Genomic DNA, 144,179 nt, shown 5'->3' with positions numbered 1-144,179 from the left:
GATTACGAAGCTGGACAATACAACATATTCGCTCCCGATCAACCAACGCGACTTTCCAGATCGGGAGTTCATTCCATTTTGGATATATTCATCAGCAAACATCGCCATAGACAGCTCTCCGGTTGCCTTCAACGAGCTGTCTTCTTACCACTTTCCAGTAATATTGACGTTGGGATCTTCACCAGAAACAGTGCCTATTCAACCTCGGAGGAACTATTATCGCACCGATTGGGTCCAATTTCAACAAATCGCCGACCAACTTATTAATATCGATCTGCCACTTGATTCCCCGATGGAAATCGATGCGGCCCTATCTTCCTTCCAGTATTCAATCACAGTCGCTCGTGATAGGACGGTTCCAGTACAACATATGCCGAGTTCCTCTCTTCAAATCGACAGTGTCACCAAGAAACTCATCCGACTTCGAAATATCTACCGGAGGCAGTATCAACGAACTGGCATCCTAGATAGGAAGACTTCTTATAACAACTTAACTAGGATAATCCAGGAAAGGATATCTGAGCTTCGCAACAGGAACTTCCAGGAAAAGCTTCGAGAAATTCTCCCACATTCAAAGCCCTTCTGGTCCTTAACGAAGGTGCTTAAGAAAAAACCGAAGCCTATTCCTCCTCTGCTGCCACCCCAGGACGCAGCTGAAGGAATACCTTTAATCACAACAGTAGAGAAGGCAAATGCGCTTGGCCAGCAGTTTGTGTGTTCTCACAATTTAGGACTCAACATTGTTAGTCCACATGAAAGAGCCTTTGCTGATAGCGTAGCTGAGGTTGACCAATCAGACAGCTTGGTTCCTGAGGAGTCACTGCGAATGAGCTGATGGCTATTGTGAAAAAATCCAATAATATGAAGGCCCCCGGTTTCGACAACACATTCAACATTGAGCTGAAACATTTGAGTGTTCGCTCATTTGTCTTCTTAGCTAAAATTTTTAACAGGTGCTGGGAGCTTGGTTACTTCCCTTCAAAGTGGAAGTTAGCTAAAGTTATCGCAGTTTTGAAACCGGGGAAAGATCCTTCCTTTTCCAAAAGCTATCGGCCCATCAGCTTACTCTCTGCCCTATCCAAGCTGTTTGAAAAGTCAATACAAAGGCGAATTCTTGCTTTTGCAAATGAACAGGATATATTTCTGGAAGAACAGTTTGGGTTCCGGAAAGGAAGATCCACCATCCACCAACTCACAAGGGTTAACAACGTCATCCAGCAAAACAAATCAGTGTCCAAAACGACTGCCATGGCAATATTGGATATTGAAAAAGCATTCGATAATGTGTGGTACGATGGCCTGGTATTTAAACTGCATCGGTATAATTTTCCCATGTATCTTATTAAAATTATCAAAAATTATCTTGCAGATAGAGCATTCAAGGTTTCTCTGAATAATGCACTTTCAGAAAGATTTACTCTTCCTGCTGGTGTACCCCAGGGAAGTATCCTAGGTCCCATTCTATACAACATTTTTTTACATCAGACATCCCACCTCTTCCGGGTGTGTTCTGTCACAATTTGCTGATGATACTGCCATTCTTTACAAAGGTCGTGGCATTAATGCTCTGAAGAATAAACTACAGACAGGTCTGGACGCGTTAACGGAATATTTTACAAGCTGGAAAATTGTGATCAATGCAGCAAAAACTCAGGTCATCTTGTTTCCACATTCAAGATCTCCAAAACTTGTTCCATCAGACGAATGCAGTATACGATTCGGTGATGAGGTCATTCAATGGTCCGATGAAGTTATCTATCTAGGACTCACCTTTGACAGACATCTGATATTCAGGTCACATGTTGACAAAATCGTTCAAAAATGCAGCATACTCATTAGGTCTCTGTATCCGCTGATTTGTAGAACATCTAAACTGTGCCTGAAGAATCAGATGGCTGTCTATAAACAAATCATCTACCCCGCAATTGAATACGCAGTCCCTGTTTGGCGGGGCTGTGCACGAACACACAAACTTAGGCTTCAGCGCATTCAAAGTAAGATCTTAAAGATGATTCTAAATCTACCCCCTTGGACAAGGACTAGTGAAGTACATGAGATGGCCTCCCTGGATATACTAGAACAAAAATTCGAACAATACTGCACGAAATTTGAAGAGAGGTGCTCAATCTCTGAAATACAAATAATTCAAAATTTGTACGTATTAGGTTAGGGATAGTTATAAGTAGGTAGATATTTTATTATTAATTAAAATAAATATTATGATTAAACATTAGTATGTACAACAAGAGTAACTAAAACACCTATTATTAATAACGATAACAAAGATGAAAGGCCAAAAGGTTAAAACACTTGTACTGTAAAATGTTGATGTAATACACAAAAATAAGATTAATAAACAGATATTTATGCAAAAAAAAAATGAATTTTATTGTCGATTATTTCATTTCGGATTTGCATAATTTATTGAAAGAAACTATCAATATGCTGTAGGGATTCGTTTCTAGCATTCAAAAGGACCAAATTGAGGAACTCACTGCGATATTCACCACTTTTCGGAATATTTTTCCCGGACGATTTGTTGTACAGCAGCAGATATTTTGTTCTCTTCCTTAGAACGCGTTCTGATTGGCTGGTGTTGACATGGAGCAAATGAGACAGGTTTTTCAATAGTGTACTATTGAAATACTTCAATGCTTTTGCTATACATGTTTAAATTGAAAAATTTCGATTCTATTGCTAGTTAGATTATATAAATCCTTTCACAGATCACTGAGCTATGAGCTTCAAAAATACGAGAAAGGCAAACGCGCCTTATGAGTTATCCTCTTTGATATTCGTTTATACCAAACATTTCAGAAAAGTTTAATTTTGAATTATTTGAGACTATGTCACAAAACTGAATATTTTATCATAAAATTGTGATCATATTTCCGATGGCATGTCGCAAGAATCATGTTGATTCATTAGATACAACAATAGATATTCACGATCAAAAACTTATCACTCTCTCAGAGGGTAAATTTTGAAAAGGCACCCCATAGTAAAGTAAGTCGTATTCACGACAAAAAATAATAAAAAAAAACAAAGTTTGGTAACCCGCTGGTCATTCCAGGGGAATTTCTGATTGTCGTAGATACATATTCCCGTTACCTTTCGGTAACTGAAATGAGACACACAGACTCAGAGAGCACGAATGCAGCTTTATGTGCAATATTCAAACTATGGGGCTGCCCGCTTATCATTCAAAGCGATAACGGCCCTCCGTTTCAAAGTTCATCATTCATCTCTTTCTGGGAAACTAAAGGAGTGAAGATTCGTAAATCGATTTCACTCAGCCCGCAATCGAATGGAGCTGTTGAAAGAAAAAATCAAGGAATTATAATAGTATTGGCGACTGTCGTAATTTTTATTTCCACGCTGCTCGGCCATCTTACAGCACGAAATCACCTTGCCAATCTCGGCACGTCCGTACGCCACGAAGTTAGTCAAGTGAATCCCGCTCAAATTTTCTCTTTTCAATGCGAACCTAAAACCAACACAAACACCTATGTCCGTGTTCAGCTCTGATTACCCATACACCTGAAATTCGTTTCCGGTTTGCATGCATGACCCACACCAATACAAGTTAATATTTCTCCGTGTATTCCCACCAAATTTCTCAGTTACATCGTCTTGTTTTCAATATAAGCGTTAGACACTAACGCTTTACTGCAAACGCTTAGCAATTGTTTAACCCCTTGCTATTTAGTCGAATTTTGACAACCACAACAGCTTTCATAGTTTATGATTTGAGTTGAAAACAAACCGGTAAATATGTAATGAAATATGTTTTTATTAAATGTTTTTTTTATTGCAGAATTATTCCACTACATTCGCTCTTACCTCTACTCTACTAATCATAAATGACATATACGAATTTATTATTATATCTACTTGGTTTCTTCATTTGAGAACGGTCACGAAGCATTCTTTTTGAGTACACCTGTGTTGATGACGAAGCAAAATTTTCTGTATCTGAAACTGGTTCTTCATCAATTTCCAGAGGAATTTCTGCTGCTACTTGGGACGCTGAATCACCTAGTAAGGTATCTTGCTCGAAATTTATATTTGGTGGTGCTAGTTTCACATCTTGCACGTTACGTGTGTACTGTACTCCATTGCGACTAAGAACAACGATTTTTGCACCATCTCTGAATAGAACTTTGTAACGTTCACGGGAAAAGATTGGGTCCATTTTTGATTTTCGTGATTGTGCCAAAAGAACTGTATCGCCTACATGGATAAAAGATTCCTTGGCTCCACGGGCTGAATCGGCATACTGTTTACTGATTAGTTTAGCTTCAGCGTCTACTTCAGTTAAATTCTGCCTATCCAATTGTTTTGCTTTCCACAAGCTAACAAAAGTTCCTCGAAACTTCCAGCCAACCATGAGTTCAAACGGGGTTACGCCGAGTCGGGAATGTGGAATTAGGTTATTGCGATTGTGCACATATTGTTGCAGTGAATTTCTCCAATTCGTTCCTTCTAGTTTCGATGCTGATAGAGCTTTAATTATCCCCTGGTTCTGCCACTCTACGGCTCCATTCGACTGGGGCCATAACGGTAAAGACTTACGTACTTTTACCCCTTGCCAATCTCGGCACGTCCGTACGCCACGAAGTTAGTCAAGTGAATCCCGCTCAAATTTTCTCTTTCCAATGCGAACCTAAAACCAACACAAACACCTATGTCCGTGTTCAGCTCTGATTACCCATACACCTGAAATTCGTTTCCGGTTTGCATGCATGACCCACACCAATACAAGTTAATATTTCTCGGTGTATTCCCACCAAATTTCTCAGTTACATCGTCTTGTTTTCAATATAAGCGTTAGACACTAACGCTTTACTGCAAACGCTTAGCAATTGTTTAACCCCTTGCTATTTAGTCGAATTTTGACAACCACAACAGCTTTCATAGTTTATGATTTGAGTTGAAAACAAACCGGTAAATATGTAATGAAATATGTTTTTATTAAATGTTTTTTTTATTGCAGAATTATTCCACTACATTCGCTCTTACCTCTACTCTACTAATCATAAATGACATATACGAATTTATTATTATATCTACTTGGTTTCTTCATTTGAGAACGGTCACGAAGCATTCTTTTTGAGTACACCTGTGTTGATGACGAAGCAAAATTTTCTGTATCTGAAACTGGTTCTTCATCAATTTCCAGAGGAATTTCTGCTGCTACTTGGGACGCTGAATCACCTAGTAAGGTATCTTGCTCGAAATTTATATTTGGTGGTGCTAGTTTCACATCTTGCACGTTACGTGTGTACTGTACTCCATTGCGACTAAGAACAACGATTTTTGCACCATCTCTGACTAGAACTTTGTAACGTTCACGGGAAAAGATTGGGTCCATTTTTGATTTTCGTGATTGTGCCAAAAGAACTGTATCGCCTACATGGATAAAAGATTCCTTGGCTCCACGGGCTGAATCGGCATACTGTTTACTGATTAGTTTAGCTTCAGCGTCTACTTCAGTTAAATTCTGCCTATCCAATTGTTTTGCTTTCCACAAGCTAACAAAAGTTCCTCGAAACTTCCAGCCAACCATGAGTTCAAACGGGGTTACGCCGAGTCGGGAATGTGGAATTAGGTTATTGCGATTGTGCACATATTGTTGCAGTGAATTTCTCCAATTCGTTCCTTCTAGTTTCGATGCTGATAGAGCTTTAATTATCCCCTGGTTCTGCCACTCTACGGCTCCATTCGACTGGGGCCATAACGGTAAAGACTTACGTACTTTTACCCCTGTTTTCCCAATATTGAATGAATGTGTTGCCTTGGAATGGAGGACCGTTATCGCTCTGTAGTATCAACGGACATCCCCACATTTTGAAGATCTCACATAAGGCTTGGTTTGTGTCTTCGGTATCCTTATTCCTCATTTCGAGGACTGAAAGAAATCGGGAATATGTGTCCACTACGACAAGAAATTCACCGCAACCGCAACCAGGTATTGAAAGAAAGTCGATCTGTAGAATTTGCCATGGGCCCTCCGGAAATTCCCTTGACGATAGCGGAAGGGGCGGATTTTTTTCTGGATAGCAAAGTACATACTTCGTAATTCTTGACATATTTTTCTGTTTCGATGAACATGCCTGGCCACCAGAAAAATTCGCGCATAACTCTCTTCATCGCATTTTCTCCGACATGTCCTGCGTGTGCTGCTTTCAAAGCTTTCGTACGAAGCGCCTTTGGTAAAATAGTGCGTTCATCTTTGGACAGTAAAAAACCAAGGGCATGAATGTTTTTCTTTTGTATGTCGTACTTACGAAGATTCTTTGGCCATTGATTTGAACTCAAAGCGTCCAGTAACATTTGCAATTCTACATCCTGCTCTGAAGCTATTTCAATTTCATCCCAAGTAATGTTCATTGAACCTGTGTCCAACGAGTAAAGCATGTGCCCATCGGTATCTTTCTCAAATGGTTCCATATTTTGAGATTTGTGAATCAAACGTGACAAAGAGTCAGCTAGGTTTTGCTTTCCACTTACTCCTTTCACTATAAAATCGAACGGTTGAAGACGTAAAGCCCACGATTCTGCCCGCAAAACTGCTCTCTTGCCAAGTCTATGAGTTGTGCTAAAAATAAATTCATTCGCCTCCGCGTCCGTTCGAATGATAAACGATCTTCCAAGTAGGTATGAGGTAAAGCGCTCTACTCCCCAGACTACGGCAAGTACTTCTCGTTGGGTTTGAGGATACCTCTGCTCTGTAGGTGTGACACTTTAGAGGCACACGATATTATGCGTGGGACATTATGAGTGTTATATTGAACCAGAACGGCTCCAAGACCAATTGGACTAGTATCATAGTAAATTTTTATGGGTGGTATGTTGAATTTAGGAAATGCTTTGTTGGCCTCGATCGAAGCCACAGTTCCCTTTGGATATATTTTACTTTCTGCATCTTGTTCTAAAATAGGTACCTTGACTCCGACCATTAGTACACTATATCTAGTAGCAGTTGACCAGCCTAGTAATGAGCGATTGGCATTTTTGATGACATAAAATTTTTCAAGGTTCACCGGTCGATCTTCGGAAATAAAAAGGTATGCTTCAAATGTTGCAATCACTTCCAAATCTTTTTCCGAAGCATAACCTTTTAACGATACATCTGATCCTTCATGAATATTGTACAGTCCCATTCTGTATTCTTTATCGTTTTTCAACAACCAAAAAAGTTTCTCGATAAGAGTGTTCACTTGAGCTCCGGAGTCGATAAGAAAATCGCATGGCATGCCTGCTACCGTAGCGATTATAGTATCTTCTGTAATGGTTCCAATCTCTGCTATCATATGTCTTCTTCTCGAGGTAACGTTTTTCGAATATATGTACCTAGTAATGAAAACTTATCAAAAATTTCTCAATGCTGTTTGTTATTTCTATTAATTGTAAATGACACGCTAATTGATTTTATAGTTTACATTTTATTTTCTCTTAAGCTTACATACGTGCTGTTACACTAATCAGTATATTACTTCCGTTTGAATAATGAAGTTTTGTTAAACATTAGCGAAAAGTATCAATTAAAGTATGAGAATTAGACCAATAATAGAAATAATTAAATGTTTTACAGTATGTCACTTGTCGATAAGGTTAATTATCTAACTGTTAACTCACTTGTTTTTCTTGATTTGAGTTAAATTCTTTCTCATCAACGTCATCAGTTTTTGAATGCTTCGCTTCGATCTCAGATATATCCTTTTCCGCTTTTCGCTTCATATTTTCAAACTCTGATGATTGACAGGCTCTTTGGATGTGCCCCAGCTGGCCACATTTCCTACAAACAAGATTTGCGGCTCCGCACTGTGATGGTAAATGGAAAAAGCTGTAACATCTCCAGCATCTGTCCGAAAGATGGCTATCGTTTCGATTAGTAGTGTTTCTTCGAAGTGGATCACTATAATTCATACGCCAACTTGTTGGACCAAATCACTGATTGTTGCGTGGATTGTTTCGCGGATATTTAAATGTTCGGTTATCCGTTCTTTGTGCGAAATTTCGCCGTGAAGACCATTGTTTTGTTCGCTCGACTTGTACCGGTGCCAATACCGCAGATTTTGTAGTGGATTCGTAATAGGAGTGTTTGACTGCAAAACATTCTTCATTCATCCGTATTGCCTGAATTTCCCGAACTTTATTTACTAAATCAGTAAATGTACCGTTCCTATTCACCATTTTGAGAGCTGCCACTCTTACTTCCTTACATTTGGCATGTTCTGCAATTGTCTTGACAATTTCTTCGAACTCTTTAGTTTTGTCAAAGTCACAAAGTTGGGCTGTGTCGCCGACTCTTGTAATAAATGCCAGATCAGATTCTTCGGGTTTTTGTTCCATCAATGCCAGTTTACGTCTTTGGAACATGGCGTCAGATCCTGATCCAAAGTATAATTTAAGTCGGTGAAGGGCATTCGATAATGGATTTATGTTTGCGTCAGGAGCTTGGACATCAGATTTTGTATTTTAAAAAATCGTGAGTAACCGGGGCCCAGCTTTAATTTTGAAGATAGTGAATTTTGTCAGCTCATCTTCAATCCCTGCTAAAGACATACAGTCTATAAGTAGGTCTCGCCACATTTCAAATGTGCGACGGTGTATTTCATCGTCCCCTTCTAGTGGTTTGCATTCGGGAATGGCAATAGATGAAACCGATAACTGGTTTACTGACGACAAGAAGCGAGATTCTTCCATGTTCCCAATCGATTTTACATTTTGTGTGCTTGATGCACTCGCCGTGATCCCAAAATCCACACTGCCTTCCTCGACTGCGTCTCTTGCTGGAATTCGGTTAATGTCCTTCACAGACCTCATCGCTGCGATTTCTGTTTGTAGTTGCTTTAGTTGCTCAGCCATTTCTGCCTTTTCCGCTTTCTCTGCTTTTAGCATGTTTGACAGATTTTCAATTTTTGACATCTTTTTATCCTTCTTCGCCATTCTGATTTTAGTATCCACAGACCTGGTATTTCTGTAACGAAAAAAAATTAAAATTACCATCGATGCAAAAGATGGCTGTGTTGAATTCACATGTCAGTTTCTCAATAAACTATAATTAAAATGAATATTTCGCACATATACTTGTACTGACAACATAATTATCATCATTTTAGAATTATCAAATGAGTTATTTTGAAACTCATAAACTTATAGAGTTTTGCGAAAAGAACTTGTCCTAACGTAAGCGAATTTTGGTGACTTGATGCACGAAGAATTTATATTTTTATATAAACCAGGAGAAATAGTTTGACCTGTCGCAAACTGTTAATTTCCAAAACTATGCTTGACCTGACGCAAGACTCATATAGTTCATAATGTCTTATAAATAGTTTGACCTGTCGCAAACTCTTAATTTCCAAAATGATGCTTGACCTGTCGCAAGCCACTTACCGTTTATAGCGCTTTATATAATAGTTTGACCTGTCGCAAACTTTTTTTTTAATTATGCTCGACCTGCCAGGCCATTTAACGCTTTCAACTTTCACATCCACAGTATTTTAAATTTTCGCTACTACACTTACGTTTTGGGAGCTGATGATTCTGCGCCATTGTCGTAATTTTTATTTCCACGCTGCTCGGCCATCTTACAGCACGAAATTACCTTGCCAATCTCGGCACGTCCGTACGCCACGAAGTTAGTCAAGTGAATCCCGCTCAAATTTTCTCTTTTCAATGCGAACCTAAAACCAACACAAACACCTATGTCCGTGTTCAGCTCTGATTACCCATACACCTGAAATTCGTTTCCGGTTTGCATGCATGACCCACACCAATACAAGTTAATATTTCTCGGTGTATTCCCACCAAATTCCTCAGTTACATCGTCTTGTTTTCAATATAAGCGTTAGACACTAACGCTTTACTGCAAACGCTTAGCAATTGTGTAACCCCTGTCGGTATAATACAACGAATGCAGAGTGAAACGCCCAGAACACCACGTCAACCGCGTAAGAAAATGGAAAAACGGACTAGGTTTATGAAAATGCGTTTGATTTTATTCAAGAGAAAAATAAGAGAGAAAAAACAAAGGGTAATTCGACGGCTGGCTACTGGCAATCTCATCAATAAAAGCTTTCTGACTTAGACAGTATACTCCCTTTTTATCTTTTCTCACTTTGATCCCGAGAAAGTAACTAACTTCGCCAAGAGAAGTAATCTCGATTCTTTTGCGCAAATCTGTTTCAAATCGAACTATTTCACGATCTTCTTTAGTCACAACAATCATGTCATCAACGTACACGAGTACGTATATCCAAGCTCCGTTTCTCAGTTGCTTTGCATACAAGCAAGCATCCGACTCCGATTGACGAAAGCCCAACTCGTTCAAGATCTCCTTCACTGTACCGTTCCAGACCCTTGCCGCCTGCTTTAGTCCGTAGAGACTCCGCTTCAGTTTGCATACAAGCCCCTCTTTACCCGGCACGCTGTATCCAGGTGGTTGACGCATAAAAATTTCTTCTTTAAGCGTTCCGTTTAAATAGGCATTTTTAACATCAACGTGTCGCACTTGATATTGGCGATGACCAGCTATGGAGAGAAGAACACGTAACGTCGCTTGCATAGCCACAGGTGCAAATACCTCGCCATAATCTTCACCAAAACGCTGTGAGAACCCTTGGGCCACCAATCGTGCCTTAAATCTCACTGTTTGTCCACAAGAATCCGTCTTTTCTTTGAAAACCCATTTAGAACCAATCGCTTGTCGTCCAGGAGGTAGAGCCACGAGGGTCCAGGTATCATTGGAAAGTAGAGACTGGTATTCCTCGTCCATCGCTTTAATCCACTCCGTTTTATTCACACTGTTTATCGCTTCTTTGTAACTCTTTGGTTCATTCTCGTTCAATCGTGCAACACCAACAACATAATCTTTCATACGCTTTGGTAGCTCATTAACGTTCGAACGTCGCGACCTTCTTGGTTCAGGAACGATTTCTTCCGATTCTCTCGAATCGAAGAACTCTTCACTACTTGAGTTCATATCACTAAATCCGTGAAATGACGGCTCCCCGAGCGCACTCAAATCCGATCTGCTTTCAAGTGGTTCCGGTTCTAAATTTATTTGTTGCTGTATGGTATCTATCTTAATATCCGAAGGTAGTTCCGGTTCACATTCAACTAATGACTCTTCCGACGGTTTTAACAATTGCTCCTCCTGAAACTCTAGACCTAGTTCCAGAAACTTAGCGTCTCGACTTATGGTGACTCTGTTAGTTCGCTTGTCTAGGAAACGATATGCCTTCGATCCGCAATCGTATCCAACAAAGATAAGCTTCTCAGCCTTGCTCTCCATCTTTCCCCGCTTGGCATTGGGAACATGTACGAAAGCTTCACATCCGAAGACCTTCAGGTGACTAATATCTGGTTTCTGACCACACCATAACTCGAACGGAGTTTTATTAACCGCTCGTGATGGTAATCTATTTTGTATGTATGCAGCAGCCGCGACTGCTTCTCCCCAGTATTGTTTTTCCAATCCAGCATCGAGAAGCATACACATTGCCATCTCTTGCAAGTAACGATTACGACGTTCGGCAACACCATTCTGTTCTGGTGAATAACCTGCAGTCAGCTGCATCTGAATCCCTTCTGATTGGTAGAACCTTTTCAATTCCTTGTTCACGAACTCGCCACCGCGATCGGAACGAATAATCTGTGGCTTTCTTCCGAATTTATTTTCCACCAATCGAACATAGTTTTGAATGGAATTCTTTGCCTGAGATTTTTCTTTTAACAAGTATAAAACAAGATATCTACTGAAATCATCGATAAGTGTTAAAAAATACTTCCGCCCACCAACCGTGGCGTTTTTCATTGGTCCGCACAAATCTGTATGGATTAAATCCAACGGCTTAGTGCTTTTCCGCTCTGATTGCTGTGGGAAAGGCAATCGAGACATTTTTCCTTCCAGGCAATGCTCACACACGATTCTCGCACCACAATCGACCAGCTTCATGCCCAACACCAGTTGTTCCTTCTTGATGCTGTCAAAGACCGATTGATGCCGATGCCCAAATCGCCGGTGCCACGTATGTTGACAATTGATGGAATGTGTGTATCGCTTAGCTACCGCTGCACACTCTGATTGTTTCAACTCGTACAAATCACCGTTTCGCTCACCTAGAGCTATGATTGCATTCGACTGGTCAATTACTTCGACGCTATCCCGTTTGAATAGTACATTATATCCCTTATCTGCTATTTGGCTTACGGACAACAATCCACTGTCCAAATCAGGAACATATAAAACTTTACCCAATTCTATTTTTATCGGTTTACCTGATCCCGTAACACTTTGAAAAGTACCGCAACCAAAACCTTCAGATAGAGTACTATTTCCGTTTGCCATCGAAACCTGAACGTTCGACGACTTATTCAATTCATCGAAAAAACCCTTGTCACAAGTCATGTGACATGACGCACCACTGTCAACAGTCCACACATTTTTCTTTTTTACCAAACTAGTGGATTCACTTTTTTCACGAGCCGAAAACGCAGCAGCATTTTCATCCTTTACTTGTTTCGCCTTCGCCTGTTGGTTCTTATCAGCCGGTTTCCTTCCACCAGGTTCGCCTTCACCAGCGTTCATCTGTGCCTGCCATTTACGACAATCTCGTTTGAAGTGACCAGGCTTCTTACAATAAAAGCAAACCTTTTCTGCTTTTTGTGTCTTAAGCACTTGTTCCTTCGAAGATTTACCGTCCCGCTCCACCCGCTTATGATACTCATCCATGAGCTTAGAACGAACCAGCTCCATGGTGATGTCATCATCCGGTCGAGCCTCCAACGCCGATGCTAAGAAATGATACGATTCTGGCATGCTCCGCAAAACCATCGCTATTTTAAGCTTTTCTTCGAGATCCAAACCAGCGTTTTCCAGCTTGTCAAGCAAAGTGTCCATCTCCAGCAGATGTACCTCAACATCCCCAGATTCGCCAAGCTTCGAATCACAAAGTCGAATTAACAAAGACAGTTGCGAAGTTATTGTTGATTTTTCGTGATATGCTTTTAATGCATCCCATACCGCTCTCGCCGTAGCACAATCCTTGATAAGAGGGTACTGACTCTGCTCGATGCTTAATCCGATCGTAGCTCTTGCCTTCTTATCGGCCTTCCGCCAAGCATCCGTTTCCGGTTCCGGCTTAACTTCCTCCACCGTGTGCCAAAGTTCCTCCCTGGTAAGGAACATTTCCATTTGGTATTTCCATGTGCCATAGTTGCTATTTCCGAGCTTGACGATTGAAAACTTTCCGATATCCGCCATCCTGCTCACACTTAGCAACTTTCCGGAGATGACAATTCCACACCTTACCGCTTGTGTAGCAGTTTCGAAGAAACCAAACAACGCATCCAATTAAAAAACTTTTTTCACCGCTAAACCGAACCGTTTTCGCTAATCCCGAACTGGGGCCATAACCTGTCGGTATAATACAACCAATGCAGAGTGAAACGCCCAGAACACCACGTCAACCGCGTAAGAAAAACCACAACAGCTTTCATAGTTTATGATTTGAGTTGAAAACAAACCGGTAAATATGTAATGAAATATGTTTTTATTAAATGGTTTTTATTATTGCAGAATTATTCCACTACAGCGACATCTAAAATCGATGGTCAAAATTGGAAACAACTATTGAAGCAATATGTATACAATCACAACACTTTGATTCCTCATTCAATGTTAGGAGTTACCAGGGCTTGTATTGTGAATCCTCAAACGAACGAAGCAACAAAAAATATCTGCTGTGAACACTTTGCTTGACATAGCTGAACGAGAGACCTATATTAGAGAGAAACTGGATGCGTGAGAGTATATGCTACTGAGCAGACCAATTCCCCTTGCCAAGTAAATTGTCTGTGCTCTCATTCTCAGTTAACACATGAACTAAGCAATCCATGACAATGTAATGAAATGAAGGGTTCACTCTCGTTAGTATTGTACGAGAAAGAAGACTATGCCTCACGGTGTGCTACAAGACGCGAAGCAACGTCATATAGGCAATGTTTACGGTTTATTTTTAAAAAGTAGGTTTACAGAAATCATTTTTAACATAATGTTCGCATTCCAAGACCAAATTTGATCACATTTCAAACAGACTTTAAACATTTTATAGCAGAAATTTTGCATTTGAGCCCATTTTCAAAACAATCCATTTGTTTCTTGGCAGTTTACACTGTGTACATATCCTAGAAACACTAAAAGCAATGTTCTTTAAATTAATATTCATCGGAACTAAAAGTTATGGAACTAGTTTCCTCATAGGCATCTACAATATGAGAACCATTCATCAAATGCTAACCTCATGAAGCATAGGTCTCAGCAAGCGGGCATATTCATGAACTAATGAACGAACGAAGCAGCTCTCCTGGCTTGGGTTGCGCTGTGAATTCTACCTGACATACGAATGTGTGTGAATAGCACAGATAGTGAAACCCTTTCGTTCATATTCGTTGCTTCAATATGCAAGCCCTGGGAGTTACTCCTTTCGAATTAATAGTAGGATGGAAATTTCGTGGGACATTTCCTAGTCTTCGGAACTTTTCTCACAAACTAGATCGCACGGAAATACGCGAACGTGATGCTGCAGCCATATTGACAAGCACTAAATACATGGATAAATTACACGGTGCAAAGGAATCTGATTTAAAAATACGAGATATTGTTCTACTTGCACAACAACAAAAGTCAAAAACAGATCCATTATTTTCTGCTGAGCGGTATACAATTATTGCTAGAGATGGAAGAAAAGTAGTTGTTATGAATGGGAGAGGAATTCAATATGCACGTAATATTCAAGATGTGCGAAAAGCTCCAGTCACTTTGGAGGAGAATGCTTTAAACACGATTGTTGGTTGTTCTTCAGGGTAGGATGATTTTTCGTTGTTACCTGATCCCTTCGAGTTTCACTGAAATCTCGAAAGCCTCCAATTTGTCCGATATTGCACAACACACAACACCATTGAAAAATTTACGCGAACGTAACATTATTAACCCTCAGGGTACGGACTCTAAAAAAGTTACGTTCAGTACGGACTGGGTTAGCCTAACCCGGCGACTTTGATTGGGTGTATATCAGGCTGTACTTTGTCAATTTGAATAATTTTTTTTTTCTTTGTGTAAAATTGTCTCAAAAATATAATAGAGTTGTCAGATTAATCATTTAACTGATTGAAAAAAAATTATAATGAAAAATGTGAACGACTTCTCTTCGTATGGCGCTTTTTTCAAATTTCGCTCGGGTTACGGTAACCCAGTCCGTACCCTGAGGGTTAAAAAAAAACCAGCGAGATTCAACGAATACATTTATTGCCACTTGTGACTTTTTTCAAGCACGCGCGTGTCACTAGGTTAGATTAAGCTTCACTTTCTTACCTTTTATTCTAACCTGCTAGGCTCGGGTTGATTTTACCCGGGAGAATGCGAACTTACTTCCCTTGCATTTAATTCACAAAAAAAATTAAAAGAATATCGAAAAGGGTGTGATATTAAAAACACCTAATTTATATGCACAATGATCATGATCATTTTATTAAGTTTGACTTTTAGAGATTTAAAGAAAAAGGGATAAAGTGGCATCCGCTTACAATTTTGATGCGTTGTCTTCTAGCGACGATCCCCAGCGGCCGCCTCTGCGATGCTTGAAGTCCACCAGGCGGAATTGTAGCCGTCCACCATCAGCGACAACAGAAACAATGGCTACCGTTTCACAACCGTTTTGCTTACACGTGCAAAGCCTTACACTATATCTAAGCGGATTTTTTCCGTCGATTTCTACACTTTTCCTGCGGTGAATTTCGGGGGACCTTCATCAGGCACTAGGTTCCACCCGATGCAGGGTTACTCACAATCACTTATTCTTAGACCGATGGTCAACACTTCTGTCACTGGAAGAAAAATGCGTACTTATTAATAACGCCACTTTATATTGCTAGACTTTTGTTACCAGCAAAGAGAGCGAATGATCATTCGCTGGGGTTTATATACCCGGCGGCGTCCTGACAGAAAAGTCGAACGGGCCGAATGACATTTCATTTTTAGTTGGTAGCGGGTAATGCCAAATTATAGGAATTTTATGGTGCCAGGGAGTTCGGGAACTTTTTATAGCAAATTTTAAATTCAAATTTTGTATAATATAACAGGGTGTTTGTTTTACATTAAATTTGTGTTTATTTGTTTAGGGAAAATCTGGCACCGTATATGGACAAGGATGTTAAATTGAATATTAAAGAATATTTTATAGTAAATATTTAACAACATAATCTAAAATTAATGCAAAGGTGATCTAAATTTATAATGAGGAATTCAATTTAAGAAAATGGTAGTAATAATAAATGAACAATAATAATAAAAAATATAAAAAACCTGTTTTAATCCACCTAGTGGTGTAATGATGCCTTTCTCATGTATATAATATTGTGGTATTCTATTCAAAATTTTTCTCTTCGATTTTTGAAAGAAACCAAGAGATTGTTTATGCATAACATACAGAATAAAACAGTGCTTTGATTGAGTAAGTCTTCCTTAAGAAAACGAAATGGGTTCACTATTATATGCACTTCCGGCACCGGAACCCGAGAACCGGTATAATCAAAGTCGGTTCGAACAGCCACCAACTAACATGACCAGGGTTGCGAACGTTACCGGAGAATGACACGAAACAGCAGACAGTCAAACCGTACAAATGGTAGCTGTCGCCGAATGAACTTTGCCGTGACTGCAGCGAATGAAAATGTCATAGCTCTCATGACATTTTCTCTCGTGGATGTACCCGTATGCTCGCACCGGTAGCTGTTCTCCTCTCTTCAATCAGAGAATGGCTTACCACAAAGAACAGTTTCTCCTTTCAAATTCTACAGCTTTCGAGAGACATCCACTAACAAGGCTCAACGTTGAAATTCGTTTTATGCCTGTTCTCACGGGGTGTATGGAGACATACACTTGGAAGTTTTGGTCCGCTATGCTGACGGTTTTTCTGCATTCTTTTTTGTTGCTCCGCACTCTCGTTGGAAGGAAGTGGTTCGGTGAGCAAAGCAGAAAAGCAGTGTTAACTAATGCTTTGATTTCCAGCCGGGATGGTGGCACGAATTTGTAGAGGTTTGGTGCATAATGTATTATATATATATATATATATATATATATATATATATATATATATATATATATATATATATATATATATATATATATATATATATATATATATATATATATATATATATATATATATATATATATATATATATAATACATTATGCACCAAACCTCTACAAATTCGTGCCACCATCCCGGCTGGAAATCAAAGCATTAGTTAACACTGCTTTTCTGCTTTGCTCACCGAACCACTTCCTTCCAACGAGAGTGCGGAGCAACAGAAAAGAATGCAGAAAAACCGTCAGCATAGCGGACCAAAACTTCCAAGTGTATGTCTCCATACACCCCGTGAGAACAGGCATAAAACGAATTTCAACGTTGAGCCTTGTTAGTGGATGTCTCTCGAAAGCTGTAGAATTTGAAAGGAGAAACTGTTCTTTGTGGTAAGCCATTCTCTGATTGAAGAGAGGAGAACAGCTACCGGTGCGAGCATACGGGTACATCCACGAGAGAAAATGTCATGAGAGCTATGACATTTTCATTCGCTGCAGTCACGGCAAAGTTCATTCGGCGACAGCTACCATTTGTACGGTTTGACTGTCTGCTGTTTCGTGTCATTCTCCGGTAACGTTCGCAACCCTGGTCATGTTAGTTGGTGGCTGTTCGAACCGACTTTGATTATACCGGTTCTCGGGTTCCGGTGCCGGAAGTGCATATAATAGTGAACCCATTTCGTTTTCTTAAGGAAGACTTACTCAATCAAAGCACTGTTTTATTCTGTATGTTATGCATAAACAATCTCTTGGTTTCTTTCAAAAATCGAAGAGAAAAATTTTGAATAGAATACCACAATATTATATACATGAGAAAGGCATCATTACACCACTAGGTGGATTAAAACAGGTTTTTTATATTTTTTATTATTATTGTTCATTTATTATTACTACCATTTTCTTAAATTGAATTCCTCATTATAAATTTAGATCACCTTTGCATTAATTTTAGATTATGTTGTTAAATATTTACTATAAAATATTCTTTAATATTCAATTTAACATCCTTGTCCATATACGGTGCCAGATTTTCCCTAAACAAATAAACACAAATTTAATGTAAAACAAACACCCTGTTATATTATACAAAATTTGAATTTAAAATTTGCTATAAAAAGTTCCCGAACTCCCTGGCACCATAAAATTCCTATAATTTGGCATTACCCGCTACCAACTAAAAATGAAATGTCATTCGGCCCGTTCGACTTTTCTGTCAGGACGCCGCCGGGTATATAAACCCCAGCGAATGATCATTCGCTCTCTTTGCTGGTAACAAAAGTCTAGCAATATAAAGTGGCGTTATTAATAAGTACGCATTTTTCTTCCAGTGACAGAAGTGTTGACCATCGGTCTAAGAATAAGTGATTGTGAGTAACCCTGCATCGGGTGGAACCTAGTGCCTGATGAAGGTCCCCCGAAATTCACCGCAGGAAAAGTGTAGAAATCGACGGAAAAAATCCGCTTAGATATAGTGTAAGGCTTTGCACGTGTAAGCAAAACGGTTGTGAAACGGTAGCCATTGTTTCTGTTGTCGCTGATGGTGGACGGCTACAATTCCGCCTGGTGGACTTCAAGCATCGCAGAGGCGGCCGCTGGGGATCGTCGCTAGAAGACAACGCATCAAAATTGTAAGCGGATGCCACTTTATCCCTTTTTCTTTAAATCTCTAAAAGTCAAACTTAATAAAATGATCATGATCATTGTGCATATAAATTAGGTGTTTTTAATATCACACCCTTTTCGATATTCTTTTAATTTTTTTTGTGAATTAAATGCAAGGGAAGTAAGTTCGCATTCTCCCGGGTAAAATCAACCCGAGCCTAGCAGGTTAGAATAAAAGGTAAGAAAGTGAAGCTTAATCTAACCTAGTGACACGCGCGTGCTTGAAAAAAGTCACAAGTGGCAATAAATGTATTCGTTGAATCTCGCTGGTTTTTTTTTAACCCTCAGGGTACGGACTGGGTATATATATATATATATATATATATATATATATATATATATATATATATATATATATATATATATATATATATATATATATATATATATATATATATATATATATATATATATATATATATATATATATATATATATATATATATATATATATATATATATATATATATATATATATATATATATATATATATATATATATATATATATATATATATATATATATATATATATGTAATGCTTACGAATATTAAAACGAAAGTTATGTATTTGGGGAAAATACTATTAAGCATCCCATCTTAGTAAAAGCCCCTTTTTCAAATAAACTTCTTTTTTCAAACATTCAAACATACTTCTTGCAGTAACATTATCTTTCTGCAGGATCTTTCGGCTTTGCAATTTCGCAAATCTATCAAGACCATGAATCAATATGTTTCTCAACATTAATTAAACTGTGTACTCACATTTTCGAAGAAATCAACGATAAATTTAGAGATTAAACTTTTTTTTGCTACAGGATAATAGATTACTAATAAAATCGTTTGACATGCAACGAGCTGTTTTGTGTGGAAATTTTATTGAGCCTACTTTATTCACGTGTAAAATAAAATTGAGTTAAATGCTAATACAATCTGGTACTTAATATCACTGACGCTGTTGCAACAAAGCTAAACTCCTTTCAAATATTGTTTCATTGAATCGATTACCTTCAGCCAAATGCAAAGCAAAGTAAAGCAAAGTCTTGGCATTACATTTCTTTGGTGGAATTTGGCCTTTCTGTTTCAACAGACTTCGCAACCGATTCTTAATGTACAGAATCATTGCATGGCTAGTACTATGGATCCTACTGACACTAAGAATCCTTCCAGGTCGGGGCTCGAACATGCGACAACTGGCTTGTAAGACCAGTCCTATGCATTGAACCGCCAACCCGGGGCTAATTTAATAGCAAATTCATGCACATTCAGCATCAATGATGGCTTGATACCTTCGAAGTGTTTTTTGGAAACGTTTCGTGCGTATTTTTCTCAAAACTACTTCCAAACTTTGTGAAATAATTCCATTCGAAAATAAACGCAGTAAAATCACAAAAGTTAATCGTTAACAATGACAAAAACCACCTGTTTTAGTTGAAAACTTCTAAGCCAGATTTAATGGCATTTTAGTTTTAAACGGTGGCACTACACCGGTGTGAATATATATATATATATATATATATATATATATATATATATATATATATATATATATATATATATATATATATATATATATATATATATATATATATATATATATATATATATATATATATATATATATATATATATATCGTTCCGGTTGTCGAATTGCGTTGAACCGCTGCCCGCTGCGTTTTTACCTTTTTTCATAACAACGTTTGTTTCATAAGGATTCTTAGTGTCAGTAGGATCGTAGTACTAGCCATGCAATGATTCTGTACACCAAGAATCAGCTGCGCAGTCTGTTGAAACAGAAAGGAAAAATTCCACAAAAGGAATGTAATGCCAAGACTTTGCTTTGCTTCATAAGGCAATATACATAAGTTTTTCTTTGCCGTAGCAATACATTTCGAATATCATATATGTATGTCGGAATTCATAAGTTAATCTAAATACTGTTTTTACCAAGCAATTTGCTATTATCAATTACATTAAATAAAAAGGCGGGTGGGTAATGTCAGAGACATAACTGGATGTCTTGAATACGAAAACAACTGACATGTTCCTTAACACTTCCGAATATCAATTGTATGAATTATGCACGCAATCCCCTTTTTCACATTTTTCGCAAAAACAAAGAAAGCTTCACTCGATCTCGATTACTGTGAATTTCACACAGCGAAAAGTGCACAAATCTAAGCAAACTGTTCTTGATTTGCAGTAAACTGATGATATTTCCCTACGATTTGCAAACAACAAATCCTAATAGTTCTTTAGAAAACTTTTAGAGCCATTAGAACGGCTGATATTGTGCAATGCTCTCCACCGTTGTTTTTTTCCCAATGCTAATTAGTGGCAGCCGTGACGTAATCGCTCTTGTCGAAAGCGAAACTAGCTGTGCAGACGACACAAAACACATCTACTCGCAGGGGCGATAGACAGGGTTGCCACATTTAAATCTGCATTTTTCAGAAGAAAAATCTGTAAATCTGTATCGGGAGCTCAAAAACCTGTATTGAAAATCTGTATATAGAAGTGATAAGAAATCGAAGCACAACGGAATGAAAAAGTCTTTAGAACCCAAATTTAAAGAAACCAAAACTTTTCTTAGTCTGAATTTTATGATTTTGTAGTTGAAAAAACGCTGGAAGTTGTTTTTGCTTTGGAGCCTTTCGTAATAATGATTTGACGAAAAACTTTCAAAATCCAATCTGAAAGTGAAACTTAATCTGATTGATCAATTGGTAATCTTTCTTTTTTACTACCTTACGTTATGGCCATCTTTTCATCTTATCAGAAGCAATTTTTGAAAGCATAAGCAATTTTTAATCCACGCTATCAAAAATCTGTACAAATCTGTATTTTTTGCCAAAAATCTGTAATCTGCATATACAGAATCTTCGTCACAAATTTATCTGAAAAACCTGTAAAATGCAGATTAATCTGCATATGTGGCAACCCTGGCGATAGAATCCAAACTGATTGAATTATTGTTAAGAGATTTCCTTTTATGTGGTTTCGTTTGTAGCTTTTTCACTAATGGGCGGTCCTAACGGCTATAAAAATAGCCGCATACAGAATTTTATTGTCGATTATTTCATTTCGGATTTGCATAATTTATTGAAAGAAACTATCAATATTCTGTAGGGATTCGTTTCCAGCATTCAGAAGGACCAAATTGAGGAACTCACTGCGATATTCACCACTTTTCGGAACATTTTTCCCGGACGATTTGTTGTACAGCAGCAGATATTTTGTTCTCTTCCTTAGAACGCGTTCTGATTGGCTGGTGTTGACATGGAGCAAATGAGACAGGTTTTTCAATAGTGTACTATTGAAATACTTCAATGCTTTTGCTATACATGTTTAAATTGAAAAATTTCGATTCTATTGGTAGTTAGATTATATAAATCCTTTCACAGATCACTGAGCTATGAGCTTTAAAAATACGAGAAAGGCAAACGCGCCTTATGAATTATCCTCTTTGATACTCGTTTATATCAAACATTTTAGAAATGTTTAGTTTTGAATTATTTGAGACTATGTTACAAAACTGAAAATTTTATCATAAAATTGTGATCATATTTCCGATGGCATGTCGCAAGAATTATGTTGCTTCATAAGATACAACAATAGATATTCACGATCAAAAACTTATCACTCTCTCAGAGGGTAAATTTTGAAAAGGCACCCCATAGTAAAGTAAGTCGTATTCACGACAAAATCATTCATTTTGTACATGATCTTATAATTATTCCAGAATTTCAGGTTGTCCGCTGCGGTGTCAAGCAATATAGACAGCGTCGCTCCCACTCTAATGCAGTTCAGAGCAGTCACAACCGATATGACTGTCCAGTTAAAGAAATGTCATGACATTTCGAGCTCGCGACATTTTAAAAAACCTTGAACGAAAATAAATGCAGCAGCTACCTATCCAGAATGTACGTACACTACCGCAGAGCGAACGGTGTGGCTTTGACTGCTGTGAGAGTGTGCAACAAAATGAACTGTTCTCAATGTTGCTGTCTTGTGTCGTGGATCTCACGACTGCACCTAGCTATCGTGTCATTGCGTGTTGGCTACTGTTAAACGTAGCAGCTGAGCGGATCGTTGGTAGTGGCTGTCTTGTGCTTAGCGACAGTTAAAAAAAAGTCAAATTTTCGCACCCCTGAACATGACACACAAACTCTTCTAGTACGCACTTTAAATTACTATTTAAATGTTTGTTGCATACCCTATAACTCCGGAACCGGAAGTCGGATCCGGATAAAATTCAGGAATTCCGTATGGGACCACAAGACCTTTCATTTGAATCAAAGTTTGTGGAAATCGGTCAAACCATCGTTGAGAAAAGTGAGTGAGATCCATTTTGGTATATATGACCACTATTTCCAGATTAATCTGCATATGTGGCAACCCTGGCGATAGAATCCAAACTGATTGAATTATTGTTAAGAGATTTCCTTTTATGTGGTTTCGTTTGTAGCTTTTTCACTAATGGGCGGTCCTAACGGCTATAAAAATAGCCGCATACAGAATTTTATTGTCGATTATTTCATTTCGGATTTGCATAATTTATTGAAAGAAACTATCAATATTCTGTAGGGATTCGTTTCCAGCATTCAGAAGGACCAAATTGAGGAACTCACTGCGATATTCACCACTTTTCGGAACATTTTTCCCGGACGATTTGTTGTACAGCAGCAGATATTTTGTTCTCTTCCTTAGAACGCGTTCTGATTGGCTGGTGTTGACATGGAGCAAATGAGACAGGTTTTTCAATAGTGTACTATTGAAATACTTCAATGCTTTTGCTATACATGTTTAAATTGAAAAATTTCGATTCTATTGGTAGTTAGATTATATAAATCCTTTCACAGATCACTGAGCTATGAGCTTTAAAAATACGAGAAAGGCAAACGCGCCTTATGAATTATCCTCTTTGATACTCGTTTATACCAAACATTTTAGAAATGTTTAGTTTTGAATTATTTGAGACTATGTTACAAAACTGAAAATTTTATCATAAAATTGTGATCATATTTCCGATGGCATGTCGCAAGAATTATGTTGCTTCATTAGATACAACAATAGATATTCACGATCAAAAACTTATCACTCTCTCAGAGGGTAAATTTTGAAAAGGCACCCCATAGTAAAGTAAGTCGTATTCACGACAAAATCATTCATTTTGTACATGATCTTATAATTATTCCAGAATTTCAGGTTGTCCGCTGCGGTGTCAAGCAATATAGACAGCGTCGCTCCCACTCTAATGCAGTTCAGAGCAGTCACAACCGATATGACTGTCCAGTTAAAGAAATGTCATGACATTTCGAGCTCGCGACATTTTAAAAAACCTTGAACGAAAATAAATGCAGCAGCTACCTATCCAGAATGTACGTACACTACCGCAGAGCGAACGGTGTGGCTTTGACTGCTGTGAGAGTGTGCAACAAAATGAACTGTTCTCAATGTTGCTGTCTTGTGTCGTGGATCTCACGACTGCACCTAGCTATCGTGTCATTGCGTGTTGGCTACTGTTAAACGTAGCAGCTGAGCGGATCGTTGGTAGTGGCTGTCTTGTGCTTAGCGACAGTTAAAAAAAAGTCAAATTTTCGCACCCCTGAACATGACACACAAACTCTTCTAGTACGCACTTTAAATTACTATTTAAATGTTTGTTGCATCCGAAAATATTTTAAGTGACAATGTACAATATGTAACACACTTTACCCTATAACTCCGGAACCGGAAGTCGGATCCGGATAAAATTCAGGAATTCCGTATGGGACCACAAGACCTTTCATTTGAATCAAAGTTTGTGGAAATCGGTCAAACCATCGTTGAGAAAAGTGAGTGAGATCCATTTTGGTATATATGACCACTATTTCCGGTACTTCCGGAACCGGATAGCGGGAACCAGGATAGCCAGAATCGGTTTGTTTAGTTGCCTACTGATAATAACTATCGATTTGTGTAGTTTTGAGACCAGTTTAGAAAATTTTTTACGTTTTTTGTTTCGCCGGTTTAAGTGACGGTGTACAATATGTAATACACTTTACCCTATAACTCCGGAAGCGGCAGTCGGATTCGAATGAAATTCAGGAATCATGTATGGGACCACGAGATCTTTCATTTGAATCTAAGTTTGTCAAAATCGGTTCAGCCATCTCCGAGAAAACCTAGTGAGATTATTTGACACATACACACACATACATACAAACACACACACATACACACACAGACATTGCTCAGCTCGATGAACTGAGTCGAACGGTATATGACACTTGGCGCTCCGGTTTTTCAAGTGATTGCATAACCTTTCTATATGAGAAAGGCAAAACATGATGACATTATAAAAAAATATATGATTATATGAATAATATATTTGTTAAATTCAGGAGCTATTATTTAAAAAGTATTTATTTACAAATATTAATTACATTGTGCATATTTTATCAAGTGTTACCGAACTTGGAGGTAACACACTTTACACTAGAGTAGAAGAGGAGAATATTGTAGTAATGTAAACATCAATTTAAAAATAACTAGCTGAACCGTCGAACTTCGTCTCGCCCGAAATTATTTTTTTGAATTTATGTTTTCGGACATCAGAATCGTCAAACGTCTTATGCTGTTAATGTATCTTTCCATTATTTTACTGATTTCTTGGATGCGGCGAATTCATCAAAAAATCATCAAAAAATGTGAAAATGTTAAAAGATTTTGTTACGAAAAAATTAAGCGAATGCACCGATCGCCATGTCATCTTTTGAGTCAGTGCATCGAACAGCGATTGTAGATCTCTCTTAAACTCGAACTAATTCAACATATGGAATAAAAAGTGGAGCAAAAATAACTAAGATGACTACTTTAAATTGATTCTGCAAATCTACAAAAGCTGCCCTCGCGACTTATAGTTCATCACTTCTCGCTAGTCTGGTGATATTGATGATTGTTCGTAGCATGACAATCACAGGAGCAATTTACGATTAACAATTTAGCCATAAAACTTATTTTTACTTTTTATTTATGACTTCTGGTCAGTCAGTAATTATTTAGTAAATTTCTGACATATCAGAGACTCGGATGATTCGCATCGCTATCCTCTGGTAGAAGGTTGAAGTTTAGATGCGAGAAACCTTGTTACGTCGCAATTTTCCGCACTTTATCTTCAAATCCTTACTCTTCCTTGAGTACTATGGCTCTACAATTTTCATATTCTTTCTCCTCCACAATCTCTAGTTAGTTTAATATTGTTAAAAAACCTGTAGATAAAACGAATAATTCTTGGACATCCGAAAGTTCAAGTTATCATTTTATTAAATATTGTGTCCATTAACTTTTACATGAACACTGCATTCGTTTAATAGTTGTATCAATAGTCGTCTCATTAGTCGACACCAATTAATTTTGTTTAATACCAACCTACAATTAACGAATGGTGTAGTTCGGTCCTGACAATCCATATCAGAAAGTTGTATATGAAAATAATGTGCAATTCTTCTGTTATAGCGGAGTGAACATGAGGAATGATTGTACCTGCTTATCGTTTTTAATCTACCCTTGAGAATTTACCCGAATTATATATATATATATATATATATATATATATATATATATATATATATATATATATATATATATATATATATATATATATATATATATATATATATATATATATATATATATATATATATATATATATATATATATATATATATATATATATATATATATATATATATATATGAAACAAGAAGATATCAAAATGACAAATTGAAATGAGAACTTCTTTATGAACGCACTCCCCTAAAATCTGGTACTTATGGCCAATGTTTCCAGATGAGTTTACATAAATGCAAGTGGAAAAGTGTGAATGAGTGTGTTGAATGGAAAATGAGAGACTCGACTGGATAACGGAAATTGAGTGAGGTGGGTCTACTGTAATAGTAGACTGTGGAAAATGATTCTTCCTTTTTCGGAAAATATTTCGACGGAAAAAAGTAAAAAAAAAAGAAATGGGTGGAATTTACCACAAACATAAGGGCATATTCAATAGTGTTCTAGTTCTAGAAGCATAATTTATGTCAGTTACAAAATTTAAATCTGGATTTTATAACAAAAAAAAAACTGGCAGCCCCTGCAGTGTTTTAGTTGTGTTTCAAATATACAAAAAATAGAACGGCATCGTAGACCAGTTTAAATTTGACAGAAGAACTGGTCGAATAAATAAAACTAGAACGGCTTGCTGGGGCTACGTTTGTTCCAGTTTCTGCTCTATTATAGATCTTCCATATAGAACTTCTAGTTGCTGAATTTGCTCTAATGTTCGCCAAAGGGATTAACTCATCGTAACCCAGGGATTCCTAAATTTGAACCAAATGAGCAGATATCATCAATACCATCATATTTTGTGTTGAAGATGTTGGGAAATGCCAAATCACTATTAAAAAAAATCACTATTAAGAAAATGCCAAATAACTATTAAAAAAAAACCTGGGTTCGATTCCCAACACCGCACACAGGGTCAGAAGGTTTTTCTGGCCCGAAATGGTGAATGACCTTAATGTTAAAACCTGTGTAATCGAAAATAAAAAGGCGGGTGGGTAATGTCAGAGACATAACTGGATGCCGTGAATACGAAAACAACTGACATGTACCTTAATATATCTGAATATCAATTAGTTGATCAATAGTATGAATTATGCATTCCCCTTTTTTCACATTTTTCGTAAAAACAAAGAAGGCTTCACTTGATCTGGATTACTGTGACTTTCACACAACGAAAAGTGCACAAATCTAATCAAACTGTTCTAGACTTGCACTAAACTGAGGATATTTACCTAAAGAAATCCTAATAGTTCTTTTAGAGCCATTAGAACGGCTGATTTTGTGTGATACTCTACGCCGTTGTCCCCTTTTCGTTGTTTTTTCACCAATGCAAACGACTAGCAGCTGTGACGAAATCGCTCTTGTCGGAAGTGAAACTAGCTTTGCAAACGATACACAATACATCTGCTTGCAGTGGCGATAGAATCCAAACTGAGCCAATTTTTATAAGGAGGTTTCTTTATACGTGATTTCGTTGTAGTTTTTCACTAATGGGCAGTCCTAACGGCTATAAAAAAACTGTTCTAGACTTGCACTAAACTGAGGATATTTACCTAAAGAAATCCTAATAGTTCTTTAGACAACTTTTAGAGCCATTAGAACGGCTGATTTTGTGTGATACTCTACGCCGCTGTCCCCTTTTCGTTGTTTTTTCACCAATGCAAACGACTAGCAGCTGTGACGAAATCGCTCTTGTCGGAAGTGAAACTAGCTTTGCAAACGATACACAATACATCTGCTTGCAGTGGCGATAGAATCCAAACTGAGCCAATTTTTATAAGGAGGTTTCTTTATACGTGATTTCGTTGTAGTTTTTCACTAATGGGCAATATAGAATTTTAATGTCGATTATTTCATTTTATATTTGCATAATTCATTGAAAGATACTATCAGAATGCTGTACGGAATTCATTCCTGCCTTTCAGGAGGACCAAATTGTCGAACTCACTACGATATTAAGCATCGTTCGGATTTGTTGTACAGCAGCAGATATTTTGTTCTCTTCCTCAGAACGCGTTCTGATTGGCTATACACGTTTAAATTGAAAAATTTCGATTCTATTGGTAGTTAGATTATATAAATCCTTTCACAGATCACTGAGCTATGAGCTTTAAAAAATCCGAGAAAGGCGAACGCGCCTTATGAATGATCCTCTTTGATACTCGTGTATACCAAACATTTCAGAAAAGTTAAATTTTGAATTATTTGAGATCATGTCATACAACTGAATATTTTATCATAAAATTGTGATCATATTTCCGATGACATGTAGTAAAAATTATGTTGATTCGTTAGATACAACAAGAGATATTCACGATCAAAAACTTATCACTCTCTCAGAGGGTAAATTTTGAAAAGGCGCCCATAGTAAAGTAAGTCGTATTCACGATAAAAAATAACTTCATTTGTTTCCATTTCTTCATTTTTAGGAAAATGGATTACCTATTTGTATTTGTATGGTATTTTAAATATTTGTACGATTTGCTGGGAGTATCGTAAGCTCATTTGATAGTTATTCCAATGTTTAATAAGTTTTGCAGGTATTCATGCTTACTTTTCTAAGTTAGCGTTCTACCCCATATTCACGTGTTCGTCAAATCCTAAAGGGTTCCTATCCTTATCACTATTTTTTACAGTCATGTTTTTTAATATTTCACATTTCGAAAACATAACAAACCGGATTTGATTTGCTGATGTCAAAAGGTTTTCGAAAGACCAACTAATCAGAAAATTCTTACGCTCGAGTTTATCGGCTAACGATATGCTTAGGAAAAAATACTGCTGTATAATCCCACCGTATGATATATCATACGTTCAAATGTTAACACATTTTTTTATTGTTTAACGTATATTGTTGGGATTTTGCTACAGAGATAACTAATTTGAATCTTTGGCAATGGTTTGTCAAAAGATGCAAGCATTACCTATGGTTTCGAACTTAAGATTCACACGAATATGTTGCTTACTTTTCTTTGGTCATTTATGTTAACATTGCAAGGTTATAATACAAGTAAAACGTTGACACTTGAGAACAATGTTAATATACAAAAAAAAATTAGAAGTCTAAGCTATTAACTAGTGCTCCAGTAAAGCTGTTAGGTATGAAACTTCTAAAGTAAACATGTAATAAAATATAGGAAGTTTTGTGAATGATATATCATACGCTAGGACATAATGGGTTAAATCTTGACGAAGATAATCACCCCGATTCGGCAATCCGACGGATTTGTGATACGAACGAATCTACACTTCGAGTTCGAATTTTGCATTCTTTTTTCCGTTCGACTTATATGAAGTGTGAACTGTGGTATCCTGAATTATGTGATATCCACATGTATATTATTGTATATATTGTATATATGTATATTATTGTATATTATGTATAATTGGGTTAGTGTGTAGCAGTGGGTGAGAGTGCGGAATGACGGTGGAATGCGATGAGTGAAACGCCGCGAACGAGTGTTTAGAATATAAGTGGATATCTGTTTAATGGAGAATATCACATTGGCGATCCTGCCATGAGCGAATACAACTGGAGTGTTTGCAATTAATTGCTTCGTAAGTATGATCAAGTGTATACAAAAAACAAAAAGAACATGAGAAGTCGAAAAACTAAAAAAAAGTTTCCGAGGCAATGCTTTTTCAAGTGTTGCCAGAAGCATCTAATTGATTGAGTCGAGTTTAGCTCATGGCCAATATAAAATTGAAATGAATCAAAATGAATATGTACATAAAAAAGATAAATGCATTAAAAAATGATAATATAGTTTGAGTAGAGTTTAGCTCATTGCCAAAAATTTATTGTCACAATTGTGTCGGTAGAGCCCATGGCAAAGGTAGAGTTTATTGCACCGAGTCAAGTTCATGATCAATTTTTACTTTACTCGGGTAATAGCTAACCTCGAAACCTCCATACTATCCCGCAAGATGTTGAAGTTAGAAACGAATCACAACAGGTCAAGCCTTACAAGATCCAAAAGGCGCATGACCTCACACCGAAGCAGCAACAAGTTAGACTTGAGAGAGCGAAGGAGTTGCTTCGTTTGGCCGAAAGCGGTCAATTTCCGAACATTGTATTTTCTGACGAGAAAATTTTTCCATTTGAGCAATTCGTAAACTCTCAAAACGATAGGGTTTTCTTGACCGACCGTTCATACGAGAATTTGAGTCATCGATTGGCCACCAGGAGGCAGCACCCGCAACAGATAATGGTTTGGGCCACTGTTACCGAAGATGGGCGCTCTCCAATCGTTTTCATCGAGCCTGGCGTCAAGGTAAATGCGACATATTATCGGGGAAGTATTCTGAAGGTTGCTTTTAAGCCGTGGGCACACAAACATTTCGGTGGCAGACCATGGACGTTTCAGCAGGACTCGGCACCGTCTCACAAAGCTCGAGTGAACCAAGAATGGCTGAAAAACAACGTTCCGAACTTCATCACGTCCACACAATGGCTCTCGAATTCACCAGATGCGAATCCAATGGATTATTCTCTTTGGGCCATTTTGGAGAGCAAAGTCCGAACTAAAAGATACACCAGTCTCGAGGCGCTGAAAAAAGTTATTGTCCGCGAGTGGGCCAAAATACCTGCAAGTCACATTCGGGCAGCTTGCGATTCGTTTTTTGACCATCTCAAGGCCATAGTCAAAGCAAAAGGTGGTCATATCGAGCAAAAGTGAATTGATTCTGAATTTTGTATTATTTTTACACATTTTGTACTTTGAATTAAGTAAAAGTAATTTTCCAAACTGAATTTATGGCCTTTTTGATTGGTTACACTTCGAGTGCCGGACCCTGTAATATCAAAATGAAAACTTAGGTATAGTAAAATTTTAGTCACAAGAGCAAAATAAATTTAATTAAATCTACCTTTTTGCTGTTATCTCTGTTCCTCTGTCGTGAAGGACGACGTGAAGCTCACCCAACGATTTACAATTGGCAGTTTTTGGTATCGTTTTCTGCTATCTCAGTTGTTCTGCCGTCGTTGTGGTCACCACTGAACTTGGTGTGCTGCCTGTATCTGATCCCAGGTACAATGCTATTGCTCTTGGTGGTGATCAAATGTAATCTTGAAGTGTAGCACCTCGCGATATATGTCGTCTCTTTCGATCCTACGTAGCGTACGAATTCTGGTACCTGATAGATCAGCACTGGGTTGCTTTAGCACCTCTGTGCCTTTGCATCCCTTTGTCTTCGCAGCTTTATGCTATGGCACCTCTGTGACTCGTCACTTTTATGCACTCTCACCTCTGTGTCTCTACACCCCCATGCGTATGAACCGGATGAACTTCGCTGCTAGCTCTCCAGTCGGGAAACGCCCCGAATATTGCTTTTGCAGTTTTAACTACCTGCGGCCGTTAACTCACGAGCCAGTATAATCGAAACACAACCTCTTCGCTTGAATGGTTTTTACTGTATCAGAAAATAATCATGATAATAATAATAATAGTAATAGGGGACGGGTATAGCGTGATGGGATAGTCGATGCCTTTCACGCAGCCCGCCTGGGTTCGATTCCCAACCCCGCACATAGGGTCAGAAAGATTTTCTGGTCCGAAGAGGCGAATGACCTAAGATGTTAAAGCCTCTATAATTAAAACAAAAAAAAAATAATAATAGTAATAATAATAATAATAATAATAATAATAATAATAATAATAATAATAATAATAATAATAATAATAATAATAATAATAATAATAATAATAATAATAATAATAATAATAATAATAATAATAATAATAATAATAATAATACAAATAATAATAATAATAATAATAATAATAATTATAATGATGACTAAATGTCGATAAAAGTTTTGAAGTGGAAAGATCAATCCTTCGAAATATCGATTATTCAGCGCGGATTAAGGCAAATCAACAGGATGGAAAATTATTGGAAAATATCAAGAACCGTTACTCTGTTATGCATAGCATTATACTAGCACTTCGAAAAAATGTTATTGATATTTCTAGTAACGCTGTCAAAATCAAAGGTAGCTAGGATTCGATCGGAAAATGAATACGTCATTATTCAAAATAAGTTATAATAACATACGTGATCGGCTTCCACTCGAGTGCTCATCTTGTACTCCACTCGCTTGCGAACTCAACTAACCACCCCCATCATTCGGCTCTGCTACTGTCTGCTCAACGCGTCTCAAAAGCCGACTCGGCTCACATTCTGCGTGTTCTGTTGAAGCCTCCTGCTTCCTCCGCTTGCGATAGCAAGCTTTGTATTTCGCCTGGAGATGCCTCGATCGAGTCATAATCAACACGTTGACAACGACAGCCAAATTCGAAATGAATGGCTTCTGAGCATTTTTTTGCATAAATATTTGTTTATTAATCTTATTTTTGTAAATTACATTAACGTGTTTTGATCCTTTGGCCTTTCATCTTTGTTGTTCATACGACTTGTTATTAAGAATAGGTTTTATTTATTTTTTTTCAAATAAAATTTTTATTAGGCTCATTTGCTTTAGCTTAACGTGGCCGATTGTCTTGTTGTTAGGGAGAGAGAGAAAGGGATGCCGTATTACGGGGCGGCATACGACGGAGATGCGCGCTGAACATATAATGATTAGACATGAGCCTTGACATTACACGAATAAAGTCTCGGCTCACGTCTAACCCCCGGAACCAAGCTTTCGTTGATACCTGTGGGATTATTGAGTGTAACCATCGTCCCAGAGTTCCACTATTCCATGTATTATGCCAGCTGGCTAGAGATTTCTGACGACAGCAACTGAAAAATTCATTGAAGCAGATTGGTCTTTCATAGATATCACCTTCTAGTGTGCCCACCTTGGCTAACGAGTCCGCCCTCTCATTGCCCCGTATGGAACAATGTGAGGGGACCCAAGCCAAGGTAATCTGGTATGATTTTACAGATAAAGCACTCAACTGTTCCCGTATTTTCCCCAGGAAATACGGTGAGTGCTTTTCAGGCTTCACTGAACGGAGAGCCTCAATGGAACTGAGACTGCCCGATACAATGAAGTAGTGATCTGTGGGCAGAGTGTCAATGATCTCAAGGGTATACTGAATTGCAGCTAGTTCTGCGACGTAAACTGAAGCTGGATCACTGAGTTTATAGGAAGCGGTGAAATTTACATTGAATATACCGAAGCCAGTGGACCCGTCTAGATATGATCCGTCAGTGTAAAACATTTTATTACAGTCGACTTCTTTAAATCTATTATTAAAATTTTTTGGGATCTCTTGAGGGCGTACAGGATCCGGGATTCCACGAATTTCTTCTTTCATGGATGTGTCGAAAAATACAGTAGAATTAGAAGTATCTACAAAATGAACACGATTGAGAACAAACGAAGAAGGATTTATATTCTGAGCCATGTAGTCAAAATAAAAGGACATAAAACGGGTTTGTGAATTAGGCTCGACAAGTTTTTCAAAGTTTTCTATCACCATCGGATTCAAAATGTCGCATCGGATTAGCAGTCGATATAACATAAGAGATCCCAGAATCTGTTTTTCAACGGTAAGATGCCCGCCAGCACTTCAAGACTCATCGTATGAGTTGATTGCATGCAACCCAAGGCAATACGCAAACAACGATACTGAATTCTTTCCAGTTTAATGAAATGAATATTCGCAGCGGAGCGAAAACAGAATCATCCATATTCCATTACTGACAATATCGTCGTTTTGTACAACCTGATCAGGTCTCCTGGGTGAAAGCCCCTCCAAGTTCCGGTTAGTGTACGAAGGAAATTGATTCTCTGTAGGCATTTTCGTTTCAGATACCTAATCCCCAGGTACCTTTGGAATCGAACCAGACCCCGAGATATTTAAATGTGAAGACCTGAGCTATGGTTTCACCCCCTAGTTGAAGCTGTAATTGTGCTGGTTCTTGCTTCCTCGAAAATACAATCGCTCAGTTTTCTCCGTAGAGAACGCGATTCCCATTTGAAAAGCCCATGTCGACAAGTTGTCGAAGGTATCTTGCAATGGTCCTTGGAGATCGGCAGCTTTGGGTCCTATAATAGACACAACACAACTTTTTTTTTTTTTTTGGTTCAGTGTATTTCGAGTTGATAGAAGTTGCAATTTTTCGCTCTAGTGTTATAAGCCTAATAATAGTGTTAAACTACCGCAAACTTTCAGTTTTTCTGCTGCGTTCAGTGTGATAACACCTATTTTGCATTCGAGTCATATTTCTACCGATTTGCTGGACATATAGTGCGATATTGTTGAATAAATTATTCGTTGGTACTCAGAAGACAGCAGTTCTTGTTACGCTTGTCAAGGTTGCTACCACTCACACACTCGAGCGAGTATTTATTTGACATCTACCGTACGCCGCAACCAACACAATGGTGAAGAACAAATGTGATGCCGTCGTTTGTTTTGGTTCTTCTAGTACCCGAGGTACCAAAATAGTTTGCCGTTTCTGCTTTAAAAGTTTCCACGGCAAGTGCGTCAATTTGAACAACTCGCTAGCTAAATCCATTCGAGAATGTGCTGGAATTTTTTGGTTATGCACACCGTGCCGGGAAGTTTCCAATCGCAACGAGTTGTCCGATGAAACTATACAATTGATTCTCCATCGTACTACCTCTGCCTTGAAAATGATCGGAACCTTGACGGATACATTGCAGTCGTTTTGCCGCTCATACTCCAATGTTTGTACCAGATCAAGCTGTATACATCGATCTGTTTCACGTGACCCAGCCGAACGTTATGTCAACGATAGCACTCCTTTTCTCGAACGCCTGGATGACCTACAGCTTAACCTAACCAATCTTTTCGAATCTATAATGGAAGATACAAATAAACGACCTCGAACTAGCAGTATCAGCAGACCATCGTTATCGCAACCTGAAAAAATTCCGAGAGTCGACGTTCCAATTTCAAACCTTTCTACTTCAAATACTATAACTCCACTCGTTTCAGATCCGAATATAAACAATCATTCGGCTAATCTGATAACTTTCTCTACTGATGAAACTGATACTTCGACAACAACACCAATGCCACCAGCTACTGCTATGAATATTGAAAACATCAATACTGATCTACCGTCGCCATCATTCGCTGCTACAATAGTACATCCAGCACCTATCGCTACATGCAGCGCTAAAACAGTCTTATTGTCACCGCCAAGCATCACTTCCATATCTACCAACCCTACATATGATCATACCAACGCTTCAGCACAGCCCGCTACAAGCACTGTTAATTTAATTCCACAACCACCGCCAACCGATATCGCCTCTGTGAACAGTAGAAATTCAGCAAGCACCATCAACACAGTGAGTACATTCCATGGCCATGGACTTGCCGAACCTAAGTCGCAAATGAATACTATTCCACGACACCGATTCATCTCATCGCAATCAGATTACACAAATTCCTACGCTACAAGCACTATGGTATCATCTAGTGGTTCCAGACCCATATCTGTTATCTCAAACATTCCATATGTAGGCCCCATTCAGTTCCATTTAGCTCCTACAAGTCAGGGACAGATAAATTCTAATGTTACGCATAGCCCATCACCTATGATCAATAGCACGCAGGCCTCAATTAATACACAAAATACTACTCTTCTAGTAGTTCCAAACCAGACACCAAGCAACATTATCAATCGAAACTGGTACTATTTAACTAAATTTTTACCTAGTGAAACAGAAGAGAATATTATTAGCTATATTCAAAATCGAACTACTTGCAACCGTAGCGACATTTTGTGCTTTAAGCTTGTTAGTCAGCACCAGGATAGGCCACTGTCATTTATTTCGTTTAAATTAAGTGTTCCGCAAGATTTTGAGCAACTTATCACATCTTATAATTTCTGGCCAAATGGAGTGACAATAACCCCTTTTTTAGAGCGCAAATCCGAAAGGAGAGCAGAATCAACTGTTCAATCGTTACCCCTTCGCCGACCGAGTTCGTCTCGGCCCCTACCCAAACGATCGCAAAACTATCATATGACCAGCACGCAAATTCAATCACCTCGACTGCTTCCCCCCGCTCCTCGTCTCATTCGGCAAACCGCACCAGTTCCTTTTCATCAAATCGCCCCCCGCACACCGTCGATCTACCCACAACCACCGACACCGTATCAGGCAGTAGCAGAGACACTGGTTTGAATATCTACTACCAGAATGTTGGTGGAATGAATCGCTCTCTTGTTGACTACTATCTCGCCTGTTCCGATGCTGCTTACGATATTTATGCTTTCACTGAAACCTGGTTGAATGATAACACGTTATCCAAGCAGATATTCGATAGTTCCTACTCTGTGTACCGACAAGACCGGAACGAAACTAACAGTTGCAAAATGAGCGGCGGAGGTATTTTAATTGCTTGTCGTTCCAAATTCAATTCGCGCTTGATAACTTTTTCAAACTGTGTCAATGTTGAGCAAGTTTGGATTGCTCTTTTGTTCTCACATCATACATTATACATGTGTGTGCTTTACTTTCCGCCTGATCGCGTGAATGATTCTGACATGATTGAACAACACTTATGTTCACTTTTGTCGATAAGCGATCGAATGAGTTTAAACGACAAAATCATTATTTTGGGAGACTTTAATCTACCAGGCATTAAATGGATTCACGGTTCTTGTAAATATCTACACCCAGATGCTACATCTTCTTCCAAAACGAATATTACATCACGACTCCTGGACGATTACAATACTGCCGGGTTAGTTCAACTGAACAATAACTACAACAGCAACAATCGGCTTCTGGAGCTATGTTTTGTCAGTAATGAATTATCGGATAAATGTTCCATAACCGTTGCACCTTCTCCACTAGTTAAAACTTGTCGCCATCACCCTCCCCTTCAAATCACTATACCAGAAGACACGCCCGTCGTTTTCAATGCCATTTCCGAAGCGACATACTACGATTTCAAAAACGGAAATTTCGATGCTATGAACCAGTTTCTGCTGTCGTTGAACTGGAATAACTTATTTTCTAGTGGCGACTGCAACACTGCTGCTATGTTATGGTCTCATGTAATCTCGTACTCCATCGATCAATTTATACCAAAAAAATTCGCCGTGAACCGATACATCCCCCATGGGCAAATCCGACCTTGAAACGTTGTAAATGCGCTAAACGGTCTGCACTAAGAAAATTATCCAAACGGCCTTCGCTTCAATTGCGATCTCACTATATCTACCTTAACAACCGCTATAAACGACTGAACAGAATGTTATACGATGCTCACCTCCTTCGAGTACAAAATAATCTGAAAATCAACCCTAAAAGATTTTGGAACCACGTGAACGAACAAAGGAAAGAATCAGGACTACCCGATCAGATGTTTCTTGATGACGTTGAATCATCGTCGATATCTGAGATTTGCTACTTATTTCAACGACATTTCAGCAGTGTATTCTCCAATGAAATTCTTTCGAGTGATCAGATCTCCAAAGCTATCATCAATGTTCCTAGCCGGTCTCCAATAAGTTCTCACCCTTTCATAACTACTGCTATGATTGAAAAAGCGTGTATTAAGATGAAATCATCTTCCAAACCTGGACCGGATGGTATTCCTTCATTAGTATTAAAAAAGTGCTCAAAGAGTCTTCTTATTCCACTGTCGATGTTGTTCAATATTTCTCTTAGATCAGGAACATTTCCAAATATTTGGAAAAAATCATTTATTTTCCCAGTTTTCAAGAAGGGAAATAAAGCCGATGTATCCAATTATCGTGGTATAGCTGCATTATGTGCCGTATCTAAATTATTTGAAACTATAGTTCTGGATTTCTTGAAACACAACAGCAACAACTACATTTCAGAAACTCAGCACGGATTCATGCCGAAACGATCAACTACAACAAACTTACTCTGCTACACTTCTTTTATAGTTCGATCTCTACAAGCACGCCTACAGGTTGATGCAATCTACACTGATTTCTCTGCAGCCTTTGACAAAATAAACCACCAAATAGCAGTAGCAAAACTCAATAGACTTGGCTTCAGTGGATCGTTGCTAAATTGGCTCGAGTCGTATCTAATTGGTCGCGAAATGTCTGTAAAGATCGGAGACTTCATTACAGTGCCTTTCGCTGTCAACTCTGGAGTCCCTCAAGGCAGTCACTTAGGTCCATTCTTATTTTTACTCTACCTCAATGATCTCAACTTCATATTAAAATGCCACAAACTATCCTTCGCAGACGACTTCAAGCTATTTTATTTAGTTAAATGTCAAGAAGACACTATATATCTGCAGTCACAGTTAGACTTATTCACAAACTGGTGTCAGGATAATAGAATGGTTTTGAATGCCTCGAAGTGTACCGTTTTGTCGTTTACTCGTAAACGCTCACTGATTACCTACGACTATAGCATCTCGCACAATATACTGAAACGTGAATCTTCCGTGAAAGATTTGGGTATCATTCTTGATTCCAAGCTGGACTTCAAAAGTCACATCGATTATGTGATTTCGAAGGCCTCCAAGCTATTGGGTTTCGTCTTTCGTGTTACCAAGAGCTTTACTAATGTATACTGTCTTAAGGCATTATATTGTGCTCTTATCCGTTCGACGCTAGAATATGCAGCTGTTGTCTGGGCACCTCACTATCAAATCGACATTGCACGCATCGAAACTATCCAGCGTAAATTTGTTAGATTCGCTCTGCGCAATTTACCTTGGAGGGAACCCACTAATCTTCCTAGCTACAAAGATCGTTGTAAGCTTATTGACCTGGATCTACTATCTGTTCGTAGGAATGTCTCCAAAGCCGTTTTTGTTGCTGATTTATTACAATCACGTATCGATTGTCCCGAACTTCTGCAATTGATTAATCTGGACATTCATCGACGTAATCTACGCTCTCATCGTTTCTTGAGTTTACCCATTGCACGAACAAATTATGGTTACAATGAACCATTTTCCAGTATGTGCAGGACATTCAATAGCTGCTCCAATGTTTTCGACTTTCATCTATCCCGAAATATGATCAAACGATTGTTTCATTGCCACTTGTCAGATTAACTTTGGATCAGGTTTTGTCTGTAACCGTTTGTATTTTTGTTCAACCTAGTGATGGTTGAACAAAAATACAAAAATTTCTCCCATCACCGTTGGAAACTACTCAGATTCGCTCGATGATATTAACCCTTTCGCTCCCCTTCTCATTTTCTTCGTCTTCTTTATTTCTATTTGAAACTAATCAGATTCGCTTGCAAATACTAACCCGGTCGCACTTCCTTATTTCCTCCGTCTTCCACCATCTTTTCGATTACTAATTAGATCTACTTGCCGATTCTAACCCCGTCTTTCTCTCCGTCTTCCACCATCTTTTCGACCACTAATTAGATCTACATGCCGATTCTAACCCCGTTGTTCGACCACGCTTACTTTCCACCCCCTTCACCTACCTTCATCATCCATTTACCTATCCCATTTTCTCCGCCAGTTGAAGCAAGAACACTATTGCTGCCCTGTAGTGCTTGGTGTCATCAACTAGATATAGGGTTATAGGTTTAGTTTTAATTATAAGTTTTTATTGTTAGTGTTAAGCCTTATTGTATCTGTTGGATCATTGTAATCTGTTGATACGAAAGATGAGGAGGTTTTATGCCTGCTGGAGAGAGAGATTGCCAAGTTTCATCTCCATCGGGCTTTTCCCTGCTCCCAAAAAATAAACAAAAATAAACAAATAAACAAATAAACAAAATCGTAGTTTACACGAAAAAAAGGAGTAGTACTCACTTTGAAATCGATTTTCTTCTACTCCGAGTGTACTTTTATTGCTGATATCTATTTGTACTCTTGAATAAACGATAAACTGTCGTCGGCAAGTTGTCGTAGCGTGGAGGATGTGTTGATACATTCATCAATATTGTTTACGTAAAAATTGTATAAAAGGGCCTTAAGCATGAGCCCTGAGGAAGACCCATGCGTTGTCGTCAAATCACCTTGCTCAAAATGCATGTGTTTATATTATATAAAAAGTTGTTCAAAACTGGTGAAAGACCATGCTGATGCAACTTCTCAGATAGAACGTAATGGAAACTGAATCGAATGCCCCCTTGATGTCGAGGAAAACTGATGCCATTTGTTCTTTACGAGCAAATGCCATTTGAATTTCTGTTGAGAGCAATGCTAGACAATCGTTCGTTCCTTTGCCCCTGCGGAACCCAAATTGTGTACCTGAAAGCAAACGATTTGTTTCGACCCAATTGTCTAGACGGAAGAGAATCATTTTCTCCAACAATTTCCGAATACATAAAAGCATAGCAATCGACCGATACGAATTGTGATCGGAGGCTGGTTTCCCAGGTTTTTGAATAGTAATAACTCTCACTTCTCTCCATTCGTGTGGGACTATATTACCCTCGTGGAACTTGTTGAATAAATTCAACAAGCCCCTTTTGGCAGAGTGGGGCAGATTTTTCAACAAGTTGAATTTAATTCTGTCTAACCCCGGGGCTCTATTGTTACACGACAAGAGCGCAAGTGAGAACTCTACCATCGAAAACGGTGTTTCGTTTGTATTCAAAGTCGCGACGCGGGATATCTTCTGTTCCGGAACAGAATCAGGACATACTTTCTTAGCAAAATCAAATATCTAGCGGTTAGAATATTCCTCGCTTTCGAAAGAGTGCTCATTGCTGTTTCTCTCGTTAATCCGTCAACAAACCTTCGCCAGTAACCGCGTTTCTTAGCTTTAATCAGACTTTTAATTTGAAATTCTAACGCCGCGTATTTCGATAATTATCTGGGGTTCCGTTCTTTTTAAACGAGATGAAGGCTGAAGCTTTTTTCGTGTTCAACTCTGAGTACTCTTTGTCCCACCATGGGTTGGGAGAACGCATACTAGTTTGCGCGCTGGGTACTCGTTTCGTCTGAGCCTGAATTGCGGTGTCAAGAATCAAGCCAGCCAAAAATGTATACTCTTCCTCCGGAGGAAGCTCCTGTGATGTTTCTAGTTTCTGAGATATCGAACTCGCGTAACTTTTCCAATCAATGTTTCGTGTGAAATCGTACGAAACATTTATTTTTTTCCGATGGTCTTACACGGTTGGTGATAGAAACTATGATCGGCAAGTGATCGCTACCGTGAGGATCACTTATTACCTTCCACTTGCAATCTAACTGTAGCTAAGTCGAGCAAAGGGATAAATCCAGCGCACTTGGTTGTGCGGCCTAAGGTTCCGTGTCATTTCTCCCGTGTTTAGAATTGTCAAATTGAAGTTGTCACACAGATCTTGGATTAACGAAGAACGGTTATCATCATATAAGCAGCCCCATCCTGTACCATGCGAGTTAAAGTCCCCTAAAACCAGCCGCGGTGAAGGAAGAAGTTCTATGATGTCTGCAAGCCGACGATGCCCTATCGAGACTCTGGGAGGAATGTAGATAGAAGCTATACGTAGATCTTTGCCTTTAATATTAATTTGGCAAGTAACAACTTCAATTCCCGGTGTCGAGGGGAGGTTAATACGATAAAATGAACAGCACTTTTTAATCCCTAAAAGTTCCCCCTATAAGAGTCTTTTCGGTCCAGGCGGATTATGTTAAAATTATGGAAGTCGAGGTTGATGTTAGAAGTAAGCCAAGTTTCACTAAAGGAGAATACATCGCAATTATGAGTATGTATTAAGTGTTTGATAGAATCAAGTATTGGGATGATACTTCTGCAATTCCACTGAAGCACAATGATCATATCTTCGATTCTCAGTGGTAAATTATCCATCAAAAGATACGATCGCTGCAAGGAGGGGCCATTGTTCAGTCAACTGTTTTAAAAATGTCCTTACTGTTGGCAGTAGAGCAGTTAGGAAACTATTTAAAGGATCGGTAATATTGAAGGCTGTTAATATCCAGTCCACGATATCAGAAAATTTCAATAATCCAGCGTTTGTTGGATTTTCTGGTTGTGCTTTGGGGTCATTCGGGGTTTTTGATGCCCCAGTGTAGTGCTTTCGGATTAAGAACCAGAGTGGTTGACTGGTTTTTCAATAATGAATGTGTATTTTCATTTCTACTTATCTCTAGCCGTACAATTATTCTTGCCATAACTTATCGTTTCCTACCGGACGTACCTGGAGCGGGAGAAATCGGAAAAACTATAGAGAGGGAGAGAATGTCATGCTAATGGAGAAGGACTGGTAAAAACGTTCTCAGCTGTGGCCCAGTTGTGATGTCATAAATTTGGTTATCGACCTTCGCTTTATGCAGGGCAAGCAATCACGAAATATATTGCTAGCTGCCTGCGCGGTGGACTCAGGTCGAGGTAAATGCGAACGCGCATTTCTGTAAGGTGTATGACCCGGATATCCAAATACGTGGAAATGTCGTATTTGGTTTGGGATTGAATGTAAACTGTATTTAGAATGGATCATGCTAGGATGGGATAATTTGTTATATTACACCTTCACCCTTCGGGAGATGAATGTAACGAAGTGGAATTCATCTAAAACTTTCCTCCAAGTACGTCATTTTGTTATAATGATGATTAGTTCCTGCCTAAGTATACAATGTTTATTGTTTAATTAGTCTGTTTTTATGTGCTAAATATGATTGTTTTGAGATTGTATGTTCTATTTCACAATTTGGCTCCAAAATGTTTTTAACTCTATAAGGTCCAGAATAAAAAGAATCTAACTTACGCCTGTTTTCATTTTTGAGGTATACTGTGTCATTTTTGTTTATTGATAGTGGGTTTATATTTTTGTTGAGGATATCCTGTCTAAATTCCTTTTTTGCTAGTAATCTTTGCTTTGCTGTTTCGTGGGATAATTGCATTTTATATCTCATTTCTTTACTGTACTGCTCAAAATTATAAATTGGATCTATTTTGTTTTTGCTGTATATCTCCTGTGGGAGTTTCGGTTTTACACCAAACACTAGTTCATACGGTGTATAACCATGATCTGTATGTGGTGTAGAATTATAAGTAAAAGCATAAAATTGTAACCATTCATCCCAGTCAGATTGGTGCTGGTTGACAAAGGATCGCAGATATTCGTCTAGACATCTGTGATTCCTCTCCAATGAGCCAATTGTCTGCGGATGATAGGCTGTTGAGAAAGTTTGTTTGATGTTTAAATATTTACAGATTTGATCTAGTACTTCGTTTTTGTACTCTGTACCTTGATCTGTTTTTAATTCTAAAAATTTACCATATATTAGTATAAAATTTTCCACCAAAGTTTTTGCTATTATGTTAGCTTCTTTAGTAGGTATTGGTGAATAAACTACGTATTTCGTTAGTTCGCATTGAATTGTTAATGCGTACCGGTTATTTTTGTTTGTCTTTGGTAGTGGTCCGATTGTATCGATTGCCACTATTTCAAACGGTTTTGATGGTGTAGCTGTAATTAGTGTGTTCTCTTTAGTATTTTTAGTTATCTTATTCAATTTGCACAATTCACAGGCCTTGATGAATTGTGAAATTGACTGTTTCATTTTTCTCCAGACATAAATTTCTCTTAGTTTGAGGTATAGTCTATGCTGTCCTATATGTCCACCTGTTGGCGTTTCATGGTGCCTTTTCAATATTTCATTTACCTTGCAAAGATCACTAATGAAAATTGCTGGTTTGAAAATTATAATTTGCATGGCTTTTAGTGTTTTATTACTCACTTGTTTGAGTACTTCCATGGGAATTAGTTTAAATATTTCGTCTTCTTAAGACAGCGCAATTTTATTTATTTGAAGTTTTTTCATATCTTCTTCAATGTCTGAAAGAGCAAAGCTAATTTGACTTTCATTATTTATTTTATATTCATACTTCAGTATGCCTTTCTTTACTTTATTGTTTATTATTTCCTTTGCTTATATTAAAATTGAAAATGTTATGCAATTTTTTTCGATTATTGTGCTGATTTTGGCTATATTTTTTGTTTCTGATTGGTTTTCGGTGGTGTACATCGCAAGTTGATCAGGCTTGGTTTCACACTCCTCATTTTTTCCAATCGGTTTGGATCTTTGACTTCGTGTCATTGATCGCGTATTCACTATTAGAATCGACTTTTGTTTAAGTTCATCGAAGGTAACGACAACACGTGACAACGCGTCCGCTCCCACGTTATCCTTACCCTTAATATACTGTATTTCAAAATCGAATTCACTTAGATCTAGTCGCATTCTAGTCAGCTTCGACGTTGGGTCTTTCATGCCGAAAAGGTATACTAGTGGTCTATGATCCGTTTTTACTATAAATTTTGTACCGTACAAGTATGATTTGAAGTAGTTAATAGCCCAATGAATAGCTGTTAACTCCTTTAGAATTACGGCTTTATTTTTTTCGCCTGGGGTAAAAGTTTTACTGGCGAATGCAATTGGAAGTTCATCTCCATCTATGTTTTGAGATAAAACTGCTCCACAACCAATGTCTGAAGCATCAGTGGTTAGAATAAAAGTTTTCGTGAAGTCTGGGAATTGCAGTATAATTGGAGACATTAAATATTGTTTTAGAGTATAAAATGCGTTTTGGCATTGTGGTGACCAAATGAATTGATGGTTCTTTTTCAGTAACTGGTGTAATGGATGAGCTATAATCGAAAAATTCGGAACAAATTTACGATAGTAGTTGCAAAATGCTACGAATCGTCGCACTTCGTCACTATTTGTTGGTACTGGGTAATTTTTTATTGCTTCAAATTTTGAATCGTCTGGCAAAATGCCTTTATCGGTTATTTTATGTCCCAAGTATATTACTTCACTTCTAAAAAAATTGCATTTACTTGCATTCAATTTTAAGTTATATTTTCTAAGTCGTTCAAATACCTTTATTAAATTCGATAAATGATGTTTAATTGAGCATCCTGTTACAATGATATTATCAATGTAGACGAAAGCCATTTCTGGTGTCAGACCAGCCATAGCGATTGTCATCATCCTTTGAAAGCTATTCGGGCTGACATTTAGTCCAAATGGCAATCTTGTAAATTGAAAATGGCCTGTCTGGGTCGAGAATGCAGTGTATTTTCTTGCATTTTCGCTTAGTGGTATCTGATGAAATCCGGACATCAGATCCAGTGTGCTAAAAAATTTTGCTCTGCCAACTCTAGAATAGTATCAATTCATGGTAGCGGAAATTTATCCGCGAGAAGTTTTTTATTTAGCTGTCTGAAGTCAACAACTAAACGCCATTTTTTTGAGTTATCCTCACCTTTCTTTGGTACTAGTAGGATGGGATTATTATAAGAAGATATGGAAGGTTCGATAATCTTAGCATAAGCATTTTATATACCTGCCCATCGATTTCGTTTTTCTGCGAATGAATCATTTTATAGTTAGGGATATAGACTGGTACGTTATCAGTCAGTTCTATATCCTGGGTATAAAAATTGTTGGTAGTAAGTGGCTCATTTTGTAGACAGAAAATGTCGTTGTAATTGCTTATAAGTTTTTTGAAATCGTTTGCTGCGTAGAATGGTACATCCGACTTTTCTATGCTTTTTAAAATTTCATTTGTACGTTGCTCTTTGTTGTTATCGCCTGAATTTGTTTTCAAGTGTTTATAATTTTCTAAAGGTTCTAGTTTTAGGTTGAGATTATTGGTGCTTAAATTAACGGTTGAGTCTGTGGTGTTCAAAATTTTAATAAAAGTGTTTTCTGGTGATATGATAGTACTTCCACAGAACACACCAGGGGTCAATTCCTGTGAAACTATTATCATATCTTTGTTAATTTTGAGATTGTGAAGTTGTCTTATTACTTCACACCTTGGTGGTATAATATATTTTTGGTAAATTGTATCTTCAATTGGTAATGAAATAATATTATTATAAATTTTGAAATTTAGCATCCAACATTCGTAATCAATGATGCACTTATGAGAAGACAGGAAATCTCTTCCTAAAATGCCATCAGTTAGGATTGGAAAGTTGTTATCCACTATGTGAAAAGTGTGGTTGGTAACAAGTCCATTGCCAAAATTTAATTCTGTTGTGGTTGTTGCCAAGGTTTCGGTTGAAATGTTTGTTATGCCAGTAATTTTTATTTTATTATTAGCGTCTAGTGGGTGGTTATTATTTACTTTGTTGATTTTTATGACGGAAATGTCCGCTCCGGAATCTAATAAAAAGTTGCACAATGAATTAGCCATTTGTACATAAATTTTTACAAAATTTGATGCACAGATGTTCATTGAATAAATCTTCCTAAAAAATTTTGTGGTGGTGTTTGAGCATTGTTAGAATTATTCGGAATAACAGTAATATTACCGTTAGGTTGTGCATTCGGGGCTGCATGTTGATTATTCGGTTGTTCTGGTTGTACGAGGAGCATTCGAGGGTTTCGATTATTATAAGCTCCGCGACTGTAACCTCTGTTATTGTAATTATGCAATGCAATTTTGTCTGTTTGAATTAAAATTGTTTCGGTATGTGTTGCGGTAGTTTTGGTGTCCTCTGGAATTAGTTCTGCTATTGTTATAGTTATTGTAATGTCCGGGGTGCCCATTGCGATGTGAGTATTGTCCACCAGACGTATTTGGTCTTCCACGCCCGCGACTAGTGTGTCGTGTGGTAAAAATTTGAGCAGCGTTGCTCGTTTCTGTAGTGTTCTCTCTTACCTTTTGGGTTGCTGCATTAATGTCAGCAAAATTGCCCGCTTTTAGTATGACTTTTATTTCTTGGGACGTTACTCCTTTAATAAGAGAGTTCAGTCCGCTTTTGGTTGCTAACGAATTAGCCGTCTGCTCTGGGACTCCCTGAGCTAGATAGGTACATTTTGGCCGTAATGTAAGGTTTTCAATTTCTTCGCATAATTCACTGGTTTTAGTGCTTTTCGCCTGATTCAATTTAGCTACTATGGAGTCCGGGGACTCACTTACTTTATAGCGTCTTTCGACGTCGTCTGCTAACGCTTGTAGCGTATCGCAGTTTCCTAGCCCTAGCCGCGCTTTACCGGTTAGTCTAGTTTTAACGAATTTTAATGCCGCTGCTAGTTGGTTTGCTGGTGTCAGTTCAGCCAGTAAACTTACGGCGTCTGTAAACGATGATAATGAGTCTGCAGAGCCATCGTACATGGGTACGATGGCAGTCGCCTGCTTCACGTCAAATATTGCGTCGGTCATTGTTTTTCCTTTGTTTGATTCTATACCTAGACTACTTAATTTTTGGGTAATTATTTTATTTACTTCGTAATTCCACGACCGGGAGTTTTTTACAAGTATATGAAATTCTTCGTTCGGTATTTCGTCTTTCTTTTCTATTAAAAACAGCTCAAACCCTGTAAACGCCTCAGCGCACTTCTTTCTTTTTGACTCTAACAATTCTCTAGATATGGGTGTGTTTACTGCCTTTTTGCAGTAGGTATAAAGACTTTTTAATGTTTCATAGTAATTCATCACCCAGCTAATTTAAAACTCACTAAAGTACGCGTAAATGCATTTTAATTTTTTTTTGTGTACTGCTAACAAATGGTTTTAAGCATCTGAAAACTGCTTGCCATAGCACTTAAATCTAACTTATTTTCATATCTATTTTAAGCACTTGTCTCACCTGGTTGACATCACCCGTTACTTCCTACCTTCTTTAATAGTTGGAAAGATGCTCTGAAGGCTGGAAAATTTTTCTTTATTGTTTTCGTCCCGTAGGACCACTGTTCCCTCATTGGGTAAGATTTTTTTTTGTATTTTGTCCCGTAGGACCACTGTTCCCTTATGGGTAGAAAGTTTTTTTTCTTTTGTCCCGAAGGACCACTGTTCCCTACTGGGTAATGTTTTCTTGTTTTCGTCCCGTAGGACCACTGTTCCCTACTGGGTAATGTTTTATTGTTCTCGTCCCGTAGGACCACTGTTCCACACTTTAAACTGGTAGCTGCGCGATTGACCTTGCAGCTTTTAACGCCTGGTCTCGGGCGTGTCTTTTGACAATCATGTAAATTTTTATTGACAGATTCACTGCCACTAGTATTAGTATGATTGTAATTTTTAGCTCATTCGCTTCGTGAAACTCTGTGTGAGTTTCTAGCTCATTCAGGATGTTTACCTGTGCGTTCCCACTTTGCGTTACGTGCTTCGAGCTGGACTTTCCCATTTTTCTTATTACACCCTTATCAATCTCGACACCTCCGTCTGCTGCTGGATCTAACTGCTTTTCTGTATATGCGTTTTCAAAGTGTCACTTGTTTTCGCACAATTATTTGAACTGTTTTTTTTTTGACTGATAACTTTGGCCCGTGACACATGTCAACGGTTCGCCATGTAGTGCTTTCGGATTAAGAACCAGAGTGGTTGACTGGTTTTTCAATAATGAATGTGTATTTTCATTTCTACTTATCTCTAGCCGTACAATTATTCTTGCCATAACTTATCGTTTCCTACCGGACGTACCTGGAGCGGGAGAAATCGGAAAAACTATAGAGAGGGAGAGAATGTCATGCTAATGGAGAAGGACTGGTAAAAACGTTCTCAGCTGTGGCCCAGCTGTGATGTCATAAATTTGGTTATCGACCTTCGCTTTATGCAGGGCAAGCAATCACGAAATATATTGCTAGCTGCCTGCGCGGTGGACTTAGGTCGAGGTAAATGCGAACGCGCATTTCTGTAAGGTGTATGACCGGGATATCCAAATACGTGGAAATGTCGTATTTGGTTTAGGATTGAATGTAAACTGTATTTAGAATGGATCATGCTAGGATGGGATAATTTGTTATATTACACCAGGAAGTGCTGGGTACTCCTTATCATCTCTAAGTTTTTTGAACCCAGGAGGTGTTTGCTTCGTTTTGAGTCAGCACTTTTCGGTTCCGTTTGGTTCTTTTGTGACGAAGAGGACAGTCTAAGGCCTTTACGAGGAAGCTTGGGGGAAGCCAGATTTTGTCTTTTCCTACTTCCTTCAACCTGTGTGTAGGAAGGTCCTTCGCCTGGGTCGTCAGAGATATCCTCTTCAACTGGCAAGATTGCAAACGGGTTCTCAGGGGTCGATGGAGTGGTTCTTTTTAAGATTTCCTCATAAAGAATGGATCGTTCTTCCACGGATCGCTTCAATTTCTCCGCACGCTGTGTGTACGTAGGGCACGCCGAAAGATCTTGAGGATTCTCCCCGCAGTAGCAACACTTTTCCACTGCTCTTCTGCAGAGATCGTCCTCATGGGCCTCTCCGCATTTGCCGCATCGCAGTTTGTTGCAACAATAGGTTGCCGTATGAACTAGCTGTTTGCAGCTTGTACAATGCATTACCCGCGGTACATACAGCTGAACAGGTAGACGAACTCCACTCACTACCAAATAATTTAGAAGTGCAGATCCGGCAAAAGTCACGCGAAATGAGTCCGATTGGTAAAATTTACCATCTATCGATTTGGAGTGCAATTGCTGGCACTCTAAAATTTCCACTGGTTGAAGGTCGGGGTTTTTGAAACGGCCTACCTTGTCCTTCATCAGATCTTCGATTGTCAGACTTTCGTCACGGACCACACCGTCGATCTCCACCACATGAGACGGGACGTACACGCGGTACTCCCTCGTGAACAACTCGCTGGTAGCAATCCCGTTTGCTTACTTCAGGTCCGACACAACAACGCATAACTTGTTTGGCGAAACCTTATCTATTGTTTTTATTGCCGAGTAGTGTTTTGTCAGGTCCCGAACAATATTTAAAACTGAGAGACTTTAATTTGGGCCGGAAGTATACCACCCACGGACCCCCCGAGCCATCGTCTTGGTAAACTTTTTGGCGGGCAGGCAATATCTTAGAGGGAGATGGAGGCATCGGAGAGGGAGGTGGCATCGGAGGGTGAGATGGTATCGGAGGGGAGATGGTATCGGAGGGGTAGATGGTATCTCGGAAGCAAACTCAGCTTCTAAATGTTCCTCGTAAATGAACGAAGAACATTTAGAAAATTCGCCCTCCTCCGAGACACCCCCACTGTCATCAATATTCATAATTAAAGTGCGGGAGTAAAGAAGTCTCCCGCACTTGAAATGAGAATGAAAGAAATAAAATGAAAAGAAAATATATGAATAGTAAAAGTGGAAAGAAAAAGTTTGAGAAAATACTTAACAGTATATCACGGTAAGCTGTTAGGTGAGTTGCTTCTTCACTCCTTCGTTGTGTCTCAGCGTGACCTTGATTCTGGATTTGGCTGCTGCGATGCGGGTAGCAAACAATAGAAATAACTGCTGCCCGAGGATAGCACAATAGCGTCTACTGTCGATATCGATATGAAACCGGTGCACAGACAGAACTCACTTGCGGGGATGCTACTTTTTATCACTTTTATTTAATGCCTATACATCAGCCTCTGCTGTGATAGGCACCTTCGTCTTACCGATGTCGATTGTTAAAAAACGCGTGTGTTCACTTCGAACATTCGGTTACGAATGTTTAAAAATAGGTGTTTTAGTTACTCTTGTTTTACATACTACAGGGCACCCAGATAGCTCCATTCAAGCTATAGGCCATGGATGCTAATAAGGTCCTCAAAGTAGGCAGGCAAAATGTCGGATGGTCCAGTGACCGCTTATCAACCGGTGGTGCTTCAGGTGTTTCGATCCTGGCATGCTGCTTCAGGTGTTTCGATCCTGGCCACAAGTCGTGGGATTGCAAAGGCCCAGACCGGAGCAACCTATGGCGGTGAGGGGCACAAGGCGTATGCATGTGACAGAACGCCACGTTGCATGCTGTACGCGAGCAAGAAGATGGCAATAAACCACGTCATGGGCGGACCTACTTGTCCAACAAATGGAGACAGTAAAACAACATGCAAGTAGCACAGCTGAATCTAAATCGCTGTGAATCTGGCCAGCAACGGCTGCACCAGTCAGTAGCGGAATGGGGCATTGATGTCGCCATTCTCTCGGATCCCTATCGCATACCAGTAGATAACGGGAACAGGGTGGCGGACGAATCCAAGGCTGTGGCAATCTTGACGACTGGTCGATACCCAGTGCAAGAAGTGGTGAAAACGCAAGTGGAAGGAGTAGCCATAGCGAAGGTGAACGGAGTGTGGTATTGTAGCTGCTACGCTCCACCGAGATGGCCAATAGACCAGTTCACCCGAATGGTCGACAGGTTGACCGCAGACCTGGTGGGTCGGAAGCCGGTGGTAATATCCGGAGACTTCAACGCCTGGGCAACGGCTTGGGAAAGCCGCTTTACCAATAGGAGAGGACAGACGCTACTGGAGGCCCTCGTCAAGTTAGACGTCGTGTTAGAAAATGATGGACATAAAAGTACCTTCCAGAGGAACGGAGTCAAGTCGTTCGGAGACCTAGCCATTCGCTACACGATCGGTCACTTGGCGAGAAGCACAAGGAGGAGTAATACTCCCAAAACTCTAGCGTGGAAGATACGGAGTACGGCGAGGTTGAAGGAAATCGTAATGGTTCTCTTTCCCCATCACGACACGTCCCCCTGGCAGCCAGCCCGCTACCAGCGAACGAAGTTGAAAATGTCACGAACAAGGAGTTGCTCACTGCGGCGAGATCGCTCGATACAAAGAAAGCCCCGTGGCCAGACGGTATCCCGACCATGGCTCTAAAGGCGACTATCATGACAAAACCGGACATGTTCAGAGAGGTCATACAGAGATGTCTGAATGAGCGTATGTTCCCAGACATTTGGAAAATGCAGAGGCTGGCACTATTACCGAAACCTGGGAAACCCCCAGGGGACCCATCGCCGTATAGACCAATCTGTCTGATCGACACTGTGGGAAAGCTCCTTGAGAAAATCATCATCAACAGGCTATCCCCCTTCATAGATGAGGCAGGAGGACTGTCCAGTCAGCAGTACGAGTTTCGCAGAGGCAGGTCGACGGCGGACGCCATAACATCGGTGGTAACCACTGCGGAGGTAGCTATCCAGTGCAAACGATGAGGAATCCGCTACTGCGCGGTAGTAACGCTAGACGTTAAGAAAGCATTCAATAGTGCTTGTTGGGCAGACATTGCTGATTCACTACTCCGACTGGGAGTACCGGAAGGGCTGTACAAGATTCTGGAAAGCTACTTCCAGAACTGAGTATTGCTTTACGAGACCAAGTAAGGCACACGTAACACTTCAATCACGGCTGGAGTACCACAGGGATCTATCTTGGGCCCGATCCTGTGGAATATAATGTACGATGGAGTACTGAGGTGGAGGCTCCCTCCGGGTGTCAAGATAGTCGAGTTCGCGGACGACGTCACACTGACAGTCTACGGCGAATCCATCGAAGAGGTCGAACTGAGTGCATCACATTCAATCTGCTTGGTGGAGGACTGGCTGCGTAGCAGAGAACTGCAACTCGCGCACCAAAAAACAGAGGTGTTGGTGGTGAACAACCGCAAATCGGAACAGGAGGCGTTGTTACATGCCGGGGATTGCGTAATCCCCTCCAAGAGATCACTGAAGTAATTGGGTGTGATGCTTGACGACAAACTCAGCTTCAGCAAGCATGTTGAATACGCCTGCAAGCGCGCATCAATAGCGATCGCGGTGCGCTCACGATTGATGGCCAACCGCTCGCCTGTGCTCTCCATTAAACGTAGGTTACTGGCAGGCGTGGCCGTGTCGATCCTCAGGTACGGCAGCCCGCTATGGACGTCGGCACTTAATGTGGAACGCAACGCACAGATGCTGGAGAGTACGCATAGACTGATGTATCTTCACGTGATCAATGCATTCCGCACTGTATCGAGGAATGCGGCCTGCGTGGTTTCAAGTATGATGCCTATCGGTCTGATAGTGAAGGAAGACGCGGAGTGCTACAGCATGCGAGGATACAGGAACGCCCGTAGGGCCTCCAAAACCGCTTCTTTACGTAGATGGCAACAAGAGTGGGACAGCTCAACTAAAGGTAGGTGGACACATCGGCTCATACCTAGAGTCTCGAGTTGGTTAGATAGACCTAACGGAGAAGTGAACTTCGGCCTGACGCAATTCCTCACAGGCCACGTGTGCTTCAGGTGGTACCTCCACAGATTCGGCCACGTGACATCCCCTGTATGTTCTGGCTGCCCATACGAGATCGAGACGGCAGAACACGTCTTGTTCGCATGTTCCTGTTTCGCGGCTCAAAGGAGTGAGCTACTGGAGGAATGTGGCATTGACACCACACCGAAAAACTTGATCCAGAGAATGCGCCACTGCGTATAGAACTGGAACGCTGTGTCGACCGCGGCATCCCGAATTGCGGGCATATTGCAGCGAAAATGGAGTGCGGAGCTTTAACAGGCAGCCACGACCGCTGGTCGCGTGCAACCGTAGTAGACTCAAGAGGGATCAGCGAATAAACGTCGGTCCGGGAGAACCACCTTCACCGGAGAGCTCTTCGTCGGAGTAGTCTAGATACTTGGTCGGGGACTAGTTGACGGGTATCGAAAGCGTCGGTTCCGAGAGAGTCTCCTTCGTCGGGGAGCTCTCCGTCGGTGTAGGCTAGATCCTTCGGTGAGGGCTAGTCGAGTAGTCGCCACAACACCGATTCGAGTCGTCGAGGCGCCAGCGAACCGGAAGCCATGCTCCAACCGGAATCGCCTGACCGACCTCGGCACTTCTTCGGGTGTCCCGTGTGGTGTAAGAAAGGACTTGGTGTCGGGAGAATCTCCTTCGCCGGGGAACTCCGTCGGAGTAGTCTAGATCCTTTGTCGGGGACTAGATGAGTAGATCGTCGCGTGGTACCGTGAGGATCGTCTGAGCGCCAGTTAACCGGAAGTTACGCTCCAACCGGAATCATTGGATCGACTTAGGCATCCTTTCGGTCGGGCCGTAGACGTGTACCGTAAGCATCGGTTCGGGAGGACTTCCTTTGTCGAGGAACCCTCCGTCAGTGTAGATTAGATCTTTTGGCGGAGACTAGTCGTGTAGTTCCGCAACGTAGCATCAGTTTTGGGTCGTCGAGGCGCCAGTGAACCGGAAGTTACCCTCCAACCGGCATCATTGGACCAACCTCGTCATCCAACTGGTCGATCCCTCGAGAGCAGGATGCTGATCCCCATTCTGCATAAATCTGGGGAGGGTGCTGTGAGCACCAATAGCCTTCCACCCTGAAGTAACAACTAGCGGTTGTGCCGGGGAGGTAGGGTTGGAAATCCAAGGTGTTTTAGAGGGTAGTTTCAATTAACAGTTGGGTAGTCCTGTGGAGTGTCCCGCACTTCGTGCGTAAATTGCATTTCACCTTGTGAAAAAAAAAGTTCTGAATAAAGATGAAATTATTCGAGATATACAGAGAAAATTTGAAAACGTGTTTGTAAAGGATACATCGTCGCCCATAGTAGGATTTGAAGCGGATTTAGTTCTGAAAGAAGAATTTTCAATTTTCAGGAAAGCTTATGACGTGCCCTACTGTTTGCGAGAAAAAGTCTTAGCTTATTTGAATAATCTTGAATATGAAAAGGTAATATCTCCTATCCAGAGCTGCAAATTGTCAGTCATGTCAAATGACCTTGACAGACTGACTATCAGGAAAATGATGAGAAGCCACGGTAAGGCACAAATCTTCAAATAACTAGGATAACGTGCCAATTGAACCGATTAGTTCTGATCCATGACTCCTGATACGATATGCATTTCATATTGAAAAGGCAGCACCTCTTCCTTAGTTTTTGTGCGACGTCTCTAACGATTTGTACCGATGAAAAAGAAACTTTACTTGTGATCTTTTACGCGGCGCGAAATATATATTTCGATCACTGCAACGAAACTGGGAATATACTATAGATAATAGAATATTTACGGATAAAATATAAATCGCTTTTTTTACTAACCTTTTTGTTGTCGTCTCACGAGGTGAACTCACACTGACGCTTACAACTTTAGAACACTTCTATAAATACAAACTCGAAATTTAGTAGATCTCCCAGAGGGGATCTCACCCCACTTCACCCTATATAATTCAATTATCAACAGGGCTTGCAAATTGAAGCAACGAATATTAACAAAAGAGTTTCACCCTCTGTGCTATTCAGACACATTCGTAAGTTAAGTAGAATTCACAGCGCAACCCAAGCAAGGAGAGCTGCTTCATTCGTTCATTAGTTCATGAAGATGTGTGCCAGCTGATGAGTATTCTTCATGAGGTTAGCATTTGATGAACGGTTCTTATATTGAAGATGTTGGCGGTTCAATGCATAGGACGCTGGTCTTGCAAGCCAGTTGGCGTATGTTCGAGCCCCGACCTGGATGGATTCTTAGTGTCAGTAGGATCCATAGTACTAGCCATGCAATGATTCTGTACACTAAGAATCTGCTGCGAAGTCTGTTGAAACAGAAAGGCCAAATTCCACAAAAGGAATGTAATGCCAAGGCTTTGACTTTCTTATATTGAAAATGCCTGTTAGAAAACTAGATTCCTAACTTTCAGTTCCGATGAATATTAATTGAATAAACATTGCTTTTTGTGTTTCTAGGATATAAACACAATATAATTATTACAAGGAACAAACTGATCGTTTTGAAAACGGACTCAAATGCAAAATTTATACTATACAATGTTTGAAATCATTTTGAAATGTGATCTATTTGGATCTTGGAGTACAGACGTTTTGTTCAAAAATGATTTCTGTAAACCTACATTAAAAAAATACGGTAAATATTGCCGTATCGTACAGTACTAACGAGAATGAATCCTTCATGTGTTAACTACACGGAGAACCCTTCGATCATAAAATTGCGATATCGCGATAGTTGATATAAATTAATTTCTTTTTAATTCAACCAATATGGTTTTTGATTTGCATATATTCAAGTAGTTGAAAAATATGTTGTTTTGAATGTTGTCAAATGCCGGAGACAGTTGAAAGCAAAACAATAATCGCAATGCAAAATCAACAACTTTTTTAGTTGAAATCTGTTCGCGTCGCTTCAAAATGTCAATGAAAACAACATCGATGGTTAAAGCGTTTGGTGAAATTGTGTTCATTCGAATTGAGAAATTTATGATAACAAGTGTTTATCTAACAGCGGTGGTGTGATAAAGTATACCTTGTTTAAGATGAAAAAGATTTGGTGACAAATTAGAAAATGTTAATGAATGATCATCTCGTAATCTTTCAGGTATGCGCAAAAATTTTATGCTTCAAATTCGATCATTGATTTACTTCCAGCAGACTGTTTTACTTGCATCTGTTTTATACCGATGATGATGTTCATGCATTAGCAATAAAACGCTTTTTGACATGAATTTGATTTATAAAAGTAACAGGAGCGAAGGGTTTCAAACACACAGAACGCGCTGCGATTGAATCGCGCGTTTGAATTGCCGTCGCAAAATTCCAATTCCCAGCGGTTGATGCACCCAAGCTCATATAAATTGACTAAAATTATCAGTGCATAGCTTTAGTTCAACCGTTTGAAGGCATCATCTTTCAATACTCATTTTAGGTAAATTCATTAATTTCGCCCCTCCGGGCACTTTTGCAGAATAAAAACGTTTTTCTACATCAATCATTTCCGATCGAAACGGAAGTATTTTTTTAGAATTTAGATCTTTACTGATCTCGACTTGACATGATCATACAAAAATCAAAATCACTTAGAGATCAGATCAGTTCTGAATTTGTAATGATAATTTATTCCTTGGTTAAGATCACTTAAAATCAAGTGTGATCGGTGGTTTTCCCAGCCCTAATGATATTAAATGTCAATATAAAATACGGTTTATATTTTTACAACGATATTTATTTCATGAATCTCAACATACCGAACTTATTTCAAATAGATCATGACGTGTATCAGTAAGTATATTTTGATTATTTTCGCAAATCAATAACATTGTTCGAGTTGATTCAACTAATTGCAATGTCTAGAACAAATAAAACCGATTTATTTTTCAGGTAACAGAATTTTGTTTCAATAACAACACCAGTTATTTCAACTTAAATATTTGTTGAAATTGAAAGGTATGTGTCCTTACTAATTGACAGCATTTTTTTTCCAAACAGATAAATTAATTGTTTCAACAATCGTTTCTGCTAATCGAAAAACAAAAACGACAGTTTAGTTAAAACAACAATCGATTAGTTGTACTAAATTTTAACCAATCGAAGTCAGAAAATCAACTAATATCCTGGTTGAAATGGGATCGTGGGTGGTATAAGACTGACAGCACAGGCAATTTACCAAGCGAGGGAACTGGTCTGCTCAGTAGCATATACTCTCACGCATCCAGTTTCTCTCTTATATAGGTCTCTTATCAGTTATGTCAAGCAAAGTTTTCACAGCGAGTTTTTTTTGTTGCTTCGTTCGTTTGAGTATTCATAATACAAGCCCTAATTATTGGCATATTGTCGCAAAACTGAAATGTAAAGGCGCTGCTTGTTTAGAGATGATATTTTCAGCAAAAGCTGTCAAATCGACAGGAAAATTTCTAATTATTCCACCTTTCCAACGATTTCTTATGAAAACGGGCAATTTCATTTGAAAAATCATAGTGAAAGTAGAAGAAAAAGTTTTTACTCTGAGGTGGTAATGTTGATCTTAGTTCATTGTGCGAAATCTACCGTTTATTCAGAATAGAGCATTAAACTTGGTTTGATATCATTTTTCAAATGCCTGGAAATAACAAATAAAGTATCCCAAATAAATAATACTCGATCGCTACACATTCTAGTATTCGAGAAATTTACATTACACTGGTTTTTGTATAGAAAAATGATGATCCGAATAAACCTAACCTCACCCAATTTCACACATTTCTGAAGATTTTCCATGTTTAATCGTAGTTTACAATGAAAAAAGTAGTAGTGATCACTTTGAAATCGATTTTCTTCTACTCCGAGTGTACTTTTATTGCTGATTGGTAATATAGTCAAAAATGTTACGTTTTTCCACATTGAGCAACCTTACGCTCACTGAAAATGTCCAAGTTATCAAACTTAAACTACTATTGATTCTATTACACAACATATAATACGAAAGCTGGAATGTGGTTGTTGAAAACCAGAATGAAATTAGTAAAGTATTAGTATCATTTAAAAAAAAATTTAATGAACCCAAGTCTACATACTTTATCTAAATTTTGTCAATTCTTTACTCTTTTCCATGGTTCTTATCTAACCGAAGGAAACTTCTTTTCCAAAAACTTCATTTACATTATTCCATTTGCTTAAATTTTTCAGTTTAATGGCTATAATTTGTTACAGCAACATCTGAACATTGAGCTAATTTAATGCTTCAATATCGATTTAAAATTTTTAAACATGGTAAGTCTGCTGGTTTGAAGTCACAGATGATTGGATCCACTACAAAATAATATTGTGTAACAAAAACATGGGTCAATCGGCCAAGTAAAGCTTATAATAAAAATGGTTATGAAAATAAGTATTCTTAAAATTTTGACATTTTTCTTTGATATATATATATATATATATATATATATATATATATATATATATATATATATATATATATATATATATATATATATATATATATATATATATATATATATATATATATATATATATATATGTATGGCCATCCCGTCACAACTCGATGCTTGATGCTACATGTGGCATTAATATATTACTTGTCATCAAGAGTTATGGAAGGTAATTAATGAATATTAAAGTAAACAACTATTTAGGTAACTTCAAACCGCAATAGCTTTCAGTGTTCCGCATTTTTAACCAGTTGAACATATGCTCCGATGATGGAAAGACATTTCATAATTATAAATTGGAGTTTATTTGTAATTTATTTCAACGCTGGGCTTGCTCCATTTTCCATTGATAGGAACACGGGACACGTTAAGGAAAGTGTAACGAAAATCTGCTGGTCAATATTGGTGCTTATTGTCCTTTTATTGAATTTTTGCTTCCAAAACAAAGCAAAGATTTTCACACACAATTGGCACGGGCTGATAATTGCTTTTTCTGAATGGGTAGTTTTAATATTGGTACTTGCAACCTTGACGAGCTCAATACTACAAGCCATACTATGCAGAAAAACACAAATATCTCTACTCCATGAGCTCAATGAAATAGATTTTATAATTCACAAGCACTTCACGACGAAACTTGCCGAGAGGAAAATATTGCGCAACACTTTGTTAAAATTTGCACTTCTGGGAGGAAATTACATGCTGAAAACCACAATTTCTGTTAATGAACATGATATTCACAAGGTGATTAACGATTTTCTTTTGGTGTTACCCATATTGCCAGTAATAGTTAGATTATTAATGGTGAGCAAAAATACATTCATCTAATTACATAACTAACAATTTCAGTTTTATTTTAAGCAAATTTTCTATATCGATTCAATTAATGAAAGACTGGAGGTTCTAAATAAAGAGTTGAGCTTCTGTGAAGTGTTTCTAGATTCACCGGTACAGAGTCGAAAACTATACGGAAAAGTAATTTTAAAAGTTCAGTTTACGTATACAAAAGTCTGGAAATGTTTTGCAAAAATAAATGAAATTTTTGGATGGTCTTCTATATTACTGGTACTGAAGCAATTTGTGTATCTAACTGTCACAAGCTTTTGGTGTATAAACAAACCTAAAATAATGGAAATTAATATACGGGAGCAGTCGGGCAAGTATTGTGCCATGCATAGAAATGGCATTGATTGTAAGATTGTTATTTTTCAGAAGCCGTGTTGGAAATAGTCTTAGTCATTAGTGCATTATACATGCTTTGTCATTCTGCAGCAGCGTGCAAGAAAGAGGTAAGATGTGAAATTTACATTTACATTTACAATTTAAAATCAAATCCACATATGATTGAACGTAATCCATAAAATGACTGGCTTTCACGAGAATGATTCAAAGATGTGTCCAATATACCCCACTTCTCAAGCAGGTGTGTAAACTTTAAACCCACAATCGTATTTGGGGTTTGCAATGCAAAAGTCGTTTAAAAACATTTTTGGTGCAAAAGCCAGACAAAACGCGTAGAATCTAAAAACTTGGTACAAACTTGACCAAGTATTCCGAAACACATATTTTTGCCCTCTCATATAGAACGGTTATGCAATCACCTAAAAAAATCGACTAGCAAAAAGGCCAAGTTTCATATACCATTCGAATCAGTTCGTCGAGCTAAGCAATGCCTATGTGTGTATGTGTCAAGTAATATAACTAGGTTCTCTCGGATATGGCTGAACCGAATTTGACAAATTAAGATTCAATTTAAAGGTCTCTGTGGTTCCATACGGAATTCCTGAATTCCATCCGGATTCGACTTCTGGTTCCGGAGTTATTGGGTCAAGTGTGTTCAATATTGTACACCGTCACTTAAGGCACGATACAAGAACCGTGAAAGAATTCCTAAACTGGACTCAAAACTACACCAATCGATAGCCATTATCAGTAGGCAGCTAAGTAAACCTATTTCAGCTATCTTGGTCCCCGGTTCCAGGAGCACCGTAAATAGTGGTCATATATTCCAACATGAACCTTACTCACTTTTCTCAGCAATTTCCTCAAACTGAGATTCATATGTAAGGTCTACGGAATTCCCGAATTTCATCCGGATTCGACTTCCAGTTCCAGTTGTGTTCAATATTGTACACCGCCACTTAAACCGGTGAAACAAAAAACGTAAAAAAATTGCTTGTTTTACGTTTCGCATTCAGCTCATCAGTGCATCAGTGACTGCTAATACCACCTCAAATTTTCTAACCTGGTCTTAAAAATACACAAATCGATAGTCATTATCAGTAAGCAACTAAACAAACCGATTCCGGCTATTCTGGTTTCCGGTTCCGGAAGTACCATAAGTAGTGGTCATATATTCCAAAATGGATTTCACTCACTTTTCTCTGCGATGGTTTGACGGGTTCCGGAATTATAGGGTGAAGTGTGTTAAATATTGTACACCGTCACTTAAAGCGGCGATACAAAAATCGTGAAAAAAGTTCTAAACTTGCCTAAAAACTACATCAACTCAAAAAGCCAAAGCCAAGCAAACCGATTCCGGCTATCTTGGCTTACGGTTTCCGGTTTCGAAAGTACAGGAAATATTGGTGCACAGTGGTCACAATCACGTCAAAACACGCGTTTTTTTGCCTTTCTCGTATAGAAAGGGTATGCAATCACTTGAAACCCCGACTAGTAAAAATTGTCACATACCATTCGACTCAGTTCATCGAGCTGAGAAATCTCTCTCTCTCTCTGTGTGTGTGTGTTTGTGTGAGTCAAACTAGTTGACTTAAACAACAATACAGTTTAGATATTCATCTTAGTGAGCCCGACATTTGTGATACGCACTGTAGGTATTATTCTGGTTAGCCCATGTGCTTTAGTTGCAAAAACAAGTTGCTCAAGCGGTAGTATATAACTATGAGAGTAACTATGATGAACTTAACTTTTCGTTCAATATCTTTGAAAAGTGAAGTCAGGTCTGTTCATTTTTTCGCGATATGAAAACCGAACACAAATTATCTAATTTGATTTTTGTTTTCATTGCGTATGTAATACTGTATTTCTGGAACGGATTCTTGATATACAAGATAGGCTGAACCGGTTCTACATTCTAGGCGTATTGGTTTATTTTTTCAATAAAAGATACATATAAAAGGCAATAAGTTATTGCCCTTCATATATACTAATCATAGAAAAACAATTTTTTTGTTTCAATTATAGAGGTTTTAACATCTTAAGGTCATTCGCCTCTTCGGACCAGAAAATCTTTCTGGCCCTATGTGCGGGGTTGGGAATCGAACCCAGGCGGGCTGCGTGATAGGCATCGACTATCCCATCACGCTATACCCGTCCCGTCCATGGAAAATGTTATTGATAACAACATTGCTTCCTCACTACCAAACATACCCATATTTCAATCTCATTTACCTCGTTTCAAGATTCGTTTTTTGTACGTACATGCGGGATTGACGAATACCAAATGAAGTCGAATAAAAAAATAGAAAAAAGAAATACGGTGAGATAATGACGCAATTTCGCCTGGACAATTTTGACAGCAGCCGGAATGCAGCCACCCTTCTGACAGTTGCCAGGATTCCTCACAAGCGGGTGACAGCCATTTGGAAAATTTGTGATAAGTTAAACAATTGTTTTTAAGTTACTTCGCTTTTACATGACAATGTTAAAATTTCGGCATCGCTTCTATAGCTACTAGTGCAACGTGGGCAAGTTGGTGATTTGTTGCACAATTGGTTTAGATATACTTAAAATTGTTCTATAGTGATTTTTTTAGTATTATCGTAAAACTTAACAGGTATAAGTTGCACAACCGATTTTATTATATTTAAAAATCTTTTTGAACATATCTAACATAAAAACCAATTCTAAAACAATTGTAGAGCCTTTCAAACGAGAAAACATGCCGAAGGCATGAACATTTTGAAATGCGTTGATATCGAGTTACTATTAGAGACCACCAAAATCAAGCTTATGCATCATAAATATTTTCAATGAATTTTTATAATTTTCAAATGTTCTACAATTATATTCTAATTATCAAAATACAAATTTTTGCCAAAGAATGCATATCTTCAAGCTCACAAACCTAAATGTTTTTGAGCAATTTAATTACAAAATTTATTTACATAATCAAGTATAAATATCTCGAAAATGTGGAAATATGTGGAATCAATTTCAACAAAGTTTGAAAGTAACGATAGATACTTCTTTTACATTAAATGAACACTATGAACTATCTTTCAGCATAGGCTTTTAGATATTATTATTATGCCAAACAATAATCCTGTAGCCTAATAGAATGGTTGGAAATTGATATAGTCTCAGGGAGCATAATATTGGCATTAAAAATGGTAGTAATCTGGTCGTAGTGCATGCAGGGCTGTATGAGGGTGTGCCAAGCATGTTCTCGTTTGTGTGGGTGTGCACTGAACTGCAATTCACTATTACTATTGGTGAACGATAGAGTTGCAGACTACGCTGTACTAACAGAATAGATTCAGAAATACTGACTGTCGTAAACAAAGTAAGATACACGTGTTTCAAGTTTTGAACTTGAGAGAAAATTTAAAATTTTCAGACTAGACCAAATACGTCTATCCGCTGTAAGTTTAGTTCACAGAATGATTCTAATTCTTAGGTATTAATTTCAGTTTCCCCTTTTCCCAACGAATTCATAATAAATCAGTTTCCATATCAACGAAGTATAGTTATTTATTGGAAAATTAACGGTCACCATGGTAAGGCTAAATTTCCATTTACAGTGATATCAGTTTTATCAGTATTAAAGTACATGTTTAATCTGCCGTGGCACTAACTGTGCAATTAATTATGTATTTTATTTTAATTATCTTAATGATATCAATTCATTAATCATGCATCATCCAATCTGGTATCGTTGAATATAATTCATCTTTACCACATGAACGCCACAGTTGTATACAAGTTTGCATCAAATTAGTTCTGCGTTTTGAGATAGTTTTATTTGAGAAATAGGTCTGATATAATAATCTCTCCTGTGTACTGTACACTGACCATTTTGTACGCGTTTAACTAGGTGATTTGAAGATTGTTTTATATTATTTCTCGATGAGCATTAAATTAGGTTCAAAGTTCAAATGACAGACTCTCATTGTTTACTTTTTTACGATTATTACGGTACTCTAAGAAGTCTATCTCTCTAATTATTTATAGAGACTAATAACTATTATCTTCTAATCTCCATTGAAGAGTTTATCGTACAATACAGGAATATTTCGCAATAATTGAAAGAAAAAGTAAACAAAAAGAAACTGTTGTTGCAGTAAGGAACTTATTTCATGACCATCGAGATTTAACAACCAGTAGGTTCGAAAACAATTAACTCAAGCGTCAATCAAAACACATCAACCAGCTTGATAAGTGGATGTCAATGATTATTATTGTTGTTGTTGTGTTTCACTTCGTTTTCCACAAAATTCACTTCTCAATGTTTCGTTCATTCTCTTCAGTAACATCACCATAATCGTCCACTAAAGGCCGCTTCAGTCGATGACCAACATGCGGGCCACTTCGTAGCCTGGGGATGTGTTTCCCGCGGACCCACAGGAACAAACGAATACAGCCACCATAAATACCCACGTCATCTGGACAATCCCCATGTAAGATCTATCCCATCAGCTACTGCCGACTACCAGTGGATCCCCCAGAGTTGCGATGATCAGCACACGGAATTCCAGAAATTATCCTAGTCCTAAATACTGCTAAGAAATGCCCTCCTAGAGCTAAAACTGTGCGCCTTATTTAATATATTGTTAAATAAAAAATGACTATTTTGTTTTAGGTACCGTTTCAAATCTATACATATGGGTATTTTGAAATTGGTTCAACGGGAAGGTTTTAAACATTGATGTTTCAGGTCACTATTGAACTCAAATTGGCGACTTCCAATTTATCGAGGTTAAAGCAAATTCTTACATATTATTATTTTTGGAATGTGTATGGGGATGTTTTGATCTATTTTTAAATCAAACTGGATTGTAAAGTAAATTTTGAAAATTGATGTTCAAAGGTATTTTAAAAATCAAGAATACTATTTCCGGCTTGTCGATGTATCATAACATCATTTCTATTCAAATTTAGCTACTGTATGAACTAATGGACGCAGTTGGAGTCAGAACTAAGTCTCAAAGCGTCAATTATTAAATTGGAACTCCGATTCTTTTCATGAAATGATAAAAAAGTTTCATGTTAGGATGGTCACGACAAGCGTCGCGAACTTGAACATCGGATATTCTACTTTGGGTATGCAAAGAATTTATTAGTTGAGATCTGACATCACGATACTTCAAACGACATGATCAATATCACGATAGCCTTCGCCACAAGCACAATAATTAGTCTCGGAAAGTTCAATTCGTAGGATGAAATCTCTACTCACGTCCAGTCCCCTGAACCATGCTTTGGCGATATTTTAGGAATAATTGAGTGCATCCACCGACCCAGATCATCTTTATCCCAAGAAGCTTGCAAGCTGGCAAGTGTTCTTTAGCGAGACGCGGTAAAGTATTCGTTGAACGCAATCAGTCGCTCATAAATTTCACCCTCAATAGCAACACACTTGGCTAAAACATCGACTCTTTCTTTGCATGGAATGAAACAATAAGCCGGGACTCAGGGTATAGTGATTTGATAATCATTTTTCAATATGTCGTTCAGGCACTGTTTTATTTTGCACAAAAAGAACGGTTCATTCTTGCCAGCCATGTTTGAGCGAATGGCTTCAATTGCACTCAAACTACCTGTGAAGAGGAAATAATGGTTTAGAGATAATGTGACGATTACACTCAAGCTATAATGAACTGCTGCTAGCTCTGCTATATAAACAGATGCAGGCTTATTGTTGAATATAAGAAACCCAGTAGTCTCTTCAACTCGTGATCCATCAGTGTAAAACATTTTCTCAGAGTCAACTAGCCTTGCTATGTTACTAATAACCCGGGGATTCAGTACCTCACATCTTATTAGCAGTCGCGATGAAAGCTCCCAAAAACGATCTTTCAATGGAAGCACTCCCGCCAGAACTTCAGGATTCATTGTATGTGTCGAATGCATGCAGCCAAAGGCAATTCGCAAACAACGATACTGAATTCGCTCAAGTTTAATAATATGAGAGTTTGCAGTAGAACGAAAGCAAATGCATCCATATTCCACCACTGAAAGTATCGTTGTCTGATACAATTCTATTGGATCTTCCAGATGAGCACCCCACCAAGATCCTGTTAATGTTTGAAAAAAATTTACTCTGTTAGCATTTTGTTATCAGATACCTAATGTGTGCTCCTCACGTGCATTTGAAATCAAAACACACCCCGAGGTATTTTGCGCGGGATTATGCTTTCTTAAAAAGACGACCAGCTCTGTTCTCTCCGCAGAGAATTCGATACCCAGGTGAAAAGCCCAAACGGACAAGTTATCAAAGGTATCAACAGCTGAACTGGACTCAATCCAGTAACTGAAACCACGCCATCATCTGCCAATTGTCTTAGTGTGCATGGGGTTACTAGACAGCTGTCAATGTCATCCACGTAAAATATAGAGGAGTGGACTGAGGCATGAGCCTTGCGGGAGACCCATGTAGCTTATTCTGAATGTTGCCAAATCGCCATGTGAAAAATACATGCACTTCTCTGACGAAAGTTTGTGCAAATATTTATTTATAACCGCTGGAATGTTGGTGTAGCTTGTCTGAAAGAACATACAGATGCCAATTGTTGTTTTTGAACGAAGGTAATTTGGATGTCAGATAAAAGCAAAACAAGGCAATCATTCGTCCCTTTATTTCTACGGAAACCAAACTGAGTATTTGATACCCAAGTGTCGAGACCTCGAAGAATAATTTTTTCGAACAATTTTCTGAAGCCAGACAACATGGCAATGGGTCTATATGAGTTGTAATTGGAAGCTGGTTTCCCCGGCTTTTGAATGGCTATAACTTTCACTTGCCTCCAGTCAGGTGGAACAATGTTTTGCTCAAGAAACTTGTTGAACAATTCCAACAAACGTCTTTTTGCGAGGTCGGGCAGATTTATCACTAAGTTGAATTTAATTTTGTCCAACCCAGGAGCTTTGATGTTCCAAGACAATAGCACTATAGAAAGTTCCATCATTAAAAATATTAATCTATTATAAAGATGATCTGTTATCATTGTAAACGTAACTCCATATAATTCCGTGCGAATTGAAATCTTCCAAAATCAATCGTGGAGCAGGAAGGGTTTCAACCATTTCATTACGCTGTCGTTGTCCAACTTGTGTTCTTGGAGGAATGTAAACCGAAGCTATACAATTATTATTATTATTATTATTATTATTATTATTATTATTATTCGTTTATTTAGGGCCTCGGCTTCAACCGTTTAGTCATTCGTCTAGGTGATATAGTGTTCGAAAGGGAGTTTGAGGATGAGTGGAGTGGGTGGGATTTATAATTACATTTCATTTGATATAGTTACATTGTATTGGATATAATTTTAATTTCGTTTGCATTTCATTGTTTTTCCTTGTGGATGATCCTCAAAGTTTTTCGTCCGGGGGTCGACTCTGTTAAGAAAGTAACCTGCAGGTGTCGTTGTTCTTAGACCGTTCGCTGTGGAGATAGGGTTCCCCTGTGCTGCTTGGTAGTAATTCTGGCTGATAGGTGCCGTTGTCCGGCATCTTTTTAGGGAGAGAAGTTTTCCACTATAGCTGCTTAGTTTTGCCTCGAGCTGGTCGGTGTCGGCCTAGTTGTGTGCGATATGCTTGGTTGCAATATTGTGTGCTTTTTTGCCTTTCTCTATAGAAAGGTATTAGAATTGCTGGAAAAACCGACTTTCGAACGGAGCCTCGGAGACCCATAGTGTTATATACCATTCGACTCAGCTCGACGAGATCGGAAAATGTCTGTGTGTATGTGTGTGTGTGCACTTTTAGAAGATATTTGAACGCGCTGTGACTTTTGGTTTCGGAGATATGATTGTATAAGTGACATAACCGACAAAAAGCGTTGAATTTGAACGCGCTCAATTTTCTCAGAGATGGCTGAACCGATTTTAACAAACTTGGGCTCGTTTGAAAGGTAGTCACAGCCATTTGATCTTCGAACTTGATCAATGGCCCGACAGTAGCTTTCAAACGAGCCCAAGTTTGTTAAAATCGGTTCAGCCATCTCTGAGAAAATTAAACGCGTTCAAATATCTTCTAAAAGTGCACACACACATACACACACACACACACACACACACATACACACAGACATTTTCCGATCTCGTCGAACTGAGTCGAATGGTATACAATACTATGGGTCTCCGAGGCTCCGTTCGAAAGTCGGTTTTTCCAGCAATTCTAATATCTTTCTATAGAGAAAGGCAAAAACCCTTCTTAGTCCACTTAGTGGAATTTTCATATATCTTGAAAAATCACCATAGGGGGGAGTACATGAAATTTTCGAAATCGAAAATAAATTTTTGATGCCAAAAGGCTTAGAATTGCATGAAACGTCGAGATTTAATGTCATCCCAAAAAAAAATTTTTTGAAAAAATCAACTTTCTGGGAAAGTCCCAAAAAGTCGATTTCAAAAAAAAAATTTTTTTTCGAGATGACACTAAATCTCGACGTTTCATGCAATTCTAAGCCTTTTGGCATCAAAAATTTATTTTCGATTTCGAAAATTTCATGTACTCCCCCCTATGGTGATTTTTCAAGATATATGAAAATTCCACTAAGTGGACTAAGAAGGGTTTTTGCCTTTCTCTATAGAAAGGTATTAGAATTGCTGGAAAAACCGACTTTCGAACGGAGCCTCGGAGACCCATAGTGTTGTATACCATTCGACTCAGTTCGACGAGATCGGAAAATGTCTGTGTGTATGTGTGTGTGTGTGTGTGTGTATGTGTGTGCACTTTTAGAAGATATTTGAACGCGTTTAATTTTCTCAGAGATGGCTGAACCGATTTTAACAAACTTGGGCTCGTTTGAAAGCTACTGTCGGGCCATTGATCAAGTTCGAAGATCAAATGGCTGTGACTTTTGGTTTCGGAGATATGATTGTATAAGTGACGTAACCGACAAAAGGCGTTGAATTTGAACGCGCTCAATTTTCTCAGAGATGGCTGAACCGATTTTAACAAACTTAGGCTCGTTTGAAAGGTACTATCGGGCCATTGATCAAGTTCGAAGATCAAATGGCTGTGACTTTTGGTTCCGGAGATTTGATTGTATAAGTGACGTAACAGACAAAAAGCGTTGAATTTGAACGCGCTCAATTTTCTCAGAGATGGCTGAACCGATTTTAACAAACTTGGGCTCGTTTGAAAGCTACTGTCGGGCCATTGATCAAGTTCGAAGATCAAATGGTTGCGACTTTTGGTTCCAGATATATGATTGTATAAGTGACGTAACCGACAAAACACATTGATTTTTACCGCTCTTATATATATAAGGGAGCCAAAATTTTGGGATCACCTCTATTTTCGTTAAACTCTAGTGCTCAAAAGTTTAAGCACCTCGAAAAAAGCCTTCATGCAAAATTCGAGCTAAATCGGACGTGCGTAAGGGGTGCTGCCCGGTGGTAAAGGTTTGACAATTTTCGATCTTGAAAAAGTACCATAGGGGAGAGTACATGAAATTTCCAAAATCGAAAAATTTTTTTGATGCCGAAACTCTTAAAACTGCATGAAACATCGAAATTTAGTGACATCTCAAAAAAAAATTTTTTTGAAAAAATCAACTTTCTGGGACTTAGAAAAATTTTCATATTTTTCTAAGTCCCAAAAAGTCGACTTTTTCAAAAAATTTTTCTTCGAGATGACACTAAATCTCGACGTTTCATGCAATTCTAAGCCTTTTGACATCAATTTTTTTTTCGATTTCGAAAATTTCATGTACTCCCCCCTATGGTGATTTTTCAAGATATATGAAAATTCCACTGAGTGGACTAAGAAGGCTTTTTTGCCTTTCTCTATATTTTTTAGATTAGCATCACTGTTCTCATACAAATAGGCAACGCAAATGTCAAGCACTAGTTTGGGAAAATGATGCTGACTGTGTGACATAAACGCTGAAGCATGCTTTTGTGAACTACTCGAATACTGGTGTCAAAATTAGTATCCAAAATTATTTAATAAAAGTATGAAACATGAGACTGTTATGAAAGAAGAGAAAGGCATTATCACACCATTAGGTGGATTAAGAATGGTTTTTTTAAACTTTGGGCTGCTTCATGTTGGTCGTCGACTCGATTTGCGTGATCAGCCGTTTTCTGTTTGGTGCTATCAGTATTTTTTAGCTGAATGTGACTGACTTATACTCTTGGCGATGTCGAACTGGATGGTTTGGGCCTCGGTATCGGAAATTGGTAGGTGGTAGGTGAGTCTTTATTTCAGGTGTCCGAGTGGTTATCTACTGCTGTCGGTGCTATTGGAAAAACGCTTAGATGTTTGTTTATGCTGCCGGTAGGTATAAATTTTTATCTAGTTGGCAAATGAAGTTAATTTCGATTTTGTTTTAGGTTCCTCTTGCGTTTTTGAAGACTTTCGGTCGTAATTTTTTCGGTGTTTGGTATTTGGGTTTGGGTATCTCAACGGCATTCGGGTGGGTTTGCGTCTCGGAGTTAGGTTCCTCTTGCGTTTGTGAAGATTTTTTTTTTATTTTGATTTTTCGTTGTCCGGGTTGTTGTTGAGTACCTCACGGATCGAGTTGGGAAGACTGTGATGTCTGGGAAGACCGTGACATTTGGGGCAGTTGATGAGAATGTGTTCAACTGAGAGTCTGACATTGCATATGGGGCAGGATGGTGGTTGACCATTTGAAATGGTGTGTGCATGGGTAATTCTGGCGGGCCGGTTCGCAGTCTGGATAGGGCCCGTTGCACCAACCGGCTGCTTCTATCGAGGTTAGAGGTTTGGATTTGATTGCGTAGAGGATTGCTTAGGCTTCAGCCGAGAATACTGAGCATGTTGAGTGTAGCCGAAAGTTGTGGTTGGATGTTGGGCTGTAGATACCGGCTCCAACTTGTTCGTTCAGTTTGAATCCGTCGGTAAAAATTTGGTGATGATAGGGGTAGTTCTCTTCTATTAGTCGGTGCAAGTGGGTTCGGACTACGTTTGATTGTGTTCCTGCCCGGAGGGTGCGGGTTAAACTGGTGTCGATGCGTTGAGTTTTGCAAACCATTCCCGGCGGCGGATCTGCTGTATCCTGGCAAGTTTAGGCATTCTGGTATTATTGTACGTTAGATGCAGGTCTTTGGCAATACTGAGTAATGTTCGATTGTTGCCTCTTGTTCTTTGTAGGAAGTCGAGAGTCCTCTTGAAAATGGTGATATTGGCGTACCATTGGAAGGGTATGACTCCGGATTCAACGCAGACGGATTGAGCGGTTGTAGAGAGGAGCTAATGTCTTCTGCATGCCTTCCCGGTTCAGGCAAGTGATTTCAATTCCATAGAAGATTCGACTGTTAATTAGAGCTTTGCAGATCTACGGTTCCATCTGAAGTGACTGAGGCTTATTGTTTTCATGAGTCATAGTCGACTTTCGCAGTTTCTTTTGAGGTTCCTAAAGTGATCGTTAAAGGTACGTTTACGATCGATTGTAATTCCGAGTATTCTGGGAAGGCGTTTAAAGGGAATATTAATGTTGTCGAGTCCGATTGGGTTTCCTGCGGCGACATGGTGGGAGTTGGAACAGTGAGCGATAGCGCATTTTTGTGGTGCTATGGAGAATCCGACGGAGTTCGCCCATTGTCCGATTTTTTTGACTGCGGTTTGTAATTTTCTGCGAATAAACTTCGGGTTCTTTCCTATTGAGACGATGATTATGTCGTCGGCGTAGACCAGTATGTGAAGCTTGCTTGTTATGCTCCGAAATAGTGGGATCATTGCAATTAGGAAAAGTATAACCGCTAGTGCTGAGCCTTGTGGTACTCCATTAGCTTCGTTGAAAATAGATAAATTGGTTCCTCCTATGGTAAACCGAAATTGGCGGTTTTGAAGATAGTTTCTTAGAAATGCACCCATGTTGCCGGTGATTCCTTGTTTTTGTAATGTGCGTAATACACCATCTCGCCATACTGTGTTATAGGCTTTAGCTATGTCTAAGATAGCTACGTCAGCGTGTAGGTTTCGGTCTATTGCATCCCGTAGAATTTGTCCCAGGGTTCCCAGGTGGGTTCCTGTTCCGTAACCTTGTCGCTGATCGAGCAGTTGGTTGGTTTCTAAGAAAGCTGACAGGCTGCGGGTTACCATTCTTTCCATGATTTTCCCGATACATGGGAGGAGACTGCTTGGGCGGAAGTCTTTGACGGTTCTGTTTCCTTCGCATTTCTTGGGGATGGGAACTACTAGGGCGCTTTTCCAATAGTCGGGTAGTTTACCTCGCTCCCATATTGTGTTGTAGCATTTGAGTAGTGCTTTTTTGGCACCCGATGGGAGGTGCTGTATGAGTGGGTAACTAATTCCATCGCTTCCGGCTGATTGCCCATGTGCTGAGATTACTGCATGTTGGAGTTCGGATCCTGAGAAAGGTAGGTTAAACTGTTGCCCGGTGTCTGGAGGAAACGTTGTTATGTTTAGTTTCAATTTACTTTTCTTGGTTAGGAGGGACGGATATAGGGTGATAGTAAGGTGAAGTAGTTGCCCATTTCCTCTGTCATTGTTGTGGGGTTTGTTGTGGTGGAGCCATTGGTGTTGGGGGCGAAGCCGGTGTGGCGACGTTTGCCATTGAGGGCGTTTACCCTTCTCCAGAGTTCGGTTGTGTTGGAGTCCGGCGAGATTCCTTCTAGGAATCGAGAACAGTTTGCCTGTTTTGCTTCCAGGATCGCTTTCCTGGCCTCGTTTCTTTTAATTCTGAACGTCTGCTCCTTGTCGTTGGTTGTGGAAAATGGTGGTGGGGAAATGATCGCTGTTAGCTAAATCGTCGAGAGCCTCCCAAGAGCATAATCTAGCAATTGAGGATGATGCTATGGAGATGTCAATTGCTGATGTTGAGTTCCCGCGGATGAACGTGATTCTCCCGTCGTTTAATGTTACTGCGTTATGGTCTTCGATAATTTCCATTATTTGGTTCCCTCGCTGGTTGTTTTCGCGTGATCCCCAACTCTGGTGGTGGGCGTTGAAGTCCCCCAGGATAAGAAAGGGGCCGAGAATATGCTCTATTAGCTTGCGTAGTTGGTGGTTTGAGTTGGGGTGGTTTTGTAGCAGGTATATCGAGACCACAGTTATTTTAATAGGGTACGTGATCTATCTAGCGACGGCTCTCTGTAGGTGGGTGGTGGTGGAAGGAGTCCAACTGTTTGGTAGATGTTCTCTCCATTTTTGGCTTCCCAGGTGTAATTATGTCCGAGCCATGCAGTGGGGTCAGAAGAGTCAGGTAGGTGTGTTTCTTGTAAGGCCAAGCATAAAGGGTTATTAATGCTGATTATTATTTGTAGGTCGCCTAACGAGTTTCGCAGCCCATTAATGTTCCATTGCAATGCATGTGTTGTTCGGTTTTTGTCATTTCTCCGTATTGGATTGTTGTTGGTGATGCTTTGTTGGTTGGGAGTATTTGATTGACTGGCCATCTACTTGTGTTTTTGGTGTCGCTACTTAGTCGGAGACTTCGGCGTCTTCGATGACGACTTCTTCTACGATTTCCGTTGCCGTTTGTTCATGTTCCGTTGTCATTGCTTCTTCTTCGGGTTCTGACAGGAGGGATAGATCTAAGTAGTTGGTGGTGGGCTTTTTGAGACCGGTGAGGATGTAGGAGATTTATTAATTGGTGTTTGATTTCTCTTTGGGGGGATTGTCAGATTCTCTTCTGATGAGGGTGATTACGGGTATATTAAGCTTTTCGGTATTGTTCTTGGCTTTGTCAGACTTGAAGCTAGAGGGCCCGTTGGATCTGGGTGGTTTGTTGGTGTGGGAATGAGCATTGGCGGGTCGATCGTTTTTTGTCGTGAATACAAACGAAATCAGACAGGCGCGTAGCCAGAGAAAATTTTCGGGGGGGGGGTTTTAGAACATGGTGATAAATCAACACATGTACAATTTATATCACAATGTTTCCCATGGGTTATAATTAATTTTTGGGGGGGGGGGGGGTTTAGAACATGGTGATAAATCAACACATGTACAATTTATATCACAATGTTTCCCATGGGTTATAATTTTTTGTTTCGGGGGGGGGGGGGTTTGAACCCCTAAACCCCCCCCCTGTATACGCGCCTGAAATCAGATAAAAACAAGCCTCTCAACAAAAATTGGATCAGTTTGGATTCTATCGCCACTGCGAGCAGATGTATTTTGTGTCGTTTGCAAAGCTAGTTTCGCTTCCGACAAGGGCGATTACGTCACAGTTGCCAGTCATTTGCATTGGCGAAAAAGCAACGGTGGAGAGCATTACACAAAATCAGCCGTCCTAATGGCTCTAAAAGTTTTCTAAAGAACTATTAGCATTTGTTGTTCGCAAATCGTAAGGAAATATCCTCAGTTTAGTGCAAATCTAGAAAAGTTTGGTTAGATTTTTGCACTTTTCGCTGTGTGAAATTCACAGTAATCGAGATCAAGTGAAGCCTTCTTTGTTTTTTTGCGAAAAATGCTCCGGAGTTTAATGTCGTAGAGAATAACGCAATTTGACCCTTCTGAATGCTAGAAACGAATCCCATATATCCCATCCCAGCATATTGATAGTTTCTTTCAATAAATTATGCAAATCCGAAATGAAATAATAGACATTCGGCTATTTTTCTAGCCGTTAAGTCCGCCCATTAGTGAAAAAGCTACAAACGAAATCAGGTAAAAACAAGCCTCTCAACAAAAATTGGATCAGTTTGAATTCTATCGCCACTGCGAGCAGATGTATTTTGTGTCGTTTGCAAAGCTAGTTTCGCTTCCGACAAGAGCGATTACGTCACAGCTGCCAGTCATTTGCATTGATGAAAAAAGGCGGGTGGGTAATGTCAGAGACATAACTGGATGTCGTGAATACGAAAAAACTGGCACGCTCCCATCACTTTCCGAATATCAGTTAGTTGATTGATTGTATGAATTGTGCAATTTTCACTAATAAAGTTTGAAGCGATGCACCTACATTAAAGTACAGATTAGTTACATTAAACAGCTACTATTCTACAGCTATATATTCAAAACTTGAAACAATTCCTTTTTAATTTGCCAATATAGGAGGCAAGGTACGACAACTTTGTAGTTTATTTTTATTGAAGCTATGAAGTTCGAAGATATCTGATTCTTCTTGAAATTTCAGTACGAAACAATTACAATGGCCTGGTCTGAAATGTATCGACGATCTTCGGTATGCAAGTCATTTTAATAATAATAATGATAGTAATAATAATGATAATAATAATACAGATTAATCTGTACGTATATGTATGTATAAATAAAATGCAGATTAACCTGTATATACGGCAACCCTGTATCGCATGGCATATTTTCACACGACCCCATACTAGTATAAAGATGTGTTCAACATCATCACATTCGCTTTCGCATTGCCGTTCGTAATTGAATGTGTTAGTGACGGTACAAATCTGCCTTTTTTCCGGTTTTCGGTGCCATCTAGCTGACGGTGTCTCGTACGTTCAGAGTAGCTGCTTTAACTCAAATGACGCTATTTCTCACATCACATTTCATTTTATACCTGCTACTGGTAACGGTGTAGGGACGTCCCCTTTGTTAGAATTCCTTTCCTGTAGGCAGAACGGGAAACAGTGAAACGATATAAAAGAGGGAGTTAGTATAGCAGCAGCCAGTAATACTAAATTGGCTGTCGAGCTGTTAACAGCATCTTGTGGGATTTTGTCGTGAATACGACTTACTTTACTGTGGGGTGCCTTTTAAAAATTAGCCATATGGAAGAATGGGCAGAACTTAATCGTGAATATCTCGACTTGTATTAACGGCAGTAACATAATTCTTTCACCATTTCATCAAAAATATGATCAGGAATTTAGAATAATATTTTGAACAGTGTAGGATAACCACAAACAACTAAAAAATTAAGTTTTCTAAAACTTTGAAAACAACGCTGAAAACTCTTTACTTTTGCTTGGCTTTTTCGCGCAAGGACGACGATTTTGAGGTTGTCAGACACATATCTTCATCTGAATGCATATAAAATGGGAACCGTGGTCGAAAATCGATCATTTCTTCTTGTGTGTTGGATGGAAGCAGGCGTCGTGAGAACGATTTATTATTTGCTATCCGGTCGTTGATGGAGCAATATCATCAACCAACAGCGACGGAGAGTGCACCTTCTGCGTGGTTAAAACCTCAAAGGCTCGCAGTTCTCATTTTCTTTCCGGTCGTCGAGGGAGTGATGCCATCAACCAGCAGCGACGGAGAGTCTTCATGTTTCAGGGCTTAGTTCCGGAATATGGGTTTAGAATTCAGAGCCTACGTGGTGAACTGGATTCTGGAAAAAGATTCCGGAACTGATTTCAGTTTCGAAGTTGTAGTCTACTAAAATTCAACTGAGTCTGTTCTAAGTTCTGAATCTAGTTCTTGAACTCAGGTCCAGTTCCTAATTCCAGAATTCTTCAAATCGGTTCTTTTACAGAACTTTACCACGAATATCTGTTGATGTACTTAGCCCAACATTTTTTTAGGCTATCGGTATATAAATAGGAATTCGTGATTCAATTTTCAACAGCGTGAAAACACCCTACAAATAATTGAAAAACAAACTTTTGGAAATAATGAGGAAATTTCATCACGTTTGCTTGCCTTTTTCGCATCCGGACGACGGTTTTGAGGTAGTCAGGCACATATCAGAATCTACTGAACAAATAGAAAAGGCAGTCTTTGAATAAAAACTGTTCATTTCTTCAATTGCTACAGACGGAACTGGATGTCGGGGTGAGGTTCTCCCACCAACTTCAGTCAGAAAAAAAAAACAAGTATAAAGAATGAAACGCTCAGGTCGTCCTCTCATTTGGACTTCGGTCGTCAGGAGGAGCAGTCGGCAATGAAAGTAGACCTTTTGCGTGGTGTAAAGCATCAAAAGCTCAGGTCACAGAGTCAGTTTTCAGGATAATTTGATCAGATTTGTGCAATTTTCGCAGTGCAAAATTCGCAACAGTTTTTAATATCTTAGAGAATTACACAATTTGTCCCTTCTGAATGTCAGCAATTTATCTTGTGCGGCATTTTGATAACTTTTTTCACTGAAACATTTAAATCCGAAACGAAAAAATAGTCATCAAAATTCTGTATGTTTCTGTTTAGAACAATAATTGTATACCCAAAGAATTATGTGAAATTTTCTTCACTATACTGTATACGGCCCATTTTTCAACCACTTGTAGTTTGTAGTAGAACTTTCTGCTGATTTGCTATATAAAATGCATAGTACCGAATTAGAAGCCATTAATGGAAGGTTCCTTTCAGAACCACCATTATTTTATCATAAAGAACTATACTGGTTATTTCGAATATTTAATTGTGTGTCAGAATGTTTAATGTAACTAATCTGTACTTTAGTTTAGGAGTATCGTTTCTAGTAGTGAAAAAGAGGAAAGCTTACACAATTCACACAATCGATCAACTAATTGATATTCGAAAGTATAAAGAAAGAGTGTCAGTTTTATTCGTATTCACGACATCCAGTTGTGTCTCTGACATTACACACCCGTACTTTTTTACGCAGAAACACGCACACAGGAGGAAGAGTTAAGGGCAAGGCAAAGTCCCGCTCGAACCGTGCTGGTCTGCAGTTCCCAGTTGGCAAAAATCAATTTGTTCAACTCTGTTTCACATGGCATATTTGTATACTAGTATAAAGATGTGTTCAAAATCATCACTTTGGCTTTCGCATTGCCGTTCGTAATTGAATGTGTTAGTGACGGTGCAAATTAATTTAGCTTCCATCTTGATGAATCTTTTGGTAGGAAATATTGAGATCTGAGATGGTTCTCGTGTGTGTCTTGTTTCAGCAATGGGTCTTGTTAGACTTTTTGGCTGCCTTTCTACCGATTTTCGGTGTCATTGTGCTGACGGTGTCTCGTGCATTCAGATCGGGAAACAGTGAGACGACAGGTCCTCGATGTTGCTCTCGTGTGTCTTGTTTCGGGAACAGTTGCTCAGCAAATGGTAGGAAAAATGAACCACTAAACTTTTATATGAATGCTCTTGTATAGATTCAGACATCTCGCGTTCTGATTGGCTGGTGCTTTCATGGGTTAAATCAAACAGGTTTTTCGATAGTGTACTATTGAAAAACTTCAATGTTGTTGCAATACACGTTCAAGTTAAAAAATTTCGATTCTATTGGTAGTTAGATTATATAAATCCTTCTACAGATCACTGAGCTATGAGCTTTCAAAATACGAGAAAGGCAAACGCGCCTTATGAATTATCTTCTTTGATACTCGTTTATACCAAACATTTCAGAAAAGTTTAATTTTGAAATATTTGAGAATATGTCACAGAACTGAAAATTTTATCATAAAATTGTGATCATATTTCCGATGGCGTGTAGCAAGAACTATGTTGATTCATTAGATATAACATGAGATATTCACGATCAAAAACTTATCACTCTCTCAGAGGGTAAATTTTGAAAAGGCACCCCATAATAAAGTAAGTCGTATTCATGACCAAACAACGGTGAAGAGCATTACACAAAATCAGCCGTTCTACTGGCTCAAAAATTTTCTAAAGAACTATTAGAATTTGTTGTTCGCAAATCGAAAGGAAATATCCTCAGTTTAGTTCAAATCTAAAACAGTTTGGTTAGATTTGTGCACTTTTCGCTGTGTGAAATTCACAGTAATCGAGATCAAGTGAAGCCTTCTTTGTTTTTGCGAAAAATGTTCCAGAGTTCAATGTCGTAGAGAATTACGCAATTTGACCCTTCTGAATGCTAGAAACAAATCCTTATAGCATATTGATAGTTTCGTTCAATAAATTAGGCCTATTGTATCATTGATCAACCCAGCGAATTAATGTTTTATTTATTGGAAGATTATAATCGGTTCTAAACGCTACACCAACACCAACCATATCAGTATCGCACTCACGTACAACAGTTCAGCCTGGAATTAGATGACGGAAGTCAGCGGCATCCATCGGAATTCGAATTCAACTCATCACTCTCCATCACAAACGCTTGCATAAAAGGTTCTTTTCAGAGCCACCATTATTTTATTATAAAGAACTATAGTGTTTTTTTAATAATATTTGTGTTTCAGAATGTTAAATGTAACTAATCTGTACTTTAGTTTAGGTGCATCGTTTCAAATTCTACGTACAATTTCATACAATTGATCAACTAATTGATGATCGGAAGTGTTAAGGAACATGTCAGTTGTTTTCGTATTCACGACATCCAGTTATGTTTGTGACATTATCCACCCGCCTTTTTCGATTGAATTTTGAATTCCTCCCAGGTGGGCCATGAGTTTTTCGTTCTGCTGTTTTACGGCTTGAATTTCGGTTTTTTTGTTGGATTTTTGGACTGTTGCCAGATAAGACATTATTTTTTCGTTCTTTTGTTTTATGGCTAAAATTTCGGCTTTAAAATTCTAAATTTCTAAATCTTTTTTGGCGATTAACTGGTTGACCTTGGCACGGTATTGGTTTTTGAAGTCGTTGATTTGTTCTTGAAGTACGTTGATGTTTGGGTTATCCTGTTGGTTGTTATTTCTCGTCGTGTCAGCGTAGGATTTCGGATCCGGATGCAACTCAGGAATTCCGTATAGGACCACGAGACCTTTCATTTGAATCTAAGTTTGTCAAAATCGGTTCAGCCATCTCCGAGAAAACCTAGTGAGATTATTTGACACATACACACACACATACATACACACACACAGACATTGCTCAGCTCGACGAACTGAGTCGAATGGTATATGACACTTGGCCCTCCGGGCCAATTTTCACTAGTCGGTTTTTCAAGTGATTGCATAACCTTTCTATATGAGAAAGGCAAAAACATGAACATTTATTTCAGAAAATCTTCATAGAAGTTCTTCTTATTCTTCACTTCTGGGTGGAGTCGCCTCACTTGAAATGACGCCGATTGATGGCATAGCAAGTTGGGCTATACTGCAAGTGAATTTTCGTTTCTTTTCGCTGGACTACAAGTGAAAATCTCGATGCGTGACATTGTGGAGTCGCAAAAGTACGGGTGAAAATCTTTTCTCGCGAAATACTCAAATTTTTATCGTGTTCACTCGTTGAGGGTGTCACCGGAGGTGGCACAGAAGTTCAATGGCTGTAAAAACCACCAGCTACCGTTAACATCGTGGGTGTGGGTTTGTGAGGCTTACAAAACGGGCATAGTTGACAGATTGATTTAAATCCAAATCATAATTCATTTTGCTTTGTAGTAAAAAATTTAAACCTAAAAAAAATTCTCACGAATGTTCAAACTACTTACACTTGAAGGACTCACTGTTCACCATTTTCAAAATTGAATTTTTCACACCGGGAATACACGTACATTATTTGATGTTTGGTCAATTCACGGAAACGAACTGATGATACGCTGTTCATTTTAGGGGATGTTCGAATTCATTTTCGTCACGTATAATATTCAATTAGACATTTGGAACCATTTTACGTGATTTTTCAAGGGATTCGAATGTGAATTTTTATTTGTGTGTCAAGATAATGAGCATGCTTACTTGTGGCTCTAAAGAATTCGATTAAAAGTCGCACTGTTTCGTAAAAACCATACCTACCCAAAATTGAATACAACGGGTATTACGACATTTCGGGTAAATATGCTTCTCGAAAAATTTGAGTAGATATCACTCCCTTTTGTTGACATTTGTAAATGAGTATAAAGTACCAAAGACATTGGAAATCTATTCATGCTTCACAGTGTATTTACAGGTTCCGCCATGTAACTTTTTTTTAAACATGTGTTTTAACACAAACGGTTCATCCGATTTCAAAATAATTTTTTCATATTAAAGTACAATCCTTCCGGTTAATTGTGGAATATAATTTCATTCAAATGGCTGCCTCGGCTGACCTTGCCAAACGCCATACGGTCGGTCTAGTTTTTTAGTACATTTTCGATTGTATGCAGCTTTATTTCAGCTATGGCTGCACAAATGTTGTCCTTCAAGGCTTGAATTGTCTCTGCTTGTCCACATAACACTTATCTTTAACAGCCCCCCAAAGATAATAGTCTAACGGCGTAAAATCACAGCTCCGAGACGGCCAAACGACATCCGAATTTCGACTGATAATTCGATCTTCGAAGACTGTGCGCAGAAGATCGATCGTAACGTTGGCTGTGTGGCGTTGGCTTGTTGGAACCAAATGGTGTCCAAGTCTTCCTCTTCAAGTAACGGGAAGAACCAATCGCTTATCATGGCGCGGTAACGCTCGCCATTGACCGTGGCGGCGGCTCCTGCCTTATTTTCGAAGAAAAATGGCCCAATGATGCCGCCAGACCAAAATCCACCCCAAACCATCACTCTCTGAGGATGCATCGGCTTCTTCATGATAACGTGCGGGTTTTCCGTGCCCCAGATGCGACAAATTTGCGTATAAACATACCCGCCGAGATGAAAATGTGCCTCATCCGAGAAGATGATTTTTTGGCAAAAATCGGCGTTTTCTTCAAGCCGTTCGCAAGCCCAGTTGGCACTATTTTCACGCATTCCTCAAGCGTATACACAATTATTTTCGTTCAGCGGAAGGATAAAACTAAGTTCCTGTCAAATCAGAAGTGACATTAAAGTTACTAATGTCGAAATAACCGCTAGTTAAAAAAAGTCAGATGGCGGACCCTGTATGTAAACATGTAAATGTAAACAAGCATTTTAATGTATTTTACTTACCAACAGAGCCGGATATGGCTCGCTATCTAAAACACTTTATTTTTCCATCCTGAATTTTGATAAAAATTTTACTACTCTTTCGGGTCGGGTACGGGTACAGGTAATTTTTAATCGGGTACGGGTACAAGAATTTCTATACCCGACCATCTCTACTGCGCAAGTCTCGATTAGCACAAATCGTTCTGTTCGCACTAAAAAATCACTAGGCCGCGCTGGGTGAATTACCACAGCACAACAGAAAGCACTTAGGGTGAAATACACGTTCGGAACCGACAGGAAAACACGACCGGTCAGAACGAGTGTTGGATACGATATGAAGCTATACAAATGTCTTTTCCTTTAATGTTGATCAGACAAGTAACAACTTATTATTATTTTTTTTGTCGTGAATAAGAATAACCGCTAGTTAAAAAAAGTCAGATGGCGGACCCTGTATGTAAACATGTAAATGTAAACAAGCATTTTAATGTATTTTACTTACCAACAGAGCCGGATATGGCTCGCTATCTAAAACACTTTATTTTTCCATCCTGAATTTTGATAAAAATTTTACTACTCTTTCGGGTCGGGTACGGGTACAGGTAATTTTTAATCGGGTACGGGTACAAGAATTTCTATACCCGACCATCTCTACTGCGCAAGTCTCGATTAGCACAAATCGTTCTGTTCGCACTAAAAAATCACTAGGCCGCGCTGGGTGAATTACCACAGCACAACAGAAAGCACTTAGGGTGAAATACACGTTCGGAACCGACAGGAAAACACGACCGGTCAGAACGAGTGTTGGATACGATATGAAGCTATACAAATGTCTTTTCCTTTAATGTTGATCAGACAAGTAACAACTTATTATTATTTTTTTTGTCGTGAATAAGACTTATTTTACTATGGGGTGCCTTTTCAAAATTAGCCATATGGAAGAATGGGCAGAACTTAATCGTGAATATCTCGACTTGTATTAAAGTCAGCAATATAATTCTTTCACCATTTCATCAAAAATATGATCAGGAATTTAGAATAATATTTTGAACAGTGTGAGGTAACTACAAACAACTCAAATATTAAGTTTTCTCAAATTTTGAAAACAACGCGGAAAACTCTTTACTTTTGCTTGGCTTTTTCGTGCAAGGACGATTTTGAGGTAGTCAGGCACATATCTTTAACTGACTGCGTATAAAAAGGGAACCGTGGTCGAAATTCGATCGATTCTTCTTGTGCGTTGAATGCAAGCAGACGTCGTGGGACCAACCTCAAACGCTCAAGTCGTGCTCTCATTTGGACTTCAATCGTCAGGTGGAGCAGTCGTCAATGAAAGCAGACCTTTTGCGTGGTATAAAGCCTCAAACGCTTAGGTCGTACTTTCATTTGGACTTCAATCGTAGGGAGCAGCGGTCGTCAATAATGAGAGCAGACCTTTTGCGTGGTGCCAAACCTCAGACGCTCAGGTCGTGCTCTCATTTGCACTTCAATCGTCAGATGGAGCAGTCGTCAATGAAAGCAGAACTTCTGTTCTTGGTTCTAAATTTAGTTCTTGAACTCAGGTCCAGCTCCTTATTCTAGAATTCTATTCGGTTCTTTTTAGAACCATAATAATACTCTCAAAGAATTATGCGAAATTTTGCTTTACTGTATTCTATACAACCCATTTTGATGGTCGAGGGGAAAAATCGTCTTCAAGTTTCAGAGGTTAGTTCCGGTATATGGGTTTAGAATTCAGAGCCTGTGTGCTGAACTGGATTCTGGAAAATGATTTTGGAGCTGATTTCAGTTTCGAAATTGTTGTTCTAGAACTAAAATCCAACTGAATTCTGAGTCTGTCCTAAGTTCTGAATTTAGTTCTTGAACTCAAGTCCAGTTCCTAATTCCAGAATTCTTCAAATCGGTTCTTTTTAGAACCATAATAATACTCCCAAAGAATTATGCGAAATTTTACTTCACTGTACTCTATACGGCCCATTTTTATTATAAAGAACTATCTAGTTATTTCATTATATTTAATTGCGTTTCAGAATGTTTAATGTAACTAATCTGTAATTTAGTCTAGGCGCATCGTTTAAAATTCTAGTTGCGAAAAAGAGGAAAGTTGCACAATTCACACATTCGATCAACTATCAATTCGAATTCGGAAGTATAAAGAAAGCGTGTCAGTTTTATTCGTATTCACGACATCCAGTTATGTCTCTGACATTACACATTCGTACTTTTTTAGTCAGTTATTTTAACTACTGACGAGATCAGACTTATATTAGCACTTTCCACGCAAACATCTTTTTGTTATAAACTTGTTACGGCTTGTTGATCGGGCAGAGAGCACAGTCTTTGGTTTTGATTTTTTTATTAATAGTGAAATTAATAGGCTAGCCTAAATCTGTTTCGTCCGAGACGTCAGTTTAGACATTACACTTCGTAGTAATAAAAAGTGTTTTGCAAATAGCTTTAAATTTACGTTTGTCTAGCGGTTTATGCTGAGCCGCCAGGTCGCGCTAGCAGTTTACCATAAATCAATTTGAAAATGGGTACGTGCACCAAGCAAAAAAAGCTTTTCCCCCCTTCGTTGTTAGCTTCCCGATCTTGTTGACAAGTTTATAACAAAAAGATGTATTGGTGCTGTGCAGCACCCTAAGAAAATTTTCCTTTGAATTTACTAGTATTGTAGAAAAAGTACGGGTGTGTAATGTCAGAGACATAACTGGATGTCGTGAATACGAATAAAACTGATACTCTATCATTATACTTTCAAATATAAAATAGTTGATCGACAACTAGAATTTGAAACGATACTCCTGAACTAAAGTACAGATTAGTTACATAAAACATTCTGACACACAATTAAATATTACGAAATATCAAATATAGTTCTTTATGATAAAATAATGGTGACTCTGAAAGGAAACTCTCATTAATGGCTTCTAAGTCGGTGCTATGCATTTTATATAGCAAATTAGAGGAAAGTTCTACTACAAACTACAAGTGGTTGAAAAATGGGCCGTATACGGTATAGTGAAAAAAATTTCGCTTAATTCTTTGGGTATACAATTATTGTTCTAAATAGAACTATATAGAATTTTGATGCAATCATTTCGTTTCGGATTTGAATATTTCAGTACAAAAAGAGTTGCGACCTGATGGCGAGCAAACGAATGAGAGTTGAGACCTGAGCGTTTGAGGTTTTAACCACGCAGAAGGTGCATTCTCCGTCGCTGCTGGTTGAAGGTTTAACTCCCGCGATGCCAGTCCTCAATTTTTTTTGTATAAATATCTGTTTATTGATCTTAGTTTTGTGTATTACATCAACATTTTACAGTACAAGTGTTTTGACCCTGTGGCCTTTCATCTTTGTTGTTCATACGATTCGTCCTTGTCCAAGGGGGTAGATTTAGAATCATCTTTAAGATCTTACTTTGAATGCGCTGAAGCCTAAGTTTGTGTGTTCGTGCACAGCCCCGCCAAACAGGGACTGCGTATTCAATTGCGGGGTAGATGATTTGTTTATAGACAGCCATCTGATTCTTCAGGCACAATTTAGATGTTCTACAAATCAGCGGATACAGAGACCTAATGAGTATGCTGCATTTTTGAACGATTTTGTCAACATGTGACCTGAATATCAGATGTCTGTCAAAGGTGAGTCCTAGATAGATAACTTCGTCGGACCATTGGATGACCTCATCACCGAATCGTATTCGGCATTCGTCTGATGGAACAAGTTTTGGAGATCTTGAATGTGGAAACAAGATGACCTGAGTTTGTGGATGCCACTCCTTACGCCTTGATGGCCAGCAAGCGAATGAGAGATGCGACCTGAGCGTTTGAGGTTTTAACCACGCAGAAGGTGCACTATCCGTCGCTGCTGGTTGAAGGTTTAACTTTTTTTTGCATAAATATCTGTTTATTAATCTTATTTTTGTGTATTACATCAACATTTTACAATACAAGTGTTTTGACCTTTTGGCCTTTCATCTTTGTTGTTCATACGATTCGTTATTAATAATATGTGTTCTAGTTACTCTTGTTTTACATACTAATGTTTAATCATAATATTTATTTTAATTATTAATAAAATATCTACCTACTTATAACTATCCCTAACCTAATACGTACAAATTTTGAATTATTTGTATTTCAGAGATTGAGCATCTCTCTTCAAATTTCGTGCAGTATTGTTCGAATTTTTGTTCTAGTATATCCAGGAAGGCCATCTCATGTACTTTATTAGTCCTTGTCCAAGGGGGTAGATTTAGAATCATCTTTAAGATCTTACTTTGAATGCGCTGAAGCCTAAGTTTGTGTGTTCGTGCACAGCCCCGCCAAACAGGGACTGCGTATTCAATTGCGGGGTAGATGATTTGTTTATAGACAGCCATCTGTTTCTTCAGGTACAGTTTAGATGTTCTACAAATCAGCGGATACAGAGACCTAATGAGTATGCTGCATTTTTGAACGATTTTGTCAACATGTGACCTGAATATCAGATGTCTGTCAAAGGTGAGTCCTAGATAGATAACTTCATCGGACCATTGAATGACCTCATCACCGAATCGTATTCGGCATTCGTCTGATGGAACAAGTTTTGGAGATCTTGAATGTGGAAACAAGATGACCTGAGTTTTTGCTGCATTGATCACAACCTTCAGCTTGTAAAATATTCAGTTAGAACGTCCAGACCTGTCTGTAGTTTATTCTTTAGAGCATTAATGAAACGACCTTTGTAAAGAATGGCAGTATCATCAGCAAATTGTGACAGAACACCACCACCCGGAAGAGGTGGGATGTCTGATGTAAAAATGTTGTATAGAATGGGACCTAGGATACTTCCTTGGGGTACACCAGCAGGAATAGTAAATCGTTCTGAAAGTGCATTATTCAGAGAAACCTGGAATGCTCTATCTGCAAGATAATTTTTGATAATTTTAATAAGATACATGGGAAAATTATACCGATGCAGTTTAAACACCAGGCCATCGTGCCACACATTATCGAATGCCTTCTCAATATCCAATATTGCCATGGCACTGATTTGTTTTGCTGGATGACGTTGTTAACCCTTGTGAGTTGGTGGATGGTGGATCTTCCTTTCCGGAATCCAAACTGTTCTTCCAGAAATATATCCTGTTCATCTGCGAAAGCAACTTCCACTTTGAAAGGAAGTAACCAAGCTCCCAACACCTGTTAAAAATTTTAGCTAAGAAGACAAATGAGCGAATACTCAAATGTTTCAGCTCAATGTTGAATGTGTTGTCGAAACCGGGGGCCTTCATATTTTTGGATTTTTTCACAATAGCCATCAGTTCATTCGCAGTGACTCTACTTTCCTCAGGAACTAAGCTGTCTGATTGGTCAACCTCAGCTACTCTATCTGCAACGGCTCTTTCATGTGGACTAACAATATTGAATCCTAAATTGTGAGAACACACAAGCACCTTCGTTAAGGACCAGAAGGGCTTTGAATGTGGGAGAATTTCTCGAAGCTTTTGCTGGAAGTTCCTGTTGCGAAGCTCAGCTATCCTTTCCTGGATTATCCTAGTTAAGTTGTTATAAGAAGCCTTCTTATCTAGGATGCCAGTTCGTTGATACTGCCTCCGGTAGATATTTCGAAGTCGGATGAGTTTCTTGGTGACACTGTCGATTTGAAGAGAGGAACTCGGCATATGTAGTACTGGAACCATCCTATCACGAGCGACTGTGATTGAATGCTGGAAGGAAGATAGGGCTGCATCGATTTCCATCGGGGAATCAAGTGGCAAATCGATATTAATAAGTTGGTCGGCGATTTGTTGAAATTGGACCCAGTCGGTGCGATAATAGTTCCTCCGAGGTTGAATAGGCACTGTTTCTGGTGTAGATCCCAACGTCAATATTACTGGAAAGAGGTCAGAAGAGAGCTCGTTGAAGACAACCGGAGAGCTGTCTATGGCGATGTTGCTGATGAATATATCTAAAATGGAATGAACTCCCGATCTGGAAAGTCGCGTTGGTTGATCCGGAGCGAGGATGTTGTATTGTCCAGCTTCGTAATCTTCGGCAAGTACGAATCCGTTTCGATTCTGTCTTTTGTTTCCCCACAGCTCATGCAGTGCGTTCAGGTCCCCAGCAATGATGAATTTGTTCTGTCGTCGGTGAGCATAGCCAGATCTCGCTTCAATGATGCACACGTACCATCTCGAAGATTTGTTTGTTTGGGGCAGTACGCTGCAATGATGATGATGGGTCCCATCGTCGTTGTAATCTCAATTCCGATGGCTTCTATGAGTTGCAGTTTAAAGGCTGACAGAAGCCTGTGCTGAATGGATCGTTTAATGACAATGGCAACTCCCCCTCCTCTGGTAGTTGTCCTGTCGAGCCTGTGAATCCTGTAATTGGAAATAAAAATAGAAATTTCAGATTTAAGATGATTTCAGTTAAAATAGCAATATCGGCATTCTTCTCTTGAAGAAAGTCGGACAATTCAGCAGTTTTGCTCCTGAGTGAGCAAGCATTCCAATTTACTATAACCAACTCATTATATTGCATATTCGATGATGAATTTGCCTAAGGCGTTGATTTGATCTAACCGCGTTCTGCAGTTTCGTAGTTTTGTTGTCATTATTTCAAAAATGACGATCAGTTGTTCAGCAGAGAATAAGTCACCAGAGTCATCCTTTGCTTGTGGTTGATTATTACCCCATCCAGGAGGGATTTTTGAAGAAGATTCTTTTTGTTATCCAGCGGCTGAATCTTTTGGGTTGCTGCGAGGAAGTGGCGGCAAATTCGGAATATCCCTCTTCGGTGAGAGCCGTGGGAAAATAATTTCATCCTTCTGTGGAACATTCTTGCGCGTTGATTGTTTGCGGGACGCCTGTTGTCGAATTTTTGTGAACTCAGCACGTTTGGGACACGATTTGCTAGTAGATGGATGGTCGCCATCACAGTTCACACATTTTACAGCGATTTCATCTAGTAGGCAATCGTTAGTATTGTGTGGTTCTGCACATTTCCCGCACCGACTTTTCATGTGGCAATTCCTCGCTTTATGGCCGTAGTTCAAACAGTTCGTGCACTGTGACCGATGTACCGGTTTATACCTTTGCCATTCGACGATTATGTGAAATAACGATTTAATCGTTTTCAATTGACTCATGGTGATGGAGCCCTTCTCCAGATGAATCAGGTACAGTTGATCTCTAAACTTTTTGTCCGTATCATGTCGTTTCATTTTAAACACCATCATAGGCTTTAGTCCAGCCTCCGACAGTGCCTGCTTCAGTTCGGCTTCCATCATGTCGGTTAGTCCTCGAAGTACAACCTTCATAGGTTTGTTGGCGGCAATATCGTGTGTGAAGTATTCCGCTTTTGTCTGCTTCAGATAACATTCCACTCCTTTGTAGTGGTTCAAAGCCGGAACAGTTATTCAGTACATAAACGGATTGTTGCCTGTAGTCCTTTGCTGATCATCGAAATTAGTCGTAGTAGCTGAAATCGAAATTAGTCGTAGTAGGTTATTCGTCTATCCAAATAGAGTGTTAGATGACGAATGAAGGTTTAACTCCCGCGATGCCAGTCCTCTCGCCTTGATGGCCAGCAAGCAAAAGAGAGTTGCGACCTGAGCGTTTGAGGTTTTAACCACGCAGAAGGTGCACTCTTCGTCGCTGCTAGTTGAAGGTTTAACTCCCGCGATGCCAGTCCTCACGCCTTGATGGCCAGCGAGCAAAAGAGAGTTGCGACCTGAGCGTTTGAGGTTTTAACCACGCAGAAGGTGCACTCTCCGTCGCTGCTGGTTGAAGGTTTAACTCCCGCGATGGCAGTCCTCTCGCCTTGATGGCCAGCGAGCAAAAGAGAGTTGCGACCTGAGCGTTTGAGGTTTTAACCACGCAGAAGGTGCACTCTCCGTCGCTGCTGGTTGAAGGTTTAACTCCCGCGATGGAAGTCCTCACGCCTTGATGGCCAGCGAGCAAAAGAGAGTTGCGACCTGAGCGTTTGAGGTTTTAACCACGCAGAAGGTGCACTCTCCGTCGCTGCTGGTTGAAGGTTTAACTCCCGCGATGCCAGTCCTCACGCCTTGATGGCCAGCGAGCAAAAGAGAGTTGCGACCTGAGCGTTTGAGGTTTTAACCACGCAGAAGGTGCACTCTCCGTCGCTGCTGGTTGAAGGTTTAACTCCCGCGATGGCAGTCCTCTCGCCTTGATGGCCAGCAAGCGAATGAGAGATGCGACATGAGCGTTTGAGGTTTTAACCACGCAGAAGGTGCACTATCCGTCGCTGCTGGTTGAAGGTTTAACTTCCGCGATGCCAGTCCTCTCGCCTTGATGGCCAGCAAGCGAATGAGAGTTGCGACCTGAGCGTTTGAGGTTTTAACCACGCAGAAGGTGCATTCTCCGTCGCTGCTGGTTCTCGCCTTGATGGCCAGCAAGCGAATGAGAGATGCGACCTGAGCGTTTGAGGTTTTAACCACGCAGAAGGTGCACTCTCCGTCGCTGCTGGTTGAAGGTTTAACTCTAGCGATGCCAGTCCTCTCGCCTTGATGGCCAGCAAGCGAATGAGAGTTGCGACCTGAGCGTTTGAGGTTTTAACCACGCAGAAGGTGCATTCTCCGTCGCTGCTGATTCTCGCCTTGATAGCCAGCAAGCGAATGAGAGATGCAACCTGAGCGTTTGAGGTTTTAACCACGCAGAAGGTGCGCTCTCCATCGCTGCTGGTTGATGATTCCACTCCCACGACGTCTGCTTCCACCGAACGCACGAAAAGAGATGATCGATTTTCGCATGCATTTTTTTTTTGCATAAATATCTGTTTATTAATTCTATTTTTTGTGTGTTACATCAACATTTTACAGTACAACTGTTTTGACCCTTTGGCCTTTCATCTTTGTTGTTCATACGATTCGATATTAATAATAGGTGTTCTAGTTACTCTTGTTTTACATACTAATGTTTAATCATAATATTTATTTTAATTATTAATAAAATGTCTACCTACTTATAACTATCCCTAACCAAATACGTACAAATTTTGAATTATTTGTATTTCAGAGATTGAGCACCTCTCTTCAAATTTCGTGCAGTATTGTTCGAATTTTTGTTCTAGTATATCCAGGGAGGCCATCGCATGTACTTCACTAGTCCTTGTCCAAGGGGGTAGATTTAGAATCATCTTTAAGATCTTACTTTGAATGCGCTGAAGCCTAAGTTTGTGTGTTCGTGCACAGCCCCGCCAAACAGGGACTGCGTATTCAATTGCGGGGTAGATGATTTGTTTATATACAGCCATCTGGTTCTTCAGGCATAGTTTAGATGTTCTACAAATCAGCGGATACCTAATGAGTATGCTGCATTTTTGAACGATTTTGTCAACATGTGATCAGATGTCTGTCAAAGGTGAGTCCTAGATAGATAACTTCGTCGGACCATTGAATAACCTCATCACCGAATCGTATTCGGCATTCGTCTTATAGAACATGTTTTGGAGATCTTGAATGTGGAAACAAGGTGACCTGAGTTTTTGCTGCATTGATCACGATTTTCCAGCTTGTAAAATATTCCGTTTATTCTTCAGAGCATTAATGACGCGACCTTTGTAAAGAATGGCAGTATCATCAGCAAATTGTGACAGAACACCCACACTCGGAAGAGGTGGGATGTCTGATGTAAAAATGTTGTATAGAATGGGACCTAGGATACTTCCTTGGGGTACACCAGCAGTAATAGTAAATCTTTCTGAAAGTGCATTATTCAGATAAACCTGAAATGCTCTATCTGCAAGATAATTTTAGATAATTTTTATTAGATACATCGGAAAATTATACCGATGCAGTTTAAACACCAGGCCATCGTGCCACACATTATCGAATGCCTTTTCAATATCCAATATTGCCATGGCAGTCGTTTTGGATTTGTTTTGCTGGATGACGTTGTTAACCCTTGTGAGTTGGTGGATGGTGGATCTTCCTTTCCGGAACCCAAACTGTTCTTCCAGAAATATATCCTGTTCATCTGCGAAAGCGAGAATTCGCCTTTGTATTGACTTTTCAAACAGCTTGGATAGGGCAGAGAGTAAGCTGATGGGCTTATAGCTCTTGTAAAAGAAAGAATCTTTCCCCGGTTTCAAAATTCGGATAAATTTAGCTAACTTCCACATTGAAGGGGGCCAAGCTCCCAACGCCTGTTAAGAAGTAGCCAAGCTCCCAACGCCTGTTAAGAAGTAGCCAAGCTCCCAACACCAGTTAAGAAAACTAATGAGCGAATACTCAAATGTTTCAGCTCAATGTTGAATGTGTTGTCGAAACCGGGGGCCTTCATATTTTTGGATTTTTTCACAATAGCCATCAGCTCATTCGCAGTGACTCTACTTTCCTCAGGAACTAAGCTGTCTGATAGGTCAACCTCAGCTACTCTATCTGCAACGGCTCTTTCATGTGGACTAACAATGTTGAATCCTAAATTGTGAGAACACACAAGCACCTTAGTTAAGGACCAGAAGGGCTTTGAATGTGGGAGAATTTCTCGAAGCTTTTGCTGGAAGTTCCTGTTGCGAAGCTCAGCTATCCTTTCCTGGATTATCCTAGTTAAGTTGTTATAAGAAATCTTCTTATCTAGGATACCAGTTCGTTGATACTGCCTCCGGTAGATATTTCGAAGTCGGATGAGTTTCTTGGTGACACTGTCGATTTGAAGAGAAGAACTCGACATATGTTGTACTGGAACCGTCCTATCACTAGCGACTGTGATTGAATGCTGGAAGGAAGATAGGGCCGCATCGATTTCCATCGGGGAGTCTAGTGGCAAATCGATATGATTAAGTTGGTCGGCGGTTTGTTGAAATTGGACCCAATCGGTGCGATAATAGTTCCTCCGAGGTTGAATAGCCACTGTTTCTGGTGAAGATCCAAACGTCAATATTACTGGAAAGTGGTCGGAAGATAGCTCGTTGAAGACAACCGGAGAGCTGTCTATGGTGATGTTGCTGATAAATATATCCAAAATGGAATGAACTCCCGATCTGGAAGGTCGCGTTGGTTGATCCGGATCGAGGAAGTTGTATTGTCCAGCTTCATAATCTTCGGCAAGTACGAATCCGTTTCGATTCTGTCTTTTGTTTCCCCACAGCTCATGCCGTGCGTTCAGGTCCCCAGCAATGATGAAAACCCCGTCCTTTTCAGGACGACCGCATCACTGTGATAAATAAATTGCTTTAAGTTTAGCCAGGTCTGATACGCCTGGAAAGTAGAATGCGCAAATCAAGTGGAAACATTTGTTCATCTCTTTCATTTGTTCAACTCTGTTTCGCACGGCATATTTGTATACTACTATGAAGATGTGTTCAAAATCATCACTTTCGCTTTCTTATTGTCGTTCGTAATTGAATGTGTTAGTGACGGTGCAAGATAATTTAGTGTACTATTGAAAAACTTCAATGTTGTTGCAATACACGTTAAATTTAAATAATTTCGATTCTATTGGTAGTTAAATTATATAAATCCTTCTACAAATCACTGAGCTATGAGCTTTCAAAATACGAGAAAGGCAAACGCGCCTTATGAATTATCTTCTTTGATACTCGTTTATACCAAACATTTAAGAAAAGTTTATTTTGAACTATTTAAGGATGTCACAGAACTGAAAATTTTATTATAAAACTGTGATCATATTTCAGATGGCGTGTAGCATGAATTATGTTGATTTATTAGATATAATATGAGATATTCACGATCAAAAACTTATCACTCTCTCAGAGGGTAAATTTTGAAAAGGCGCCCCATAGTAAAGTAAGTCGTATTCACGACAAAATAGCTTTGATTTTACAACATTGCCGCGCTGACTAATGGCCGGAACTGTCTATGGTTTTATAACAAAGTTTCTTAAACATCGTTGCACAATTTATAATTTTTTTTTCATTTTGGCTATACCCAAATTAAATTTCCTAACCTTACTGCGATCCTCGTGTGTGTGTTCTCCTCTGACGCCATCCTGTCCTATGGTATGCTTCTATTATTACTTTATCTGTGGGGTGATCGAACGGTTGCTAGTCTCGAACTCTGGGTACCGTGTCGTTCTCCTTCTTAATGGCTCGTTCTTCTGTGTTGGTGGTTCGTATTAGGGCTTCTCGTTGTTCAGGTACTCGCGTCATTGGGCATAGTTGAACATTGATCATTGACTCCTTTGCGTTTTGGGCATCATTGAGATTACTGCCAGTAGTAATAATAGTTCCGTAAAAATATATGTGATGAAGCTTCTTCGTTGATTAGTCATGTATTGGTATTTTGTATTGTTGCTCCTCATCATGGATTCTCGTTGGATACAATGGCTCCTAGTAGCTTATATGTATTTCATTTGATCTCGTTGTTGTTTTCTTCGTAGTGTTTTTAGTTTTCCACGTATTAATAAACATTGATTTTCCTATATTTGTTTATGGTATTCAGCTGAGCTTTGACGATGCTCATTGAATAAATTATAGGGTAGCAATTTGTAACGTTGTGGCATACCCACGCAAGTCATCTTTAACTGTGTTGACTGCGTTTACGTCCTTCTTGTTTTGTTATCAGTTGTACTTGTTGATGTAGCAATTTGTAGCATTGCCATTATTTTGATTTGTTATCACGTCTTCCATATTAAACTTTTTCGTAAATTTTCTGCCTCGATTTTTCAACTCGTGATTGCCTCGATTTTTCAGCTCTGCTGTTCTTCCTTCTGAAATCTTGGTGATTCCCCGGTTCCCTTTGTCTTCAACTTGCCACCGCATCCGATCACACCCTCTCGTTCTCTTAGGTAGCTTGGCTAAGCTACTGACATCCTTCCTTCTTCGACGACTATTTTCGGTCACACACACAGTTTTGGGACTCGAAAAAAAACTTTTATTCGTTTTGCATGATTCTGTGGCTGTAATTTAATCTATTTTCTGTTCTATGAGTGTTATTATTATTTTTATATAAGTATTTTTCATAATTTTATTGTACATCATATATAATATTTTTTTCATTGTCATATCTTTGTGCATCGTAAAATTTTTTTTCGTTATCATACATGTTTTTTCTATTAGTTGAATCTATGTTTTTTTTCTATGCATTTAAGTGTTTCTGCGATATATTTATTCGTCTATATGTTATCTCGTGCCCTTTTCCATTAATCGAGAAGTTTTTATGTTTATTTATATTTTTGCCTTTCTCATATAGAAAGGTTATGCAATCACTGTGAAAACCGACTTTTGAACCGAGGCCCGGAGGGCCGAGTGTCATATACCATTCGACTCAGTTCGTCGAGTACGCAAAATGTCTGTGTGTGTGTGTATGTGCGTATGTGTGTATGTAACGTTTTTTTGCACTAACTTTTCTCGGAGATGGCTGAACCGATTTTCACAAACTTAGATTCAAATGAAAGGTCTTGTGGTCCCATACAAAATTCCGATATATTATTTGGATCCGACTTCCGGTTCCGGAATTATGGGGTAAAATGTGCAAAAAATTGTGAAAATAAGTGCACTAACTTTTCTCAGAGATGGCTGAACCGATTCCACAAACTTAGGTTCAAATGAATGGTCTTGAGGTCCCATAGAAAATTTCTGAATACTATTTGAATCCGACTTCCGGTTCGGGAGTTGTGGGGTAAAATGTGCCAAAAAAAGAAAATATGTGTTCTAACTTTTCTCATAGATGGCGCGACCGATTTTCACAAACTTAGATTCAAATGAAAGGTCTTGTGGTCCCTTACAAAATTCCTGCATATTATTTGGATCCGACTTCCGGTTCCGGAATTATGGGGTAAAATGCGCAAAAAATTGTGAAATAAGTGCACTAACTTTTCTCAGAGATGGCTGAACCGATTTTCACAAACTTAGGTTCAAATGAAATGTTTTGAGGTCCCATAAAAAATTTCTGTATATTATTTGGATCCGACTTCCGGTTCGGGAGTTATGGGGTAAAGTTTGCAAAAAAAAAAAAATATGTGTTCTAACTTTTTTCATAGATGGCGCAACCGATTTTCACAAACTTATATTCAAATGAAAGGTCCTGTGGTCCCATGCGTAATTCCTGAATTTCATGCGGATCCGACTTATGGATCCGGAAATATAGGGTAAAGTGTGTTAAAAATTGTATACCATCACTGAAAATGGGGAAAAACCTTAAAAAAATTTCTAAATCGACCTCAAATCTTTCCCAATTGATAGTTTTTATCAGTAGACGGTCAAACAAACCGATTTCGTTTATTCTTTCAAGAATCGCAGATATTTTGAAGAATACCACAGTATTATATATGATCGTATGATTGATATGAGAAAGGCATCATTACACCACTAGGTTGATTAAAACAGGTTTTTTTGTTGAGGTACCTCGCAACTTTTTAACCCGTAGATACAGGTCGACAACCCGTCTGTCGACAATACGTCTGTCTGTGGAAATGAAATTGTTATTAAAGTTGCGGCATGCGAATGCTTGTTGCAGGTTATAATGAATCTTTTCTGAACCTTTTTTCTAAACTTTTCCCGCAACTAGCTTCTATGCCGTGTTCATTTTAATGGTGTCTTACCATCCTTGCCTCCATAGCTTCAGAAGTCGTCCTTCCGTTCAATTATTGGAATCGCTTCTAAACTGGTCGGTTGTGTAATGTCCATGCCGCAGCTTCTCTCCCCCACTACCTGAGCTGGTTCTTTTGGTGTGTGTACCTGTTTTTTCCTTTCTAAAAATAAACTCAAATCTGGACTTTAATATGTGTTGTCTTCAATCAAAAATATATCTTTTTTTGTCTTGTTATGTTTAGTTTCCGAACTATTCCCCTTTATGATGCCAATTCCTATCTCTCTGTTTCTTGAGGATTCCAATAATATTAGTTTGTTAGTGACAGAGTTTTCATATACACGAGGTCTGTTCAAAAAGTTCCCGGAATTTTTTAATTGCGCGCGTCTGGAGAGTCCAGTGGTCAAAATTTTTTTTTTATTGTGTTGGTACATATGTCCCTAATGTATGGTGAAATTTTCAGCTGTATTCATTGTTTACATTCTGTCTTGTAGCGGCTGGTGTAGACGTGTTTTTTTTAGCTCGGCGATTTTTGTCTTGGTGGCGTTGGGTGCTTCCACGTGGACGATTGTGCTTTTGTTTCGACATCATAACCGTACACCCATGTTTCATCACCAGTTATGACCCTTTCAAGTAAATTTGGATCGTCGTTGACGTCGTTTAACAGCTCCTGAGTGATGGTAATGGGTTTGTTTTTTTTTATCAAAATTCAGCAGTTTTGGAACGAATTTTGCTGCCACTCGTTTCATGCCCAAAACATTTGAAAAAATATGATGGCATGAGCCAACTGATATGTCAACTTCATCAGCAACTTCTCTAATAGTGATTCGGCGATCATCCATAATCATTTTTTCCACTTTTCCCATATTTTCATCGATTATTGACGTGCTGGGTCGACCGGAGCGTTCGTCGTCTTCAACGTCTTCGCGGCCATCTTGGAAACGCTTATACCACTCGTAAACACTTGTTTTTTTCATAGCAGACTCGCCGTAGGCTCTCTGTAACATTTCGCACACTTGGTTACACTTTATTTCATTTTTCACGCAAAATTTAATAGAAATTCTTCAATTCTTCCATTGTTTAAACTAACAAAAATCGCCGAGCTAAAAAAAACACGTCTACACCCGCCGCTACAAGACAGAATGTAAACAATGAATACAGCTGAAAATTTCACCATACATTAGGGACATATGTACCAACACAATAAAAAAAAATTTTGACCACCGGACTCTCCAGACGCGCGCAATTAAAAAATTCCGGGAACTTTTTGAACAGACCTCGTATGTATTTTTAATCCCCCACGAATTCATTGGTATATAATATTTTAATTATTTGCTGTATCTTTCTTTCATTGTCGTATCTGTATTTTTTCGACATCTTAATTTGAGTGCGTAATTTGCACTTTAGAAAACCTCAATTCATTCATATGGTACGCATCTCCTTTTTTTCCATTCCGGGGTCGCGATCCCCTTGTCCACACACACTTGATCACTCATACTAAGATCATTGCATAAATGCATACATTAGATAGAAATTATGTTCTGGCCAGCGTCATTTTGATAGTCGTTACTCTGTCCGCTTGTGTCTTATCTTTTCTTGTCGTATCCGTCATATCTTATCCCTATTTTCTTTTTAGTTCGAAGTGTTAGTTTTATGTTATTTAATGTAAACCATCTTATTTCACCAAAGAAATTCTCCTTATTTATAACATTATTTCCGTATTCCATGCCATTATGTTTACCTCTCTTGTGTAATGTACTCTTTTTTTCTAAACGCATTGTAACTTTTCCCCAGTTCAATTTAATTTGTACCATTATAGCTTCCTCCCAAAAACACATTTTGCTCACATCTATAATCTTCCTCTTGAATTTAACTTTTTTTTCTTATGACCAGCACGGTATTGTTGTGTTTGACATGATTCTAATGTTTATAATATATTTGAATTTTCTTCAATGGTTGACTCATCTAGGATCATTAGAATCCCATATTTTCCCATAGTTTATTCCCACTTTGTATTACTTCAACTATATGTTTGAGTTTCTTTAAGTATACTCTCTCTTTTACCTTCTTCATATGTTTTCTTCTTTGACAATGTAACCTATAGCTTTATTGCCCCTCTGATGTATCTTTATCATCATCAGTTTTAATCATCAGTTTCACCTTATTTTTATTTCTTCGTTTGGTGTCCATTTGTTTTCATTGTGTTCGTTTCATTGTATAGTAAAATTTTATTTCTTATCAACCCCCTCTTATTACCCTCTTAACAGTTTTAATATTCTTTTGCTCGCATTCATGTTTTTTTTCGTGTTCGAATTGATTCATTTCGACTTTCATCTTACATATTTCGCTGATATTTTTCCCTTCTTGGTATATTTTCCATGTTTTTATCTTATCCATTGTTTTCCTTACACTGTGGTTTTAAATTTTTCGTTGAATTCTTATGGCAACGTATCATTGTATGATGTTTGCTGTTAATTTCTGTTATAACTGTATCCTATTTTTCTTTATTTCAAATACTCTCAGGATTTCAGTTTCCCTTATAATTTTAATATTATTTTCTTTTTATTTAGTTTCCCGATTAAACTCTTAATACAATACGTTTATTTTCGTGTATTACTTTGTATACATTTTTGATTTTTTTTTTTACTTTTCTAATGTTTCTTGGATAATTTCTTCTAGTCTATTCCCATTTTTTTATAGTTGTTGTTTGCTCACTAGGAAGAGCGACTACTTCATACGGTCCTCTCCAAAGTGATTATAACTTTTGTCCTGCACTTGTGGGATTGTCTTTTACTAGCACTAAGTCTCCCCACATTGGTTGCCATTCGTTGGAGTTTTTATCATATAATTCTTTGCGCTTTTGTTTAGACGCAATTAGATTCTCCCGGGCTTGATGATGAAGTCGTTTAAATGTAGATCGCATTTCATTGACGTAGTCCTCATAGTAGAGACCATCATTATCGTATTTGTAAACGGAGTTTGGGATGTTCGCCCGTCTTCCGTATAATAATTCAAACGGTGTATATCCCGTTGAGGAATTTACAGTGGTATTATATTCGAAACTGAAGAATGGGAGTAATTGATCCCATATTTTCGGTTCGTTACCTACGTATTGTCTTCAATAGGTTTTCAATTCCCTATTCGATCGTTCCACCAAGTTTGCTTGTGGATGATATGTACTTGTAGTAATTTTTTTTTATTTTTAAAATTTTACATACGTTTTTCATAAGAGAACTAACAAAGTTGGTTCCATTATCGGTTATTAATTCGGCGGGTGTTCCATATTTACATATAGTTCACGAAAGTTTGCGCGACCGTGGCACTCTCTTGATTTTCCATCGGTGCTACAATTAAATATCTAGTCAGATCGTCTTGCATCACAAGTCCGTATCTGTTCCCCCATTCTGACTCAGGTAACACCACTATGTCCATATACTATTTCTCGAACGGTTCGGACAATGTCGTGGTAATTCTCATTGGAATTTTGTTCGCTCGACCGATTTTGTTTTTCAGGCACGAGCTACATTGTTTAACATAATTTTCAATGTCTTTCCGCATATTAGTGCAATGGAATAGTGGACTCATTCTTTTTAACATTCGTTTGCTTCCAACATGTCCACCTAGAGGAGCATCGTGGAATTCTTTCAATGTTGTTTCGCGATCTTTTTCTGGAACCCACATCCTGTCCTTTTCCGGTGCATATAGTGTGAAAATTTTATCAAATTTCTCGGCAATAAATCTCAACACAACACTCTGGGGTTTTCTGCATGTTTCGAAAAGAGATAATTTTCATGTTTTTTGCATTTTTCATGTCCTCAGGGCAGTTAGTGAATGCATCTACTAACCCATCTATTAGAATTCTTGTATCGGTTATTGATCTACTCGAGCCATTTAGAACCAATCCCCATATTTTACGATCTGGAATTGAAAATACTCTTCCATTCAGGTAGTCTTTTAAACCGTGTGGTAAGTGTATCAGCTCGGCTAGTTCTTTATATGCTGATCTACTGTTTACTATTACGAAAGTACCATCAAAATCGCTTTCGTTAGTTTTTTGTTTTGAAAATTTCAGCAGATCAAATTTGATGTCATTGTTATTTATGCAGATTTCATATTCTTCGAAATATGAGAGTGCTCCCAAATCTTCCTTTTCGTCCCATCCAAAATCGAAGTTTCAGACGTAAACGCGTTAGCGTAGGCGAAGTTTCTTTTAAATGCCATATTGAAATCAGCGGTCTATGATCAGTGTATACAATAAATATCTGATTATAAATGAAATGTTTGAAGCGGTTCACTGCCCATACGATGGCTAACAACTCTTTTTCAATCGTATGGTATTTTCTTTCAGTACCTACTAGACCTCTGCTTGCATATGAAATTGGCCTATCGATCGATTTTCCATAAGAGAGTACTGCTCCAATGGCGTACTCGTTCGCATCTGTCGTGATCACGAACGTATCTTTATAGTTCGGTCTAACTAACAGTGTGTCAGAAGTTAAAAAAAATCGCAATTCCTCAAAAGATTTTTGACACTCTTCTGTCCAAGTAAACTTAACATTCTTTCGCAATAGATCGTTCAATGGTTTACGTTTCTCTGCTATGTGAGGTATGAATTTCCCGTAGAAATTACTGCTCCTAAGAATGACCGGACATCTTTGACTGTTTTTGGTGCCGCCGTCTCTTTTATTGTTTTTATATTGTCCTCCATAGGACGAATTCCTTCTTTGTCAATTACATGTTCTAAATACTTTATTTCATTTTTCAAAATTTGGCATTTACCTGGCTCGACTTTTAGATTATGTCGGCGGAGAGCCTCTAAAACTTTGCGTAAGTTTTCATTGTGTTCTTCGATGGTAAAACCGAAAACAATTATATCATCCAGATAGACGATTGCTTTAACCTCTTCTATCTCATAAAGTACCGTATTCATTAATCTTTGGAACGTCGACGGGCTGTTACGCAGGCCCATTGGCATTCTTGTGAATTCAAAGTGGCCTTTTGGAGTTGAAAACGCTGTCTTGGCTGCATCTTTTGAGTTAATTGGTACTTGGTAAAACCCTGATTTTAGATCCAAGGTAGAAAAATGTTTGCTGTTTCCAATATTATCTAGAATCTCGTCAATTAGTGGAATTGGGTATACAAATGGCTAAAGCCCTGAAGTCCACCACAATTCTGTATTTCTTGTTACCCAATTCATCGTCCTTCTTGGGAACGCATAGGACTGGTGCATTCCACGGACTTTTGCTAGGCCTTATGATACCTTGTCTACGCATTTCTTCAATTTCTTCATTAATATGCTTCTTTGTAGCTTCTGGAAATCTGTATTGCCGTTTGTTGATAGGCACGTTTGACGTGGTCTCAATTTCGTGCACTGCCGCATCGGTGATAGTTAATTTATCCCCCTTCAGATAGAATACATCGCTATATGATGCCAGAATTTTTTCCATATTCATAAAATTTGTTCTCTTTAAATGATTAATATTTAGTGATTCTAATACTTTTTCCGTTCGGTCTCGTCAAGTTATTTGACCGTATGTTTTATTTTCCGTAAGAATTACGTCTTGATTTGAATCTAAATCAAGGAAACATTTGTCTTTCTCGTCAATCTCTCTGTCTATATAATCTTTTTCTTCTTCATTAGTAATATTAGTTCCACAACGTGGACGCATACTATCTGAACGATCGTCGTTTTTGTATATATCATAGTTGTTCTGATACGGTGCATTAATGTTATTATTTTTATTCACTTTTTGGTTAATTTCATATTTATTATGTTTTGATAAACTATCCTCTAAGACTTCAGCATTTACGATAATTACTTCATTTTTGCCACTCTTTGCATTATTTCAATATGTTTTTCGGTTGTCCTATTTCTACTTGGTGATTTTTTTATTTCAAAATCATTGTTTGCTTTAGTTGCACTGTTTGAAGATATCTGGCTACCCATTATTATCATTTACTTCGTTATTTCTGTCATTACTCATGCGGGCTAATATTTCAATGTTGTACTCATCCTTATCTGCAGGACGCATCCCATAATGCTCAGTTGCATGTACCTTTTCTTTTCCTGATACTGGTATATTTGCTACATTATTGTGCTCGTTTGGTACACTTAGGCATATGTACTCGAAATTCTGAGTGACATAGATTGTGTATATCTTTAAAAACTCTGCTCCAATGATTTCAGGAACAAACAAATCTTTTACTATATAAAATCTAACTCTGTAATGAGTCTTTTTAATCACCAACGTGACTTTTACTAACCCAGTAGTCTGTGATTGAGTTCCATCAAAACCTGCGATGTATAAATTATCTTTATAGTTTATTTTCTCTGATCCTATTTTCGCGACAGTATCCCATCTCATTACGTTATAAAATGCTCCAGTATCGATCAAATACTTAATTTTTTCGTTAGGTCTATTTGCAGCAGCAACTTTTACAAATAACTGATTGTTTTTAGCACAATCTATTTTTAACATTTCGTTAGGCGGCATACCTTCTTGCCATTGCCGCGTGTAATTTTTTGTCGTTTCTGTACACAGCCTATCCTGTGGACTAAGCTTGGTTTGATCAACCGCTTGGTATTTTTCCTGTATTTTGACATTGTTATTTGCCTCGTATTTTGAGATTGAGACTCTGTTCTCCTGTTTCTGATGAGCTTCATATGATTCTGTTTTTGGTTCAAAGGTTAGAGGTATTTTCCGTAATCATATTCAACCTTGGTCATTGTGTATGCTAGTCACATACTTATTCATAAATGTCATTCCCAAAATACCCCCTGGAGTCAAATTCTCCACTACATCAAACTTCGTTTGGAAAATTCTTCCTGCGATGATGAAGTTTAGCAACTGCATCTCGTTATTTGGTTCGTTTGCCGATCTCAACAACATCATAAATTCGTTGTCTTTCGTCTTATGTAATTTGACCCGTATCCCTTCCTTGCGTTTTTTGCTATCTTTTTCTTCAATGTAATTGGTCGCATCACTCTTCATTGGTTTTCTATTATCGTCATTTTCATTCTCCCCGTATCGATCCCAATTTTGCATTTTACATGTTTGCTTGACTAAATTTGCATTCGGATTTCTTGATGCTCCATATCTCATTTGATCAGGCATATTTCTAGTCCTGATATTATGATCATATTATCTTCGAAATATTTTTCTGTTACTGTATGTCATGCTGTTTACCCATAGTTGTTTCGCATTGTTTTTTAAATGTTTATTATCAAAATTAGTATCTTCGATTAAGCACCCGTTGTTGCGAAAATATTCGTTGCGTAAGCTTCGGTTGCGTTTATGAGAATTTTCGATTTGCTCCATGGATAACATTTATATTTATTGTTTGTCCAGAGTTTTGGTTTATCAATTGCATGGTAGGATAGCAGCCGATTTTCAATATTTGATAATAAATAGCTGAACTCCGCCTCCTCTTTTTGGAATCTTATTAATTCTTGAAACTTAAGCTGCCTATGATTTTTGGCTAAATGTTTTAAGCTTTCGTTCGATAATCCTGCTATAAAATGAATCGTTAATCCTCTTTCTGCGAAGGATTTCTGTACTTTTTCTTGGCCTTGATCAGGGCCGGTGAAAGAGGTGGGTACGGTGGGTAGCACTGCCCACCCGAAAATTCCAAAGGTGGGTAATTACCCACCTGAAATTTCGAACAAAAAACAATGGAAATGTTAGAATTATTCATAATAATAAAAATATTTTTATTGTAATTCGGAATAATAAATTAAATCAAAATTATAGAATGCTAGTTCTCAAGGTAGAGCAAGGATGTGAAGATATACCGCAGAAAGGTGAGACGTGACAAGGGTCATTTGAGCAGGCAGAAATCTTTTAGTAACTTAACTTTTCCCTTTCAGCAAAGGAGCCGCGCTGAAGCAGCTGATCAATGCGAATCACTCGGGTCTCTGGGATACCGGAAAATACCGATAAAGGTCTTTAACTCTTTACATTCCGAACCGGCAAACGAAGAATGCAGTAGCAAGTAGAAAGTAACAACTTTTGGTAGCTTTGCCGGAATAGTAAATAGTAGAAGAGCGAGCTTCATCGGAATTTTCCGGCAGATGTTTAAGGTCGACTCCTCTTGTAAAAAGTGAAAGTTAAGTTACTAAAAGATTTCTGCATGATAAAATGAACCTTGAAAGTCTTCCAGATGGCGTAGGTAAATATCTATGTTGGCCGCATCATTCAGTCCGTGTGGGTGCGCGGGAAAAATCATCAGGCTACAAAGACAGCCTGGTCATCGACTGGAGCGGTTCTCCGTTGTCGGTGATGGTGATATTACTGAAGAGAATGAAAGAGAAGTAAATATTGTGGAAAACGAGGTTGAAAGGGGATGTGAGAACAGATGCTCGGATGCACCACTAAACTCACTGACTTCCCGAGTGAACGTTTAAACAATATACTATATTGAAGTCCCGGGAAGTCTTGATTCACAGCTGTTTTTTTTTGAGGAAACTAAAGAAAAATTTGCAATACTATCGCGTAAAGAATAAAAACTTCCCTATTTTTTTATAAATGAAATTACGTGATACAAAATAAACGAGTGAATAGGATTTAGACAAAATAGTTGATTCATTGCATTGACATATTCTAAACAGTTGTTATGAAATCATTTCAAATCACCAAATAAAGGTCACCAGATTTCACGCGCGTCTTGATTCTGTATTATTTCCGCTTTATTATTTTAATTATTTATTAAAATTAATAAACGGTTATATTGGTTGATCTGGGCAGCCGGCTACCGAGAAAAATATTAATTTATTGTTTGAAATATTAATATCAAGTGTTTTTACTATGTGTTCAATATACCGATATATGTTATCTCTGTTATTAACTTTGTAATATCAACGGATTTGTGCAATAGTTGATTTTTATCATTCGATTTATAATCCTGAAAGACAATCAATAACATGGAAAAAGAAAACATTCTAAATAAAACTTTTCTTCGAAGCTAGACGGAAATTGATAGGTTGAATGAAGAGATAATTTAGTAAAATAGAGTCATCAGAAGTGAAACATTGAAAATATCTGATAATTGAAAGGAAAAAGAAACTCCTGCAATTATCGCCTTTTACGACATGGAAGCAGAAACCCAGTGGATCTATTCTTGGTTCATTTTTTTCCGCCGGATTCCACACGTCATCAAGGCTGGTACTGTCCGGAGAGAGCTAATAGGTACTATCAATCTCCTAGTGGACCCCAGCCCCTAAAGGAGAACGAAAAAGTTAGTGACAAAAAACAAACATCTTGTTAGTTCCAATAAAGATGGTAGACAGGAACGGGGATCGAGAGCATCGGGCGGATGACTACGTTGTTGCTTTCTATACCGGTGTGCAAATTCAAAATACTGAGAACCGTACAAACAGTGTTCAGATTTTGAACATCTATATCTCAATTATTTTTAATTTATTTTCCATATCATTACATAAACTGCATTAAAAATATTTCTACACTTCGATTGGAGTAGATGAATCTATATCTATGAAATTATATTTCAGATAATTGGTGATCGAAATTTCAGTTAGTAACGAAAATCTTTGTCATGGTTTCTTCTAACAAATACATACATATAAGTTCACGGTTTCCATTAAATTTCTGCGTTTCAATGAGTGTGTTCGTTTTTAAGAAAATCACTCATACAAACCAAGATTCTGTATCGAATGAAGTTGAACTCTGTGAGTTCAGAAAAGAAGTAAAAGTTGCTAATAAATCGTTACGGAACACACACGGAACTAACCAGAAAAACATAATTTCGTGTGCAGGCATATTTTTTATTCATCAACGTTATCATCTTCAAATGACATACAATCGTTTCAGCACTTTTCATATTTTTTTCAATACCATCCTTATAGCATGATTTGTCACTGGTCTAAACAACGGCTTCCTTTGTGGCGATGACTGTCTTATTCGAGCCAAAAAAATTTCGCTGGCGTTCTGATCCGCAAAGGACAAGCAATCGCTAGGGCTAGGTAATTGTGAACAAGGTGGATGAGGAAACAGATCGCAGCCCAATTCGTTTAATTTTGTCATTGTTTTCATTGACTTATGACACGGTGCATTGTCTTGGTTAAAGGTGAATTACTTTTGATGGTACTTTCCTGTTCAAGATAGTCGATGTTAATTATACCTCGAACATCTAAAAAACTTATGCCATCATTGTTCCAGCTACCTGTTACGTTTTCAGATGGCTTTCCCAGTCTGAATGCTGGCATGACTCCGGATAGAAATAGTGAACCCATGTTTCGTCCACTGTTCCATACCAACGCATTCCATTTTATTGCGGCAGACTTTTGTTGATTATGAGCGGCCGTGTTCGAGATCCGTTTGGTGACGATTTTTTGTCGTGAATACGACTTACTTTACTATGGGGTGCCTTTTCAAAATTAGCCATATGGAAGAATGGGCAGAACTTAATCGTGAATATCTCGACTTGTATTAATGGTAGCAACATAATTCTTTCACCATTTCATCAAAAATATGATCAGGAATTTAGGATAATATTTTGAACAATGTGAGATAACTACAAACAACTCAAAAATTAAGTTTACTCAAAATTTGAAAATAATGCGGAAAACTCTTTACTTTCGCTTGGATTTTTCGCGCAAGGACGACGATTTTGAGGCAGTCAGACACATATCTTCAACTGAATGCGTATAAAAGGGAAACCGTGGTCGAAAATCGATCATTTCTTTTCGTGCGTTCGGTGGAAGCAGACGTCGTGGGAGTTGAACCATTAACCAGCAGCGACGGAGAGTGCACCTTTTGCGTAGTTAAAACCTCAAACGCTCAGGTCGCAACTCTCATTCGCTTGCTGGCCATCAAGGCGAGAAGATTGCCATCGTGAGAGTTAAACCATCAACCAGCTGCGACGGAGAGTGAACTTTTTGCGTTGTTAAAACCTCAAACGCTCAGGTAGCAACTCTCATTTGCTTTTCGGTAGTCGTAACGAGAAGTTCAAATTTCAGATATTAGTTCCGCAATATAGGTTTAGTATTCAGAGCCTGCGTGCTGTTTCTAATTTCAGTTTCGAAATTGCAGTTCTAGAATTCAAACTGGATTCTGAGTCTGTTATTGGTTCTAAATTTAGTTCTTGAACTCAGGGTCCAGTTCTTTATTCCAGACTTCTTCTATTCGGTTCTTTTTAGAACCATAATAATACTCGTAAAGAATTATGCGGAAATTTACTTTACTGTACTCTATACAACTCATTCTGGTAGTCATGGCGGTCTTCAAGTTTCAGAGCTTAGTTCCGGAATATGGGTTTAGAATTCAGAGTCTGCGTGCTGAACTAACTCAACTCGTCACTCTTCATCACGAACGCTTTCATAAAAAGTTCTTTTCAGAGCCACCATTTTTTATTATAATGAACTATACTGCTTATTTCATAATATTTAATTGCGTTTCAGAATGTTTAATGTAACTAATATGTAATTTAGTCTAGGCGCATCGTTTAAATTTCTAGTAATGAAAGAGGGGAAAGTTGCACAATTCAAACAATCGATCAATTACCAATTCGAATTCGGAAGCATAAATAAAGCGTGTCATATTCGTATTCACGACATCCAGTTATGTCTCTGACATTACACACCCGTACTTTTTTATGCTCAGATTTTCGTACAAGATCGTAAAAGAACTTCCAGTTCATGTGCTAACGATCTCAGCATATCTAATCTCACGAATTTTGATTTAGCGTTCATACATCACGATTATCAAAATTGCTTAATTTTTTCCAGTTGACTGCTTCATTTAGCCACGTTCAAAATAAGAATACCACAAACCTTCATTTTTAATAGATCCTAGTGGCGAAAACACTTCTCAAGCTACAGCTGGGCTTGCGCGTTTTTTCCCTTTAAAAAGCAATGTTTTAGCAACACACGGAATTCGTTGTTTGCATTTTTCATAAATGAATTAGTAACGTCATGTTAAATGTTCTTTGAAGGTTGGTACTTTGAATTGAAAACAAATATTTTGAAATCAGGTTAGATCTTAGATGCGACATTTTGTTTTAAAACTTAGCACCGAAAACTCTTCAAACTTCTAATTTACGCGTTTCATGAAAGGTTTTTTGGAATCAATATTTTATTTATAAAACGACTGCAATTTTTAGGGATAAATACCATTTCCATTAGAATAGAGAAATACTTCGAAATAGTGGGTCGTTCTCCGCAGTGTGAAAAATTACCCACCTGGGTTTAACATGTTTCACCGGCCCTGGCCTTGATTCCCTTGCTGAGTGTCAATATATTCCGTTATTCGTAGCGCTCTTTCAGCGTACTCTTCAAAAGCTTCTCCATATTGTTGTTCGAGTGTTTCGATCCTCATGAAAATCTCTTCTACTGTGATTTTCAAACCGAACACGTCTCTTAAATTCCTGAACATATCCTTTACTGTGTCGGCTCTTATTCTATTAATAAAGGTTGCCGCTTTACCTTTTAATTTTTATTAATCCGATCTGCAACCGTATTAACCAACAACAGTGCACTGACAGAATCAATTTAATTCCGTTAGCGAGCCACTCTGTCTCGTACTTGAATGTAAAACAAGAATAAAGTAAAATGTACGCAGACTCACCACACTAATACTGCTCCGCCAAACTTCCTCAATTCCGAAATCCTCGCCCGTAGTCCTGGTGTGTCCTTGCTGCTATAGCACGTACTGCTGTCACCACTTGCAAACGCCTCGTTGTTTCCGGCCGAGCGGCGGCGGGAGAAAAATAATGAAAAGGGATGTTTCTTTCTGTTTTGAATGGAAACTTGTAACCCCTGTGTTAATAACCTTTTTTTCTGTATTTCTTCATTTCTATTTCTTCTCAATTAACTGGCTACACTCTTGAATACACTCTCTGATCACTTTAATATAGGAACTTTTACACTTTTCGTTCTGCTTTTATTTATTTATTTATTTATTTATTTATTTATTTCTGTTTATGTCCATCGGATAAACGAATCTAAATGGACAGATTGGGTGGGAAAAAGCCCATTTGAGTTGAGTCTTGTTTGTCATTCTCATACGGGCGTAAAAACCACCATCTTTTGAAACAGTTACAGGAACAAAAACAAGAACAAAACAACTACAATAATCTTAAAACGGCTAACTACATACTAAATAAATAACATAAAAAATCAATATTGTAAAACATTGTCAAAACATAATGGCACATCGTTTAATTTTACTAGCAAAGCGACTAGATGATTCACCAAACTCGAAGTGATCTTCTACTGCAGTGAACGTTCGAATACAAGCGGCTATCGGTTCATTATATCCGAAAAGAGTCCTGTGGAATCTGTGCTGAAGCAGAGTTGCATTTCGCAGTGTTCTACTCGGTGTCCGAAAATTTATTTCACAACGTAACTCAGGTGCATCAATCTCTCCGTTAATCAATTTTGCGACGAACAATGCCTGCTGAATTTTTCGGCGACGTTGCAAAGTATCGATACCAATTAGTTTACATCTATCAGGATAGGGTGGCAGATTTGCTGGATCTCGCCACGGCAGGTGTCGCAGTGCCAAACGAACGAAGCGTTTTTGAACACGTTCAATTCGCATGCACCACGAAATTTGATGAGGAAACCAAACAACGGACGCGGTCTCAAGGATTGGCCGAACCAGTGAACAGTACAAAGCCTTCAAACAATGTGGATCTTTGAATTCCTTAGCGATTTTAGAAATGAATCCCAATTGACGTAACGCTTTCGTGATTATTAATGATCGATGTGAATCGAATGTCAATTTTTCATCCATTTGTATTCCCAAATCATTCACCAGGTTCACACTTTTGCCGTAATCAGGGTGGCAAGTGAATTAGCGATTTCAATTTCCCGGTTTTTTCCCGATTTTCCCGGTGCGCGAGACTAAAAATTCCCGGTTTTTTAACATGTCCAAAAAACTTCGAGATTTGAGAAACAACTATTTTTAGGGTATCTCCTTGGAACTACGATTAAAACTCTCATCCACAGTTTGTCCGAACGTTCATCTTCTGAACTAAGTCCAGTCCAATGTATTCCATCTTTATTTTGTCTTTTACTTTGCCAGTAACTTCGATGTAGCAATAGGATTAAAACAAGAAACATATCTCTCCAACGGTGATGAAAGTGATTTTATTAAGGAATGAAGCATCAAAATTCTTGCAATTTTTTTAAAAATCAACACAATTTATTTAAACTTCTTGCTTTTTCCAAGAATGCTCTTAAACGCAGCTTTCACATCATATTCGACGATTATTGGTGGTGTTTTGTAGTTTTCCAGAAATATCATCAGTTATTTGAAAGCCTAATGATGAAAAATGAAATTTAAAGTCTTACAATTAAAATTAAAATAATTATTTTTCGAACTATTCAATCTTTTTAAAGACTACCACTGAATCAGTCTTTTTAAGGCTATCTGGAAAATCAGTCCTTCTTAAAACTTATGCAAGTTAGGAGTGTAGTCTAGAAATCGGCAAAACCGTTCATTTCAAAGAACTGTTGAAAATTTGATAGTTGTACCGAAAAAATTAGTTCTATTGAACCGTTCTTTCGTTTTTCTGAAACTTTGTATGTTTCTTCGAAAATAATATGAGAGCATAAGCCACTGAAGCCCGTCCTGAATGTGTGCATACAAGTTCTCACAGAGCTGACAGTTTGACCAGTTGTGTAGTGCACGAGGTGCACATGAGGACCATTGCTAACAACATATACGATATCCCTTCAGAGTTGGGTTTTGGCGAGAGAACAAAATCCTTATAGAATTCTTAAAATGTACGCTTGTCACTTTGGAAAACATCAACAACAATCTATTCCTCTAGTGACTGAGATTATCTAAATTTGATTCTCTTATCATCGACACTAAACAGGCTCTTCCGAACTCTGAAAAACCAGTTTCAGCTGTCAAAGAAGGAAATCAAATACTCCTTGCAAACGGTGGATAAAATGAAAGTGGACAGCTTTGTCGATTTTGTGAATCCTATTGAACAACAAGTATTGTCACAATTTCACATTACTGAGACAAATTTTGGTGAAATTAGTGAAATCATTAGCTGGCAACTAAAAACACGGCTCCTAAGAATTCTTAAAAAAATTATTAAACATGTTACTTTTACCATTATGCATACTTATTCTGAAATTTGAAGACAAACACTAGAAAAGGTCCTAAGTGCAAATGACAGTTCCTCTTTCTTTACTCTTTCTTTCGATTATTACGGTCCTATAGGCAATCCTTCTATCTTACACTTTGCATAGAATAACGACTGAAATAAAGAGAAACTGTCATTTGCACTTGGGATCTTTTCTAATGTTTGTCGAGATTTAATACAAATCTAGCAGAAGCATCCAAATTATCCTTATTTTTCATTATGAGCATTCATTGTGCTGTTATTGATGGCAACTGAGAAAGCTCTTATTGATTTAAAATTGCTGAGGTGTTGGCTCCATTTTCAATGGATTGTGCACCATTGAACCTGTAAGGGACAATAAGAAGTTTCTAAACTTGCTCTGAACTCCTAGTTCAAACACAAAATGGCCTTCATCTTTTCATTTGTTGTATCAGGAAAATCATGATGCTGAAAATCGTTACTAAGATTGGGACTAGTAAATTTTTTTCCGGATTTGCACTAAAATTCCCGACTTTTTCCCGGTTTTCCCGATTTTTCCGGCCACTTGCCACCTACTACCTACTGCGTAATCTACCTACAGCAAAAGTTTTTTTTTTTTATTTTTTTTTAAATAACTATTTATTGGAATATGAGTTAAAATTAAATTATTAAGATTTAAATTGGGTGTTCAGCCACAAGTGGTGACTTTTCAGCCCTGTTATATATATATATATATGATTTGGTTATTACCATGAAGACATCATTTGCTTCCGCAATTCTGAGATTTTTGTGTAGGGAAAATTCTAAACCTACTTGTATTGTGTAATGGGGAAAAGGAACTTATATACTAACTTACTAATTAATACAGAGAGCGAATCGATTCAATTGAAGATTGCATCGATTTTTGTCGGAATTTGCTTATAATATTATGTGACATTACATCTAATGGTTCTATATTTGTGAGTCTGTGTAACTCATTTGTACTAAACCAGGGAGGACGCTTCAGAATCATTTTCAGAATTTTATTCTGAATCCTTTGAAGCGTTTTCTTCCTGGTGGAACAACAGCTTGACCAAATTGGTACCGCATAAAGCATGGCTGGTCTGAAAATTTGTTTATAAATTAACAATTTGTTTTTTAGACAGAGCTTAGAATTTCTGTTTATAAGAGGATATAAACATTTAATATATTTATTACACTTTGCCTGGATTCCTTCAATGTGATCCTTGAAAGTGAGTTTTTTGTCATACGTTAAACCTAAGTATTTAGCTTGATCAGACCATGTCTATTCCAAGCTATTCAATTTGAGAATGTGATTATTGTTTGGTTTAAGAAAAGAAGCTCTTGGCTTGTGAGGAAAGATAATTAATTGCGTTTTTGCTGCATTTGGTTTAATTTTCCATTTTGACAGATAATCACTGAAAATATTTAAACTTCTTTGTAGGCGACTGCAGATCACTCTTAGATTTCTACCTGTGGCTAACAGACTTGTGTCGTCACAGAATAGCGATTTCTGACAACCAACGGGTAGATTTGGAAGATCAGAAGTGAAAATATTATACAAGATTGGAGCTACGCTCGAACCCTGCGGAACACCGGCTCGTACGGGTAGCAATTCAGATTTACAATTCTGATAGCTAACCTGAAGAGTACGATCAGTTAAATAATTTTGAATCATTTTGATTAAATAAATAGGAAACTGGAAATCAGACATTTTTGCTATTAAACCTTTGTGCCAAACACTGTCGAATGCTTTTTCTATGTCTAGAAGAGCAACTCCAGTGGATAACCCAGAAGATTTATTTGATTTTATCATGTTCGTTACTCTGACAAGTTGATGAGTAGTTGAATGTTCATGACGAAATCCAAACTGCTCTGGTAAAAAAATTGAATTCTCATTTATATGAGTCATCATTCTTAACAAGATAATTTTTTCAAAAAGTTTACTGATAGAAGAAAGTAAGCTAATTGGTCGATAACTTGATGTTTCTGCTGGGTTTTTATCAGGTTTTAGGATAGGAATTACTTTAGCGTTTTTCCATCTTTTTGGGAAGTAAGCTAATGAAAAACACTTGTTGAAAATTTTAACCAGGAGTCTCAAGGCAACATCGGGAAGATTTTTAATAAGAATATTAAAAATTCCATCATTACCAGGAGCCTTCATGTTTTTGAGTTTCCTAATAATTGATTTAATTTCATCAAAATTCGTCTCAATAATGTCATCGTGTGATAACACTTGGGTTGAAATATGCTCATATTTCAGTGAGACTTCATTTTCAATAGGACTCACAACGTTTAAATTAAAATTGTGGACACTCTCGAACTGCTGAGCAAGTTTTTGAGCTTTTTCACCATTTGTAAGAAGTATTTGATTTCCTTCCTTGAGAGCAGGAATTGGTTTCTGAGGTTTCTTAAGAACCTTAGAAAGTTTCCAGAAAGGTTTAGAATATGGTTTAATTTGTTCAACTTCTTTAGCGAAATTTTCATTTCGCAAAAGAGTAAATCTATGTTTAATTTCCTTTTGTAAATCCTTAACTATGTTTTTCATAGCAGGATCACGAGAACGTTGATATTGTCGTCGACGAACATTCTTCAACCGAATGAGCAGTTGAAGATTGTCATCGATGATAGGAGAATTTAATTTAGTTTGAGCTTTGGGAACTGAAAGATTTCTAGCTTCGATAATATAATGATTCAAATTATCAATTGCTGTGTCGATGTCCGCAGAATTTTCTAAAATAGTTTCATGATCCACATGATTTTCAATGTGAGATCTGTAATCCAACCAATTAGCTCTATGATAGTTGAAAATAGAACTAATTGGATTAATTATAGCTTCGTTGGAAAGTCTGAATGTTACAGGAAGATGATCTGAGTCAAAATCAGCATGAGTAATCGGTTCACTACAAATGTGACTTTGATCTGTTAGAACCAGATCAATTGTAGACGGGTTTTTCACGGAAGAGAAACAAGTAGGATTACTGGGATGAAGAACTGTAAAGTAACCAGCTGAGAGTTGATTATGAAGTATTTTACCATTACTGTTATTTTGCCTACAATTCCACTGGACATGCTTAGCATTTAAGTCCCCTATTACGAAAAATTTCGATCGATATCTTGTAAGTTTTTGCAAATCGCCTTTAAAGAAATTTAATTGTTCGCCGGTGCATTGGAATGGCAAATATGCTCCAGCGATGAAATAAATTCCATGAATGGTTTCAACTTCGATTCCCAAGCTTTCAATAACTTTAGTATTGAAAGAAGGTAAAATTCGATGTTTAATTTGCCGTTGGACAAAAATGGCAACTCCACCACCAATTCCAGTAAACCTGTCAAATCGATGAACCACATAATGTGGATTACTTTTCAATTTTACATTTGGTTTAAGAAAAGTTTCTGTCACAATGGCAATATGAATTTTGTGAACTTTGAGAAAATTAAAAAATTCATCTTCACTCGATTTCAAAGATCGAGCATTCCAATTTAAAATATTCAAATAATTATTTAACATCACTGTTAAATTTTAAATTCATTATAATATTATTTGCAAATTTCCATCCGATTTGAAATGCTTCAAAAAGTGATGAAGTCGAATTCATTTGGATGATCATTTGAAAAAGTTGATCTTGTAGGTAGATCATTTTATTTTCAGTTATATCGCCTAAATCGACTTCATTTAAAGAAGCGAATGGCATTGAAGGAATATTTGTAGGTAGACTGCCATTAGAAGAAGATGATTTGGCCGGTCTACCTATTAATAAATTGTTTTCGTTAGAAGAAGAACTGCAAGGCGGTCCTGTGTTTTGATTATTTACATTAGAAGAAATAGGAGATAGATTTCTACCTAATATACCAGCATAACTGACATTAGAAGAAGATGATGACGAGGTCGATCTACCTGTCAATAAATTGTTTTCGTTAGAAGACGAATTGGCAGGTGCCTTAGAAGAATTTTCAGGTATGTTCTGTAAATTTAAGGTCGTTGATTTGACTTGTTGTCTAAGCGAACGAGCGTTTAAAATTTTTTCCCTGACAGGACATTTCAAATAATTGGATTTATGATTTCCATTGCAATTTGAACATGAAAATTTATCAGTGGTTTCATTCATTGGACAAACGTCTTTCGAATGCGATTTACCACAATTCAAACACCGTATATCCATATGACAATTTTTGGTTCCATGACCGAAGCTTTGGCAACGACGACATTGCGTTAAGTTTGCAATACGATTATGCCGTTTATAATGTTCCCAATGAATTTTAATGTGGGAAATGAAACGTATTTTTTCTAAAGTTTTCAAATTGTTTACATCACTTCGATTGAAGTGTATTAGGTAAAGTTCATGGGAAATTCCAGAGCGTGGTTTAGAAGTACCATTCGCTCTTTTTTTCATAAGTATTACTTGGGAAGGGGCAAAACCAAGCAATTCTTTTAGTTCATTTTTAATTTCATCAATACTTTGATCATTTGATAATCCTTTCAAGACAGCCTTGAAGGGTCTGTCTGATTTTATATCATATGAATAAAATTTATGAAGTTTTTCGGACAAATATCGAATAAGACGTTCGTAATCTTCCAATCCATCCACCAAGACTCGACATTCTCCTCTTCGTCCGATTTGAAATGAGACTTTTACTTCCGGGAGAAAAGTAGAAAGCTCAGTACGGAATGCTTTGAAGTCGGAAATCATCACCGTCACTGGTGGCATAGATTGATGTTTCTTCCCAGAACGATAAGCGTCCATTTTGGGAATTTTTGAAGAATTTTCTTCTATGTCGCTACAATCGGATTCAGGAAGAATCTCGTAAATATTATTAGACGGCATAGGATCAACGGAAGGGAAATCCGTCCGTTGTCTTTTATTTTTACATTCAGATTCTATAAGATCGTGAATGTTATTAGAAAAATGTTGAATAACGGATTGTGATTTATTCCGTATTGAATTATTTTTAGCCTTAGGCTTGTTGCCTTTCCGGTTGGACGCAGGCATTTTTGAAATTAATGAAATTTTAAATTAAATTAACTAGGCTAAATTAGTCTTCGATTAGACTCCTAGCTAGCCTTAAAAAAGGCTGATTAATTTCTTAGTCACTCTAATATCACTCTTTGTATCACTTAGTCACTCTAATATCACTCTTTGTATCACTTAGTCACTTAGTTAGTGATTCAGATAGCCTTGAAAAAGACTGAAGCCTTGAATCAATGAAACTCTAGGTAGCCAGAAAAAAATTCCAGGAGCCAAGAGCTATACGCGTGCGGTGCGAACGACTGTTCAACACCGACTGATACAGCAAAAGTTAATTGATTGACTGTTTCGGTTATCGCGTATTACACTACTAACGACTAACGACTTGTCTACGGGCCGACGCTCGAGAGTAACGGATATTTTCCGCACGCACTCTGAGACTGACTACTCGAACCGACTACTACTTGAACCGACTACTTAATAATGGGTTATTAAACTCCTAACATCTTCTTTCGGGTGAAGCCCGAAGATTTTAGTACAAGCCAAGCTTGTGATTTTAAGTAGAAAGTTCATCCGACTTTCTCCCGAAGTTCTACCGAAAGTCGAGACCACTGTCACTATGCCAGAGGAAGGAAGTGTCCGTGGAAAAAAGCTTTGTTTTTACAACATTGCTGCGCTGACTAATGCCCGAAACTGTCTATGGTTTTATAACAAAGTTTCTTAAACATCGTTGCGATGACCAATGCTCGAAAATGTGCACGCTTCTATAAAAAAGTTTATACCTGAAGGTTGCGGATACGCTGATATGAGAGTTTCCTTCACAATTTCCTACTTTTTCTACAATACTAGCAAATTCGAAGGAAAATTTGCTAAGGGCGCTGCATATATATATATATATATATATATATATATATATATATATATATATATATATATATATATATATATATATATATATATATATATATATATATATATATATATATATATATATATATATATATATATATATATATATATATATATATATATATATATATATATATATTATTATTATTATTATTATTATTATTATTATTATTATTATTATTATTATTACTATTATTATTATTATTATTATTATTATTATTATTATTATTATTATTATTATTATTATTATTATTATTATTATTATTATTATTATTATTATTATTATTATTATTATTAATATTATTATTATTATTATTATTATTATTATTATTATTATTATTATTATTATTATTATTATTATTATTATTATTATTATTATTATTATTATTATTATTATTGTTATTATTATTATTATTATTATTATTATTATTAATATTATTATTATTATTATTATTATTATTATTATTATTATTATTATTATTATTATTATTATTATTATTATTATTATTATTATTATTATTATTATTATTATTATTATTATTATTATTATTATTATTATTATTATCATTATTATTATTATTATTATTATTATTATCATTACTATTACTATCATTATTATTATTAAAATGACTTGCATACCGGAGATCGTCGATACATTTCAGACTAGGCCATTGCAAAACTATACTGAAATTTCGAGACGAATCAGATATCTTCGAACTTCATAGCTTCAATAAAAATAAATTACAAATTGTTCGTACCTAGCCTCCTATATTAGCAAATTAAAAAGGAATTTTTTCAAGTTTGGAATATATAGTTGTAGAATAGTAGTTTAATGTAACTATTCTGTACTTTAATGTAGGTGCATCGCTTAAAACTCTATTAGTGAAAAAGAAGAAAGCTTGCACAATTCATACAATCAATCAACTAACTGATATTCGGAAAAGTGATGGGAGCGTGTCAGTTTTTTCGTATTCACGACATCCAGTTATGTCTCTGACATTACCCACCCGCCTCTTTAAAATAGGTACTACCCCGCATAACCGAAAATGCTAACTTGTACGGTTCGAATTATGCAAAAATCTGTTGTAATGTGGTTGACGCATTTGTTATTGTGTTGTTGATTCAACGATAAACACGGTTTTCAACTACACAATATGTACATAGACGATAAGATTTGACGATCCCTATTACCCATTATTGAATTCCCGAAACCACCAACCCTATCCCCCATGATTAAAAATAAATCATTCGGCAATCATGCCTGATCTTGATCATATGTGATTTTCTCACATAACGCTCAAAGCTGATCGAATCATCCAATGATTGTTCCTGCATGAATCAAGAATCATTTTAGCTCAAAGTCAATACCAATTTTGTGTGATTTTGATCAATGTGATTCAAAGACCACTGATCAACTGATCTTTAAAAAAATTAGACCAGTTGTGATCTTTATTTGAAAATACCACATGCGATTTTCTTCGGCGATTTTTTGCTCTTGATTTTTTGATCTTGAAAGTAATACATACCGTTCGAATCAGCTCGACGAGATCGAAAAATGTTCGTGTGTACGTGTGTATGTGTATGTGTGTGCACTTTTCGAAGATTTTTTTACCGCTCAAATTTCACGGAGATGACTTAGCCGATTTCAACGAAATTAGAATCATTTTAAAGCTATTATTGAGCTATTGATAAAGCTTGAAAATCAAATATCTGTCACTTCGAGTTCTGAAGTTATAATTGTATAATTGACATAACCGACAAAACGCTGTTTTTTACCCTTAATTTTCTCAGATATAGCTTAACCGATTCTAACAAACCAAAGCTCGTTTCAAAGCTACTATTGAACTGTGGATCAGGTTGCAAGATCAAATGGATGTGATTTCTGGTTCCGAAGATATAATGGTGTAAGTAACGTAACCTACAAAACGCGTTATTTTTTTACTGCTCAATTTTCTGAGAGATGGCTAAGGCGATTCTAAGATTCTAAGTCTTGGATAGTTTAAAAGCTACTCTTGAATTTAACATCAAGTTCAAAAAACGAAACTTTCGGTTCTGAAGATGTATTGGTATAAGTGACGTAACCGACATGCTTCATCAGCTAAATTATCTCGAAGATGACTGAGCGAATTTCTATAACTATTAGGGGTTCTCAATACTAATAGCCGAGAATACCCAGAAAACCATTTCGTACCTATATCGCAAGCTATAATCGCATTATGCGTTCTGTTATATATTATAATAAAATCGCAGAGCATACTGCAAATATGGCCTATGCGTGCAAAAGTGGAGGCGATATACATGCAATTTCGAAAAATCAAAAGCTAGATGCGATGTAGTAAAGCATTTAATGTGATTCAGTTTATCAGCTTCAGTGATTTTCTTTTGTAATGTATGCGATCGTAAGTATATTTTTTGAGAGTTTATTCAAGTGTCTATGCGATTCTAACCATACATCCTACTAATAAGCAAAAAATAACAACGAGCTTTTACGGATCGAGGCTCGAACCTGAAACTTGTGGATCGTTTACCGAGTTTTCTTACTCTCACCCATACCATAGCTGTTGACAAGCCCGATTTCAGACGAATACATTCTTCTTTTATCTTACAGATGACTGAGTCACATCGCATATCTAAGCATAACTAAAATCTTACAGTGCGAAATAACTCATTACGTTTTATGATGTAAACTATCATTCACATTCACACATATGTGTTCACAATATATCGTAGAAGAGAAGGTTTATAGAATTTCTTATTGTGAGGAAGTTCGTATTGTTTCACGAACAAGTCTGTTGTTTACATAAATATTCCATGATACTGATAATTTTCAATTATCCTAACCATTTTTCAAACAAGTGTTCTTGAATTTTCAGTAAAACACTCCGTATTAGAATGCGACCAAATATTTTTATATTCAGCCAGTAAAGTCAGAATTGTGAGCCAATCGCATTGGATGCTAGGAATTATCATCTTGTGCGAGGGGTTTTACGTACAATGCAATATAATTCAGACAAATTTTGAATATCATGTACAGCCAAACACTTATGGAAGTAATGCGAGTTCAATTCTGTATACGGCGAGGTTGTTCAAACAATTATGCGATTGTGTGCTCATCGTCGCAATAACCTTGTACGATAGCATCATATGGGGAAAAATATGAACTTCAGTTATATGATTATGCGATGGTGATTATGAACCGCGTTTTAAACAATCTAATTCGTGCTACCTTATGCGATTTGTGGTTCTCTGGGTAGAATCATACTAATGTTTTCATGAATCTATTTAAAGGGCAAAAGAAAGGCATTATCACATCTGTAGGTGAATTAAGAAGAGTTGTTTTCTTCTTTAATACGCCGATTTAAATCATTAAGTATTTACTTACATACAGAAAACACTGAACTATAGAAGCTCAAAATTAAATGTAACACGACTAGTTTTGTATTTTTTAATTGACACTTAGTCCGTAGAGTGAGGCATTTTCAGAACTTAGAAATTCATATTACATTAATATCATTTATAAATGTCAGTGAGAAAGGCATCATTGTACTATTAGGTGAATGGATTTCAATAAGTTTCAATACAATGTGTGCATCTTTTAAATACATTTTATTTTTTATCTAAAAACAAAAACATAACACTTCACTGTTTGTTTCTCAATCATTTGCAACAGGCATCCAAATTAATCCAACTATTACTGAAACCTATAGAGTTAACCTTCGAAGAATGGGATGTTCGAGACTTTCTAGCACTGTTACACCACCAACCTTTTACGAGTACAGCGAACAAATTTTTCGATATAGACTACAGTCTGTTAGGGTCGGTAAGTTAATTAATATGTACATCATGACAATTCGGTTAAGTCAAAAATAAAACATTTTTCAGACATTGGCAGCAACAGTTACCTATATTGTCATAATGCTTCAGCTCGAGCAAAACTGAATCTATGAGATAGCATCTACATTGATACGTTTGATCATTTGGCAAATTCATCATAATTATCATTTTGTTGGTGTTTAGTTTATGTCGATGAACACTTGAACGGCGCTGAGAACGTATGCATGAGGGTTCAAGATAACGGAGGAAACGACTACGTCAGTGCAACAGAAGACGGAAATGATCCAGCTCCCACACTGAGGGAAGTTAAGGATACCATGCACTAGCTTAAAACCAACAAAGAATCTGATAAGGATGACATCGCAGCTGAACTCATTATGATGGAGCCAGGATAGCTGGCCACAAGCTGGCCATCTGTTTCTGGGAAACCGAACAGTTATCGGAGAAGAACGTGATCTGGCGAACATTGGGCGTGATCGAGGATGGAGAGCTGCAGCTACAAACCTAGTATTGTGGTGTACTATTGTTGATTATGTGTTATCTTAAATGTGATGTAGTGCAAATAAATGTAGTTTATGTTAATTGACCAAAGATATATACAGTACTCATAGAGATGTTCGAAACAATTGCAAAAAATTCTCAATGTGGTTAATAAATTAACAACTCATGCATCGTCATTTGGGGGTTTGGTACCTCGTAGGTAGCCAGTTTGTGCAAAGTGCACATGACTTATTTTTTGATTTTACGTTTCGTCTTCGACGTAGCATCACTTTTACAAAAAAATCTTATCCTAATATAATTCTAAAATAGTCACTACGATTTAAAATTATTAAAACATATTCGTCTTATTACTTAAATATCATCTTAGGAAATTCGTCATTAATTATGAAATCTACTCGGAAATATTATTTGAACCAAACGATTAACTTCTATAAATTATAAAATAAGCTGTTATCTTCAAACATTTTGTTGAAAATTTCATAAACTATTTCGAGTTTGTTTGTAACATCAGATACTTTCTATTCTAATTTAGCTATTGGTTGAACTCATGGTCGCCGCTGGAATCAGAACTAGGTCTTAAAAGGGTTCTTTATTAAATTGAAACTAAAATTTTCTTTATGAAATGATAAAGAAGTTTCATGTATGGAAGGTCACGACAAGCAAGAATGTCTCGAACGGGGACATTGGATAGTCTACCTTGGGTACGCAAAGAATTTATTAGTTGAGATCTAACATCACCATACTCCACGCATGTCCAAACGACATGATAAATATCCAACAACGTTATTGAATTCGCTTAAGTTTGATAATATGAGAGTTTGCAGCGGAACGAAAACAAATGCATCCATATTTCATTATTGAAAGTATAGTTGTCTGATACAATTTTATTAGATCTTGCGGATGAGTACCCCACCAAGATCCTGTTATTGTTCGAAGAAAATTTACTCTTTGTTGGCATGTCGTTATCAGATACCTAATGTGTCTTCCGAATCGAACCACACCCCGAGATATTTAAAAGTTGAAACCTGCGCGATCATCTTTCCCATCATATGGAGCTGAAGCTGCGCGGGATCATGCTTTCTTGAAAAGATAACCATCTCTGTTTTCTCTTCAGAGAATTCGATACCCAAATGAATAGCCCAAACGGACAAGTTATCTAAAGCATCTTGCAATGGTTTTTGCAGTTCAACAGTTTTGGGTCCAGTAACTGAAACCGCGCCATCATCTGCCAATTGTCTTAGTGTGCAGGGGTTACTAGACAGCTGTCAATGTCTTTCACGTAAAAATTATACAGGAGCGGACTGAGACATGAGCCTTGCGGGAGACCCATGTAGCTAATTCTGAATGATGCTCAGTTGCCATATGAAAAGTGCATGTGCTTTTCTGACAAAAGGTTGTGCAAATAATTATTTATAACCGCTGGAAGTCCATGTTGGTGGAGCTTGTCTAAAAAAACATCAATGGAAACTGAATCAAATGCTCCTTTTATGTCCAAAAATACAGATGCCATTTGTTGTTTTTGAGCGAAGGCAATTTGGATGTCAGACGAAAGCAATGCAAGGCAATCATTCGTCCCTTTATTTCTACGGAAACCAAACTGAGTATCTGACAACTAGCCGTTCATCTCGACCCAAGTGTCGAGACGTCGTACAATAATTTTTTCGAACAATTTTCTGATGCAGGACAACATTGCAATGGGTCTATATGAGTTGTGATTTGAAGCTGGTTTACCCGGCTTTTGAATGGCGATAACTTTCACTTGCCTCCAGTCAGGTGGAACAATGTTTTGCTCAAGAAACTTGTTGAACAATTCCAACTAACATCTGTTTGCGAGGTCAGGCAGATTCTTCACCAAGTTGAATTTAATTCTGTCCAACCCAGGAGCGTTATTGTTACAAGACAAAAGTGCTATAGAAAATTCCATCATTGAAAAGGGGTTATAAATAAAACCATTATTTGGAGGAGAATAATGCTCTGCGTAGGAACAGAATCTGGGCAAATTTTCCTAGCAAAGTCACATATCCATCGGTTCGAGTATTTATCACTCTCATTGCCCACGTTACGATTTCTCATTCGTCTGGCCGTGTTCCAAAGAGTGCTCATTGAGGTTTCTCTTGAAAAACCTTCAACAAAATGTCTCCAATAGCAACATTTTGTCGTGAATACGACTTACTTTACTGTGGGTTGCCTTTCCAAAATTTACAGTTTGAGAAAGTGATAAGTTTTTGAACGTGAATATCTCTTGTTGTATCTAACGAATCAACATAATTTTTGCTACATGCCATCGGAAATATGATCACTATTTTATGATAAAATATTCAGTTGTGTGACATAATCTCAAATAATTCAAAATTAAACTTTTCTGAAATGTTTGGTATAAACGAGTATCATAAGGATAATTCATAAGGCGCGTTTGTCTTTCTCGTATTTTTAATGCTCATAGCTCAGTGATTGGTGAAAAGATTTATATAATCTAACTACCAATAGAATCGAAATTTTTCAACTTAAGCGTGTAAAGAAAAAGCGTTGTAATATTTCAATAGTACACTATTGAAAAACCTGTCTCATTTGACCCATGTCAACACCAGCCAATCAGAACGCGTTCTGAGGAAGAGAACAAAATATCTGCTGCTGTACAACAAATCGTTCGAGAAAATGTTCCGAACAGTGTTTAATATCGTAGTGAGTTCCACAATTTGGTCCTTCTGAAAGGCAGGAATGAATCCCGTACAGCATCCGGATAGTTTCTTTCAATGAAATGCAAATCCGGAATGAAATAATCAACATTAAAATTCTGTATGCGGCTATTTTTATAGCTGTTAGGACCGCCCTTTAGTGAAAAAGCTACAAACGAAATCAGGTAAAAACAAGCCTCTCAACAAAAATTGGATTAGTTGAATTCTATCGCCACTGCGAGCAGATGTATTTTGTGTCGTTTGCAAAGCTAGTTTCACTTTCGACAAGCGCTATTACGTCACAACTACCAGTCATTTGTATTGGTGAAAAAGCAACGGTGGAGAGCATTACACAAAATCAGCCGTTCTAATGGCTCTAAAAGTTTTCTAAAGAACTATTAGGGTTTGTTGTTCGCAAATCGAAAGGAAATATCCTCAGTTTAGTGAAATTCTAGAACAGTTTGGTTAGATTTTTGCACTTCTCGCTGTGTGAAATTCACAGTAATCTAGATCAAGTGAAGCCTTCTTTGTTTTTGCGAAAAATGTTCCACAGAGTTTAATGTCGTAGAGAATTACGCAATTTGACCCTTTGAATGCTAGAAACGAATCCCTACAGCATATTGATAGCTTTTTCAATAAATTATGCAAATCCGAAATGAAATAACCGACATTAAAATTCTGTATGCGGCTTTTTTTATAGCCGTTAGGACCGCCCATTAGTGAAAAGGCTACAAACGAAATCAGATAAAAACAAGCTTCTCAACAAAAATTGGATTAGTTTTTATTCTATCGCCACTGTGAGCAGATGTATTTTGTGTCGTTTGCAAAGCTAGTTTCGCTTTCGACAAGAGCGATTACGTCACAGCTACCAGTCATTTGCATTGGTGAAGAAGCAACGGTGGAGAGCATTACACAAAATCAGCCGTTCTAATGGCTCTAAAAGTTTTCTAAAGAACTATTAGGATTTGTTGTTCGAAAATCCAAGGGAAATATCCTCAGTTTAGTGCAAATCAAGAACTATTTGATTTGATTTTTGCACTTTTCGCTGTGTGAAATTCACAGTTATCTAGATCAAGTGAAGCCTACTTTGTTTTTGCGAAAAATGTGGAAAAGGGGAATGCTTGCATAATTCATACAATTGATCAACTAATTGATGTTCGGAAGTGTTAAGGAACATGTCAGTTGTTTTCGTATTCACGACATCCAGTTATGTCTCTGACATTACCCAACCGCCTTTTTTAACTCGAAGTATGCTCTTGTACTTGATTTCTAAAACCATAATTTTGTTTAAATTCTGAGGAGTTCCTCCTCCCCATTTTAGAAACGTCTTGCAAGCATTTTGTTTTGCGAGTTTAGCCTCTGAGCACTCTTTGTCCAACCAGGGGTTGGAAGGCCTTCTGTTTGTCGTTGGCCCAGGAAAGCGTTTAGTTTGGGATTGTTCTGCGGCCTCCAGAATCGAACAAACGAGGATGTCATATTCTTCAAGTGGAGGGAGCTCTTCCATTGAATTCAAAATACTAGAGATACTACTTTGGTATTTAAACCAGTCGATAGTTTTTGTCAAATCATATGGAATACTAACTGAAGTAGCAATGCAATTGCTACTGCTAATAGAAATGATGATCGGTAAATGATCGCTACCGTTTAAATCAGGCAATATTTTCCAGGTGCAATCTAGTCGAATTGATGTTGAGTAAAGAGATAGATCTAATGCACTTGGACGTGCAGGAGGTCTTGGGATCCGTGTCATGCTACGCATATTAAAACTATCATGTTAAAATTGTCACAAATGTTTTGTATTAAAGATGATCTGTTATCATTGTAAACGGAGCCCCACATAATACCGTGCGAATTGAAATCCCCCAGAATCAATCGTAGAGCAGGAAGGGCTTCAACCATTTCATTAAGCTGTCGCTATCCAACTTGTGCTTTTGAAGGAATATAAACCGAAGCTATACAAATATCTTTTCCTTTAATGTTTATTTGGCAAGCAACAACTTCTATACTAGATGTTGAAGGGATGTTTATTCTATAAAAGGAATAGCATTTCTTAATTCCCAAAAGCACTCCACCATACGGAGAGTCTCTATCGAGACGTATAATGTTAAAATCATTAAAATTTAAAGTTATGTTTGAAGGAAGCCATGTTTCGCATAAAGCAAATACATCACATTTTTGACTATGCAATAAGATTTTGAATGAATCATGTTTTGGTATGATGCTTCGACAATTCCACTGCAGGACAGTGATTGTATCATTTGCGGCGGGTGATAAATTATTCATCAAAAGATACAAAACCTGAGACAATTGGCCATTGAGCTGATAACTGCTTCAAAAAGGTTCTAGCTATTGGAAGGAATGCCATTATGAAGGTCTTTAAGGGTTCAGATATATTGAATGCTGAGAAAATCCATTCTACAATTTCCGAAAACTTCAGTAATCCTGTTGGTGGCTGTGAAATGGAGCCCACTGGATTATTATCTTTTTCTGTGCTAGATCCTGGATTGGTTTGTGAATTTGACAAACCAGGAGGCACAGTTTTTGGTTTTGAATTTTTTTGTTTAACACGGGGATCTTTTTTTGAAGATGAAATTTTAACTGACCCTTGGGTAGTGATAAACGAATTACCTTCACTATTTTCGTCAGAGTCAGAGCCCTCTGGTTCCTCTAGATTTGAAAACCCGTTTTCGGTTTCCAAAGGAGGGACATCAATGACCGTTTTTAGCATTTCTGCATATGCGCGCTTAGACCGTGCTTTTAAAGAAAGCTTAATTTTGTCTTTGTGCACTGAAATATCATCATTAGGACTCTCCACACAATAAATACATTTTTCAATTTCCTTGTTGCAATCATTATCTTTATGAGGCCCTTCACACTTAATACATTTTGGTTTATTACTACAGTAAGTAGCTGTTTGGCCGATTTTTTTTTTGATGTTCGTACAATTCATTACTTGTGGAACAAAAATCCGAACAGGGAGGCGAATTTTATCGACATAGACATGGGACGGCAAAGCAGACCGGCAAATGTCACTCGAAACGCGTCTGATGGGCGATAAACTTTTTTTCTTCTTCATGAACTACTGAGTACAGTTGTTTTCACTCCAGTATTTTCACACCCTCAAGCATAGAGTTCTTGAAACGACCAACACCATGCTTGAATAAATCATCTACCGAAAGTCTCGCTTCGGTTACAACACCGTCAATTTCGACATCTTTGGAGGGTATGTAAACTTTATACTCTCTAGTAAAAAGTTCCGAAGAGACAATATCATTCGCGTGTTTCAAAGTATTTACTAGAACACGAATTTTATCGTTATTCACTTTTATGATCTCTTTGATTGAAGAGAATCGCGATGTCAAATCTTTGGAAATTTGTAAAAGGTTCAATGGCTTTGATTTACGTCTAAAAAAGACTATCCAAGACCCAGAAGAGCTCTCCTGATATTTTTTCGTTCGTGGGGGTATAGGATTCATGCTAGGATTTTGAATCAAATTTACGTCCATGGATTCATCCATTACATTAAAATTTTGAATCAAACTTTAAAATAAAAAATGAAACCAACACTACACAGTACTCAATCAAAAGGAAAAAAAAACTTCTACCTTGAAATTGTTGTCTATCTCTGTTGCACTGCCGTGTTGATCCTCATTGCTCTAGATGTTCTTTTTTTCAAATAACTATTTATTGGAATATGAGTTAAAATTAAATTATTAAGATTTAAATTGGGTGTTCAGCCGCATGTGGTGACTTTTCAGCCCTATTATGTACACGATTTGGTTATTACCATGAAGACATCATTTGCTTCCACAATTCTGAGATTTTTGTGTAGGGAAAAATTCTAAACCTACTTGTATTGTGTAATGGGGAAAAGGAATTTATATACTGACTTATTAACTAATACAGAGAGCGAATCGATTCAATTGAATATTGCATCGATTTTTGTCTGAATTTGCTTATAATATTATGTGACATTACATCTAATGGTTCTATATTTGTGAGTCTGTGTATCTCATTTGTACTAAACCAGGGAGGACGCTTCAAAATCATTTTCAGAATTTTATTCTGAATCCTTTGAAGAGTTTTCTTCCTGGTGGAACAACAACTTGACTAAATTGGTACTGCATAAAGCATGGCTGGTCTGAAAATTTGTTTATAAATTAACAATTTGTTTTTTAGACAGAGCTTAGAATTTCTGTTTATAAGAGGATATAAACATTTAATATATTTATTACACTTTGCCTGGATTCCTTCAATGTTATCCATGAAAGTGAGTTTTTTGTCATACGTTAAACGTAAGTATTTAGCTCGATCAGACCATGTCAATTTCAAGTCATTCAATTTAAGAATGTGATTATTGTTTGGTTTAAGAAAAGAAGCTCTTGAATGCTCATGAGGAAAGATAATTAATTGCGTTTTTGCTGCATTTGGTTTAATTTTCCATTTTGACAAATAATCACCGAAAATATTTAAGCTTCTTTGTAGGCGACTGCAGATCACTCTTAGATATCTACCTGCGGCTAACAGACTTGTGTCGTCACAGAATAGCGATTTCTGACAACCAACGGGTAGATTTGGAATATCAGAAGTAAAAAAAGGTATGGGTGTGTAATGTCACAGACATAACTGGATGTCGTGAATACGAATATAACTGAAACGCTAATAACTTTCGAATATCAATTAATTGATAACTTGTATTAGTGGTGCCAACTTTCCCCCTTCTTCACTACTAAAAATTGAAACGATGCACTTAAACTGAGTCGGTGCTATGCATTTTAGCAGAAAGTTCTTACAACAACTACAAACTCCAACCGGTTGACAAAACGACCGTAGTACAGTAAAGCAAAATTTCGCATAGTTCTTTGGGAATATGTTAATTGTTCCAAAAAGAACTGAATCGAAGAATTCTGAAATTAGGGACTGGACCTGAACAGGCTTCCCAGCAGTACTGCTTTTCAATGACATCCGCCACGAGATAGCATGAACTGTCTGAGCGCAAAGTCGAAAGCCCAGTCTACAATATGTGTGAAGCATATGCCGAACTGTAATGGCAACAGCGCTCGCATGCCTAAATGAATGCTGTCACTGAGACAGTTTCTACTCACCAGTTTGATGAGAGTATTCTATCCGGAGAGTAGTCAAACCGAACGGGCTGTTTGTATCCTGTTTCTTTATGTTCTCTCATTCGCATGAACTGTTACGGCGACAGCCTTTGAAAATCGAAGACATCCTTTGATTTTCAGGGAATCACTGTTACGAAGAGCTGTCGCGGGCCGGCTGTTTCATCAATGTCTCTTGAAGCAATAAACCGGCTGTTTCTGGAGACGAGCTGTGGTTCATAGTGCGCTCGCACTATTTCGGCTGCCTCAATGAAATGGTACTAGTACATACGATTGCGTTGTTGGGATTACCTTTGCAGGAAATTTTAGGGTTTCATTACATTACCATTGTGAAATAAAGAAATTGTTTTAGATTTATTTATACTGTCGGCGAAGGCAATGAATTTTAATAACTAACGAATATTAAAAGATAAACACAGAGTTTTGTGTAACGGCTTATATATATATGAATTTCTAAAGTATTCATCCTTAGTGCTTCCTTCTTATTTCTAAAGAAACAGATACACTAGCATTCATTGATAATACTCCGAAAATATCTTATGCACCCTTATTCTGAATAACGACGTTTTGATTTTTCTGTTTCTCTTAGGATAACTAAACCAATGAATTTTTTAGGATCGGAAATGACAGCCACAATATTATTATTATTATTATTATTATTATTATTATTATTATTATTATTATTATTATTTGATGAGTTGGCTAGAGCTGGTGCAACGAATGATTTCGTTGGTCCTGAACCAGCTTTACCACTTTCAACTAGTTGGATAAAGCACAAGATTCGTTCTTGGGCTGCATCCAAACATGGCAGCTACTGGCGCAGCTTGCAAACTTGCGCACAAAAAAGCATTTCTACCAGATTTAAATCTGAAAATGTCAAAGTGTCTACTGTATTTTTCCAAGCATCATTGCAGTATTCTGGCCAGAGCTCTGACTGGACATTGTAAACTCAATTATCACATGGCCACTATTCAACGTGCTGAGTATTATTATTATTATTATTATTATTATTATTATTATTATTATTATTATTATTATCATTATTATCATTATTACCATTATTATCATTATCATTACCATTATCATTATCATTATCATTATCATTATCATTATCATTATCATTATCATTATCATTATCATTATCATTATCATTATCATTATCATTATCATTATCATTATCATTATCATTATCATTATCATTATCATTATCATTATCATTATCATTATCATTATCATTATCATTATCATTATCATTATCATTATCATTATCATTATCATTATCATTATCATTATCATTATCATTATCATTATCATTATCATTATCATTATCATTATTATTATTATTATTATTATTATTATTATTATTATTATATTTATTTATTCCCGCTTTCAAACCTAATTGTGGTCTTCCCCGGGGAATCACACCTAAATTTTTCAATATATCATTTTTCATTTTTTTAACATAATTTCTTTTCAGAAAGAAAACTGTTGAATATATGCAATGAACTCGCTATTCATTTACAATATTTTTCACTATTCATTTACAATATTCACTATTCATTTACAATATTCAAAGTTCACTATTCATTTACAATATTCAAAGTTCCAAATTTTTCACTATTCATTTACAATATTTTCAATATTAATTTTTTTAAATGCGGACACAAGCTACTTAGCCAAGACGGTAGAAAATTTTTTTCGACATTCTCATACTTGTAACTGCGGAAGTCGGATCCGAATTAAATTCAATAGTAACCTATGCAGCCTTTTCATTTCAGCCTGATTTGGGAAAATAGGTGCAGTCATGCCTGAGAAATTGAGTGACGTTGTTTGACACATACAATACACATACATACACACACGGAGGAATTGCTTAACTTATCTTAGTCGAATGTCAACTTTCACTAGTCGAATTTTCAAGTAATTTCAAAACCTTTTTTTATGACAAAATCAAAATCTATGTATAGACACTATGAAATTTTTATAAATCCAATGGCAGATATAAGATTCTTCAAAACCAAATTGAGCTTGAATTCATGTTTAGGTAGTTTTTGTTACTTACCATTTTTGGAAATATAAGTGTTCTTTATAGGTAATCGTACTCCCCAAATTTCCCAACCAGAACCGGAAATGAAATTCAATACTATGAATCTATAGTGATTTTGAATAATGATAAGATTCTAGCTCTAAAATAATATTGATTGATAAGATTCTAGCTCTAAATTAATCAAAAATAATTTTTTATTCATTTTTTCCCATCGATTTGTAGTCTTTCCAATTGTACATGTGTGGAATAATGTGATGGAGTAGGTCTTCGTTTAATTTTACTATTAAAATGTTCGACAGGTTTTGTACGGACAATTTTGTCCGAGCTGGCGACAATACTAACGCCAGAGCGCTAAACGCTCTTTCAACAGAAACTTGCGCTGCAGGCACAGTCATGAGGGTTAAAGCAACTTCCGAAATTTCTGGATGGGAGTCTTTTCGATTTTCCCAATGCTTCCAAACGTCGAACATGTGACAGTTTCAACGTGTGTAAAAGTCGCTAACTTCTGGTAGCTATGACCAAAATAATATAATAGTTAATATGCCGTTTTTAGAGATAAGATAATTCAATGCATAACAGGAAGAAAATGAATTCCAGATTATCAGCACATATGTATTTTGGAATATATTCCAGGGTAATAGAAACACTATACTATTCATATATAGAAGATAACTTGATATGTCTGGAAAGCTTGAGACCATATTACTCAAGAAAGACATTATTAAATAACTTGGTGAACTAAAACTTTTTTTTTCTAAATAAAACGAAATAAACATTCGAATCTGTTACGGGCAACCATGCTGCATTCCACGCTTGGAAACATGTTTTTTGGAAGAATCGGAATTTTTCATTCAGTTTTGCATTCAAAGCTTTGTTGTACGGTTGCAAATAAGTTTCTAAATGATTTTTGCATTGCTAATTCCGACTTCAAATTTTGCACTCAAGGTTTTTATTCGATTGGTGGTTCAATGTACATATAACGAACTTAACGAGCCAGATTTTGTATATTTTGTATTTTTATGGAAAGATTCTTAGTGTCCGTAGTATTGCAGCACTGACCATGCAATAGTCCCGTAGACTTACAAGTCGACTGCAAAGTTGAATGCTATTCAGAATCACGCTAACTAGTATCGAATACAGAATCTTTAATTTGAATATATCTTTTGTTACAAACATTCATTCACCGTTTACATCTAAAATCTGATTCAATTGACTTATACACTCTTGTATAAGAAACGATCGCGCCTTTGATATCCTGAAAGAAGAGTAAAAGAGGTTGGAAATAATGCTCCACGCACATCAGTACGCGCCTACACTATGAATGTTACAGCTGACAAACCGAACGTAAACTGCCTGAAACGAGCACGCCGAACTGTCTCAGCTCTTTAATTATGAATATAATTTCTTGAAAACAAACTTTTCTTTCTATAGAATTTCATTGATCGATCGATTCATAGAAGATCGACCAAAATATAAAAATTAACTATTCATTAAAACCAAAGTCCGTTCTTCAATCCGTTTCGTATATTAATTATCAATAATATTGTTATCAATGCCCTACCAACGCTGATTGCTATGCGCAATGATCAACCGCTGCGCAAAGAGCACTCACCAAAGGCAAAACTAAAATCCACATGGTTGCCTCGAATCTTCATAGCAAACCAAGAGCAACAAATTTGAACCGCACCGACTACTGTCGCAGACCTGGTCAAGGGAGAGTAATATTTTGCTCTCGACAGAAACAACGCAGTGACTGATACCCGAAGTTTACTGTCGGAACAGCGAGAACTTCATGCTTCTTCGGCTGTCGTGGACCATGACAAAATGTCTTGAGATGGAATGAACTGTCGAACGAAGTGAATGACGGCAACGTTGGCTGTACAGAACTATTTGTCTAAGGGCTGTCGTGATGAAACCTATCACAAGTCTGTCATGGAAAGAGTAGCAAGACAGCCTCAATAATAATGTCGCGCGGCGGTACATTTGGGAAGCCTGGACCTGAATTCAAGAACTAAAATCACTAGCACTAGAAGAAATGGACGATTTTCGATCAAAGTTTATCTTTCATACTCGTCCAGTAAATAATCGAAACTGATATGTGCCTGACTACCTCAAAACCGTCGTCCGGGTGCGAAAGAGGCAAGCAAGCGTGATGAGTTTTTCAAATTATTTCCAAAAGTTTTAGAAAACTTGCACTTGAGTTATTTTTGGATATCTCACACTGTTGAAAATTTAATCGCAAATTCCTGATCATATTCCCGATAGCTTGTAGAAAAAATTATGCTGTTGGGTTAAGTACATCAAGAGATATTCGCGATAAAGTTCTGCCCATTCTCATACAGGGTAAATTCTGAAAAGGCGCCCCATAGTAAAGTAAGTCGTATTCACGACAATATTATACAAGATTGGAGCTACGCTCGAACCCTTCGGAACAATTAATTCTCGTTTATATGAGACATCATTCTCATCAAGATAATTTTTCCAAAAAGTTTACTGATAGATGAAAGTAAACTAATTGGTCGATAACTTGATGTGTCTGCTGTGTTTTTATCAGGTTAGATGGGAATTACTTTAGCGTTTTTCCATCTTTTTGGGAAGTAAGCTAATGAAAAACACTTGTTGAAAATTTTAACCAAGAGTCTCAAGGCAACATCGGGAAGATTTTTAATAAGAATATTAAAGATTCCATCATTACCAAGAGCCTTCATGCTTTTACGTTTCCTAATAATTGACTTAATTTCATCAAAATTCGTCTCAATAATGTCATCTTGTAATAACACTTGAGTTGCAATATGATCATATTTCAGTGAGACTTCATTTTCAATAGGACTCGCGACGTTCAAATTCACTCTCGAACTGCTGAGCAAGTTTTTGAGCGTTTTCGCCATTTGTAAGAAGTATTTGATTTCCTTCCTTGAGAGCAGTTATTGGTTTCTGAGGTTTTTTAAGAACCTTAGAAAGTTTTTAGAAAGGTTTAGAATATGGTTTAATTTGTGCAACTTCTTTAGCGAAATATTCATTTCGCAAAAGAGTGAATCTATGTTTAATTTCTTTTTGTAAATCCTCAACTATGTTTTTATAGCAGGATCACGAGAACATTGATATTGTCGTCGACGAACATCCTTCAACCGAATGAGCAGTTGAAGATTGTCATCGATAGGAGAATTTAATTTAGTTTGAGCTTTGGGAACTGAAAGCTTTCTAGCTTCGATAATGTAATGATTCAAATTATCAATTGCTGTGTCGATGTCCACATAATTTTATAAAATAGTTTCATGATCCACGTGATTTTCAATGTGAGATCTGTAATCCAACCAATTAGCTCTATGATAGTTGAATATAGAACTAATTGGATTAATTATAGCTTCGAAAGTCTGAATGTTACAGGAAGATGATCTGAGTCAAAGTCAGCATGTGTAATCGGCAGGGTGTGGATGAATGAAGCAGTTAAGATGAGTATACATGCTTCACGGCGTATATTCATGAATATACTTGCTTTATGAGTCATGTCGCTTTTGAGGAAGCGTGAGCCTTGTTGCTTTATTGAAGTTGCTGTCCATGCACGAGAATAGAAGAGAGCGAACAATATTCACCCTTACTACTGTTTCTCCTTCTCTCGGTAAGAGAGAAGCTCTAGCCCCATAATTCACAGCAAGCAAATTAGCTTCACGGTGCAAGATAGTGATGAAGATTAAATATTCAGTTTTCGCTAGCAGACTGATAACTGGCTCCTAAATGTCGCATGTTTCTTCGAGGTCGGAACGGGATTCACATTTGTTTATACAGAATTCAATTTGTGTGTACTGCCACCGCTAGAGCGTTTATTAGAATAAAGGTTTTACTGTAATGGGGACACGTGTTTCTCACAGCTCTCACAGCTCATAGCAATACACAATGAAAATTCAATGAAAAAATGTTCAATGCGGAATCAGGGCTTGCATATTGAAGCAACGAATATGAACGAAAAGGTTTCACTATCTGTGCTATTCACACACATTCGTATGTCAGGTAGAATTCACAGCGCAACCCAAGCCAGGAGAGCTGCTTCGTTCGTTCATTAGTTCATGAATATGCCCGCTTGCTGAGACCTATGCTTCATGAGGTTAGCATTTGATGAATGGTTCTCATATTGTAGATGCCTATGAGGAAACTAGTTTCATAACTTTTAGTTCCGATGAATATTAATTTAAAGAACATTGCTTTTAGTGTTTCTAGGATATGTACACAGTGTAAACTGCCAAGAAACAAATGGATCGTTTTGAAAATGGGCTCAAATGCAAAATTTCTGCTATAAAATGTTTAAAGTCTGTTTGAAATGTGATCAAATTTGGTCTTGGAATGCGAACATTATGTTAAAAATGATTTCTGTAAACCTACTTTTTAAAAATAAACCGTAAACATTGCCTATATGACGTTGCTTCGCGTCTTGTAGTACACCGTGAGGCATGGTCTTCTTTCTCGTACAATACTAACGAGAGTGAACCCTTCATTTCATTACATTGTCATGGATTGCTTAGTTCATGTGTTAACTGAGAATGAGAGCACAGACAATTTACTTGGCAAGGGGAATTGGTCTGCTCAGTAGCATATACTCTCACGCATCCAGTTTCTCTCTAATATAGGTCTCTCATTCAGCTATGTCAAGCAAAGTGTTCACAGCAGATATTTTTTGTTGCTTCGTTCGTTTGAGGATTCACAATACAAGCCCTGTGCGGAATACTGATTAAAAGACTTATTTTTTATCCTTTAAAAGACTTATTTTTTATCCTTTATCCTTTTATCCATGCTCTACTACGATTAAACCCAATTAAACGCTATTCAGCAGGAATTTGATTTACACAAGTAACAAGAGTGCAGGAGCTAGTTTCTTTCTAGCAGCTAGCAAACGAAGCGTTTGTTTGTTTGCAGTATTTTGTGAGATCACCAGATCGCCATTGCGAATTGCTTCGCTCCTGCTACTTCTGTTTATAATATTCAAGTATAACTAAGAATTCTTACCCTCTACTAACTTGACACGAATTAAATAAGTGATATGCAACAGTTTTCGTGGCATAAAGTCATCATTAACCGCCGTTCGCGTTCGAAGAGCCCGTCATCAATCTGTTAGCGAAAATTGAATATATAATCTTCATCACTTACTAGCCCCGTGAAGATTGTTAGCTTGCAATGAATTTTTTGTGAGAAGAACGACGTTCAGGACCACGAGAGAGCACACCATATTCACGGCTTCTGTGCTTCATGAAGACTCTAATACCAGCACACCATCTGTGCATATGTGGAATATATTTGCTTCCACTAGCGTTTTGTTTGTGTGGTTCTTTTTGGCTGGAAAGGTGTCCTCTTTGTAAGCGGTGGAATTGTTCGCTCACAATGCAATGGAAACTATATATTCATTCACCGGTGAATGAATATTCCAAACCCTGATGTTGAGAAACATATTGATTCATGGTCTTGATAGATTTTCGAAATACATTATGCACCAAACCTCTACAAATTCGTGCCACCATCCCGTCTGGAAATCAAAGCATTAGTATACACTGCTTTTCAGTTTTGCTCACTGAACCGCTTCCTTCCAACGAGAGTGCGGAGAAACAAAAAAGAATACAGAAAAACCGTCAGCATAGCGGACCAAAACTTCCATGTGTCTCCTTACACCGCCTGAGAACAGGCATAAAACGAATTTCAACGTTGATCATTGTTGGTGGATGTCTCTTGAAAGCTGTAGAATTTGAAAGGAGAAACCGTTCTTTGTGGAAAGCCATTCTCTGATTGAAGAGAGTAGAACAACTACCGATGAGAGCATACGTGTACATCCACGAGAAAAAATATCATGAGATCTATGACATTTTTATCCGGCAAAGTTCATTCGGCGACAGCTACCATTTGTGCGGTTTGACTGTCCGCTGTTTCGTGTTATTCTCCAGTACCGTTCGCAACGATTCTCCACACTTATCACACGTGATAGACTATTTATTTATTTATTTATTGTAAAATCAACAAACACGATGTGATCCTAATGATTAATTCTAATACTATGTAAGAATTTGGCCCTTGTTTTATGCCGTGAAAGATTGAAGTCGAACTCAGATGACACTCGATTGAATGACCGTTGTAAGCCGATAATCGCACTGTTTATCCCGTAGTTAGTGCGGCGTAAAGGAAGTCGAAGAAAAGCGTTGTTGCGGAGAGCTCGAGGACTAACATTTATGTTGACTTCACAGAGCAAAGTGGGCAGTCGATCCTATAGTTCAAAACATCTGCTATTATTAAAGCACGCGATAGCTCCCGTCTTACTTGCAGTGTGTCTAGACCGATAAGCAATCCGCGACTTTCATAGCTCGGTAGTTGATGAGGATTGGTCCAAGGTACACGGAGAAGAGCGAATCGAACGAATCTACGTTGAATCGACTCAATTGTATTAACGCCATTGAGATAGTGAGGGTTCCAAACAGCTGAACAATATTCCACTTCCGGTGAAACTCTCAACGGGTGAGCACGTTGCATCGTGTTAGTCCGGAGAAAATTCGAGTATTTCGCAAGAAAGGATTTTCAGCCGTACTTTGACGATTCGACGCAGCCACACAGCGAGTTTTTCGCTTGTAGTCAAGTGAAAATAAAGTCCATTGGACTATAAACGAAAATTAACTGGCAATATAGCCTTAGTTGCTGTGCCATCAAATTCGGCGTCATCTCAAGTGAGGTGACGCCAACCAGAAAGGAAGAAGAAGAAGAACAATATTCCAGAGTAGAGCGAACGAGTGAATAGTATAAGAATTTCAAGCAGTAAACATCCATACAATGCTTAGCCGTCATGTGATTCAATTTGATGGTCATGTGATTCAATTTGCACCAATCCGAAAAGATTGCCATTTGTCGTTGAAGAAAAGTCGCATCCTCTGAGTTGCGAATAACACGGTAGATCTTGAGGTCATCGTCGTTGAAGTAATTTACAGATCACTTTCGTCTAGAACTTATCCATAATATCACAAATGAGCGGTAAAATTTGTTTTCTTGTGTACACCACATTACGTTGGTCATAAAAAGCTCCTCCAAGAAATTCAATTTCGTTGTTCTTTTCCAAACAAAGATCAACAGTATTATTTGAGGTTAATTCTTTTAAGATCTAAAATATGCACATAATGAAATTCTACAAGTAATCTTATATGAAAAACAAACCTTTTGAAATAAATCCTGGTTATTGACATTAATTATGCCCAAATCTCTTCTCATGTTAGCGTTATCGTTCTTTGCTAGATCCATTCTCATTCCTATGAGCACAATTACATTGGCACCGGTCATTCTGGCAAATTTCTGGAGATTTATTTCTGCATCTTCTAGTTTAACATAATCTTGGACAAGAAGAGGATAACCAGGTATTAAGACAGTTAGACCCTTTCGGACAACAGTTTTCGAATCTTTAGAAAGAATTTGAAGAGAATTCAAACTAGATACATCGCTTCTCTTTGCAATAAGAATTTCAAGCAAAGTTTGACGTCTGTTAGTCACATCACACAAGCAAAGATTTTGTTCGACTAGTTGCACCATTTCAATGTCAGTTTTGCGAGCTTTATCCGCTTGCTTCGACAAATTGAAAGTGTCTAAGATTATCGCTCCTATTAAGAAAATCTTTGAAGCCTAGACCTCTTAAAATCATTTCAATACATACCGTAAAGCAAATTCAATGTAGAGATATAGTCTGCTTTATTTTTTTTTAGAACGTTCGATTGATCGATTATTCTTAAGACAAGTGAGGCGCATGATCCCACTAATTCTATATGTTTATATACGTTTTCATTCAAATTAGAATATGAATCGAACGGGCGATGATCAATCACTCCTATTACATTCTGTCGATATTTGGATAGATGATGATCCACCAAAATGAGCTTGGTTTCATTAGACATTGCTTCTGGGAGTTCGATTTCATCATTACATATCAAGTCACGTATGCTGATATTATTCTCATGTAGATAAAATACAACCTCTGTTTTTAACGGCAAATCTTTTCTGCTAACATTTAACACGGGAATAAAGTGATAGTTCCTGAAAGAATTGAATAAGCTCGGACATTTGGACAGATGGAAAGCAAGGCAAATACTGCAAACTGCAGAGTCCAAATCACAGCTTTCGTTTCCGATAACAACGATTCTAGATACCTGTAACAAAAATATAGTTTATTGTTGGCATGATTAGAAATGCGTTACCTGTTGGGTAAGAAGAGATCTGCAATTTTTCAAAAACTGGTTCATTTCGATCTGATTGTATATTTATATTTAAAAAACAAGATGTTCTTACAAATAAATAATATACAATGAAAATCGCGGCTACCTACACGCTCATTCAATGTAACTCTCAAGTGGGTAATTTTTCCTCACTTTGGCATAATTGAAGACAAACACGAGGAAAGGTCATAAGTGCAAATCTCAGTAAATTTTTCAAAAGGGCGTATAAGCAAGTGACAGTTTCTCTTTAATCACTCTCTTTCGATTAGGGGCTGTCCATAAAAGACGTCACGCCTCAAGTGGGAGGGGGGTGTTTAATAAAACGTGATCTTTTGTGACAGGGGGAAGGGGGGGAGGTTTTTGGAATGTGACGTCCAATATTTTCAATGAGCGCATTTTTAAAATACCTAATTATATTACTGCTTTGCCCTATTTCCTGAAAAAATCTCCACAATAAACGTTTACATTCTATGGGAAAACGTGTATCTGTTGTTATAAAAGCTTCTTCTTGTAAATTCGAAAATGAATGATGCAGGAAATCATTTCTGTTGTGATCAGCAAAAGTGCGAAATTAATAAATTTTGCCTGATATGAGTAAAAAAGAAAAAGATGCCTTCAAACGATTTAACTTAAGTTATGCACTGACAATTTTTTCAGTAATTTGATTTTCTAGCATTGATAATAGTATATCATAAGAATTCCTCTTATCTGATTCTGATGCAGTTTATTCAATTGTACTCCATTTGAAAAAGGGCGGGAGATCAACGATTTCAGACGTAGATCATGTCATGTCTTATCTTGATCATATGTGATTTTCCTCCATCAACATCAAAGCTTATCGAATCATCCAATGATTGAACTTACATAAATCAAGAATCATTTTAGCTCAAAATCACTACCCATTGTGTGGCGGAAGATCAGTACCGATATTGATCAATGTGATTTCAAATTCACTGATCAACTGATCTTGAAAAGATTCTCCGGCGGTGATCTCATTTTGATGAGGTTTTGGTCTTTATTTTCTCAGCTCTGTATGCTACACCAAGGAAATATTATTCTTTACCTAAAACAACAATTTATCTGTGTACCCCTAGGAGGAATAAAACCCTTCTGAAAACATAACCGAGAAATGAAATGTTTCTCTTTGTTTACTTTCTCTTTCGAGTATGAACAAATGTTTTAAAACTCTATTTAGGCGATATGGACCGTAAATGGTCTCATCGAAATTGTTAACAGACAAACACATACTCTGTTTACATACAGTACTGCTGAACCGACGACACGACCTGCCACACGCCTATCGAATTTGTATCGCAAATTTAACTACCCCTCAGTAACTGGTAATGTCAACATGAAATTCCCTGAAAAAAAAAACTGGCTACATTAGTTGATAAATTATTGATTTTGAATAACAGTTACCGTAACCTTCACACTTAAATTTTTTAGCTGAGTCTCGGCAAAAAAATGCCGAGATTCGCACAGCCGAGTAATCAGCAATCATCTCGGCAAAAATAAAATTACTGAGCGTCTCGGCACCCTCAAATTTGACAAACGTCAAATATTGCCGAAATCGTCAGCATGAGATTTACTGTTTGCTCAGTGAAACGTTCACTGAATATTCGGCAATCCAATAAAACGAAAAAATGAAAAAATAAATTACCGAATCATCAATAATTAAAAATTTAGTCAATTAATTTTGTTTGTAATTTCTCAACATTATAAACACGCCATTCAGGATACAAAATTCATTTTATTAACACATAAAGGAGGCTTACAAATTTGTTGCCAGTAGTGCTTAAAGCCTCTACCTGAAAACATGTAGCATAAAAAAAGCGGCGTTTCCAGATGCAACCACCTTGAGTCGAGCTAGAAATATGAAAATAAATATATATATTGATTTTTGGCTTACAAAAATGTTCAATATTTAATGATGCATATACGGTATTGTTAAAAAAATAAACTTACTTTGATCTATTGAATTTGTCCATGCATTGGGTTATTTTTTCGCATATCCCCCAAAGTTTTGTCTCGAGGACGCTTTGAGCACCGTGTTGGGTGTTTTTCACTTATAATCGCGAGTGCTCTGATAAAGTCGCTTTTTATAAAGCGAAACATGTCACTGTATTTATTCAATATATTTACTTGCAAGTGGTTCCACGCTTCTTAGAAGATTATCCATTTTTTCACTCGAGAATTTCATTAGAAAATAATCGCACAATGCGAAGCGAAAATGTAACGCGGCAATAAATGACAGCTGTCGTACTGAATCTCGGCAACAGCTAGCGCATATTCCGAAATCTCGGCAAACGTCTCTGCTGATGTCGGCATATCTATTGTTTACTGATAAATTCAGCAAGCAATTATGCCAAATTTCGGCAAAGTTTAGCATTTTACCGAAATATCAGTGAATGCATTTAACGAAGTTCAGAAACATGCGTATTGATTACTGAGCAATCAGCAAATTTACGTGTTGCTGATCAGTTTCGGCATTTTATTATGCCGGGCTCAAGAAATGGTTTTAAGTGTGTTGGTTACTGTTTTTCAAGTAGATTTTGGAATGTAAACAAAACAAATTATGAATTCGTTTTACACGCCAAAAATTTGAACAAATGCCAGAGGGAAATCCTGTAACAAGTGATGATGGCAGTTGCAAATTCGTTTTTAAAATTTGCTGCATTGCGTCTTGTACTTGTCTACCAATACAGTTTCTATCTATTGTACATAAAATCAGTTAGAGCAAGCCCGAACGATCGAAACATTATTCTAGAACCTCTCCTATCGATGACTGCTCCGGTTTTTTTTTGAGATAATAATAACTGAACCCCTAACGACGAATGATATTAACAAACGAATATTAGGAAAACTAAAATGAGTTAATTATATTAGAAACAAAACCCAGGTAAATCGGATCCATAACACCGATTCCTTACTTATTATCTTTTACATGAGACATCGATTCAATTTGTATGTGGAGTGTTTTGAACAATACTTTCGATGCTTCGGGAATCGAAAACCGAGGACCCGGAGGTTAGTTTGTTTGACCATCGAATAACAAGAGATTGTACTCAACATAATTTTGAAGTTTTCGAACCTTTTGTAAGTTATTACTATTTAAATGATGATTAGCATTTTTTTGCGGGCGTTTCCTACAACATTTCACTATGCATTTAAAAGTACCATCCAAAAAATCAACATCAACATACGAAACCATTCGTAATATTCTGACAATTTTTATCAGGAAACTAATTTGAGTACATAAATTTGAAATGATTGTATAATACGAACATTTGTAAGTGATTTTATAGAATCAAATTATTCTTAAGCTGCAAATGTTTGCAAAGAAACCGATTTCACGCTAAGAGTTAATAAGTGCTCTAGAAAGTCCAGCCTTGTGTATCACGAACTCGGGTATAGACTTGATACTCAATTATTGGGTTTTCAGGATGCTTTTCTTAATTCATAATTGATAGTACGTCATTGCTTTTGTCGGTCGCCCGGCAGAGGAACACGCAACGGCAAACCAAGATCGAGCGGCAAAAGAAACAAATGTTTATGGCCCGTTTACACTTCTGCTGGCTGCCAGCATGCTGGTGTCAGTGTACTGCCCTCTTAGGAAAAAACGTTCAACGATGGTCCAATGGTTGAACGTATTGGACCAACGAAGGACCACCGTTGAACGTACACTGCAGTACACTGACACCAGCATGCTGGCAGATAGCAGAAGTGTAAACGCTAAGCAGCCCTTACACGTGACAATATTATTGTCAATCCAAAGTATTGTCAATACCGTCAATCCAATTGACTTGGTAACTTGAGTCCGCAATTTTCGAGAAAATCAAGCGTTTGGAGCTTCAAATATTGCAAATGAACATTGAAATATTGAGAGATGAGTTCATTGCACATATTTGACAGTTTCCTCACTGGAGAGAAAGTATTGTCGGATTGATGAGCAGTTTTGAATTTTTGACAATATTTTCGTCAATTCAAAGAAGTTTCCATTACACGATCAAAAGTATTGTCAATACTCCTTGTATTGACAATAATATTGTCTCGTGTAAAGGCAGCTCTACCAAATACAAATAATAATACCCCTAAGTCCCATACAAACGAACCGCCAATGTTTGGTTCACAGCCTGAACAAGTAAGCCTAGCAAATTACTCCCTTTCGTTGCGATAGTTTGAAAATGTGGAAAGAGATCGTTTCTGGCAACGCTTTATGCTAGTTGCTACGACGCAAAACAAGTTTGTTTGTTTATGTTTTCCGTTGTTGTATTGCAACAAATTCAAAGATACACTCCAGCTAATCGATGAATGAAGAATTGCGATATTTTTTGGCAGTGATGGGACTTTATTTCATAGACGGGCCTTGGTGTGGAACATGGGTACGATTCGTATACGTACCACGGAAACAGCGATTAGCGCTCTACACGATAAAATAAAAGTTAAAAGAGAAACAAATGCAAGCTGTGTATGCGTTTTCCCAATAGTCACTCATATATGCGTGACCCAGACAAATTGATTATAGCCCGAACGGTGGCAGACACAACAGTTTTTCTTTCATGATGGATAACCTTATTAATTGAATTATTTTCTATTAGTATTATAACGTAAAGGTTCCCCGCATTTAGCAGATGTTGGAAAAATTCCTACTCCTCTGACGGGAGTGATTTGCAGTGTGAAGAACGGATGGCTACCATAACGATTCGGTGAACAGTGCCGAGACATTCTACACGCAGAAAAATTTATTTTAAATTTTAATATATTACACTTTGAATTCAAAGATATTTTATTTTGAATCAGCGCTTATTTTCATTTTCCTTTGATTCAAATACATTTGATATTTACTTCAAAGCAA

The 144,179-nt window shown here is 37.7% G+C and overlaps 2 protein-coding genes across 5 annotated transcripts; one reads left to right on the top strand and one right to left on the bottom strand.

Moving 5' to 3' along the window:
- Positions 1 to 51,082: 51,082 nt before the first annotated feature.
- Positions 51,083 to 121,536, top strand: LOC131428831 (putative gustatory receptor 2a). The gene is made up of 5 exons (XM_058592875.1): positions 51,083 to 51,316; positions 59,543 to 59,837; positions 59,894 to 59,970; positions 120,596 to 120,745; positions 120,808 to 121,536. The coding sequence occupies exons 1-5, from the start codon at positions 51,083 to 51,085 to the stop codon at positions 120,862 to 120,864; spliced, it is 813 nt and encodes a 270-aa protein (XP_058448858.1). The 3' UTR covers positions 120,865 to 121,536.
- Positions 121,537 to 137,066: 15,530 nt separating this feature from the next.
- On the bottom strand, positions 137,067 to 139,435 carry LOC131430039 (exopolyphosphatase PRUNE1). Of its 4 annotated transcripts, XM_058594653.1 has the most exons (5): positions 139,307 to 139,387; positions 139,201 to 139,258; positions 138,769 to 139,145; positions 138,279 to 138,715; positions 137,067 to 138,225 (listed from the first exon to the last, which is right to left on the bottom strand). In XM_058594653.1, exons 3-5 carry the CDS (start codon positions 139,004 to 139,006, stop codon positions 138,067 to 138,069), a joined length of 834 nt encoding a protein of 277 aa, XP_058450636.1. In that variant the 5' UTR covers positions 139,007 to 139,145; positions 139,201 to 139,258; positions 139,307 to 139,387; the 3' UTR covers positions 137,067 to 138,066. The 4 variants fall into 4 exon arrangements, with proteins under 4 accessions (XP_058450636.1, XP_058450634.1, XP_058450635.1 ...); XM_058594651.1 differs by having other exon boundaries at positions 138,769 to 139,258; positions 139,307 to 139,435; XM_058594652.1 differs by having other exon boundaries at positions 138,279 to 138,451; positions 138,769 to 139,258; positions 139,307 to 139,435.
- Between the last annotated feature and the right edge of the window lie 4,744 nt (positions 139,436 to 144,179).

Source organism: Malaya genurostris, chromosome 2 (genome assembly GCF_030247185.1).
Source record: "Malaya genurostris strain Urasoe2022 chromosome 2, Malgen_1.1, whole genome shotgun sequence".
NCBI classification, from domain to species: Eukaryota; Metazoa; Arthropoda; class Insecta; order Diptera; family Culicidae; genus Malaya; species Malaya genurostris.
Note: the sequence above shows the minus strand (reverse complement) of the source record. Positions and strands in the feature narration are given on the sequence as shown.

Coding starts and splice junctions, on each gene's coding strand:
- LOC131428831 (XM_058592875.1), top strand. CDS start 51,083: ATGCAAGTAGCACAGCTGAATCTAAATCGCTGTGAATCTGGCCAGCAA. Junction 51,317..59,542: donor AAGGAGTAGCCATAGCGAAG/GTGAACGGAGTG, acceptor TTTTATTTTAAG/CAAATTTTCTATATCGATTC. Junction 59,838..59,893: donor TAATATACGGGAGCAGTCGG/GCAAGTATTGTG, acceptor GTTATTTTTCAG/AAGCCGTGTTGGAAATAGTC.
- LOC131430039 (XM_058594651.1), bottom strand. CDS start 139,351: ATGAACCAGTTTTTGAAAAATTGCAGATCTCTTCTTACCCAACAG. Junction 138,716..138,768: donor TACATTGAATTTGCTTTACG/GTATGTATTGAA, acceptor TTTTCTTAATAG/GAGCGATAATCTTAGACACT. Junction 138,226..138,278: donor ACCAGGATTTATTTCAAAAG/GTTTGTTTTTCA, acceptor TGCATATTTTAG/ATCTTAAAAGAATTAACCTC.